The sequence below is a fragment of the Capricornis sumatraensis genome, chromosome 12 (assembly GCF_032405125.1).
Source record: "Capricornis sumatraensis isolate serow.1 chromosome 12, serow.2, whole genome shotgun sequence".
NCBI classification, from domain to species: domain Eukaryota; kingdom Metazoa; phylum Chordata; class Mammalia; order Artiodactyla; family Bovidae; genus Capricornis; species Capricornis sumatraensis.
In genome coordinates, this window is record NC_091080.1 from 31523167 (window position 1) to 31656282 (window position 133116).

The 133116-nt window shown below is 43.0% G+C and overlaps 2 protein-coding genes and 2 non-coding genes across 8 annotated transcripts; 1 reads left to right on the forward strand and 3 right to left on the reverse strand.

Annotated features, from left to right (window-relative positions):
* Window positions 1-12334: 12334 nt before the first annotated feature.
* On the reverse strand, window positions 12335-12406 carry TRNAM-CAU (transfer RNA methionine (anticodon CAU)). The gene has a single exon. It is a non-coding gene; the product is annotated as a tRNA-Met (tRNA).
* Window positions 12407-40439: 28033 nt separating this feature from the next.
* On the forward strand, window positions 40440-81651 carry LOC138089122 (phosphatidylinositol 3,4,5-trisphosphate 3-phosphatase TPTE2-like). The gene is made up of 16 exons (XM_068984487.1): window positions 40440-40483; window positions 42753-42914; window positions 44400-44519; window positions 47315-47414; window positions 47567-47630; window positions 48679-48743; window positions 58418-58478; window positions 59444-59525; window positions 59631-59719; window positions 64138-64199; window positions 65960-66040; window positions 67079-67184; window positions 74335-74426; window positions 78112-78207; window positions 79472-79542; window positions 81549-81651. The coding sequence occupies exons 2-16, from the start codon at window positions 42784-42786 to the stop codon at window positions 81649-81651; spliced, it is 1323 nt and encodes a 440-aa protein (XP_068840588.1). The 5' UTR covers window positions 40440-40483; window positions 42753-42783.
* A 2457-nt stretch (window positions 81652-84108) lies between these two features.
* On the reverse strand, window positions 84109-114883 carry SLC25A15 (solute carrier family 25 member 15). 5 transcript variants are annotated; one of them, XM_068984232.1, is made up of 7 exons: window positions 114861-114883; window positions 111983-112107; window positions 103242-103500; window positions 92558-92695; window positions 89744-89913; window positions 87911-88069; window positions 84109-86556 (listed from the first exon to the last, which is right to left on the reverse strand). In XM_068984232.1, the coding sequence occupies exons 2-7, from the start codon at window positions 112035-112037 to the stop codon at window positions 86432-86434; spliced, it is 906 nt and encodes a 301-aa protein (XP_068840333.1). In that variant the 5' UTR covers window positions 112038-112107; window positions 114861-114883; the 3' UTR covers window positions 84109-86431. The 5 variants fall into 5 exon arrangements, with proteins under 5 accessions (XP_068840333.1, XP_068840338.1, XP_068840337.1 ...); XM_068984237.1 differs by having other exon boundaries at window positions 114864-114874; XM_068984236.1 differs by having other exon boundaries at window positions 114847-114874.
* A 16224-nt stretch (window positions 114884-131107) lies between these two features.
* On the reverse strand, window positions 131108-131180 carry TRNAE-CUC (transfer RNA glutamic acid (anticodon CUC)). Its single transcript has one exon. It is a non-coding gene; the product is annotated as a tRNA-Glu (tRNA).
* Window positions 131181-133116: the final 1936 nt, after the last annotated feature.

Consider the following 133116-nt stretch of genomic DNA (forward strand, 5'->3'; position numbering starts at 1 on the left):
CATCCCACTTCTCTGTTTTAGTACTGGCTTCCTAATACTTGAAATTAAATGAATAATCTCTTGCTCTCTCTCACTCTTTGCTCTTTTATTTACTTTTTCTCCTTAGTCTCATTTGTTTCAGCTGTCCTGGCAATACCTTTAATGTCTCACAGAAAATCAGCCCACACCAAAAAAGATGGTGAATTTAAGATTTTAAAAATAGTGCTTGGAAATTTTCTTGAAATTTTGCTCTATTTTTTTTTAACATCAAAATTTACTTGGTAGATGCCATGGGCTCAAGTTCTTTTTCCAAAATGTCTCCAATAAGCCTATATTTCTTCATCTCTAGCCCAACTATGGCCCTGCCCATCTCTCCAAAGCTTTACTAAGGAGCTTTGTTTGCTTCTTCATTTATATACTTCCATCTCCTCCCCTGAAATATTATTTGACCTCCTGAAATCACTGGTTGCATGCACTTATCTTAAGATAAAATCTAGCTTTTTTTTTTTTTTTGGCCTTGCAGCTTAATTCCCTGGGCCTTTGGCAGTGAAAATGAAGTCTTAACCACTGGCTAGGCTAAGGCTAAATCACGTCAGTCATGTCCGACTCTGTGCGACCCCACAGACGGCAGCCCACCAGGCACCCCTGTCCCTGGGATTCTCCAGGCAAGAACACTGGAGTGGGTTGCCATTTCCTTCTCCAATGCATGAAAGTGAAAAGTGAAAGTGAAGGTGCTCAGTCATGTCCAACCCTCAGCGACCCCATGGACTGCAGCCTCCCAGGCTCCTCCATCCATGAGATTTTCCAGGCAAGAATACTGGAGTGGGGTGCCGTTGCCTTCTCCGCTTAACCACTGGACCACCAGAGAATTCCCAAATCTAGCATGCTTAATGCCACCTACTAAACCCTACATAGTCTGACCCCTCCATCCCACCAGCTTCGATTCCTGCTGCCATTTCCTTCAGATGTTATTTGCTCCAGCCACAAAGCTTTCACGCAACTCCCCAAATATATCAAATATTTTTCTCCTCGGGGCCTTTGCGAGTGTTGTTCCTTCTACTTACTATACTCTCTTCTCTGCTGTTTTCTCTCTCCTGTAACTCTAGTTACATTTCACTGGCTTTGTTATATAGACTAACTAAAAATTAAAAGCCAATCAATAACATTTAAGAAATGATTATGTATATGAAGTCATTATAAATGCAAGTAGTAAGATTGGCCTATTTAAAAAAATTCCACTCTTTGGTATTTACCCAAGAGAAATAAAAACATATGTCCACAAATGACCTATATTTAAATATTTATAGGGCTCTAGTCATAATAGCACCAAGCTAGAAATAAACCAAATTCCATCAACAGAAGGATGGATAAACAGATTGAGCTGTATATGTATAATGCCCTACCATGTGCGCTCAGTCACTCAGTCATGTCCAGTTCTTGGCAACCCCATGGACTGTGGCCAACCAGTCTCCTCTGTCCATGAGATTTCTCAGGCAAGAATACTGGGGTGGGTTGCCATTTCCTTCCCCAGGGGATCTTCCCAACCTAGGGACTCAACACATGTTTCCTGTATTGCAGGCAGATTCTTTACCACTGTGTCACCTGGGAAGCCCCGTAATTCACCACTACTCAACAATAAAAAAGAATAAGCCACCAATACATGCAGCAGCTTGAACCTCCAAAACATTATATTAAACAAAAGAACCCAGACATAGAAGAGAGTATATTGCATGATTCCATTTATGTAAAGTCCAAGGACAGGCAAATAAATACTATAGCACCGGAAATCAGAACAACCGTTGTCTTTGGGGATGTGTGATGGCCGGGGGAAGGGCATTGGCTTGAAAGGGCACAAAGGAACTTCTGCATCTTGGAAATGGTCTGAATCTTGCTTTGAGTAATGGGGTTACATAAGTATATACTGGATTTCCCAGGTGGTACTAGTGGTAAAGAACCCACCTGCCCGTGCAGGAGACATAAGAGACGTGGGTTCAACCCCTGGGTCAGGAAGATCCCCTGGAGGAGGGCATGGCAACCCACTCCAGTATTCTTGCCTGGAGAATCTCATGGACAGGGGAGCCTGGTGGGCTATGATCCATGGAGTTGTAAAGAGTCAGACACGACTGAAGTGACTTAGCGTGCATGCACAGGTGTATACATTTGTCAAAACATTAAACTGTATACTGAAGATGTACACATTGTGTTGTGTATGCAATACACCTTAATTAAAGAACAATGCAGTCTTATGTTTTTGTAATTTGGCTGCTCAAAGAGATTTTTCCATAATGAACTCCAACACATCATTTTATTTCCTTTCTAGCTTCCGTCACTTCTTTTGAATCATACTCAAATCTCATGTATGTTAATAATGTGAGAGGTTACCAGGCTTCTCTCTGGATCTATAGACTTATTTTATTACTACATGTGGTATTGTGATAACAGACATCTCATTGCCTCACCCATAGGGGATAAGAAGTAGCTGCAGTGTACACTAGAAGGCACAGTGGTAATAGTGACACCTTGGCAGTGAAGGAGAAAAAACTAAAAGTATGACTTAAGAATCCAAAAGAGTGTGAGCCTGGACTGACTGAAACAAAATCAGACAATGTTATACATTTCCGTAGTCACAGGGCATCACGTTTTGTAATAGGGTTCATCCAGAAATGTTAAATCATATGCAGTATATTCAAAGCTATGGTTTTTCCAGTAGTCATGTATGGATGTGAGAGTTGGATTATAAAGAAAGTTGAGCGCCAAAGAATTGATGCTTTTGAACTGTGGTGTTGGAGAAGACTCTTGAGAGTCCTTTGGACTGCAAGGGGATCCAACCAGTCCATCCTAAAGGAGATCAGTCCCAGGTGTTCATTGGAAGGTCTGATGTTGAAGCTGAAACTCCAATACTTTGGCCACCTAATGCGAAGAACTGACTCATTTGAAAAGACCGTGATGCCGGGAAAGATTGAAGGCAGGAGGAGAAGGGGACAACAGAGAATGAGATGGTTGGACGGCATCACCGACTCAATGGACGTGAGTCTGAGTAAACTCCAGGAGTTGGTGATGCACAGGGAGGCCGAGCGTGCTGCAGTCCATGGGGTCGCAAACAGTCGGAGATGACTGAGCGACTGGACTGAACTGAACTGATCTTCTATTTTAAAAGCAAGGAAGGGTAAATACATGAACATTTCGTAGAGAACAATTTAAATCATATTTCTGTCTTGGTGCATGAAGGGATAAATCTTCAAATAGCCAGATTAATCCAGTCTGGGATGAAAGCCAGTCCCTGGTAGAACCAGGACTGGTGGCAAAGGAGCTGCCTTTGGGTAGATGGCTATTATTACACAACCAGGCGGAGTCCCAGGCAACTGAAAGGGGTCATGTAATCCCAATAAGCTCTGATTTAACACCTTTATCACCACCATGGAGCTTTCTTACCCTATAAGGATGCTGAGTAATGCTGCAAACATGCACTTTCTGTGGGCCATCTGGTTATGAAAACCCCATAGGGTAAGACTCATGAGAAGGTTTTGCTAGTTTTTCTGAAAGTAAATAATTCTAAATGGGCTCCTGGAGAGTTTTCTTGGTAGTTCATACTCTACAGAGATTTGATTGCAGAAAATTTCCAGTAAACTTAAAACTCAACTTCCTATAACACTTAGAAAGTGTACAAAAACAATTGGCTTTTGTTCAATTGAGAAAGACCCTGGATGAGTAGAACTTTGAAATTTTGAAAGAAAAAGGTAGATAAATAAGACGGAAATTTCTGACTGTCAGCGACTAAAGAAAACCTTGCTGAACTTGGAAAGTATAATAAAAGAGGGATCTTGCCTAGTTTGAGTTGTCGTATCCTTGGGCTTCCCTGGTGGTTCAGCAGTAAAGAATTTGCCTGGCAATGCAGGAGATGTGGGTTCAATCCCTGGTTCAGGAAGATCCCTGGAGAAGAACTATTCTTGGGTGGGAAATCCCATGGACCGAGGAGCCTGGCGTGTTGCAGTCCATGGGGTCACAAAGAGTCGGACACAACTGAGTGACTGAACTGAACTGAGCAACTAAACAACAACATCTTGAGTTCAGATTCACACTTGGATAGAATGCCGTGTGTTCTCAGGGATGAAGGGCCCACAGGAGAATGAGAGCGGGGAGGCAGATGCTGTTGGAAGGAGAGAGCTTGGAATGTCCTAGTGGTCAAGAGAAATGCATGTGTGGGTGTGTGGGAGGGTATCAGGGGAAATGAACACTGCCAAGTTGATTTGTATTTTAACTACCAAAGCATTCCTAGGACATTCTTCCAAGATGCTGGGATTAGAGAGATGGCAAGTTTCAACAGTATGTTTATCCATTACAAGTACAAGAACTAAGAAAAAAATTTCGGCAGATGTATCTTTAATTCTAAAAAGACAATGGTGACATTAAGGAAACTTTGAAACAAAGTGACTTCTCATAATTCCTTTACTCTTCAACAGCTAATATTCTATTTTTCTATGTTTTCTTCTGAACTAAAACTAAAACTCTCTTTCTCTAGCAGTACTTCTAAGTGAGTAAGTTTCCTCTTGGCATGATCTCTATTGAAGCAGCTTCTAAACCCTAATGAGCTGGGAACAATTCTCCAGTCCCGTATCATTCTGCCTTAAACTGGAGACTTGAACTGCAGAGAGGAATTATCTGCAATTATCATTTCACGACTGTTTTCAAGACTCCCCACTTTCAACATCCGCTGCATGTGGTCTGCAGAAGTAAAGCAAGTCAAACACTGTGGGCAAGAAAGCGATTCTCCTGTTCTTCAGAATGAGCTTCCCTGGTAGCTCAGTTGGTGAAGATCCACCTGCAAAGCAGGAGACCCCAGTTTTATTCCTGGGCTGGGAAGATCTGCTGGAGAGAGGGTGGGCTACCCACTCCAGTATTCTTGGGCTTTCCTTGTGGCTCAGCTGCAGTGTGGGAGACCTGATTCAATCTCTGGGTTGGGAAGATCCCCTGAAGAAGAGAACAGCTACCCACTCCAGGGGTCACAATGAGTCTGACACGACTTTCACTTTCACTTCACTTTCCAGAATGGGCTTAGGGATCATCCTTCCTAACTCCCTGTTATTAGTAAGAAAAATGAGGCCCAGAAAGGTCATAGAACTAATAAATTCTGTTGTTGAGATTTGACCCAAGGTGTTAAAAATTTTTAATTTTAAATAATTCTAGATTTTTAGAAAAAAATTCAAATCTACCTTCCTCTGCTGCTGCTGCTGCTAAGTTGCTTCAGTCATGTCCAACTCTGTGTGACCCCATAGACAGCAGCCCACCAGGCTCCCCCATCCCTAGGATTCTCCAGGCAAGAACACTGGAGTGGGTTGCCATTTCCTTCTCCAGTGCATGAAAGTGAAGTCGCTCAGTCATGTCCTACTCTTAGCGACCCCATGGACTGCAGGCTACCAGGCTCCTCCGTCCACGGGATTTTCCAGGCAAGAGTACTGGAGTGGGCTGCCATTGCCTTCTCCGCTACCTTCCTCTAACCCCCTCTTAATGTTAACAGACAACCATAGTTCAGTGATCAAAATCAGAAAACATTGTTACAGTACTATTAATTAAACTACAGACCTTTGAATTTCATCATTTTCCCCCCTAGCATGTCTTTGTCATTCTGGGATCCAATTCAGAATCTCACATTGCATTGAATTATTATTCCTCCTTAGTTTCTTCCAGTGAGGGAGAACTCCTCAATCTTTGTCTTCCATGACCTTTACACTGTTGAAGAGTACTGGCCAGATGTTTTGTAGAATGTCATTCATTTGGGGTTTGTCTACTGTTTCCTCACCATTAGACTGAGTTTATGCATGAGGCAAAGTGTCCTTCTCAGTACATTATATTAGAAAATACACAACGTTGGTATGTCCTGTTACTGGTGATATTATCCTTGATCACTTGGTTGAGATGGTATCTGTCAGGTTTCGCTACTCTTATCTTTTTCCCCTTTGTAATTGATGAATATCTTAGTGGAGTTACATTGAGATGATGCTAATATCCTAATTTTCCTCAAACTTTCACCTATAGATTTTAGTATTTATCAGTTGGAGAAGGAAATGGCAACCCACTCCAGTGTTCTTGCCTGGAGAATCCTGTGGACAGAAGAGCCTGGAGGGCTGCTGTCCATGGGGTCGCACAGAGTCGGACACGACTGAAGCGACTTAGTAGCAGCAGCAGCAGCAGCAGTGGATGCTACCTGCAACAATTATTATTATAATGTTTACCTAATAGTGATTTTGTTATAGATAGATGGAAATAGAGATATCTTTGTACTAATAGCTGGATGGATATTTATTTTATTCTGTGGCTCATAACCCAGTGTCATCATTATTTACTTTGTTGCTCAAATTGTTCCAACTTTTGGCCACTGGGGTGTCCTTTAGGTTGGCTCATATATCCTTTTGTCATGCCTCATCATTGTGGGGTTATGTTGCTTGTGGGACTATGTTGCTGGTTTGAGTACTTCATTATTTTCTTCGTTTCTTTTTCTAAAGACTATGTTTTTAAATTTTTAATTTCTTTATTTGGCTGTGCTGGGTCTCAGTTGCAGCATGTGGGACCTAGTTCCCTGACCAGGGATTGAATCCAGCCCCCTACATTGGGAGAACAGAGTCTTAGTCACTGGACCACCAGGGAAGTTCGAGTACTTCTTTATTTTCTGCCACATGATTTTCCAGGCTCAATTACATTCTGCCTACCCCAGCCCTAGAATCAACTGCTTCTCTGAAGAACCCTCTGAGCCAAGACTTTTTGTCATAAGCGTCTTATGCTCCTTCCATCAGCTCATGTTATGTCTTAAACACATTTGACTTGACCGTTTAGTACACTTTTCTCAGAAACACACTATTCAGGTAGGTGGAGTTTGTACTTGTCATTCAGCACCGGCTTGTTACTACTGATGCTCCTCTGTCCACGTTAATTGTCCCGCGGGGATGATCCGGGCATGAGGTAGCAGGAGGGTGGGAGGACAGAGAAGTGGGTGGAGGGCAGAAAAGGGGACGGTGTGGATATCGATGAAGAAATGGAGGGGGAGGCTGGGAGACCCTGGACGAGACTCAAACATGCATATCTGAGTTCTTTCTGCTACACGACTAGGCAGATCCGAAAATCTACAAACATTTCAAAAGAAAGTTAGAGTTTTTGAAGTTTTAAGTTTTTGTTTTGTTTTTTTCAGTCCAAGGTTTTCGTTTGTTTAAATTGAAGTATAGTTGATGTACTTTCCTCAGTGATTTTCAATGTGTTCTTGACTCCGTGGCTATAATGAACAAACTTGATCATGCCATTCTATTGGTTTGGTTTTTCTTGGGGTGGCGGGAGGAGGGCCACGCTGAGTGGCATGAAGGATCTTCCCTGACCAGGGATCGAACCTGTGCCCCTGTAGCAGGCACATGGAATCCCAACCGCTGGACCACCAGGGAAGTCCTTAATTTTTCTGGCACTTGAGCCACTCTGCCTGTAGGGAAGTTGCTCTTTGTGAGTCTGGCTTCTCTTCCTTCTCTCCCTTTCTCTCTCTTGCCTCCAGCAGCTGTTCGAACTGATTTTTGGGGTCGCGGCAAGTTGGTTTCTAGCTAAGTCTCACACAGTCATTGAGGAAGCGTTATTACACTCCCTGTGTTAGGGGATGGATAAAGTTATACATAGAGATGTTAATTGAAAACAGAGCTACGTTCACAGTGGAAATTAAAAGGAAGATTGGAAACAGAAATGAAACTTCTGGTTTTCTAATCTTTTTCATAAATAATGCAACTTAAAAACAACGTAGAAAACTTCAAATAGATGAATATGTATCATAATGTGAATATGTGCAATAAAGCCCATGTGCCATCCCAAGATTCAAGAACACGTAAGGGTAACAAATACAGTAGTTCTGGGGTTTTAGTGAGGGATGGTTTTGCTGTTGTAGGAATAGTGCTTCTATATCTTTTTAACTGTCTTCAAATGACACTGCATTTTCTTCTACATACTTGCCCCTGTGTGTGTGTGTGTGTGTGTGTGTGTGACAGAGAGAAAGAAATTTAAAGAGAGAGAGGAGAGAGAGAGAGAACAGTGAAAGAGATATGACACACTAGTTTCTTACAGGAAATTTAATACATGTCAGCACAAATCTGACACTGACTCATTTGGCAGAAAGAACAAATTCACACGCCAGAGTAAACAAAGAATGGAGTGAGATCTCAAGAATAGGGGAAGGGTGGGGAGGCTGTCTACAATTTGAGATAGGAAAGAGGTGCTTTCTTAAAATCATTTTCAATTTCTCAGAGTCATGTTGAATTTTTATCCTGACACCCTCAGCACTTGTCTTGAAGGATTTAGGAAGTTTCTTCCTCCCCTCTGATCCCCACAATCATTTAGCCATTATGTCCAACATTACCTATCTCCTCCTCCTCATCGCCTTTCTGTCCCCATGAGTACTCAGTTGGTTCAGCATTCACCAAGTTTTCTTTCCATCTTTGACTGTCTCTGAATTATTCATCCCTTAAAATTCATTCTAGGCATGTCTTCCTACTCGGTCAGAGCTAGCCACTTCTTTCTTGATGCCACCACTGAATCTTGTGTTAAATGATTCTATCATTCTCTCCTAAATATACTGTAATTGATGGTTTGTGTACTCACCTCCCATACTTGACTTAGGCTGTGAGGTTCTTGAAGACTGGGATTGTGTCTACAGTCCCAATGGGGTTTATTTCTATATCCCCAGTGCCTATCAGTGCTGGGCACACCCAGTGCTTGATAAATGCTTGGTCAGTGAATGAAAAAATAAATGCCCAGGTGAATAAATGAAGAAGTCTGCTCAATTCATTAAAGAACTGTTACTAACTAGTAAACTCATTGTCAACCCCAAGCAGATGTTTCTCCCTGGAGCGGACAGTTCATGACAAACCACGTGATAGAAGATTATATCCTTTAAAATGATATCTACAAGTGATAGTTTCTCCTCTACAAATAATTATCTCCTCAGGATATTGAGTTATTTTTACTTTTTGAAGGCATTTGTAGTTATTATGCCTGTGGTTCCATCTGGGCTTCCCTGGGGGCTCAGATGGAAAAGAATCTGCCCGCAGTGCGGGGACCTGGGTTTGCTTCCTGGCTTGGGAAGATCCCCTGAAGGAGGGCATGGCAACCCACCCCAGTATTTTCGCCTGGAGAGGCCCATGAACCAAGCAGCCTGGCTGGCTTCATGCAGTCCATAGGGTAGCCGAGTCGCAGAGGACTGAGCGACTAAGCACAGCACAGCCATAGCTCCATCTAGTGAAGCCAACTGGCAATACAGTAATTAAGATAACTGCATGAATATGCTGCTGCTGCTGCTGGTGCTAAGTCGCTTCAGTCGTGTCCGACTCTGTGTGACCCCCTAGACGGCAGCCCACGAGGCTCCCCCGTCCCTGGGATTCTCCAGGCAAGAACACTGGAGTGCGTTGCCATTTCCTTCTCCAATGCATGAAAGTCTAAAGTGAAAGTGAAGTCGTGTCCGACTCTGTGTGACCCCCTAGACGGCAGCCCACGAGGCTCCCCCGTCCCTGGGATTCTCCAGGCAAGAACACTGGAGTGTGTTGCCATTTCCTTCTCCAATGCATGAAAGTCTAAAGTGAAAGTGAAGTCGCTCAGTAGTGTCCGACTCTTAGTGACCCCATGGACTGCGGCCCACCAGGCTCCTCCATCCATGGGATTTTCCAGGCAAGAGTGCTGGAGTGGGGTGCCATTGAGAAACAGTGAAAAAATCATCTATAGAAAATGACCCTTCCCTTTCTAGGTTCAAAAACCTTCAATTGTGTCTACTTTGTACTTTCTAGAATTCAACAGTCTTTTTCTTGCCAAAATAACCTATTTCTAAATATATGGGCAGTGTCATGTCACTGGAAAATAAGATGAACATATGGAAAACTTTTACAATTAGCTTCTATTTTACTGCCTTTAAATCAAAGAGCCACTGATATTTATTAACACAAAATACTATTTAGATATTTTGTGGAATAACATTTTTGTAAACAATGCAAAAAACCCTAGCAATTTAATTTTTTAAGAGTCTTTTTTTTAATGTGGACCATTTTAAAAGTCTTTATTACCATCTTTCTAAATTCCATATATGTGTGTTAGTATACTGTATTGGTGTTTTTCTTTCTGGCTTACTTCACTCTGTATAATAGGCTCCAGTTTCACCCACCTCATTAGAACTGATTCAAAGGTATTCTTTTTAATGGCTGAGTAATACTCCATTGTGTATATGTACCACAGCTTTCTTATCCATTCGTTTGCTGATGGACATCTAGGTTGCTTCCATGTCCTGGCTATTATAAACAGATGTATAGAACAGACTTTTAGACTCTGTGGGAGAGGGAGAGGGTGGGATGATTTGGGAGAATGGCATTGAAACATGTATACTATCATGTAAGAAATGAATTGCCAGTCTAGGTTCGATATAGGATACAGGATGCTTGGGGCTGGTGCACTGGGATGACCCAGAGAGATGATATGGAGAGGGTGGTGGGAGGGGGGTTCAGGATTGGGAACTCATGTACACCCATGGTGGATTCATGTCAATGTATGGCAAAACCAATACAGTATTTTAAGTAAAAAAAATAAAGAGCAAAAAAAAAAAAGATTAAAAAAAGTATAATAATTTTAAAATTAAAAAAATAATAAAAGAAAAGAAAAATAAAAACTAAAAATAGAAAAAAAAATAAAGTCTTTATTGAATTTGTTATAATATCGTTTCTGTTTTATGTTTTGGTTTTTTGGCCACAAGGCATGTGGGATCTTAGCTCCCTGACCAGGGATCAAACCCACACCCCCTGCCCTGGAAGGCAAAGTCTTAGCCACGGAACACCAGGGAAGTCCCCAATTTAATTAATATTTATCAAGTGGTTTTTAGTGATCGAAATGTGCTTCAGGATAAATATTGTCTCATCATGATACCCATTACTGTAAAACTTAAAAATATTATAGCAAAATGGTGTATTGTTTAAATATCTGTCTTCTTAGACTATAAAGCAAAGCACGGGAGTCATGAACATGAAGTACTTCAGCAGAGTGACTTACCTCGTGGTCCAGTGGTCAGGACTCCACGCTCCCACTGCAGGGGGGCTCAGGTTCGATCCTTGGTCAGGGAACTAAGATCCTTCATGGTACGCACCATTGCCAAAAAATTAGAGACAAACTACCAGAAAACAAACCTTCAGAGGAGTGGTAGCCTCTGTGGAGAGACAAGACGAGTGGATCAGAGTAAAACCTCCAGTGGCTTCCGCAGGATTGGAAATGTTTTCGTCCTGTGTGAGGTCATGGGCACGTGGATTTTTATTTTATTGTTATGCTTCAAAACTTCATTGTACTTATTTTTTGATCCAGTAATTCCACTTTTGAGAAATATTCTTACAGAAATGAAAGACCAATATATAAGGATATACATAAAAAAGAAAGAAAGAAAAATTAAACAAAAGAAATAAATAGTTACGATGTAAGCTCCATATATATTCTACTTTGGGACTCAGCTAAGTGTGATACATATTAGGTTTTCATAAATGCAAAATTTGATGATAAATATTATGAGCATTACCATATGCTATGCTTCAATAAAAGCTATGTTTTAAAACAAAAAAAACCTGATATTTTAACAAACATTGTTTGGTGTAAATAGATACATAAGCATACTTATAATAAGGCATATTACGCTAATAAAATAACACTGAATATGACAAAGTGGAGAGAGTCTAGTAGCATAAAAAAAGAGGCAAATACAATTCTTTCATACAGGGCTTTAAGAATGTTAAGAACACAGTGTTCCATAGGATTTTCTTCAGTCCAAAATTTTAGTATCTTTTGGTAGTTGTTCGATCAATAATATTTTATTTCTTTTATTTATTTTTAAATGTTTTTAAGGTTTTTATATATTTTTATTTATCATTATTGATGTATAGTTGATTTGCAATACTATATGAGTTTCAAGTGTACAGCATAGTGGTTCAATTTTAAAGTTACATATTCCATTTATAGTCATTACAAAATATTGGCTATATTCCCTGTGAAAAGTGAAGTGAGAGTGTTAGTCACTCAGTTGTGTCTGATTCTTTGCGACCCCATGGACTATAGCCTGCCAGGCTCCTCTGCCCATGGGGTTCTCCAGGCAAGAATATTAGAGTAGGTAGCCATTCCCTTCTCCGGGAGATCTTCCCAACCCAGGGATCAAACCCTTGTCTCCAGCATTGCAGGTAAATTCTTTACCATCTGAGCCACCAGGGAAGCCCAAAACAGTTACCTAAACACTTCACTAAAGAAGATATACAGTGGCAAATTTTCTTAATAAACTCTCTTCTCTACTCCTAAAGATCTCTTCAGGAGGAAAAGAGCCCCACCTTAGCAGAGGATGGTTTCGATCCATCGACCTCTGGGTTATGGGCCCAGCACGCTTCCGCTGCGCCACTCTGCTGGTGTGCTGTACCATACATCCTTATAATGTATTCATTCTGTACAGAGCAATTTGTAGCTCTTAAGTTTCTAACCCCATTAAACCCCACATCCTCCTCCCCGTGCCCAGCACTTCTCTCTAAATCCTGCTAGTAATCACTAAGTGATTTTCCCTAGTGGCTCAGATGGTAAAAAATCTGCCTGCTCATGCAGGAGACCTGGGTTTGCAAAGCAGGAGACCTGGGTTTGATCCCAGGGTCAGGAAGATCCCCTGGAGAAGGGAATGGCTACCCACTCCTGCATTCTTGCCTGGAGAATTCCATGGACAAAAGAGCCTGGCCGGCTACAGTCCATGGGGGTCTCAAGGAGTTGAACACTACTAAGCAACTAACACTTTCATTTCTTTGAGTCCCTACATTGTTCTCTATATCTGTGAGTCTGTTTCTTTTGTGTTATATTCACTAGTTTGTTTTATGTTTTGGATTCTGCATATAAGTAATGTCATACAGTATTTGTCTTGCTCTGACTCGTTTCACTAAGCACATCCTCCAAGTCCATCTATCTTGTTGCAAATGGCAAAATTCCATTTTTTTTCTTGTATGGCTGAGTAGTCCCAGGGACGGGGGAGCCTGGTGGGCTGCCATCTGTGGGGTTGCACAGAGTTGGACACGACTGCAGTGATGCAGCAGCAGCAGCAGCAGTATTCAATCATATATATATATACACACCATGTCTTCTTTATCCATTCATCTGTCAATGGACACTTAGGTTGCTTCCATGACTATTGTAAATAATGCTGCTGTGAACATTGGGATGAATTATTTTTAAATTAATGTTTTTTCCTTCTTTGAATATATACCCAGCAGTGGAATTTCCAGATCATATGGTAGTTCTATTTCTGAAGGTGGAGTAAAATCAAATCCCAGCATGAGAGTAAAGCTAGCTACAAAACATTGAGGAAGGTTATAAATTTATTAATACTTTTAAACCCACTGTCAGCAGAGAGAGACTGATTTGTTTGTTGATTCACTTTGCCACCATATCCTGGTGGCACCTGGCTGGTGCTGGGTAAGTAAGACGTCAGACTCCCAAGGTGGCCAAACAGGAGAAAAAGATGGGCCAGGCCAAGAGGCGTATGCAGTACAACTGGAGCTTTATCAATATTGTGCCCACCTTTGGCAAGAAGAAAGGCCCCAATGTCAACTCCCAAATCCTTTGTAATCCTGGCCTTCTTTAATAAAGCCACTTAGCCCAATCAAAAAATAACAAAACACACCATTAGAAAAGTGTGCACCGAGGAAAAGCCATGCACTCTGAGAACCAGAAAGAAGGTGTCTGGAAGCCAGGGAGAGAGGTGTTGGGAGACCACCCTTGCTGACACTTTGACCTTGGACTTCCAGTCTCCAGCAAATATACTGAGGAAATTAATATATATAGCCAATTTGGGTGCCTGGATCTATGTGTGATCTATGTGTAGGTGTTGGATTCAGCTGCCCACTTTGTCAGGTTCAAATCCTGTTACCCGGTTAACCAACAGAACTCTATATTCCCAGGAATGTGTCAAAGTCCTCTCTTGATATCTCACTTCACTTTTTTTTTTTTTTGTAAGCATTATGTTTAGCCTATTGTTTGCCTCAGTTCCTATCTACCACTTCAGGCAACCACAATATTAAACCACAGAACTCTAGATTTGGGGTTTTAGAACACTTCCAGGACATTCCTTGTTTTTCTGTTGATTTGCCACTTGAGTAAGTAGAGCTTCCCTGATAGCTCAGATGGTAAAGAATTCACCTGCAATGCAGGAGACCCTGGTTCGATTCCTGGGTCAGGAAGAGCTGCTGGAGAAGGGATAGGTTACCCATTCCAGTATTCTTGGGTTTTCCTTGTGGCTCAGCTGGTAAAGAATCTGCCCACAATTGTGGGAGACCTGGGTTGGGAAGATCCCCTGGAGAAGGGAAAGGCTACCCACTCCAGTATTCTGGCCTAGAGAATTCTGACATGACTGAGCGACTTTCAAGTATAAGTAAGTGTGACTATGTCTGTGTGATTATTTAGTACTTCCTTTACTTTCTTATGAATTTAGTAATGTATTTAAAAGTACTTTGGGAAGTAGTATCAGTGAAAATGGCAAAGTAGGGAATATAGCCAATATTTTAGAGTAACTATAAATGGAGTATAACCTTTAAAAAGTCAACCACTATGTTGTACACCCGAAACTCAAAATGTTGTAAATCAACTAAATGTCAATAAAAATAAAGATATATAAAAACCTTAAAAAAAACTGTTATGTAAAGAATCTGCTCCCAGTGGAAGTGGATGATAGTGATATATGAAGGTTAAGAACACTTTGGTGTCTAGGTAGAACAATGTTATTTCTTGTTCAGAAGTCCTAGACAAACTTCCACCCTCACCCTTAGGTTTCCTCATAGGTGAAATAAGAATATTACAGGGATTAGTGAAAGCGAGAAAGAGACTCTGGAATCTGTAATCTTCTATTATGGGTTTTGTGCCTTGAAGGGCTTCTTTACTCATAGGCTATTGATTAATTCTGGGGAGTGGTTTTCAGGGATCTCTTTGAATCCTGATGGGAGGTACACTGTGAATTTTGCCAATATCAGTGGAGATTTTGTCTGTAAGGAGGGTGATAGCTGATTCAATAGGGACAAATAATCAGTGTTCCCAGGATCAGCTCTAGACAGAGCAAAAAAAGATGTCACAGCACCATTTAACTCATCTGATTGGCTGCTTTGATAAGTACTGTCAAATTATAGAATCATCTCCCCGCCCCCTCCTTTGGAGAGAAGGAAATACTGGCATGATACTTCTTTAAGAAGTCTCAGGCTTATACACAGATAGCAGTGGGAGAACTAAGGAGAAAAGGGTGTGTGTCTCTCAAAGGTCCTAAACAGAAGCAAGTAGGTTCAGAGACAGAAGCATCTCGAGGTTCACTGGAGGTCTCCACCGTTTGCACTGTTCTACTACTCCAGGGCAGGAGCTGCTTTATAGCAGTGGGCTTGTACACCATGAGCATGACTCAGATGTCAATTAGGACTGGAGGAGATTCAGCCCCAATTTAGAGAAACGTGTCTCTAAACCACTTGGAGGGAGGATTGCGAAGAGCCTGTGTCACTCCTCAGGGCTCCATCATTGAGAAGTGAGAGCTAGCTGGAAAGGCCCCTTAGAGGGTTACAAGTACCTGAAGAGTTTAACTGTCTCTTTCCCAAAGTCCTGGTTCTCTGCAATCCTAGCAGAAACTAGGAGGGTCTTGCTTTTCATTTGCTGGAGTTGAAGATTAAGACTTTTGGTGGCCTTCCGCTCAGGTGACTCCTGTAGTACTCAAGAGAGCTGGTTTGTCAGATTAATTAAATTTGGAGTGGACATAGTTTCCTATTTCTCTTGGTCCTTTTTACTAGCAGGGAAATGTCCTGGTTTAGCCTGTAAATAAATAGAGTTAAAATCTACCTGATTAGAATTAGCATCTGAAGGAAGGTCAGAATTATCATTTAAAACTATCTGAAATTGACCGTAATACTCATGAACAGGCTCATCAGATTTTTGTCTGCAAAACTGAAATTTGTTCAACAGGCTTTGGAAAAACCCTAGGAATTGCCCTAGGAAGCAATCTAGTGATTGTTGAGCCTGATTGTATGAGTTAGCAGGCTAGTTTCGAAACAGAAGGTAGTCATCAGATCTGTTACACCTGAAACCTGCTTCTACTGATTAAGTTCCTTTTAATTGTTTTTATAAAAACATGCAGATCTTCCAAGAGTCAAGTAGCCTAAACAAAAGAGGTTTGCCTGAGTTGTTTTCCAGGAACTTGGAATCAGCTGAGCCCAATTTGAGCTCTAACTAGTTAAGACCACTGACCCTTCAACTGGGCATGCTCCGTGACCTTTTGACTTCAGAGGGCTGAAAACTCCATCCGCAGAGCATGTTCTGAGTATACGTATTGTGAAGAAGCCTGTAGCTTAGTTGTATCTAGGCCAGAATGAAGATCACCTCACATTTTCTTGTTTCTAATTAGGCTCAGTTTTACCCCAAAGAATACCCCCAGCCCCTTGCCTTTGAGGAAGTGGATTTGAGACTTCCATCTTCTCGCTTGGCCACCTTGTAAGTAAACCTTTTCTTTGCTGCAAACTTTGGTGTCTCAGCATTTGGCTTGCTGCATGTTGGGCAAACAATCTTGGTTCAGTAACACCTTACCAGTTGTATTTCTAGGTACCTTTCAGCATTTTCCCAGTTAGCAGTTTTAATTCAATGCTGGGCCTATCCTTAGCCAAGAAGCATATGAACTAGCTGGTAAAAGTCAGAGATACCAGGTTGCTAAATTTGAGTAACATAAAATTCCTCTGTAAGTCTGTGAGATTCTTTGGGTTACTGTGGGGGAAAAAAATCCATGACTATAGCTCAAAGTTCAGCTTTAGTTCAGAGAGTAGAAGAAATTAAGGGTTTGGTCTCTGGATCCTCAGTAGGCCTAATTTTAAAGGGATGGGTTCTGAAAAGTTCGGAGGAAAAGGGAGAGGGGGGAGAGTTTAAGAGAAAAAGTGAAGTTAAGCAAGAATTAGTGTGGGGAAGTGAGGGTAGAGAGGAGGAGCAGGCAGCATAGAAGGGAGAAGACGGCCCCGGAGGTCTAAGCACTAGGAGCCAGGAGAGAGAGAAAGATGGCGCCTGGAGCCATTTTCTCTTTCTGGAATGATAACCACTGAGAGACTTACTGGTTCTGGGCACCTGAGGGAATCTCTAATTACTAGCTGACCAAGCTGACTTCAGTGGTCATACTGTACGAAGAACAGAGTTCAGAAAAATCACTTAACAACAAACAACAGCAGTAAACCCTAGAGAAAAGGGGAAATCTAATTTTTAGTTATTACATTTATTTTAAACACATGAAAAGATGCTCAACATCACTCATTATTAGAGAAATGCAAATCAAAACCACAATGAGGTACCACTTCACACCAGTCAGAATGTCTGCGATCCAAAAATCTGCAAGCAATAAATGCTGGAGAGGGTGTGGAGAAAAGGGAACCCTCCTACACTGTTGGTGGGAATGCAAACTAGTACAGCCACTATGGAGAACAGTGTGGAGATTCCTTAAAAAATTGCAAATAGAACTGCCTTATGATCCAGCAATCCCACTGCTGGGCATACACACCGAGGGAACCAGAATTGAAAGAGACACATGTACCCCAATGTTCATCGCAGCACTGTTTATAATAGCCAGAACATGGAAACAACCTAGACGTCCATCAGCAGATGAATGGATAAGAAAGCTGTGGTACATATACACAATGGAGTATTACTCAGCCATTAAAAAGAATACATTTGAATCAGTTCTGATGAGATGGATGAAACTGGAGCCGATTATACAGAGTGAAGTAAGCCAGAAAGAAAAACACCAATACAGTATACTAACACATATATATGGAATTTAGAAAGATGGCAGTGACGACCCTGTATGCAAGACAGCAAAAAGACACAGATGTGTATAATGGACTTTTGGACTCAGAGGGAGAGGGAGAGGGTGGGATGATTTGGGAGAATGGCATTGGAACATGTATACTATCATGTAAGAATCGAATTGCCAGTCTATGTCTGACACAGGATACAGCATGTTTGGGGCTGGTGCACGGTGATGACCCAGAGAGATGTTATGGGGAGGGAGGTGGGAGGGGGGTTCATGTTTGGGAACGCATGTATACCTGTGGTGGATTCAAGTCAATGTATGGCAAAACCAATACAGTATTGTAAAGTAAAATAAAGTAAAAATAAAAATTTAAAATTAAAAAAAAATAAATAAAAGTCTAGTTTTGAACAACTAAAAAATTAAGACATTAACAAGGGCTGTGATCTTCAGAAGGGTTTCTTAGTTTTTTTTCCATTCTCTTATGTGAGACAGAAAAGCTGGATGGGCTGGGGCTGTGTTACTGTTCTTCAAGGTCAGATAAGGCTCTGGTCGAGTTTTCTTTAGGGCAGGTCTTTCTCAGAGGAAGTAGGATGCTCTGGCATATTTCAAAATGGTCTGGCCTTAAGGTCGTCAATCTGACACTGAAGTCAGTGACCATGTTTGATTAATTTTTGTAACTTGCAAAGTGCTTAATAGATATACTACTAAGTTAATATGACTTTAATCTCTTTTCTGTCTCTTCAGCTGACCACTTACAGCTTCATAACATGTACCAACACAGACTGTCAAACTGATCTTTATTCTTCTTTTGGGGGTAATTTTTATATTGTAATTTCCATACAAAATTGCTAATGTTTCACTAAGGTTTTAAAAACTTTTTTTTTTTTTTCCCAGAAATTCACTGGCAATCCACCAGGTAGGACTTGGTACTTTCTCTTCCATGGCCTGGGTTCAATCCCTGGTCAGTGAACTAAGATCCCACAAGTTGGGTGGCCAAAAAAAAAAACCCTGAAATGTAAAAGCTTTTTTTCCACATTTTTCATTTGTTTGGTATTCATTTACACCTTTCAGATTTACTCTACCAGGAAAATGGGTATAGTTTTAATTTACAACTAATATTTGACTGCTTCTTTTCAATCTTATGAATTGATAGCTTGAATAAAATGAATTTTTGTGCTCCTCATTCCTATATCAACCTATTCCTATATCAATCTATTTTACTTAAAGTTAATATTAGCCAGAAAATATTCAGCTCGCTGGTCATTCTCTCCAACCTATGGGGAAGCCAAAAGCTCCATATAATCTTCAGAAACAGAATATGGAAGGAGGAGCCCCTCATTAGCTGCAAAAGGGAAAGTAACAGGACAGAAGATGTGCTCTGAGATGCTTATCCTGGGATCTTTGATCTTGGTACTCCTACACCCATCTTTAAGGAAAAGTCTCTTTTTAAGTCACTGCCGCCTGGAACCAAGTTCATTGTATTCCTCACTCTACTCCATCTCAGGACCACCTGGAATCTGTTGTCTAGGGTTGCCATGGATGCAGGGTTCTTATTCTAGTACTGCCTTGTTAGCAGCAGCAGGTAAAGACCTAGGGTGGGGGCCTCTGGCTGAGGACGTCCCATCACACCCTCTGCCCTTTATGTAGCTAATGTTGCCCTTTCACCCTCACAGAGTAAGAGGAATAGAACATTTTACAGGGACAGATGGAAGGTGGGGGGAAGAGGAAGGATCGGGAGAAGGGTCAGGATGGGGGTCTTTGGGCCCGCTGACAGGAAGGCTTGCCTTGTGCTTAGCTGTGGGGAACACTAATTATCATTCATCTCCCCTCCCAGGGCATTTGCAGAGCCCCCCTATCTCACCCTCAGGGGTCATGGGCGTGGAGGGAGTAGGGGCACTAGGCTTCTGTAGGAGCAACTAACAGTAACTTTGTGGCTGGCCAGGAATTGGGCTGAGATTGGACTTACAACACTCGATCTGGGGACATTAAAAAATAGGAAAGAATGGGAAAAAGGATGCGGGGAGGGAGGCATTATCCTGAAAGGCAGCAGGAGAGAAATTGCTACCAGGATCTTGAGTAAAGTTCGCTCCTGCTTAGGAAAAGTACCCAAGTCACAAAATGCACCCCACCGCCCCGCAGCCCCAGCTCCGTCCAAGACCCACCGCCTCCGCTAAAGCAGCCTCACCTGCAGGTAAGTGGATGCCGCGCCAGCAGGGAGGAGGCGGCCCCCCAGAACCAGGCTGGCTTTCCCATGGCCATCTGGGCTCTCGGGGCCACAGTGTCCAAACTTTGGGCTTCATACTCCCACTGCGCATGAGCTAGTGTCCCTCAAAGGTTTGGAATTCACAGATGGCTGGACCCCAAGCCTCAAAATCAACATTGATGGACAAATTGGTCTGTGGTGGGGGAAAATTTCTGTTCTATTTGTTTTTCTCTCCTTGCCCAGAATTGAGGGGTTTGTGGCACATTTCTGCTTGCCTCAGGTGGACACAATATTACTACTTGTTAACTTGGGGATGTATTAATACTTGGCAGTGGCTTTTATTCTGCGACTTAGTTTTTGTGCATGAAATCTGCCCTGTGAAATGCTGAGGTTCCCATTTTTTTGCTTTCTCATTACTGTGATTTATTCTACAGAGAATATTCTAGGATGGAAATATAAGTCACTCTGATGTAAAATTGGTTTGAAATGGTTTTGTTTCACTTTCTGGGTCCCAGGTAGCAAGTGGGTAATTTTTTTTTAGAGTCCCGTGCTTGAGCTCCAGTCCTTTGGCCACCTGATGCAAAGAACTGACTCATCGGAAAAGATCCTGATGCTGGGAATGATTGAAGGCAGGAGGAGAAGGGGATGACAGAGGATGAGATGGTTGGATGGCATTACTGACTGGATGGACATGAGTTTGAGAAAGTTCTGGGAGTTTGTGATAGACAGGGAAGCCTGACATGCTGCAGTCCATGGGGTCGCAAAGAGTCGAACACTACTGAGCAACTGAACTGAACTGCGCTTGAGCTAAACTTAAATTTTATTGAACACACACACAAAATGTTTCCCTCTATCTTTTGAGTTAAAATTCTAAGGGCAAATGCACAATGTGTGTCTCACAGGATATATAAAATTGCACAATATTGCATATTTTGTATTTGTGGACTCAAGACTTCAGAAATGCTGATCCTTACCTAGTAAGTCCTATGTGTAACTTTCTTCCCAAATTGGGGGATATCATATGTGTTTTAAACATATCAAATATATAATGGATGTGTGCTTTTGCTTTTCTTAGATTAACTGTAGATTAAATTCAACCGCGAAACAAACCATGCAGGGAGTAAAGAAGAATTCTTTAAATGCCTGGCTCATGCATCCAAAAAATAAGTAAGTGATAAGATTCAAATTTGCTGAATTTTAAGCATAACTCTCAGCCCTTAATAGAATAGGGAATATACCTGTACCTTCTTTTATAATAAATGTAAACTGTATGCAAATGACTTGGCAAATTTAAAATTTAAAGACCTTGTTGTATGCCTGTATTTTCCTTAAAAATACCACAGCTTAAGCAGTGTACCAGTAATAACATACACGTGGCAGTCATAGCCTCTGTAAACTTCTCTAGGGGTGACTGGTTGCCTTACTGGAGGAATTTCGGTCTAGGGTGGTGAACATTTCCAAGGACGGCCACAAAAAGGGCGTCAGTTGTTCTATCTCCGTGAAAACCTGAAACATTGCTAATTCCTGCGAATGTGTTTTTATTAGTGAGATTTTCCAATCAGCTTAATGGATGTTGGAAATACACAAATTTTTGAGATCCATGAATTGTAACTATCCATGAAGAATAGTACCTATCTCAAAAGATGTATTGAGGTCCAATTGCACTAGTATTTGGGAAGTATCAGCATAATGCTTGGCACTTTTTAGTAAATATCATTTAAATATTTGTAAAGTGAACATTGGGATTACAATTCAGCAATTACAAGGAGTAGACTACATCCATGTTATGTCATGGGTGAGCCTCAAACATTTTGTGAAGTGAAATGAAGTCAGAATCAAGAGACCGTATATTGTGTGATTCTACTTATATGAAATGTCTAGGAAAGACAAATCTATGGAGACAAAGTAGATTCACAGTTGGCTAGGGGTGGGAACAGGATTAATTATAAGTGAATATAAGGGATCTCATTGTGGGGATGAAAATGTTCTATAATTGATTAAATCCCTGGATTGTACATTTGAAGAAAAATGTAAGGCGAAAGATAATTTCTTGGCATAATTTTGGGAAATTTATCTTTATTTTTTCTCAGCCTTTTCTTTTCCATGTTTTCTCATTCTCAGATGTCTGTATTCCAGACGTTAGATACGGAGGATAAGAACATAACCCATTGACATTCTGTTTATTCTTTTCTACTATTTTCTGGGAGTTTCTCAATCTCACTTTCCAACTCTATTTTACTTTTCACATGTACCCAAACTACTTAATATCCCATGAATGGATTCTTTATATCCAACAATTCTGAGTTTACACTTAACATTTCCTCTTGGGTTTTCTCTTTCTTTTATTTAATGATTTTATTTATTTTTGACTGCACAGGGTCTTTGTTGCTGCGCAGGCTTTCTCTAGTTGCAGGGAGCGGGGGCTGCTCTCTAGCAGCAGAGCATGGGCTTCTTACTGCAATGGCTTCTCTTGTCGCAGAGCACAGGCTTTAAGGCACAGTCTCAATAGTTGCGGCATTTGGGTTTAGTTGCTCTGTGGCATCTGGAATCTTCCTAGAGTTTGCTCAAATTCATGTCCATTGAGTCAAGGATGCTATTGAACCATCTCATCCTCTGCTGACCCCTTCTCCTTTTGCCTTCAGTCTTTCCCAGCATCAGGGTCTTTTCCAATGAGTCAGCTCTTTGCACCATGTGGCCCAAGTATTGGAGCTTCAGCCTCAGTCCTTCCAATGAATGTTCAGGGTTGATTTCCTTTAGGATTGTTTGGTTGGATCTCCTTGCTGTCCAGGGAATTCTCAAGAGTCTTCTCCAGTACAACAATTTGAAAGCATCGATTCATACTGTCACCTTTAAGCTCTGGGCAAGGAAACTTTGGAGAAGGTAGTCACCCTAGGTTGTCATTTGGAGCTTAGGAGATGGGAGGGAGGTGGAGGGGAGGATGAAGTATTGCTCTTCGGCCCCTCCCTGTTTTCATCACCTAACCTAATGTTACCCTCTTTTGATTTTTCTTTTTAACACTTTTGCCTATTTATTTATGGCTGCGCTGGGTCTCGTTGCTGCACTCAGGCTTTCTCTAGCTGAAGTGAGCTTGGGCGGGGGGCCGTTTTTACCTAGCTGTGTGCAGGTTTCTCACTGCAGCAGCTTCTTACGCTGCAGAGTGCAGGATCAGTAGCTGCGGAGCACAGGCTTAGTTGCCCCGAGGCAGGTAGGATCTTCCCAGACCAGGGATCAAACCTGTGTCCCCTGCATTGAAAGGTGGATTCTTAACCACTTGACCACCAGGAAAGCCCTGCTACCCTCGTTTTATATTAACAATATCTGGGTAATTGCTACTGGTTTCTGAGAAGGCATTTATTGTCTCTAAGCAACTCAAGGGAAAGGCATGAACTGAACTTAAAATTTCCCCTCCCACCTGGCTACTCCAGACTGCCCCTGTCTGTCCACCAGCTAAGGTACTCAGCCTTCCAGGGTTTGTGTAATTTCTTGGAATCCGTACTTTCATTTGACTTTGGTATCAATAGTTTTGGGCTATTTCTCATCTTGGATAGAAACCCACCATTTCCCAGGGAATTATGGAAGTATTATTACTTTAGAATCTTGAGGTGTTTTTGAAATTTAAAATATATACTGAGTTTTTGGGACATGACATTTGAAGAAGATAGGCTGCCTAAAACCCACTATTTGTGAAATGGTGACTATTCAGTATTATTTTCTGAAGTTGATGGATGCAAAGTGCATTTTCATGTGTCTTATTTTACACATGAGGAAATTGAGTTGTAGAGAGATTAAATTAATAAAGCCAGTGATTTGGTGGTGGGAAGTCTTGATTTTGGGTAATATAACCAGGTATGTTTTTGGAATAATTCAGAGAAGAATAAAAAGGAATCATTATAAATATGCTCTACTTCCACATCAGAAAAAAAAAATTAAAGTTTTATATAGGCCATCCTTGACCTATTTACCTACTTACCTTTCTTCTCTACCAAATGGTGACCAGGGACAAGTCCTTGGCATTGGAATATTTGTCATTTTCTTTTATTTTTTCCTGTATCCCTTTACTAGTTATCAACTGGATCCATCCCCCCATTCCTACACTCTCAGCTCTTTCTGGTTTCCCAAATTGATTCCCAAGTGTGTGACTGGTTTGCGAAATAGGAAAGAAAGGTTTAATGATTAATGCTACACCTCCCTTCTTTCCTTCTCTTTCCAGTATATTCACAAACACACATAGCCCAGATGTGGTCTCAAGAAGTCCAGTGCTGTACCCTGAAACTCTTTCTTCAATTTTTTCCATATTCATGATTTTACATTTCATGTTCTGAAATTCTATTGGAAAGAAGAAACTAATTGCCTTCCCTGACTTTATATTTTTGTATGTTGTTTTCACTCTTTGGCAGGGTTATGGATGCCTCTTTAGTTCCCTCTGACAGCGCTGACAAGAGGTGCGTGATGTGGGTGGTGAAAAGGTATTGGGAGTGTTGATGGCCAAGGAAGGTTTCTTTTCATGAAAGACTGGATATTCTTAGAAGTAACTTTATTTAGGGGTCTAGATGGGAAAAAAGAGATCATAAGTGGGAGAATCCTCACTCATAGTCTTGTTTGTGACCCTGATTCATTGGTAGCCAAAACTCCTGGGAAACTATAAGAGTGTGTGTGAGAGACTCTGCTACAGAGCACCAGGAGAGGAGGGAGGAGGCAGAAAGGAGCAAACCCTGATAGATCTCGGCTCTAGCCCTCACCCTCCAGGGCCCTGCTCCCATCTAAAGCTGGTATCCCAACTGTAAACCCACTGTCATGATGGAGAGTCCCTGCCCCAGGCTTGTAGCTCTTTAAACCACACTGAGGAAAGGACTACAGGATACGAGAAAAGTAAGGATGTGGGGGAGGGACTTGATAATCGGGAACTTAGAAGGGGCTGCAAGATAGTAGACCTGCACAGTGAAGTTGAATTTTAAGTAAACGCAGCCTTGATGCAGTTAGACATAGTGTTAGGTTTAGAGGTGAAGAATTGTACTTTGCCAGGCTGCTTAGACAGCCCTAAGTTCTCATTACAACTATAATAAAGCCCTGTTTGTAGTGAAAATTGAAATGCTGATTGCCAAATAACTAAATTTCAAACAGATCTTTAGAGTTAAAAACCAGTTTACAAATTGAAGACTATTTGTAGCTAGTTAATTCTATGAAGTCATTTCGAGTTTGATGGTATGCTTTTAATTCCTTAGAGATAACTCAGCTGAACTGACATCAGGAACCCATGATGATACCATCTATGAAAGGTGAGGCATTTATTGAGGGGTGAGGGGTCCAGGAGGATGGGGTGGAGACATTTAGTCTTGGGATTATCCATGGCAATGAAGAATTTTCTGGACAACGATCTAGAATTCTTTCTATAAAGATAGGAATTTCAGTAAGTTATGTTTACTATGTATTTTAGATTCGAGGAATCGTTATTCAGATAAATTCATTATATCACTATTCCATGTAGACTATCTTTAATGAGATGTTTCTCTATCTACTGGTATTTAAAGTAAAATAGAACAGTTCTTCTTGATGGTGGTAATGAAGATGTTAACTTCCGTGAAAGTGTTAGTTACTTGTGTCCAACCCTTTGTGACCCTGTGGACTTGCCAGGCTCCTCTGTCCATGGAATTCTCTCGGCAAGAATACTGGTGTGGGTTGCCATTCCCTTCTCCAGGGGATCTTCTCAACTCAACGGTCAAACCTTGGTCTCCCACATTGTAGGCAGGATCTTTGCCATCTGAGCCACCAGGGAAGCTCCTAAGTTTGGTAATTCATAGGAATAAGTCAGTGTGAAGTTTTAAAGGGGGGGAATTGTTGGTGGATATCATCATTGGGGAGATAGGGTTTATGCTGAGGCAAGAAGAAAAGAGATAACTATGGAGAATAAAGATAGTGGCACTGAACAGCACCTTCAGTCAACTGCATCTAATTGACATTTATAGAATAGCTCGTTTAACAAGAGCAGAGAGTGTTGGTTTGGCCCAGAATTTCATTCAGATTTTTCCATAACAGTCTATGGAAAAGCCTGAACAAATTTTCTTGCCAACTCAATATATTCTTCTTAAGCTCACATGAAACATTCCCCAAAATAGATCACATTCTGGGACATGAAACCCACCTTAGCAAATTTAAAAGAAGAAGAATCACACAAAATTTGCTGTCAGACCACAGTGAAGTTTGGTTCGGTTCAGTCGCTCAGTCATGTCTGACTCTTTGCGACCCCATGAATCGCAGCACGCCAGGCCTCCCTGTCCACCACCAATTCCTGAAGTTCACCCAGACTCACGTCCATCGAGTCAGTGATGCCATCCAGCCATCTCATCCTCCGTCGTCCCCTACTCCTTCTGAACAAAGAAGACTAGTATAAACCTAAAAAAAGTAGAAGGAGATAATAAAAGAACAGAAATCAATGAAACTGGAATCAAAAAAGCAATAGAGAATATCAACAAAGCCAAAAGCCAGTTCTTTGAAAAGCAATAAAGTTTGTATCTCTTTGGCCAGACTAACAGAAACAAGAGACAGAAGACACAAATTGCTGTTGTCAGAAATGAAGATCAACATGACTGATCACAGGACATTGAAAGGATAATAAAGGAATTTTATGAACAACTCCAAGCCCATGAAGTTGATAACTTACATGAAATGGAGTAATGCTTTAAAAGATACTACCAAAGCTCATACAAAGATCATCCTGAATAGGCCTGAATCTGTTAAAGAAATTGAATCAGTGACTAAACCTTCCATAACACACCCTAGGCCTAGATTGCTTCACTGGTCAATCCCACCAAACATTCGAGGAAGAAATGATTCAAAGGAACAGTTTTCTAAACTGTTCCAGAAAGTAGAAGCACAGAGAGAAAATTTAACTCATTGTCTAAAGTCAGCATTACCAAAACCAGATAAGAACATTACAAAAAAAATAAAAGCATAGGACATAAGAGGCAAAAATCCTAAACGAAATGTTGCCAAGTTGAATCCTACAATGTTAATAAAAAATTTTATACCCAGACCAAGTGGGACTTGGATGGACAAGGCTGGTTCAACATTTGAAAGTCAGTCAATGTAATCCATCACATCAACAGGCTGAAAAGAAAAAAATGATTGATGCAGAAAAAGCATTTGACAAAATCTAACACTCATGATTAAAAAAAAAAAAAAACAACTCAGCAAACTAGGAACAGAGAGGAATGTTTTCAACTTGATTAAAAAAAAAAACAAAACAGCCATAAAACCCCTACTGCTGCTGCTAAGTCACTTCAGTCGTGTCCGACTCTGTGCGACCCCATAGACGGCAGCTCACCAGGCTCCCCCATCCCTGGGATTCTCTGGGCAAGAACATTGGAGTGGGTTGCCATTTCCTTCTCCAATGCATGAAAGTGAAAGTGAAGTCGCTCAGTCGTGTCCAACCCTCAGCGACCCCATGGACTGCAGCCTTCCAGGCTTCTCCATCCATGGGATTTTCCAGGCAAGAGTACTGGAGTGGGGTGCCATTGCCTTCTCCAAAACCCCTACAGTTCTGCTCAGTGGCTCAGTCATGTCCGACTCTTTGTGACCCCATGAATCGCAGCACGCCAGGTCTGCCTGTCCATCACCAGCTCCCGGAGTTCACTCAGACTCACGTCCATCGAGTCAGTGATGCCATCCAGCCATCTCTACAGGTAGCATCATATGTGATGGTGAGAAACTTCAAACTTTTCTGCAGAGACAGGTACAAGGCAAGGATGCTCCCTGCCCCATCACTCCTTTTTAACATCATACTCAAAATTCCAAGGAGAATTATAGTAATGAGCAATGAGAAGGAAATCAAAGTATGCACAATGGAATGGAAACAAATGTCTTTGTTCACAGATGACATGATTGTCTATGAAGAAAAATCTAAAAGAATAGATTAAAAAAAAAACTTCTGGGCCTAATAAGCTTGTGTCCTGTAATCTTGTCTAATTGCTTTAATATATTGATACAAAAACTGATTACTTTCCCATATACCAGTAACAAACAAGTGGAATTTGAAATTAAAAGCAGAGAACAATTTAAATTAGGATCCCCCAAATAGATTTATACCTAAATATATATTTACCCAGTAAAATGTACAAGATGTATATGAGGAGAAATAAGTTCTTATGAATGAAATTAACTAAATAAATGGAAGAGACTTTATCTTCAGTAAAGGAAGTCTCAATATTGTAAAGATGTTGATTCTTCCAAATTGTAGATTCAATGCAATCTGAATCTCAATCCCAGAAAGTTATTTTTGGGGTATTGGCAAACTGATTCTAAAGTTGAAACATGTATACTACCATGTAAGAAACAAATCGCCAGTCTAGGTTCGATACAGGATACAGGATGCTTGGGGCTGGTGCACTGGGATGACCCAGAGAGATGATATGGGGAGGGTGGTGGGTGAAGGGTTCAGGATTGGGAACTCATGTACACCCATGGTGGATTCATGTCAATGTATGGCAAAACCAATACAGTATTGTAAAGTAAAAAAAAAGAAAAAAAAATGGGAAGGCAGAAGACCCAGAATAGCCCCCACATATTGAAGAGCAAAGTCAGAGGACTGACAATACCAACTTAATTTAGTATTAAGCGATGATAATCAAGACAGTATGATGATGGTTAAAGGAAGTCTAGAATTACATGTGGTGTGTGAACCATGTATTCTTTTTTTTTTAGTTTTTTTAAATTTATTTTTTAACTGAAGGTTAATTGCTTTACAATATTGTGTTGGTTTCTGTCATACATCAACGTGAATCAGTCATACGTGAATCAGTCACAGCACCAGGTTTGAGCTCCTGAGTCATACAGCACGTTTCCGTTGGCTAGCTATTTTACATATGGTCGTGCGTATGTTTCCATGCCATTCTCTCCATTTGTCCCACCGTCTCCTTCCCCCTTGTGTCCACAAGTCTGTTCTGTGTATCTGCATCTCCACTGCTGCCCTGCAAATACTATGAACCATGTATCTTTTTAATCCTTTAGCACTGCCCTGAATGAATGGACATCAGAAACCTAGCAGGAAGCCACCAATGAAACATGAAATATAAATGGATTTTAAAGATCAGTACATTTTGTGTGTACATGTATACACATATACTCTACCAATACAAACACAAATATATAAACACAAATATGGAAGAAAAAGAGGTGAAATTTTCAAATTCATTCTTAGGAGTATCTATGACAAGGTGTTTTGACATTGTTATTAAATCTTCTCACTGTCACACCTATTGGTAACTTTCTATCTTTCTTGAATCTAGTTGAATAAAAGAGGAGCAGGTCATAAGAGGAATCCTTCCTCCTAGTAACTACTGGCCAATTCTTGAGTCATTGACTTTTTTGACAGGTCAAATATATTTATTACAAATGTATATGGAATCATGTCTAGGAAAAATGAGATATAAGATTCCAAATAACTGATTTACATGTGAATTTTCTAAATTTCTAAGGGTTATCCAGTTTATAAGTGCAAGGGCAATTATAGCCAACCTGAACTAAAGAAGTTGCAATCTACAAGTCTTGTGGTATCTTATTTTGTCTGTTTTTAATCCTTTAGCATTTCCCCGAGTAAATGGACAACAGCATCCTCTGAAGTACTCTCGAGTGCAAAGTGAGCCATGATGAATAAATATGTGATATGCACACACACATACATTCATAATACACATATACAGAGAGGTTGAGATTTGGATGTTCACCTTTAGGAGCATCCACGGGAACCCAGAGTTCCCTTGATATTGTTTCTGAAGTTCTCTCATGGTAAGATTCTATATCTAACATTCTTTGTCTTTAAAAAATTTTTGTTTTTTAATTTTAATTGGAGAATAATGACTTTACCATATTGTGTTGGTTTCTGCCATACATCAACATGAATCAGCCATAGGTATACATATGTCCCCTTGCTCTTAAACCTCCCTCCCACCTGTCTTTTGAATTGAAGTAGAAAAAAGATGGACAGGTCCTAAAGGGGGTCTTTTAAAAAAATTTTATGTTTATTTTTGGCTGCACTGGGTCTTTGTTGCTGTGCAAGGGTCTCTCTCTGGTTGTGGTGAGCGGGGCTGCTCTTCATTTCAGTGCACAGGCTTCTCACTGAAGTGGATTCTTTCGTTGAGGAGCATGGGCTCTCGCGTGCACGGGTTCAGTAGCTGCGGTGCTTGGGTTCAGTTGCCCGGCAGTATGTGGAACTGTCCCAGATCAGGGACTGAACCTGCGTGCCCTGCATTGGCAGGCGTATTCTTAACCAGTGGACCACGAGGCAAGTCCCAGAGGGGGTCTTTTTAATTCTAACGTTTGTTACCTTTGATTACCATGAGAGACACTCTACGAGACTGGGTTAAGGGAGGAGAGAAACTTTTTCAAGTAAGGAGGAATTAGTTGTGGACAGGGAGCAGAGGAATCTCCAGCAAAAGAATGGAGCTAATAGAACCCAGTTTGTCCATGACCCTTCAGAGCTTTTCACCATGTGAGGCTGGTACCCCAAACCCAAACCCACATCACATAGAAGGGGCCCCTGATTTAGGCCTGCAGTTAATCTACAGTGTCTGAGAGCCAGGAAAGACAAGCATGATAGGTGGGAGTTAGAGGGTGATGAAGGGACTTGAACAGGAAATTATGTGGAGGAGGAGGGATATGTACTTGCAAATTGAAGCTGAACTTGAAAGAAGTGCCACCCCAAAAGGTTACTGTACGTTGGGTTAGATTCAGTAGTAAAGAAATGCACTTATTCGTGAGTCATTAACTGTTTTGATGGGTCAAAAATATTTATTACCAACTATATAGAATCATTTCTAGGGAAAATGAGATATCAGATTCCAAGGAACTGATTTATATGCATATTTCCTATGAGCCAGCCAGTTTAAGAGTAAGTTCAAGAGTAACAGTGGCAGATTTGAGCTGAAAAAGTAAAAGTCTGGAAGTCATATATCTTACTCTCTCTGTTTTTCATCCTTTAGCACTGCCCGTGCTGAGTTGACAGCAGCAGCATCTGCAAGATTCCAAATGGCAAAGTGAGATACAATAAATACATATATAATATGTACACACATATGTACATACATGCATAATATGTCATAATTATAATATATCTGTCTTAACACAGAGAGATTAAGATTTGTGATGCTCACCCTTAGAAGCACCTATGGGGGTACAGAGTTCCCTTGATACTGTTTCTGATGTGCTCTCATAATAAGATTCTATGTGGAATATTCTTTGTCTTTTATAAAAAAAATTATTTATTTTTTGACTGTGCTGGGTCTTCATTGCTGCCTGCAGGCTTTCTCTAATTGCTGCCAGCAAGAGCTCCTCCTCCTTGTGGTGCGCAGGCTTCTCACTGCAGGGACTGCTTTTATCGCAGAGCACAGACTCGGGCATGCAGGCTCCAGTGGTTGTGACTCACGGGCTTAGCTGCTCCAAGACACGTGCGATCTTCCTGGACCAGGGCTAGAACCCATGTCCCCTGCGTTGGCAGGCAGACTCTTATCCACTGCACCACTGGGGAAGTCCCTATTCTTTGTCTTTTGAAATGAAGTAGAAAAAGAGACGCAAGACATGGAGTCTTCTTACTCCCGGTCTTAACATCTCAGTTACTAGCAGCCAAAGTCTTGGGAAACTATCTATCAGATTGCCCATGTCTGAAACTCTGCTGGAGTGGGTCAGGGGAAGAGAAAAACTTGTCTGGAGCAAGGAGAATAATAGTAAATTTTAACTAGTAAGTAAGAGCATAACAGTGTGGACAGGAAGCAGAGGTGGCCTCAACAGAAAAGAATGGAGCTAATAGACCCAGATCTGTCCCTTAGCCTCCAGATTCAGCCACCACGTGAGGCTGATAATGCAAATCCAAGCCCATGATCACTTTGGATGGAGACTCTGACTCAGACCTGTGGTTCCTTGACTGTATCTCGGGGCAGGAAAAACCAGCATGTTTCCTACAGAACATAGACATGGTCAGGAAGTTAGGTTGGTCAAGAAAGATGGGTACCTACAAAATGAATTTGAAATAAATTCTACCCCCAAAGGCTGTTATACATTCGGTCAGGTTCAGTAGTAAAGAACTGAACTTAAATCTTGAGTCATTACCTTTTTAAGAGGTTTAAGATATTCGTTGTTGTTTAGTTGCTGAGGCCAACTCTCTTGCAACCCCGTGGTCTTAATCTGCCAGACTCCTCTGTCCATGGAATTTCCCAGGCAAGAATACTGGAGTGGGTTGCTAGTTCCTTCCCTAGGGGATCTTTCTGACTCAGGGATTGAACCCTTGTCTCCTTCATTGCAGACAGATTCTTTATGGCTGAGCCATCAGCGAAACCCTATTAAATATATGTGACTTTTCATAAAGCCTCATTTCTGGGGAAATAACATACCAGGCCTCAAATAATAGATTTACACACTGGTTTTTAAAGGGTTATCTGGTTTGTAAGTTAAAGCTAATAATAATAATTAATAATTTAAACTAATTTGAACCAAAAAGTTTAATCTGGAAAATTATTTGGCATCTGACTATGCGCCTTTTTAATCCTTCAGCACTACCTTGACTGAATTGACAGCAGGAAAACCTACCACTGATGGACCTACCACTGAAATGTGAGATAGAAACAAAGATAGATTTAAACAAAAGTGTTTAAAAAAACACATAAATGCAGAGAGAGAGCACCCAGGAGAGAGAAACAGAGGAAAGGGGGGAGAGGTTGCTATTTGAGAGGTTCATTTTTAGGAGTATTCATGATATAACAGCGTCTTTGATGTTATTTCTAAATCTTTTCGCTGTAGCCTGTGTAAATATCTTTCTTATCTTTTTAAAAAAAGCTTGTTGGATAAAAGAGAAACAGGTCATAACAGAGATGCTTCTTAATCATCAGTTTCTCTCTCATTGTTTTGTCGCTAAGTTGTGTTGCTGTTGCGACCCCATGGACTGTGGCCTGCCAGGCTCCTCTGTCCATGGGATTTTCCAGGCAAGAATACTGCAGTGGGTAGCCTTTCCCTTCTTCAAGGATTGGAGATTGAAGCCGTATCTCCTGCGTTGGAGAGCGGATTCTTTACTACTGACCCACCAGGAAAGCCCCTTTTCTTTCTTAGGAGCAGTCAAACCCCCTAGGAAGCTATCCGAATGCCTGTGTGTGAAGCTCTACTAAAGTGGGCCAAGAAAGGAGAGAAACTTATTTTGAAGCAAGGAGAAGGTTGTACTCCTGAAGGGGCTCAGGTGTCAAGAAATGCCCATAAACTTGATCCATTCTCCCCACAGGACCAAAATTTTCATTATAATCATATAAAGCCTGGTTAACAGGTTTCAAATGACTGATTAGAATGTTATTTGGGGGACAACTAGGTTTTAAATTGTAGAGTATATGTGTGTGTGTGTGAGCTCAGTTGTGTATGACTCTGAAACCCCATGGACTGTAGCCTGTCAGGCTACACTGTCCCTCGGGTTCTCCAGACAAGAATACTAGAGTGGGTTGCCATTTCCTTCTCCAGGGGATCTTTCTGACCCAGGAATCGAACCTGGGTCTTCTGCACTGGCAGGCAGATTCTTTACCACTGGGCCACCTGGGAAGCCCAAATTGTAGAGTAATTGTAGGTAATCTGCAGATCCCTGGGTTGGGAAGATCCCCTGGAGAAAAAAATGGCAACTCACTCCAGTATTCTTATCTGGAGAATGCCATGGACGGAGGAGCCTGGTGGTCTGTAGTCCATGGGATTGGTGCAAAGAGTCAGACAAAACTGAGTGACTAAGTCTACTATTCTTTCTGTAGTTAATTTGCATTTAAAAATAAGTCTAGGGAGACATGTAAAGTCTTACTGTGTGCATTTATGATCCTTTAGCTGTGACCAGAGCAAGGTGAAAAAAGTAACTTATCCTGAGTCCTTCAATGAAAGGTGAGATGTATATATAGATAAAAGTAAGAGGTGGGTATTGAGATTTGTGAAATTTATTCTGGCAGCTACTGGCAATACAGAGTTAACAGGACACTTTAGCTAAGATTTTTGTTTGTTTTTTCCAGCCTCAACATGCTACTTTCTTTTGTGGATCTATTTGGGGGAAAATAAACAGGTCATAAAAGGAGTGTGCTTACTGCTGGTCTGTTTTCTTACCCTTAGGAGCAGCCACAGCCCTGAGAAAAGTATCAGATTGCCCATGCATGGGCCAGGAGAGGACAGGAGAAGGTCTTGGTGGACTGAGAGCAGAGGGGAGCCCTTAGCAGGAAAAATATGTATCTCATAGGTCCTGAATATGTCGCTCACCTTCCAGAGCTCTGCCTCTGTGTGAGGCTGGTAACCCAAACCCACCATTGTGTTGGAGGGAGCCCCTGCCTCTGTCTCAAGGGCAGGAAAGACATCTATGATTCATGAGGGGTTCCTGGACGGTGAAGGGACTTGAGAAGGCAGAAAATTATAGAACCAGTGAGATGAGTACCTACAAACCAAAGGTGAATTTTGAAGCAAATTTCATCACAAAATGGTGTTACCCTTGGGGATTGGGTTCAGGAGTAAAGTACATACATTTGATGTATTAAGTTTTTCCACATGACTAGAATTTTTCATTACTGATATATAATGTTCATTTTCTACAGAAAAATGAAATACCAGGTTTTAAATAACTGATTAAAATGCTATTTTTCAGATAACTAGACTATCAATTGCAGAGTAATTATAGCTAACTTGTATTTAAAAATCTATAAAACATATGGAGTCTTACTTTGTCCGTTTTAATCCTTTAGCTCTGTCTTGTGTAATATGAGAGGCATCGATGAAAGGTGAGATACAAATGGGGGAAAGGGGAAGGAGGACAGTGGAATTCATGAAATCCAATTAGTCAGAGTCCCCATCTTAGGCAGTCTCCTGATTCCAGGAGAAAACAAGATATCCATATGTGAAAAGTAGATGGTGCAGGGACCCAGGTTCCAAATGGCTAAGTAACATATGTATATTAGAGCTTAATCAGTTTTTAAGTTCTAGAGCAAGTGTATCCAATTTCAGCCAAAAAAGTTAAATCATTTGATGCTAGGTTCATTTTTAACCTTTTATATTGACCAGAATAAATTGACATCAAAGGTCTTTGACTACTCTGATATAGCTTCTCTTTCAATGACAGTGCCATCCAAGACTGTTCAGATCATTTACCTGGGCCAGTGCTCTCTAGAGAGTATTAATCTCTCAGTCTATATAGAAAAAGTGAGAAAGGCAGAGATTTATACAGACTTATAGTGACAGAGGGAGAAATACAGATTTGCAAAATTCAGTCTTGGAAGGATTCTTAGGAATACAGAATTTTCTAGACAATAATTCTACATTTCTTTCCGTAAGATTGGGTCTTCCAGTGAGCTAAGTCATGTTGACTACCCTTTAGATCTAAGGAATTCTTTTTGTTCAAGTAAATTTTTCACATCACTCTTCCACGCAGCGAGTCTCTAATGATGTATTTTTGTATTTGTTGGTGGTTGAAGTATAATAGAACAGCTGTCCAAGATTAGTGATGCTGATGAAGACATTGACTTTCTCAATCCACAACAGTAAGTCCATTTGAAGTTTGGAGGAAGGGAGCTGTTGATGGATTTCTTACCTTTTGGAAGATGGGGCTCATGCTGAGGTGAAAAGGAGAACTGTGGCAAGATGGCGAAATGTTTGGGATGGAGGGTAGAGAGTATTTGAATTTGCCTATAAGTACCATGCTTGAAAAAATATTTCTACATATTCATAAGTGGAATATTTTTCTAGTTTTAAAATGTGGACATATTCTCAGTAGATACGAATTGTCCTACAAAATTTCTTAATCAAGGATCCAGAATGCTACTTACTCTTCAGTAGTGTTCCTTTCTCATTTTTGTTGAAGTGAAGTGAAGTCGCTCAGTCGTGTCCGACTCTTTGTGACCCCATGGACTTTAGCCTACAAGGCGCCTCTGTTCATGGAATTTTCCAGGCAAGAGTACAGGAGTGGGTTGCCATTTGGGTATGTTCTAATTCCTAGTTTTACTGATTTTGTCTAAGAGTAAATAGGACTGACGGCAAAAGCAAATTGTTTTTGCTGATTAAGGACCTCTTAATATCCACTGGGATTTTATTAATTTTGACTTGTTTCTGAGTAATCTCATGAGAGTACTTCTTGCTGCACTCATCTGAAGGCATTTTTTCATCTGTACTCGACTGCAAGGACACATTTTTAAAATCTCATGTGTTTGACTCGACCTTTCCCCCAAGCTATTATGTATAAAATAAGCAACAAGGATATATTGTATAGCACAAGGAAATATAGCCATTATTTTGCAGTGACTTTAAATAGAATACAATCTATAAAATTATTAATCACTGTGCTATACCCCTGAAAATAATATAATGTTGTAAATCAATTATATCACAATTAAAAAATCCTATATGTCTGGACTTCAGAATTATTCATTGAGATTTTTCTTCCTCTTGGCCAGTTATTTAACCACTCACCAACTCGAATTTGTGATGGAAAGTGAGTAACACTAAGGAAGAAATTAACTGGTTACTGGTACAATCTGTTGGTGTCTAGATAAAGATAAAATGAAAAATAAAGGGGTGACTCATGAATACAAATACTTCTTCAACATACCCATGAATTTCCTTTTTCTGTCTTTTCATCATGGGCCATCAATGACGAGTTCACTCTGCTACTTAATTAAATGATATGTCTGCGTATTAACTATATTTTCTGCAATGAGGCTGCCTAGGACTGGGGCAAAATTTGAGAAGATTGAGGAAGACGAGCATTTCCTTCTTTTTACAAACAGAAAGTGTTAGTTTGGTTTTTAAATGACAAATGTTTCTTTGTAGATTTGTGTGGCATTTGCGATAGTCCCTGTGTGAGAGACACTGGTGTTTCAGGCTAGGGGGAGGATACTAGATTTTGGAGTAAGACTTGGAATTGGTGCTTGGCTGTGGTATCTAAATGGGCTTCCCTGGTGGCTCAGTTGGTAAAGAATCCATCTGTAATGCAGGAGACCCAGGTTCGATATCTGGGTTGGGAAGATCTCCTGGAGAAGGGACAGGCAACCCACTCCAGTATTCTTGCTTGGAGAATGCCATGGACAGAGGAACCTGGTGGGGAACAGTCCATGGGGTGGCAAAGGGTCAGACATGACTGAGCGACTAACACAAACACACTTTGGCATTTCATATACACTGGACACTTGGTGAAATGTTAAGCCACTTTAAATTTTAGATCATTTATCTGTAAACTAATAATAATGTTATCTACAATATCTACTGGGTGTCATACAATAACACTAAAAATAAAAGTAGAATCGAATGTAAATGCTTTGAAAACTCTGAAGCTCCATAAATAAATTTTACACTAAAAACTAAAAGCAACAAAGGTCAATTTTTAGGAAAATCAGAAAATACAGACAAGCAATAAATCCTCCCATAAATAGGCACTCTTATTTTTTAGTAGATGCTCTTCAAGATTCTTTAGGCTTACAAATTATTTATTTATGGATATACATTGTTTAAAAATAACCTTGTTACTTAGTGATATATCATCACTATATTTCCATGCATTTGCATTTACACCATTATATATTTGTTGATTTCTAAACTTGCAATCTTCCTTTTGACAGCTGTATAATAATTCATGGTAAATGTTTAAATTGTTGTTTATTTAAATTGTCAGATATTTCTGGACATTTAAGCTGTTTAGGACATTTACTGTTACAAAAAGTGAAGACTAATTTTGAGACCAAATCTCTGTATATTTTATTTCTTTAAAATAAAAATTCTCCTTAGTGGAAATTCTATGTCAAGGGAAATGTTTGTGAGGCTATTGATTTCAATGTGCCTTTCCACACGAAGAGGCAGTGTACTCTTTTTCTCCCTTCCCACACTAGCTCAATGATCTCTTCATTGTCAGTGAATATTTGTTCTAATGCTCATTTGACATTGTTTTTGTTTATACTTATTTTCATAGAACTTTTATTTCATTGTCTTCAGTCTACCTTCGCCCATTTAAAATTAGGGTATTTATCACTGCCACTGGATAGAAAAGTTAAATATATCACTTTCATATCACAAAAAGGGCAAGTAGCTTTTCCCATTTTGCCTGGATTTTTCACTCCATAGAAGTTTATAATCCTCATGCAGTCAAATGTATCTATTCCTTTATTATTTATGCTTTAAGTGTCAGAAAGTCCTTCTCTTCCTATGATTCTTATATATTCTCCAAAATTTCATCTGTTTTGAATTTATTTTCTACATTAAAGTAAAATATCTGCCCAGAATTTCTTCTCTATTAAGTATTAAAATGTAAGAATCTACTTTTCTCCCAGGTGAGTACCTCATTATCTCAGCATCACAACTGTGCCTTCCTCCATTGTCCTTGCCCTAATTTAATGATCCTTATTGCACTTACCACCTTCTAAAAATAAAAGTAGAATTATATGTAAGTGCTTTTAAAATGCTAAAGCACCATAAATACATTTTACACTAAAAACCAAAAATCAAACAGCAAAAGTTAATTATTAGGAAAATCAGAAAATATAGACAAGTAATAAATAGGCATTCTTAATTTTTAAAGTGAAAGTGAAGTCACTCAGTCGTGTCTGACTCTTTGCGACCCCGTGGACTGTAGCCCACCAGGCTCCTCCATCCATGGGACTCTCCAGGCAAGAATACTGGAGTGAGTTGCCACTTCCTTCTCCCGGAGATCTTCCCAACCCAGGGATCAAACCTGGGTCTCCCGTATTGCAGGCAGATGCTTTACCATCTGAGCCACCAGGGAAGCTCTAATTTTTAATAGATGCCCTTCAAGGTTCTTCAGACTTATAAATTTTTTGTTTATGGGTATGGTATCATGCTTACATTGTTTTAGAAATAATCTTATTACTTAGTGACATATCATGAATTTATTTATTATATTGTCTGCACAAGACAGAATGCAAACATCCTGAGGGAAGGAAATCTTGTCCATTTTAACTGCTATATCTTCAGTGCCTCCAATGGCGTCATGGCACATAGTAGGCACTCACTGAGTTTGCTTGAATGAATGAACCCATTATTGAAAAAAATTTATATCTTGTTCAATGACTTTCAAATCCATCTCTATTATATTCTTTACTTTGAGTCTTTCCAGAATCTGTTTTATTTGCTTTTTCCAGCCTTTTGAGTTCAGCACACTTCACACATTATGACGTAATTTACAAAGAACCAAAACATTTTTTAAAAACCTAAGTTCCATCTTTTCCTCCTCAGCTTTTCTGATTTTGTTGTCTCAGATGACATCAACCTTTGCTCCCCAAGCTTGGGTAGGGAAGATGAGTGCTGATGGAGAAGGGAGAAATTAGAGGGAGTGGGGAGACCTTACCACTCAGCTTAGCCTCAGAGCATCCATCTGTGGCCCATTTTGCCAGTGCCCTAGTTCTGTGCAGCCTCCATCCTCTCCCTTCTCTGGTCTTGGGCACAGACTGTGAGCACTGCTTTGGGATCAAATCCTACTGGGGGTGGAATTGGGCTCTCATGTAGGAGGCTTTAGCAGGGCAAGAAATTGTTCCCCGATGGCTGCCTTGTCTGCTGTCATATGATAAAATGAAGCCTAATTGCTGCTGCTACAGAAGTGTCCCCTTCTCCTACTAACTGGAGGAGCCCGGCCTCTAGGGTGTTTCTCCTTTGAAGTGCATGTTATTAAAATTCCTTATCCCCATAGTGCACTTGCCACCCCCAATGTGAGTCTCGTTAGTGTTAACTGTCATATTCATGGGGTGGCTTGTTTCAAGAAATAAATATTACAAGAGGAGAGCTTCCCTGAAGTCCCTTATTCTATTGCTATAGAACAGGTCTGGCCATGGTTTGATGACTTGCGCAGGATCCCACAGTTTACTCATGGGAGACTGAGCTTATACCATTGCCTTCTGTTTCCATGCTATGTTGCTTTAGTTGATGACCCTAAGCTTAATCTTACTGTAAAGTTGGGGTTAGGGCTTTACAGTCAAGAGAAGTGTTGCTGAACATTCAAAATTTAGTGTTTTATTCACATATATTCTATATAGGAAAGTAAAAGAAAAAACCAGGAAACATTTTTATGTGTCCTTGTGCTCACCTATTAAGTCGTGTCTGATTCTTTGCGACTCCATGGACTGGAGCCCCACCAGACTCCTCTGTCCATGGGATTTCCCAGGCAAGAATACTGGAATGAGTTGCCATTTCCTTCTCCAGAGGATCTTCCTGACCCAGGGATTGAACCTGACGAGTCTCCTGCACTGGCAGGCAGGTTCTCTGCCACTGAGCCACCAGGGAAGGCCATGGTTACTAATAAGCATTTTGTTGGGCAATTTCTAGGTACTTTAAAAATTATATTTGTTAATATAAAGGCCTTTGTTGGTTAAATTCATACTACAAGTTAGAAATCTGATACACTTGAAAAATAATTTCCTGAAAAATAATTTCTGACATCTTATTTTTACTTACATTTGCAGCAGCAAGATAAAGAGAATTGTGTACTTAATTATATCATCCTTCACTTTTAGGTATGTGAGACTCTAGAGACAGAGGTAATTAAGGATGTATTACATTTATTATCAATATTTTTTATGGTGAAAGATTTGGGAGGGGGAAAGGCACTTCCACTGTCAACATGTTGCTAAATAACCTTTGTGCCCCATTTAATGCAATCTAATTTATCTTGGAACTTTAACTGAAGCTGAATATTAAGAATTGCTAAAAAACTGGATTTGCCCAAGTCTAATAGTAATGCATTAACATGTCTTTTTTCTACCTGTAAAAGTAAAAATAATGAAATGTGTATTTCAAAATTCTAGTTATAAGGGAAGTGTTTTAGTAAATATTCATCTAGAATTACTCCTTAATTCTGGATTCATTTTACTTAGATGGTTCATTTCTACATGATAGTAAGATTTCATATTGTGTTACAGATTCACACGATATACTTACTTCCTTTTAAAGTACTAATATTTTAATTTGCATTACAATTGTGAAAAAGTGCTTTGAAGATTATCTTCACAGGTTATACAAATAGTATAATCAACTTATAGACAATGGGTTTAGCATACATAAGAGAAAGGCTTAGGAGGTACTTTATAATTCAATCATGTGTGTATTTATGGAATTGAATTCCTTCTTACATGCCCAGAACCATCCACTAACATGTAATCGACAGGCTCCTCTCTGTAATTCTCCAAGCAAGAATACTGGAGTGTGTAGCCATTCCCTTCTCCATGGTGTCTTCCCAACTCAGGGACTGATCTTGAGTCTCCTGTATGGCAGGCAGATTTCTTTACCATTGAGACACCAAGGAAGCCCATATTTGTTGGTAATCTCACTGATGATAAATCTTACTGGTCAAAGTGTTTTTTTTAAGGGCTTATGTTAGTCCTGCTTTCACTTGACTTTTTATTACTAAATTCTATAAAAATATAAAGATTAATGAGGTTTAATTTGTTATGAGAAATTGGTAGGAGGCTTCTGACAGTCTCAAATTTGAAGAGTTTACAAGTGGAGACATGTAATTTTAATGTAGTTTGCCTGTTTTGTCTTGGAGTATTAGTTTGATGTGTCTATTATAAAAGGGCACAATACCATGAAGTGGTTTAGTGGAAATTTATTTTCCTAATGACTGCTTCTATTGAGTGAAAACAGAATCATTTATTTATTTTTTGAAAATAGAAATAATGTTTTCATTTTTTTTTAAATTTTTTATTTTGTGCTGGAGTATAGCTGATTAGGGCTTCCAAGGTGGCACAGGTGGTAAAGAACACGCCTGCCAAGGCAGGAGATGTAAGAGACGAAGGCTCCATCTCTGGGTCAGAAGGATCCCTCTGAAGGAGGGCATGGTAACCCACTCGAGTATTCTTGCCTGGAGAATCCCATGGACCGAGGAGCCTGGCAGGCTACAGTCTGCAGCATAGCAGAGAGTTGAACACGACTGAAGTGACTTATACACACATAGCCAATTAACAATGGTGCATTTTGTATTGGGGTATAACCAATTAACAATGTTGTGATAGTTTCAGGTGAACAGTGAAGGGACTCAGTCATACACATACATGTATTCGTTTTCCCCCAAACTTCCCTCCCATCCAAGCTGCCACATAACATTGAGCAGCCTTCCCTGTGCTTACAGTAGGTCTTTGTTGGTTATGCATTTTAAACATAGCAGTGTGTATGTATCCATCCCAAACTCCCTAACTCTCCCTTTCCCCCATCCTACCTCCTCAGTTCAGTTCAGTTGCTCAGTCACGTCCAACTCTTTGCGACCCCATGGAGTGTAGCACGCCAGGCTTCCCTGTCCATCACCAACTCCCGGAACTTGCTCAAACTCATGTTCATCCAGTCAGTGACGCCACACAGCCATCTCATCCTCTGTCTTCCCCTTCTCCTCCTGCCTTCAATCTTTCCCAGCATCAGGGCCTTTTCCAATGAATTGGTTCTTTGCATCAGGTGGCCAAAGTATTGGAATTTCAGCTTCAGCATCAGTCCTTCCAATGAATATTCAGGACTGATTTCATTTAGGATGGACTGGTTGGATCTCCTTGCAGTCCAAGGGACTGTCAAGAGTCTTCTCCAACACCACAGTTCAAAAGCATCAAAAGCATCCTTCCCCCTAGACAACCATAACTTCATTCAGAGTAATTTGAGACTCTAAAGCCGAGCATTTCTCCCCACTACCGAACAGTTTAATTCAAAATAATGACATTTTGATATCAGATCATTGGGCTGAAATTAGTCTGTCGGTGTAAAAATCACTTTATCCTTATTCAGTCTGTTTGTTTGTTATAGAATATTTGCAATCCTGCTGATCTTTGTGGACATGGCCCTCATCATCAAAGATGTAATTTTCCTTAGTGGCACGATACATAGTTCTTTGGAATCTCGTTCAATTTCTTTTGCTATTGCTTTATTTTTTTTAATGGATATTTCTCTTCGAGTGTTTATAGAAGGGTAAGTTTTACTAGTTTTTTAAAAAACACATAGAACTATTTTGTACTATAAGAGGCATCATCCCCAAGTAATTAGCAGGTCAGTGCAACCAAATAAGCCCCTCTTTGTCAAAATAAATCTCTCTGAAGCATGGAGAAACAAGAGAAACGATAGTCCAAATCCCAGTTTCTACTAGATTTTGCTTTAATATTATGGTTGCAACTGGCACTCTAGTCTCCAAACTGTGTATTCTAGATGGTTCCTTTAACAGATAAAGCTAAAGGGTTTGAAGAACGGGACCAAGCAGCTAGTATGTCTACATGCATATTAATAAGAGGAATATATATATATATATGTGTGAAGCATAAGTATTGGTAGCTTCATGAAGAGTGGACTGTAAATAGAAGCTGTCATTTTCAGTCACGTCTGACTCTTTGGGACTACATGGACTTCAGTACGCCAGGCTTCCCTGTCCTTCACTATCTCCCGGAATTTGCTCAGATTCATGGCCATTGAGTCAGTGATGCTCGCTCTCTCTCTCATCCCCTGCCACCCTCTTCTCCTTTTAGCCTTCAATCTTTCCCAGCATCAGCTGACAGTGTATTAAATACCAGGTCATAGATCACGAACAGGTCCCTACCTCAGCTGAAATAGAAACTTGTGGTAAGGTCCCCGAAGAGCTGAGGGACACACATCCCAGTACGGGGTAGTGCTCAGGAGAGAGGCAGCAACTGGCCTTCTTGGCCGCTGGCTTCCTGAGAAGGTGGGAATGCAGCCTCGGAGCTGCACTGCTGTGAAGTCAGGGACTCAGTTCCCCAGCCTCACTTCACCAGAACATTTGGTCCTCTCCAGCTGAGCCCTCTGCTCTCAGATCTCTGGGCTTAGGACAGTTGCCCACTCCCAGGTTACCCCCAACCTAAAAAAGGCTACTCCAGCATTGCAAAAGGCTTTCTCTGGAGCCTCGTTGCCCATGGCTGAAGGGGCCAGGGTTGGGGAGGGGGTGCAGACACCAGAAGTTCCCCTCTGCCCAGAGGAGGCCTCACCAGCCCACTGGGATCCCACTGTGGGTACGAAGCCAGGGATGAGTCTGCTGGCCAAAGCAGTGGACATGTCTCCTTCTCACAGGCTCCTCTTGTGCCCTCTTCACAGTCCACTTTTCTAGAGCTGTGACATGTTCAGCTTTCATTGCCTGATAGCTCAACCCACCATCTCATCTTTCTCTGCCACCTGTTGTGAAGATAGTGCTTGCCTCTTGTTCAATGGTTTGGTTATACCTCTTACTATATTTACTTTGCAATATGGATGCTTTTGTCATATGTAAATCTAAAATAATGAGTATGAATATTTTTTCTCTTAGTCTGGTAAATGTACTTTCAATCATTCATTAAAGCTGAATTAAGCGGGGCGAGGTGGGGGGGAGATGAATCAAATAAATTTATCCTCTTAAAATATCCTGATTTCTTTGGGGAAGCATCAGCTTGCATTTTTTGTTTGTTTTTATTATAGGATACGACCATATTTTTCTGATATATTTAACTCCTTAGATGCTGCCATTATTATTGTGACTCTACTGGTTGATATCGCTTATCTTTTTTATGACTTTACACTTGGTAAAATTTTCCCCAGGTAAGAAACCTATGCTTTGTCTCTCAAAGTTTTTCTTTTTTTAAAAACTAGTATCTGTGACTTTCATTTTATGTAATCTTTTTTTAAGCTCTAAATGTGCTGATTCTGTTCTAAATATGCTAAAAATGAAATGTTTAGATAAATTTCCACATACTTGTAAACAAAAGGATGGTGGTGTTTAGGGGCCAGCAAAGGGTAGTACCTTCCACTGAATGAAGAAGATGGTGCCTCCAAAAAAAGAAACTGGGGACTTGCCTCTTGTCCTAACTTGAACTTCCCACTAAGTTTCCACTTGTGTGTCAACCACAGATTTCTCACATGTGAAATTTCTGGGTTTTTCCTGTAACCCAGAGAGGACTGGTTTGAGGTAATGCAAAATTTGAGTGGCTTCCATGATGATTCTCTAAAAAGGAACAAATGGAACAGAGAATCAGGTGACTTGGGTAGCAGCACAGAAGTAGAATTTTTGCAGTATAGTTGACATGATGTGAACCGTGAACTTCCAGATGTTCAAGCTGGTTTTAGAAAAGGCAGAGGAACCAGAGATCAAATCGCCAACATCTGCTGGATCATGGAAAAAGCAAGAGAGTTCTAGAAAAACATCTATTTCTGCTTTATTGACTATGCCAAAGTCTTTCACTGTGTGGATCACAATAAACTGTGGAAAATTCTGAAAGAGATGGGAATACCAGACCACCTGACCTGCCTCTTGAGAAACCTATATGCAGGTCAGGAAGCAACAGTTAGAACTGGATATGGAATAAGACACTGGTTCCAAATAGGAAAAGGAGTACATCAAGGCTGTATATTGTCACCCTGCTTATTTAACTTCTATGCAGATTACATCATGAGAAATGCTGGGCTGGATGAAGCACAAGCTGGAATCAAGATTGCCAGGGAAATATCAATAACCTCAGATATGCAGATGACACCACCCTTATGGCAGAAAGTGAAGAGGAACTAAAAAGCCTCTTGATGAAAGTGAAAGAGGAGAGTGAAAAAGTTGGCTTCAAGCTCAACATTCAGAAAACGAAGATCATGGCATCTGGTCCCATCACTTCATGGCAAATAGATGGGGAAACAGTGGCTGACTTTATTTTGGGGGGTCCAAAATCATTGCAGATGGTGATTGCAGCCATGAAATTAAAAGATGCTTACTCCTTGGAAGGAAAGTTATGACCAACCTAGATAGCATATTCAAAAGCAGAGGCATTACTTTGCCAACTAAGGTCCGTCTAGTCAAGGCTATGGTTTTTCCAGTGGTCACCTATGGATGTGAGAGTTGGACTGTGAAGGAAGCTGAGCGCCGAAGAATTGATGCTTTTGAACTGTGGTGTTGGAGAAGACTCTTGAGAGTCCCTTGGACTGCAAGGAGATCCAACCAGTCCATTCTAAAAGAGATCAGTCCTGGGTGTTCATTGGAAGGACTGATGCTAAAGCTGAAACTCCAATACTTTGGCCACCTCATGGGAAGAGTTGACTCATTGGAAAAGACCCTTTTGCTGGGAGGGATTGGGGGCAGGAGTAGAAGGGGATGATAGAGGATGAGATGGCTGGATGGCATCACCAACTCGATGCACATGAGTTTGAGTGAGCTCCGGGAGTTGGTGATGGACAGGGAGGCCTGGCGTGCTGCAATTCATGGGGTCGCAGAGTCGGACACAACTGAACTGAACTGAACTGACATAATGTAAGCTGAGATGAAGTTAGAACTGTTAGGGATCAAACAAAAATGTGTGAGAGACCATTGGCTTTTTTCTTTCTCCTCCTCTTTCTACTGTGGCAGCAAGGAAAAGAAGAAAAGTGTTCTGGGATGTGGCTGTTGGGTGACTCACTAGGCTTATTCCTGAGTCAAATAGTGTACTGCTCTTTTTGCACTCTGGCATCTAAGGACTTTCATTCAGGTCCCAACAAAATTTAATATGATAAGCTTTTGGAGATTTTCTTAAAATAGCCAAAGCCAGTGTAGTCCTTAGACAGGCAATGTCAGGATCAGTGAAGAGCTTATCAGAAATAAAAGAACAGTACCACCTCAGGGCCCACTCTCGACCTCCTGAATCAGTGTGTGTGCTCGAGTTAGAGAAGCATTTGCCCAAACCATCACTTCTGTGCCATCATGTCTCCTCCTGACGGTAGGAGACACACTTGGAAAGTAACTCAATCTGCTGCCTGTGTGATGCATGTTCACAGCTCTAGTGAGCCCCTTTGCTCATGGGAGTGACAGAGATGAACAGGAATTCTCTTTCGATGGGAAAAAGATGGAAAAATACTTGTCTTAAATCCACTGAAGTTAAACCTACACATTCTGAGAGTCTATCATGTGACTTTTTCTTTAAACCAGAGTTTCCTCAACCCAGCACTATTGATATTTTGATTTTTGAATTAAAAAAAAATTTTTTTTAACTTTTGACCATGTAGGTTAGTTCTCTAAGCAGGAGTTGAACCCAAGCTTCCCTGCAGTGAAAACACAGTCTTAACCACTGAACTGCCAGGGAAGTCCAAGTATTGGGAGCTGTCCTATGCATCGGTATTGACCAGCATCCTTAGCCTCTACCCACTAGATGAAGTAGCAAACCCCCCCCACCCCGCACCCCCACCCACAGGCTGTTGTGACAACTAGAAATGTCTCTGAACATTGCCAAATATGGCTTGGGTGGGCAGGAGGGAAGCTGGGGTGGGGTGGAGGGTGTATGTAAAATTGCCCTTGGTTAAGAAGCTGCCGCTCTAGACTTAGTCTATGTTGACAAAATCCTCTGTTTCTAAAGCAAAATTGGATCTTTTAATTTTATTGTTAGGTTGAGAATTGTTTTACGACCTGTAAGACTTGTCATTCTGATAAGAGTTTTTCATCTGGCTTATCAAAAAAGACATCTTGAAATGCTGACCAGAAGGATGGTAAGTGGGCGAAATATGCTTACTTTTCAGAAAAAAATGTTTGTATTTTGGGAAATACTGTCTAGGGTGTAGATATCTATATATTGTTCTTTGTTTCTTTTTTAAAATGTTGGTTTATATATTACAAGTGAATGACTGTTATAAACTCTTAGGTTTCAGGAAACAAACGGCGGTACAAGAAGGATGGATTTGACTTAGACCTCACTTATGTTACTGGTTTGTGAAGTTTATCTGTTGATTGCCCATATTAACACCATATTTTTCATGTGTGTGAGTAATTATATGTTTAGTTTTTGCCCTAAGCCATGTTCTTGCAAAGCATTCTTTGTCCATGAAGACTTACGCCACTATGGCAGTGACATATTTGGAGTGTAACCCTGACAATGGAAAACTCTTAATTTTCATCTCCAATCAGGGCCACTTGGTTATAGTATAGGAAGTTGCATGGGTTTTCAGCTGAAGCCATTTGCTTGGTTTAGAATTTATTAAGTGTTAGTAGTTATCCTTGGTCTCAAGGTTTTCAGAGAAACCTCTTCTCTCGCTGGAACCCTAGCGATGAGGTCATTGCTTTTATTTATTTATTTATTTTGACTAAAACAAGTGTATTTATAGAGTCAGAGCATGAATTATTTGAAATAGGACCTGATGTTGTATTCTTTTTTTTTTTTTAATTTTAAAATCTTTAATTCTTACATGTGTTCCCAAACATGAACCCCCCTTCCACCTCCCTCCCCATAACATCTCTCTGGGTCATCCCCATGCACCAGCCCCAAGCATGCTGAATCCTGCGTCAGACATAGACTGGCAATTCGATTCTTACATGATAGTATACATGTTACAATGCCATTGCTTTTAGGTCTCAGGTTTCTGAGTCAAGGGAACACTGGGAAACATCCCAGGAGTTCCTAACGTTGTTGGAGCCCAGATCTCTCATTTTCCTTTGGTGTTTAAGAAACCAATTCCAGCCACAGGGGGTGCTCTAGACTAAAGTTATTGATTAATTCTTCAACCATTTGAACAGACAAATCTGTTGCTTAAGTCTTGAACCATTTGAGTCTTGGAAACATTAAGTGTAATGATCAAAATAGTGAATACTTTCATATGTTATGCTGATTATCCTGAGGGTTAGTTAGCTTTTTCTTTGGTCATTCTCAATCCTGAAAATTCTTTTCTATGGAAAAGGAGTCTGATTATATGTAAATTGAGTTTTCATATGTTGTTTCACATCTATAACATTTGTAATAGTGAATGTTTTGACTTCCAGAGCGTATTATTGCCATGTCATTCCCATCTTCTGGAAAGCAGTCTTTCTACAGGAATCCCATTAAGGTAAAGGTTTTTATCTAATGGAAGCTCACATTTCTCAGCAAACATAGACTCTGGAGTCATAAGATAACCTTGGCCCAGAGACAGCAGTACTCTCCTAAAAATGTACTCTTTCAGATTAAAAAAATAATAATAATCATGGGTTGTTATCTGTTAGCTTTTGCTGTGAATTGCCTAACAATTTATGAGTTTATTGTTGAATTACCCCAAAACTTCAGTGACTTCCAACAGCAAACATTGACTTAGCTTGTGATAATGTGGTTTGTAAATTTGAGTTGGGCTTAACTGGCTGGCTCTGCCAATCAGGAATTGGCTTCACTAATCTTGGTGGAGCTAACTTATGCATCTGTGGGCAGCACCTGGGCATCTGAGGACTGGCTAGTCTAAGATGGCATGCCTGGAAGCTCCATCTGGTTCTCATTCTCCAACAGGCTAGCTTAGGCTTGTTCGCATAAAGCAGTGGGAAGGACCTCGTTATTATCCAGCCAAAGAATGCCGAACCTCCAAAGGCCCAGGTGCCAAACTAGCGTAATGTGGCTTCTACCTCATTCTATTAGACAAGCCAGCTACAAACCCAGTTCAGATTCAGACAGACAACAGATACCATCTCTGTTGTATCTGTGGGGAACTGTGGCCATTTTTCATGGTCTGTCATAGGGGGAAAGATGGAGAATTAACTAAAAATGTCTGTTCTTAGGTTGAGATCCTAAATTACAGTGGATACATACTGCTTCAGGTTCTATAGGTTAAATAAATTAAGTTCAAACATCAAATGATGTTTACTATGAAATTCTAGTTAAAAGTAATTGTTTGAGAAGTTTTCATATGTGTGTGGACGTGTATGCACGCATGCTCAGTTGCTTCAGTCATGTCCAGCTCTTTGCAACCCCATGGAGAATAGCCCACTGGGCTCCCCTGTGCTTGGGATTCTCCAGACAAGAATACTAGAGTGGGTTGCCATGCCTTCCTCCAGGGGATCTTCTTGACCCAGGGACTGAACATGTGTCTCTGTGTTGCAGGTAGATTCTTTACCCTCTGGGCCACCTGGGAAGCCCTGTGGATGTGTATACATTAGTGTATATCCATTTGTTATATCTCAGTAAAATGTAATTATGTATGTATATGTGTGTATGTCTATATATCAGTGTACCTATATACACGTGGGTATGTTTTGATACTTTGAGGCAAACAAAGATTGTAAATTGCACTAACCTTAAATGTGTATCTTGATTAAAATTATATATAGGTATGTATGCATGTAACCAACACCCCTATCAAAATGTGGAACACTTGTTGCTCTTTTTCAGTCAATACCCTGACATACTGGAGGTAATTCTTGTTCTCACTTCTGTCACAACAGATTACTTCTACTTTTTCTTAAATTTCACATAAATGAAATCACATACTGTAGCTTTTTATGCTTACAATAAATTCTGTGAGATTTGTCCAGTATTATTGTGGGTACGGTAATATAATAGTTGTACATATAATTATATAAAGTACAGTTCTTTCTAAATAGCATAACATTAATATTTATTGCTTCTGGAATATTGATTGGAAGCCCAAGCATCCAGTTTACTTACAGAAATTATACAATTATACGTTGCTTCACAAAAGCAGCCAACACATCACATTCTAAAAATTCAGAAAATTCAAAATTCTAAATACCAAGAGGTGCATCTGAAGAAATAGATATAAATTTTGCAGCCAGTAATTTTAACGCAGAAGTTGTACACATCTCATGACTTTAAATCTGTGAATATGATATTCAGTCATTTAGCTCAAGTCCATCATTAAAGTAATTTATTAATTTTTCCTGTATACTTGTGTTTCATACATTAATATTTGCATACTCTGGAATATGTTAGAAATGTATAATATTCACAAATGTGCAGAAAAGCAAGCAAAAACTGTAAACCTGCCCAGTTCGTCTGAAACAATCTCATGTCAGCTTCATAAGCATATTCCTTCTACAAAACAGTAAGCTAATGTTTGAACACTATTTCTAAGGTAAAGCACATTTTCTTACAAATAATGAAATCTTTTTCTTGCCACAAAAGTGTACAAAAAGAATTTTAGTTTGAATAGATCTCTCAGAATGTGTTTAACTTCATAATTTCAACAGGCTTAAGGTTTCCAAGCATTACAAGGATCAGATTTTAAATTACTTAGAGGAGAATCTGTCTTGAAAAGTGTTACTCCTTTGTTACCAACTGGAAAAAGTATCCAATTCATATCTTATCAGTTCAGTTCAGTCGCTCAGTCATGTCTGACTCTTTGCAACCCCATGGACTGCAGCATGCCAGACCTCCCTGTCCATCACCAACTCCTGGAGCTTGCTCAAACTCATGTCCATCAAGTCGGTGATGCAACTAGATCCAACCATCTAGTTCTCTGTCATCCCCTTCTCCTCCTGCCTTCAATCTTTGCTAGCATCAGCATCTTTTCCAACGAGTCAACGCTTCGCATCAGGTGGTGAAAGTATTGGAGTTTCAGCTTCAGCATGGTATCTTATAGAAACAGAAAACACAGCATTTCCCCCTCAGAATAATGTGTGTAAATTATATATAATATATATTATATATACTGTATATAATAAATTATATAATATACAGTTGTATATTATATATTGATATATTAAAATAATATTTATCTTAAAATCATATCTATTTAAATAAAATATACATTATAGTATATATTCAGTTCAGTTCTGGTGCTCAGTCGTGTCCAAGTCTTTGTGACCCCATGGACTGCAGCACACCAGGCCTCCCTGTGCATCACCAACTCCCAGAGTTTACTCAAACTCATGTCTATTGAGTCGGTGAATACATCCAAGCATCTCATCCTCTGTCATACCCTTCTCCTCCCGCCTTCAATCTTTCTCAGAATCAGGGTGTTTTTCAATGAGTGAGTTCTTTGCATCAGGTGGCCAAAGTATTGAAGTTTCAGCTTCAGCATCAGTCCTTCCAATGAACACTCAGGACTGATCTCCTTTAGGGTGGACTGGTTGGATCTCCTAAATATATGTTAACATATATAAAATTAATATATTAAATATATATCATGTTATATAGTATATAATTATGTATCACATATAAATACATATCAATTTTATGTAACAATATTCCATCTATAAATATTTACTACATATATAGTATACATTTCAACTCTTATAGAAACAGAAAAATATAACAGTTCCCCCTTTATAATAATATATGTATATTTACATATGATTTTTATGTATACTATATAATATAAAATTATAAACTTATATAATAGTTTTTATATTATATAATTGTCATTTATATAATATACAAATATACATATATTCTGAATATATTAATAATGTAATACTATCGGTATATACAAATTTATAATTTATATATTATATAATATGAAATTATATAATAAAATATACATAGCTCTTTGTAATGTTCTGTTATATATAATATATATCATATTTATTTTATATGCTATGCATGATCTTACATATATATATAACAGATAATATGTTACACATAAATATGGGCTTCCCTGGTGGCTCAAATGGTAAAGAATCTGCCTGCAATGCAGGAGACCTCAGTTTGATCCCCAGGTTAGGAAGATTCCCTGGAGAAGGGCATGACAATCCATTCCAGTATTCTTGCCTGGAGAATTCCATGGACAGAGGAGTCTGGCAGGCTGTAGTCCATGAGGTCCCAAAGAGTTGGACATGACTGAACAGCTAAGACTTATACTTTTTCGCACATAAATATACATATATTATTCTAAGGGAGAAAATTTTTTATTTTTGTGTTTCTGTAAGAGATGAACATATATGTAATTTATATTATAAATAAAAATTGTATATAACTACCATGAAGCACTTTAACTCATATGGTAAATGTGATTATGGTAACTATTATTACCATATGGTGACTATGACTGAAATATAAAAACTGCCAGAGCTGTCAGAAGACTGGAAGCTTTTTTGTATATGTATTATCTGAACACAATACTCTCCAAAAGAATTAAGGACTGTAATTATTACTTTCCAGTTTAAACACTTTAATTCTAAACTTAAAAATATCTAAAAACGAGTTGCTGATTTAACCAGATCCTTTCCCACCTTCCAAAAAGTATTTAGTAAGCAGGACCCAGTGGAGCTGATATTCATAGTTTTCTACATGAATAACTCTTTCAGAATTTATCCCATGAAGTACTTTATGACCTCCTTTTCTTGTAAAACTAAAACTCCATTTGTTTACATAAAAATTTCAAAGAATGTAGAACTAGAACTGAGTGTGGACTACTGCAAGACTCTAAGGAGTCTTGTTCCGGCGGCTCATCAGTGACTTCTGTGACTTCACAGCCATTTCCTGTGGCTGATCTGAGAGGGCCTCTCCAGTTCTGCTGGTGTTGGATCCTCCTAGTTCTTCTATCTCATGACAGTTGGAATCCTACATGTAGGGCCTCTATTTTCACTATCTGCAGAATCTTAGTCTTTTTCATCCTGAGACAGAGGAGATTCTTCTATTGATTATTTTCCACAGAAGTCTCTTCATTTATAGTTAGTTCAGTTCAGTCGCTCAGTCGCGTCCGACTCTTTGCGACCCCATGAATCGCAGCACGCCAGACCTCCCTGCCCATCACCATCTCCCGGAGTTCACTCAGACTCATGTCCATCGAGTCCGTGATGCCATCCAGCCATCTCATCCTCGGTCGTCCCCTTCTCCTCCTGCCCCCAATCCCTCCCAGCATCAGAGTCTTTTCCAATGAGTCAACTCTTTGCATGAGGTGGCCAAAGTATTGGAGTTTCAGCTTTAGCATCGTTCCTTCCAAAGAAATCCCAGGGTTGATCTCCTTTAGGATGGACTGGTTGAATCTCCTTGCAGTCCAAGAGACTCTCAAGAGTCTTCTCCAACACCACAGTTCAAAAGCATCAACTCTTCGGCGCTCAGCTTTCTTCACAGTCCAACTCTCACATCCATACATGACCACAGGAAAAACCACAGCCTTGACTAGACAGACCTTAGTCAGCAAAGTCATGCCTCTGCTTTTGAATATGCTATCTAGGTTGGTCATAACTTTCCTTCCAAGGAGTAAGTGTCTTTTAATTTCATGGCTGCAATCACCATCTGCAGTGATTTTGGAGCCCCCAAAAAATAAAGTCTGACACTGTTTCCACTGTTTCCCCATCTATTTCCCATGAATTGATGGGACCAGATGCCATGATCTTCGTTTTCTGAATGTTGAGCTTGAAGCCAACTTTTTCACTCTCCTCTTTCACTTTCATCAAGAGGCTTTTTAGTTCCTCTTCACTTTCTGCCATAAGAGCGATGTCATCTGCATATCTGAGGTTATTGATATTTCTCCCAGCAATCTTGATTCCAGCTTGTGCTTCCTCCAGCCCAGGCCAGCTTTTCTCATGATGTATTCTGCATATAAGTTAAATAAGCAGGGTGACAATATACAGTCTTGATGTACTCCTTTTCCTATTTGGAACCAGTCTGTTGTTCCATGTCCAGTTCTAACTGTTGCTTCCTGACCTGCATACAGGTTTCTCAAGAGGCAGGTCAGGTGGTCTGGTATTCCCATCTCTTTCAGAATTTTCCACAGTTGATTGTGATCCACACAGTCAAAGGCTTTGGCATAGTTAATAAAGCAGAAATAGATGTTTTTCTGGAACTCTCTCGCTTTTTCCATGATCCAGGGGATGTTGGCGATTTGATCTCTGGTTCCTCTGCCTTTTCTAAAACTAGCTTGAACATCTGGAAGTTCACAGTTTACGTATTGCTGAAGCCTGGCTTGAAGAATTTTGAACATTACTAGCATGTGAGATGAGTGCAATTGTGTGGTAGTTTGAGCATTCTTTGGCATTCCCTTTCTTTGGGATTGGAATGAAAACCGACCTTTTCCAGTTCTCTTGGGTTTCTCTTACCTTGGACGTGGGTTTTCTCTTCATGGCTGCTCCAGCAAAGTGCAGCCGCTGCTCCTTACCTTGGACGAGGGGTATCTCCTCATGGCCGCCTCTCCTGACCTTGAACATGGAGCAGGTCCTCTTGGCTCTCCTGCGCCGGCATCGCCACCGCTCCTTGGACGTGGAGTTGCTCCTCCCGGGCGCCGCCCCTGACCTCGGTTGCGGGCTAGCTCCTCTCGGCCGCCCCTGAGGTGGGACGTGGGGTACCTCCTCTTGGCTGCTCTTTCGTGGTCGCGCCCCTGACCTTCAGCAAGGGAAAGCTCCTCTTGGCCACGCTTCTGTGCGGTCCATCGCTCATTAATAGTTTAAGCATCATCAGATTCTTTTTCTTGATTGATTTTTTTTCTGTTGGTGTTGTTTAAGACTCTCTTCCTCTTCATCCGCTTTGTCTTTATTCTTAGATGGAGCTGGTTCTTCTGTTTCTTTTCCCATAACATGTCCCTAGAAGTTGCTTGGCCATCTCTGACATCATTTTCTTTGTCATACTTGAGTATTTTTTTAACCTCATGCCCCTCAGCTTCCAGACCATCTTCATTTGGAAGTTTATTTTCTATATGGCTTACTGAGGAATCCTTTGATCCAGATGTCAGTCACTGTGATCTTTGTCTTCATCATGCTATAAGTTGGTCAAAACTTTTGCTGACTGTGCTCTCAGGCAAACCCTTACTACTTCCTCCTTCCCTCTGTTCCACTCCTGTTCTTTCTCCTCTTGCTCTCTTTCTAATAAGTTTCAGGAGTACAACATTATAATTCAACATCTGTATACACTACAAAGTGATCACAAGTCTAGTTGCTATCTATCGCCATAACAGTTGACCCTCGTTGCTTATTTCAGGCACACCGCAAACCCCTTCCCCTCTGGTAACCAGGTTATCTGTTCTTTGTATCCATGCTTGGTTTCGTCCTCTTTTGTTTGTTCATTTTATTTTTTTAGATTTCACATGTGAATGAAATCATATGCTGTTTGTCTTTCTCTGCCTGACAGTTTCACTTAGCATAATGCTTGCAGGGTCCATCCATGTTGCTGCAAATGATGGACTTCATTTATGACTGAATAGGAGTGTGTGCGTGTGTGTGTACACGTGAGCTTGTGTGTATCACATCTTTATTCATCCATCGATGGACATTTTTGTTGTTTCCGTATCTTGGCCATTGTTAATAATGCTGCAGTGAATGGTGCATGTATCTTTTGGAATTAGTGTTTTTTGTGTTCTTTGGGTATTATATACCCATAAATGGAATAGCTGGGATCATATGGTAGTTCTAGTCTTCATTTTGGGGGGGAATCTCTATGCTTTTTTTCCATAGAAGTTACTTCAATTTACAGTCCTACCAATAGTGTTGAAGGATTCCCTTTTCTCTACATCCTCTCTTAACATTTTTTATTCCTTATTTTTGATAATAGCCTTTCTAACAGGTGTTAGGTTATATCTTGATGCGCATTTCCCTATGGATTAGTGATGTTGAACATTTTTTCATGTGCTTGATGGTCATCTGTATATCTTCTTTGGAAAACTGTCTGTTCAGATCCTCTACCTATTTTTTATTGTTTTCTTTATTTATTTTTAATTTTTCCTGTTTTTCTTTTTTCACTTAACTGACTTTATTATATATTTTTTAAAGTATTGTATTGGTTTTGCCATACATTGACATGAATCTGCCACAGGTGTACATGTGTTCCCCATCCTGAACCCTCCTCCGACATTCCTCCCCATCCCATCCCTCTGGGTCATCCCAGTGCACCAGCCCCGAGCACCCTGTATCATGCAATGAACTTGGACTGGAGATTTGTTTCACATATGATAATATACATGTTTCAATTCCATTCTCCCAAATCTTCCCACCCTCATCCTCTCCCACAGAGTCCAAAAGACAGTTCTATACATCTGTGTCTCTTTTGCTGTCTCGCATACAGGGTTATCGTTACTATCTTTCTAAATTCCATATATATGCATTAGTATACTGTATTGGTGTTTTTCTTTCTGGCTTACTTCACTCTGTATAATAGGCTCCAGTTTCATCCACCTCATTAGAACTGATTCAAATGTATTATTTTTAATGGCCAAGTAATACTTCATTGTGTATATGTACCACACTTTCTTATCCATTCATCTGCTGATGGACATCTAGGTTGCTTCCATGTCCTGGCTATTATAAACAGTGCTGTGATGAACATTGGGGTACACGTGTCTCTTTCAATTCTGGTTTCCTTGGTGTGTATGCCCAGCAATGGGATTGCTGGGTCATAAGGCAGTTCTATTTCCAGTTTTTTAAGGAATCTCCACACTGTTCTCTATAGTGGCTGTACTAGTTTGCATTCCCACCAACAGTGTAAGAAGGTTCCCTTTTCTCCACACCCTCTCCAGCATTTATTGCTTATAGACTGTTTATTTTTAAATTGTATAGTTCTTAAATTTTGTATATTAACCCTTTACTGGACATATGAGTTGCAGATATCTTCACCCATTCAGTTAGACTCCCTTTTTGTTTTGACAATAGTCTCTATCACTGTACAGGAGTTTTTTCGTTTGACGTAGCCCCATTTGTTAATATTGGCTTGCTTCCCTTGCCTTTGGAGTCAGATCCACAAAAACATTGCTAAGACCAATGTCAGTGAAGTTACCAGCCATTTTTTCTTCCAGGAATTTTATGTATTTGCATCTTACATTCAAGTCTTTAATCCTTTTTGAGTTAATTTTTGTGTGTAATGTGAGATAATGGCTGCATGTGGCTGTCTAGTTTTCTCAGCACTGTATGTTAAAGAGACCATCCTTTCTGTATATTCTTTGCTCCTTTATCATAAGTTAATTATCCATATGGGGCTTCCCAGGTGGTGCTAGTGGTAAAGAACCCACCTGCCAATGCATGAGACTTAAGAGATGATGCAGGTTTGATCCCTGGTTCAGGAAGTTCCCCTAGAGAAGATCCTCTACCCATTTTTAATTGTTTTTCTTTTTCTTTTTTTTTTAAGTTGCATAGTTATTCATATATGTGTGGATTTATTTCTGGGCCCTCAATTCTGTTCCATTGATCTATGTGTCTGTTTTTGTGCCAGTACCACACTGTTCTGATGACTTCAACTTTGTATTAATAGTCTAAAATCAGGGAGCATGATAAAATCAGGGAGCAATAAAGCTCTAGCTTTGTTCTTCTTCCTGAAGATTGGCTTTTGGGAATCTTTTGTGGTTCCATACAAAGTTTAGGCTTCCTTGGTGGCTCAGAGGTTAAAGCGTCTGCCTGCAATGTGGGTTTGATCCCTGGGTCAGGAAGATTCCCTGGAGAAGGAAATGGCAACCCACTCCAGTACTCTTGCCTGGAGAATCCCATGGATGGAGGAGCCTGGTGGGCTACAGTCCACGGGGTCGCAAAGAGTCAGACACGACTGAGTGACTTCACTTACTTCCTTACAAAGTTTAGAACAAATTACAATTCCTTAAAGCTCATTAACCATCTAATTTCCTTATCTGGTAGCTTTAAACAATCTGTATTTATAGTAAAGGCTAATGTGAGTATAAAAGTACAACTTTGTGGGCTATTTCAAAACTCACAAAGGGTTTGGATATAACTTGGAATGCATTTTAGTCATTGAATCTCCCCTAAAAGGTGCTAAGTGAGGGACAAGTGAATGAAAGGTAATAATCATTCTAGGTTAGTAGGAGGGAAAGGTTTATGTTGGTGCACCATGGGCATATATAAGATGTGTGTCCATCTTTTTTAGGAAGTTGTGCGGTTCCTGGACACGAAGCACCCAAACCACTATCAAGTCTATAACCTCTGCAGTATGTACACGACTCCATGTTTTGCTCCTACGATAGAAAACAGGTCACTGCGTGCAAGAAGATGATTGAGTTTTTACATTTCATTTAATCATAAGTATTTGGTGGTAGGAAGTGAATTTTTTAAAATCTCCATCTTATGCTGGCCCTATTTAGTAGGAAGAGAAAGCTCAACAGCACAACGTACCCTGTGAGGGAGGCAGGAGACTGGAGGCCGAGACATTTTAGAAAGAGTCAGCTCTTGTGGTGGTAGGTTTAGGAAAGTTTTTCTGTTTTTCCTGCCAGCTTGTGTTTGGAAGACAGTTCAACAATTGCATGCTCTAACCCACTAGGGATGAGGTATGAGGAGACCAGGGCTCTGATGGAAAAAATAAATCCAAATCCTTGTAGAAAACAGATTATACCCCAGTTTCGCCTCTTCCTATATAGTAAATGGATATTTTTCAGGAGGCAAATGTTTATTCTGGTGGCCACATTTGCTTCTGCCCTGTGTAACCCTATGATAAAGTAATGAGTAGCCTGCTAGAAAATTACAAGTAAGAAGGACCTACTGTATGGAACATGGAACTCTGCTCAACGTTATATGGCAGCCTGGATGGAGGGGAGTTTAGGAGAGAATGGATACATGTATATGTATGGCTGAGTCCCTTCGCTGTTCACCTGAAACTATCAGAGCTTTGTTAATTGGCTATACCGCAATACAAAATGAAAAGGTGTTTGTAAAAAGAAAATTAAAAGTAAGGCAGACCAAAAGTAAAACAAACCAAATAATTTGGGCTTATGTTACTCAAGATGGAGAAAGCACTTATACTTATGTTTCTGAGACCCTTTTGGAGCAGCAGGAGCCAGTCAGAAATCTCTTTTTAAAAGTAGATAAGGAGTCTCTAAAAAGTATAACTTACTCACACCTTGCTCATTTGCTATGTTAATTAGAGTTAGTGATATGACCTATGCATCATTTATTTCAGGTGAAAGAGCTTATGATCCTAAGTACTTCCATCATAGGGTCCATCGATACTTGATTGATGATCACAACGTCCCCTCTCTGAGGTATGTTTGATGCCAAATTGACTAACAGAAGAGGGTCAAATACATAGGGCTTGGTTTTCTTTGGACGTATTTTAATTCAACCAAAAATATTTCATTTGAAATCAGTGAGATGGTGGCATTCTCCATGGAAGTGAAGGAGTGGATGGCCCAAGACAAGGACAATATCATAGTGGTTCACTGTAAGGGAGGCAAAGGTAAAGACCTTCTTCTTTTTATTTCTCTTTTTCTAAAGAAATTTGAAACATTTAATAAGGGACATCAATAAGATGTGTACTGCTATGAACCAGGAATAATTGCTGTTGACATTTTTAAAAATTAGCTTCGAGAGTGAAGGAAGAATGTATGATTATGGCTGATTTGAGTTGTTGCGCTACAGAAACCAACACAACACTGTAAAGCAATTTTCCTCCAATTAAAAAATAAGATTAAAAAATAAAAAGACTGCAGGACAAGAAGGAAAGAGGAAGGAGAGGAAAGACGTCAGCTTACACAAATTCACCCAAAGACTGAAAAAAAAGAGTGAGTGCAACTTAATTTTACTTTATGAAGCCAAAGTCTGAAAACTAAAGCTACTCTTACCCATGACATGGATAGAAAAATTCTTAAGAAAATATTAAGAAACCAGCAACTTATTAAAAAATACTACAGCGCAACAAAATTGTGTCTATTCCAGGAATTCAAGGTTAGTTTACTATCAATCCATTTAATCAACCAGATTAATAAAGCTAAAAAATCATATTATTTTAAAGATACAGAAAAAGTTTCTGATAAAATTCAACATTCATTCATTATAAAAACTCTTAGCAAATTAAAGGAGTGTCTTAATGTGATAAAAAACACACACCCGCTGAAGTAATTGGTGAGCTATTGAAAGCTTTTCCTTTGAGAGTAGGAGAACAAGGGTGCCTGTGATCATCACTACTAATTCAACACCATACCAAAGGTTCTAGCCAGTGCTAAAGAAAAAAAAGATTGAAAAGGAAAAAACATAGTTCCTTATTTTCACACAATATAATCTTGTGCAATAAAATGCGAAAGAATTTACAGATAAGTTATCAGAATTAATGAAGATTTTAGTGAAGCTTCATCACACAAGTTTTTATATGTACTCATTATTATTTAGTTCAGAATATTTTCTAATTTCCATTGTGTTTGTTTCTTTAGCCTCATGGGTTATATAGAAATTTACTATATTTTCAAACATGAGGATTTTGTAATTGTCTTCTAGTTACTGATTTCTGTCTGTATTGCATTGTGGTAAGAGAACATATGTATTTTTTCTGTTCTTTGAAATTTGTTTCAGTTCAGTTCAGTCGCTCAGTCGTGTCCAGCTCTCTGTAACCCCATGAACCGCAGCATGCCAGGCCTCCCTGTCCATCACCAACTCCCGGAGTCTACCCAAACCCATGTCCATTGAGTCGGTGATGCCATCCAACCATCTCATCCTCCATCGTCCCCTTCTCCTCCTGCCCTCAATCTTTCCCAGCATCAGGGTCTTTTCCAATGAGTCAGCTCTTCACATCAGCTGGCCAAAGTATTGGAGTTTCAGCTTCAACATCAGTCCTTCCAGTGAACACCCAGGACTGATCTCCTTTAAGATGGACTGGTTGGATCTCCTTGTAGTCCAAGGAGTTCAAAAGTCCAACCATGATTCAAAAGCATCAATTATTCGGTGCTCAACCTTCTTCACAGTCCAACTCTCACATCCATACATGACCACTGGAAAAACCGTAGCCTTGACTAGATGGACCTTTGTTGACAAACTGATGCCTCAGCTTTTTAATATGCTGTCTAGGTTGGTTATAACTTTCCTTCCAAGGAGTAAGCATCTTTTAATTTCATGCCTGCAATCACCATCTGCAGTGATTTTGGAGCCCAGAAAAATAAGGTCAGCCACTGTTTCCCCATCTATTTCCCATGAAGTGATGGGACCGGATACCATGATCTTAGTTTTCTGAATGTTGAGCTTTAAGCCAATTTTTTGACTCTCCTCTTTCACTTTCATCAAGAGGCTTTTTAGTTCCTCTTCACTTTCTGCCTTAAGAGTGGTGTCATCTGCATATCTGAGGTTATTGATACTTCTCCTGCAATCTTGATACCAGCTTGTGCTTCTTCCAGCCCAGGGTTTCTCATGATGTACTCTGCATAGAAGTTAAATAAGCAGGGTGACAATATACAGCCTTGATGTACTCCTTTTCCTATTTGGAACCAGTCTGTTGTTCCTTGTCCAGTTCTAATTGTTGCTTCCTGACCTGCATACAGGTTTCTCAAGAGGCAGGTCAGGTGGTCTGGTATTCCCATCTCTTTCAGAATTTTCCACAGTTTATTGTGATCCACACAGTGAAAGGCTTTGGCATAGTCAACAAAGCAGAAATAGATGTTTTTCTGAAACTCTCTTGCTTCTTCGATGATCCAGCAGATGTTGTCAACTTGATCTCAGGTTCCTCTGCCTTTTCTAAAACCTGCTTTATGGCCCAGAATTTGGTCAATTTTATCAAATGTTTTCTCTGCACTTGAAAAATAAGTGTATTATGCATTATTCTGAACAGGGTCCAATATGTACCCATTGGGTTGTTTGCTCATTGTTTTATTCACATAGTCTATATCTTTACTGATATTTTGATTGAATTTTTTGCTTCTTTCCACCACCACCATTTGCTTGGAAGTCATATACTCTTTTTATATTCCTTAGGAATTACTCTAAAGATTTCAACCTACATCCTTTATTTAGCCATGAGTTTGTTGGGGGGTTTTGTTTGCTTGTTTGTTCTTTTAGTGTTGACCTTGTATCTTCCTGAATGCTTGTCGTCAGTTTTAGGAGTTAGCCTATGGAGTTACTTGGATTTTTCTAGTCTTCAAATAGTTCGTTTCTTCTTTTTTTATTCATATACGTTTTGTTTCTTTTGCTTACCTTACAACACTGGCTGAGCCATGTAGCACAGTGTTAAATAGAAACAGCCAATAGTGGACATTTTGTTTAGTCCCTGGCTTTAGAAGGAATGTTATCTTTTCATCATTAATATGGTAAACCTGGCACATATTTTGGTAGATTCTTTTCATCATACTTAAAGGGGTAAAACTTTTGTCCATAGCAAAATTTTAGTGAGTAAATATACACCTGTGTTTTAAGTTGAAATACTGAAAACAAATGTAAAGCATTTTAATGATTCCTTGCTTGGAGGAGAGGGTGGCATCTCCGTCTACGGCAGAGTGTGAGTGCTTATCCACAGCCACCAGGACATGGATCTACAAAAGTTGGTTTTGTTTTTCTTTTTTCAAATGGGAATATATAAGGGTTGTGGAGACTCATAGATGTCCAACAAATTTGAAATGTTAACCTAGAGAGAGCCAGGTTGTTAATGGTCAGTAGCCTTCTTTGGAAGTTATTGGCTTAGAGTAGTGTTTTTCAAACTATGGATTGGAAAATAAATTTAAACATTCATTTTTTGAAGGACAGAATAGAAAATAAAGTCTATCTCAAGGTAAAAGGTTAAGTTTGGAATTACATAAAATAAGTTCAGCATAGGCTAGCTAAGACAAAAGTCATAGGTCATTGTAGAAATAATAGAAGCAATGTACTTTTTAGCTCACACTTTGTGTGCCTGGACAAAAAGCATGAGACTTTGAGCTTGAAATGACATGAAATCAAGTTTTCTTTAAAATGGTACGGGGATGAAAGCATATATGTGGAATCTAGAAATAGAGCAAAACAAAGCAAAAATAGAGGCACGGACCTAGAGAACAAATGTGTGGATACAACGTGGGTAAGGGTGGGTGGAACTGGGAGGAACTGGGAGAACTGACATATACACACTATTGATACTACGTGTAAAATAGACAACTGATGGGAACTTACTGTATGGCACAAGCAACTCTCCTTAATGCTCTGTGGTGACCTAAATGGGAGGGAAATCCAAAGGGGGGCTATATGTGTACGTTTTGCTGGGTCACTTTGCTGGGCAGTAGAAGCTTAACACTACATTGTAAAGCAACTATACCCCAATAAAAATTAATTAACAATAAAGTAAGATGCTACAGGAAGGGCATAGAAAGAAGGAGGGGGAGAAGGATGAGGGAAGAAAAGAAACAAGTAAAACAATGCATAGTTATGGAATCGGGGGCACAGGTGTATGCAGGCTTATTACGCTGTTCTTCCTATTTTAATGTATACTTTACAACACAATAACTGACTGAAATAGAAGGAGTGGGTATTACGAATGCTAAGTGGTGGTTTGGGTTCTGTCCATCTTTTATCTTTTATAGCTTCTTTTATTTACATTAGTAGAGAAACAGGGTGTGTAATTAGCTCTTAATCAGTGAGCATCACTTTAGCTTTAGAGTCCTAGAGCAGAGCCTGTTACTGCAGTCCCCAGGGGTCATGGTTCAAGAACAACATACACGTGCACACGTGTGCACACAACACAGAGCTCCAGGCAGACCCTCAGAACAAGCAGTGTACCGGCTTCGGCTATCTCTGAACTGAAATATTTGGAACCTGTACTTTTGGCATGAAAGAAAATCAATCCACAATGAGCTCTTTCAATACTCTGGAGAGTAGTTTTATATCAAGTGCCCTCAGGAACAATGGTTCATGGACTAACTTCTTTTCTAGGAAGAACTGGAACTATGATCTGTGCCTACCTCCTTGCCAGTGAGATATTTGCCACCGCGGAGGTATGAAAGATGCTCCTATAAACTCTGTCTTAGGCTTATTGAGTTTGCTAGCTTTGCAAGCTCATGGGTAGGATGTTAGGATGATTCCTTAAGTCATGGTGTGTGTATGTTGTTCAGTCACTAAGTTGTATCTGACTCTTTGCACCCCATGAACTGCCTCACGCCAGTCTTCACTGTCCCTCACTATCTCCTGGAGTTTGCTCAGACTCATGTCCATTGAGTCACTGTACTTCATGGAATTGTTATTGGAGAGGTGGTTTTAGAACACCTGGCTTGGATACTTTCTTGTTTAATTGGCACTGGTTGGTAACTGACCTCAGTGCCTCTTCCTCTGGGCTGGGATGAGATGCTCACCCTGGGCACAAAATTTAAGGGAATGCCAAAAATCTCAGTAATTAGGATCAATAATCTTCTAACGCAATATTTTTAAAAAAATCAAAATTAATGCACCCACATTCATCATGAGTACGATGTCAATATTTTGATTAAAGACAGGACCCAGTAGAAAAAGGGTTAATGTGAAGTGAGTAAGATTGAGTTATGCAAGTACAAAAAACCTCAGCAATCCAGAAACTTGACATGCCACCCCCAGACCCACCCCTGCTCTGATAGAATCCCACCAACTCCTGGCTTTCTGCTTTCCTCACAAGAATAAGAAGATGGGTTAGGGAAATTTTGGAAAGGACCTTGAACATCCTTGGAAGTGCTCAGTAGGTAAAAGTCTTCATTTTCCAACCCAGAACAAAAGCTCCCCTGGACATTACTATCTTTGCACAATCAATAGCTGTGGGGTCTTGTGCCCTCTGGGAATTTCTGAGAAGACAGGATGGGTTGCTGCTGTCTTAAAGCAGGGTTCTCATTCTCTTTTTTCTGCCGTGATCTTACGGAGAAGGGCATGTTCCCAGCATCTCTGGGCCTCTTTTGGTCTGCCACCCAGATAAGAGAAGCTGAGGGTTATGCGCTGGGTCCAGGGCTCTGATTCCACCCTCCTCTTTGCTTCTAATTTGAGACGCACAGGTTAGGACAATGGATACTGTAGGACAGTGTTTTTCACACTGTGGATCAGAGTTTATCAGTGAGTTGTGAAATCAACTCATTGGGTTGTGACTTGCAACCAAATCTACCTATAAGATGGGATAGATTAGAAAAGATGAGTATTGTTTTGTGAAACTTTTGTTTCACTTGTGTGTTCATGAGAGAGTGTGTGTGCATCTCCCAGGATTATGGAAGTGGATTGTAGCTTTCAAAGTGACAAGTCTGAGGACTTTCCTAATGGTCCAGTGGTTAAGATGCCGCATTTCCAGCATAGATGGCACAGGTTCAATCCCTGGCCAGGGAACTAAGATCCCACGTGGTGTGCGGCCGAAAAAAGGAAAAGAAAAGTTTGAAAGCCATTGGTCTGAAGCCCTGGATAGAGCCAGAGGCCAGTGTTCAGGCCTGTGCTGTCTTTGACCAGTTACATACATCTCCATGGCAGGTCACTTGATTTTCTTTTGGTCCTAATCTTCTTCTTGTAAAACAGTAAGAAAGGAAGAAGGACCAGATTATCTCTGAAGTTTTCCAGCTCTAAAAGTCCCTGTCTTTATGAATCTTTGAATGAGAGTAGGCCTTGATGTGTTTCTTAGATCTGTTATTTTGGGTAGCCTTTGCCCAGAGACTGCTGACCTTAGGAAATCACATGTCCTTAGAAACTTTCTAATGCCTTCTACAGGAAAGGAAAGTGCAGATGACCCATGACTGGACTGTCCCCTCTCTTATAGGACAGCCTGTATTATTTTGGAGAACGGCGAACAGATAAATCCACTAGCAGTAAGTTTCAGGGAGTAGAGACTCCTTCTCAGGTAAGTGTTCTTTCTTTAAAAGGGGTCACTCTGGGTAATTAGGTTAAGACTGGCACCTATTTCCTGGTTTTGTTTTGTTTTCTTTTTTTTTTTTTTAAATAATTTTTGGCTGTTCCGGGTCGTTGCTGTGTGCAGACTTTCTCTAGCTGCGTTGCCTGGGCTTCTTACTGTGACGGTTTCTTTTATTGCAAAGCACAGGCTCTAGGCCCTTGGGCTTCAGTAGTTGCGGCTCTCGGGCGTGTGTGTGGCGGTAATTCTCAGACACCATCCCCTCCTGGCCCTGCTTTGTGGGTCATTCCATGCACTATACACATTTCACCCATCCCTGACTGAAGAGCTTGACTGGCCCTTTCCAATGAAGAGCATGGTGGTTAATTTTACTAATATTTCCCAATGAGTGGGGAAGAGCCAGTGAACTTTTCAGTACAGCTGATTCCATCCAGAACTGTTCAGCTTCTAGAAGAAAAGCTGAAGTGGAGCGCTTGTGAGTGACTTGCCATAGGAGGACTAGGCTGAGGGAATCCGCAGGGCTTTGCTGCAAAAATGGGATTGGGGAAATGGCCAGTGGGGAACTGCTTGCTGACTGGGACTGGAGAAGAATGCGAATGTGCTGCTGGCCTGGGGGGGTCCTCCCCCTGAGTTTTTATGTCTTCCCTTCTCTTATCCGAAGAGCTGCTCCTTCTCCCTGCAAAGCCCAAACCTTCCTTTAACTCAGCCACCGCAAAGCTCCTACCCTCTTACATTTGCGGTTAACTGCATCTTGCTGTGATGCTGTCGTAGCTATTTTGTTGGTTCTGGTTAGTTGCTCTTGGTCCCAGCTGCCTCTCAGGACACCGGGCCCCTTTCTTGTTCCTTCTGCATTGCTTTTAGTTCAGTATTTTCCCCCTAAGGTCGATATACAGCCATGAGACGACAGTGCCTTCTCTAATGGCCCCCAGTCAATGTTTCCTTCAGCCATGACTTTCCTTAAAAAAAATCGGGGATACTGACTTTAGAATTTTCACCTCCATTGAAATTGAGACCTCTGTTGTTTTGCAGAACAGATTCGTTGGATATTTTGCAACGGTGAAAAATATCTACAATTTGACTCTTCCTCCAATAAAAAAACTCACGATCAAAAAAATCGTGATTTATTCAATTCATGGTAAGTGCTGAATGTATAATTGGAGAAATGGGCAGGAGGGCCAGTGTTCGTACTGTTTGGGAGGGTTTTCTCACAGTTATATACACAGACAGCCCCAACCGATAGCTGTTAGTGGAGCCTCCCGTACGAGTTCCTCCCCCTGGAATTGCCCATTAGCCCTGTACTGCTGTGGCCAGATTGTCGCTGTCGTTCAGTTGCTGAGTCATGTCTGACTCTTTTGTGGCCCCGTGGACTGCAGCCTGCCAGGCTCCTCTGTCCATGGGATTTCCCAGGCAAGAATACTGGAGTGGGCTCCCATTTCCTTCTCCAGGGGATCTTCCCGACCCAGGGATCGAACTCACGTCTTCTGCAATGGCAGGAGGATTCTTCACCCTTGAGCCACCTGGGAAGCCCTGTGGCCACATTACCACCACTCAGATGTCCTCTCCTTTCCCAGTTTGAGGGGCTCCATCCACCCCCTTCCCTTTCTCCTATTCTCATTGCGGCTCTGGGCTCAGCCCAGAGTGTCCTTTCCAGAGAAGGACCTCTGAGATTAAAGGGAGTACGGGCCCGTGAGGCTGGAGACCACTTCTTTCTCACACCTCATCTCTGGCTCAGGGTTTGTCTTGGCAAAGACATCCCTGGATCATTCTCTCCTTCTCCGTTCAGAGATCCTTTTTTGTTTTTTCCTCATCACCTGGTTTTCTTTGACTTTCTGCTCACCATCAAAAGTTTCTCCCTTTACCCACCCTCCTCTCCTATAGCCCTCTCTCCCCAGAAACTCCATCAGGATGTCTTAAATACCTGAACAGCAGATGCTTTTTGTTACCATGATTCTTTTTTTTTTTTTTTTAACAAATAACTCCCAAGAACTACTTTGGGTCAGGCCCCCGGCTCATGTTTCTCTGGAGCCCGTGAGTGGTAAGCAAAGGAGAGGGATGTACATGAATGGAGAGCTGACGGCAGTGTTGGAAAGTTTCCTGGGGAGGACAGCACTTGGGTCTTCCTTCCCTGAACCTACAGGAACACGGAAAAGGGTTCGGACAAACCTGGTCTCTGGGGACCTGTCTCTCAATACCCTAGCTCTTACCAGTTCTCACTGGGAGTAAAAATCCTTTTAAATTTCAAAAGAGCTGACTGTACCTGCTTCACGAATGTAAGGAGAGAGACAGGGACCTGCCGTCACCCTGGAAGACTGGTCGGATCATTCATCTCTGGGACTTCAAAAAGGGGGAGAGGAATAGAGGTCAAGCCCCGTGTTCTATTTCTCTCACCTGCCTGGCTTCCCTGCACCGCTCAGTCTCAGGGAGGCAGGAGACGGGGACCCCTCAGTGGAAGGGATGGGGCTCCCCCACTGCCAGGGGTGTGACAGGAGGGGACGTTTCTGGCTCTGATCCCTGAAAGCATCACCAGCTTGAGCACCCGGTGTTGCTAGAATCTCCCGGGTGGTGTGGGGCCAGGGTGCTAGTCTCCACTCAGACTGCCCCGTGTTTTTACTCCCCTGAGGAGTAACACAAAATTCTGTCTGTTGCTGTTGTTCAGTCTCTGTGTCGCGTCCAATTCTTTGCGACCCCATAGACTGCAGCACGTTGGGCTCCCCTGTCCTTCACCATCTCCCAGAGTTCACTCAAATCCATGCCCATTGAGTTGATGATGCTATCCAACCATCTCATCCTCTGCCACCCTCTTCTCCTTTTGCCTGCAATTTCCCCCAGTATCAGGGCTTCCTTGGACGCTCAGATGGTAAAGTATCTGCCTGCAGTGCAGGAGACCCAGGTTCGATCCCTGGGTTGGGAAGATCCTCTGGAAGAGGAAATGGCAACCCACTCCAGTATTCTTGGCCTGGAAAATCTCATGGACAGAGGAGCCTCGTGGGCTACAGTCCATGGGGTCACAAAGAGTTGGACACGATCGAGCGACTAACATTTCACTAAAATACTCTCTAGACATTTTTTTAATGCTTCGTCCAATTCTTCAGTAATAAGAGACTCCTTCAAAATATATGTAAAAATTGCATAGTTAAAAAATTACAATTATTAAATAGAAAAAGCTTTTTTTCAGATTATTTATATATTTCTCCCTCCCTACCCACACACCCTCATGTCACCACCACCACCTCCTAGTGGTGGTGAGGAATTGTGAGGGCCAACCACAAGCAGATCACGTGGGTTTCTGGCTTGTGGAAACAAACTTCAACCCAGCAGCAGGGGTTCTGTGGGCAATTTTGGTCTAGATTTCCAAACAAGCATTGCACAGGCAGACCCTGGAAACCCAGCCTGTTCCTGCACAAGCCTGCCTCTGTGTATAAAGGAGTAATGGTTTGTGAGAAGGCTCTGCGGACTACAGAGTTCTTTACAGGTCCATTCTGACCGTCTCATGTGTGTGTGATGAATGAGGGACAGGGTTGGAGTAGAGTCTCGCTCAGGATGCCAGCTGCCCTCAGACCTCCCTGAGGTGAAGCCAGGCTCGTGGGCAGGAGCGGACAGGGGTGGTTCACTCCCCATCGTTCCCTGCAGGAAGAGCCAGACTGCTCTTCTCTGCAGTGTGAGAGACAACACAGGGGGCTGGTGGAGCAACTGCTTTCTCAAACCAAGTTGGCGGCATGAAAGCCTGGTTTATACCTGCGTGTCTAGTCTCCCTCAGGGCCCTCTTGGTGCATGATGAGAATCCGAGAAGACCTCATTTTATTATGCTTTCCTTGATCACACTTCACAGATGTTGCTTTTTAAAAAAAAAAAAAAAAAAGGTTTGTGACAATTCTGCATTGTCAGATGATGGTTACCATTTTTTAGCAATTTGGCAATCAAGTCTTTTTTTAATGAATGTATGTAGTGTTTTTTAGACGTAAATAGACTACAGTACAGTGTAAATATACATTTTTATATGCACTGGGAAACAGAAAAAAAATTCACGTGACTCGCTTTATTGCGATATTCGCTTTGTTGTAGTGGTCTGGAAACAAACCCACAGTATCCCTGAGGTATGCCTGTAACAGTATCTGCACACACCTCTGTGAGTATGAAGCTATTCCAAACAGGCAAATAGGCATTTAGTCTGATGGAGTTTTGATGCATTGCTCAAACATGAACCATGAGGAGAAGAATCATTTCTCAAAATGCTAAGCTTGAAAATGGTTTTAATAAGTTCTAGCGTTTCATAAATTGTCTCAGTCTGATATCATATCCTAAGACTGTGGACGGTTCTTAATATTTTGAGTTTACTTAACCTCTGTGGAGATACTCTTAAAACTGTCAAGTGTAGATCTGGAACTAATGCAAATTTATAAGCACTGCAGGGCAAAAACTGGTGGAGAGATTTATGGGTTTAGTTTCCTCATCTCAGCGCTTCCCAGGTGGCTCAGTGGTAAAGAATCCGCATGTCATATGGGAGACCTGGGTACGATCCCTGTGTTGGGAAGATTCCCTGAAGAAGGGAAAGGCTACCCACTCCAGTATTCTGGCCCGGAGAATTCCATGGACTGTATGGTCCATGGGGTCCCAAAGAGTTGGACAAGACTAAGCGACTTTCACTTCACTTCTCAGGCTAACATAAAGTAGTGGATTTTAAAAGTCTACTTTGAGACCCCTCATAGAGGCTTCCAGACAGAAGCTTGTGCCCTTTGCAGCTGTTCTTATGGTGTGGGACTTGGTTGGCAGTGCTGACTTAGGAAGGCATGCCTGCTATGCTAAAATTCTTTCTGCGCCCACGTAAATAAGCAGGCCAAATTCAGGGACACCAGCCCTCATTTGGAATAAGAATTCTCTCCTTTGAGGGAGATCAAGATGGCAGAGTAGGAGGGTGCTGAGTTTACCTGCCCCCACCCCCCGCCAAGAACACGTCAAAAATACAACTCCTTGTGGAGCAACCCAGGGTAGATAAGCTCTTCTACAGCCAAGTCTGTAAAGAAAACAAACAATTCTGGAGTCTGGCAGGAAGGGAGGAGAAGCAATCTGATTGAGACCTGCACCCTTGGTGGGAGACCCAGAAGAGGAGGGGGCTGGTGTCATGGGCTTAGGGATTCTCCTGGAGGAGTGAGGGATTTGAGCTGCACCCCAACTCGCGGTCTGGCACCAGGAAGATTGGTCCCCTTGGCTGGTTGGGTTTTTTTTTTAATATTTTATTTTTATTAGTGGTTTTATTGATTTGCAATTTACCATTCTATGCAAAATTCAATACTAACTTAATTATCTTTAGTCATTACCTGAGAATCAGTTTTTAAAAAAAACTATTAAATCCTATTAAAGCAACGCTAATGACATTCTGTCAGCTTCAAAGTGACTGACTCACCACATCGTTACACACAGTCATCCTGCATCTGCAGTCTGTGGAATGGTATAGCTTGAAAATAACAAATCACTGTGGTCTCTGGAATTGAAAATGTTAGTAGAGAGGTAACTCACATACCAGAACACAAATGATGCTGGAATGCTTAGATGCATCTGATTCTATATTAGCTAAGTGTCAGCCACACTTTTGTATCCCCTTAGCAGGTCTGAAAGCCAGTGGGGCTGAGGGGAAGCTGTGAAACACTGAGAGCCCTGCTCTTAAAGAGCAAAGTGGTGGCTAATACGCCATCCCAACCGAGGCAGCAGCCTGGAAACTGACCAGGGAGAAGGCAGCCTGGAAACTGACCAGGGAGAAGGCAACCTTGGCCAGTACTCTGTTGCTACCCACATTTAGGAGGAGCAAAGCTACTCCGGGGCAGTGACTGACATTGCTGGTGAGACAGAAACCAGCCCAGAAGTGAGGCACCAACGTCTCTAGCCCGACCCAGCCTCTCACCAGGGACAAAAGGTGAAACCAGCATAGAATTGTGGCCTCCAGCCCTTGGGGCACTAGTGGTAAAGAACTCCTCCAGTGCAGGAGACATAAGAGACATGGGTTCAATCCCTGGGTTGGGAGGATCCCCTGGAGAAGGGAAACAACTCACTCCAGTGTTCTGGCCTGGAGAATCCCATGGACAGAGGAGCCTGAGGGACTACAGTCCACGGAGTCGCAAGGAGCTGGACACGACTGAAGAGACTTAGCATGCGTGCACACAAGCCCTGAGCCCCTGATGTGTCCCAAACCAAGGCAAAGACTGCCATCTCACTCATTCACACACACACAGGGCTGCGCCTGGCTCTGGCTGTAGCCTCTCCATCTCCAGTCCCACCCCCCACCAAGGTGGTGACTCCCAGAGCATCTCGGGGGGAGATGGGACCCACGTTCGCTTCCGGTCCAGCTGTCCCACCAAAGCCACCGGGCACACCTAGACTGGTTAGGGATGCTTCCACACAAGGACACGCCTTCAAGACCAGGATAGGTAACTGGTTCACCTGATTTCATAGAGACAGAGCAAGTTAAACACAATGAGGAGGTAGGAGTGTCAGATGAAAGAACAAGGGAAAAAATCTGTAAGAACTCTAAAGAATAATCTTCCTTTGAGATTATGATCATAACAGAGAGAGAGTGGGGAGACTGTTGGGAAAAAGGGACAGACGGCATCTCCTCCAGGCTCATAGCTTCCCCAGGGTTGTCTTCACCGCTCATGGTCTTTAAGCTATTTTACCACTCTCAGTCATAGAAAACTGATGATAATGCAAACTTTTTAGGCATAGAAATGCAAATTAGTTGTGTCTAGTAGAATGCAATTGCTTATTGACCTGTTTGGTATCTATTTGTAAATTAATTTCATCATTCCTTATCTGCTCGCGAATTCAGGACTTTGAACCAGCTATAAGATTTGACTGTTTTTTTTTAATAAGTTAAGATTTCTGACATGTTAAAAAAGTGCAAGTACAGGACAGTGCTATGGTATGCAACAATTTCTGTAAAACAATATATATATATTTATTTATGTTTGTATGTATGATGCTTAGTTGCTCAGTCATGTCCAACTCATTGTGATACTTTGGACTGTAGCCCACCAGGCTCCTCTGCGGGACTTTTCAGGCAAGAATCCTTGAGTGGGTTGCCCTTTTCCCTCTCTCGGGGATCTTCCCAACACAGGGATCAAACCCACATCTCCTGCGTCCCCTGCATTGGATTCTTTCATGTGCTGAGCCATCAGGGAAGCCCTGTTTGTATATGTATACACATATAAAACATATAAAACTCGGAGAAAATAAATTTGATTATACATACATAAAAATAGAATCTAAATAATAGGAGTTATCTATTGGGGCTGGCAAACTAAACAGGTGGGAGATAGGTGAAATGGACACTCTTCATCTTCTTTCTATTTTATTTTTAAATCGTGATATACTTACAGTATTTTAAAACTTTTTTAATGTGTGGGAATTCAAGCTTATCAAACAAAGCCCTTGTCCCTTGATAAATATCTTAATGTTTAGCTCTGCATTTCCTGAATTCTAGTTAATATTAGTCGAAACAAGTTCTGCAACTGGATATGACAGAGAGAACTGAGGCAAAGCCATGGCTCCTAATGACAAATGAATATTTCAGTGTCAGTGAGAACAAAATTAAATGAACATGCAACAATATGAGAAAATAATCAAGAATGATCGATGAATGACTTTGTTAGAATATTTGTTTTAGTTCTATGCCTTTGGTTCTGTGCATCTTTAAGTGAAATATGCAGGATTGAAACAAGAGCAAGAAAAGTTAATTGGAGGTTTGAGAAACCAACTCTTTGAGGAAATACTAAAATAAGTGGGTCAATTAAATTGGAAAAACAAGAGTGGGGCAAAAAACCATTTGTCTGTAAATATATACTGAACACAGCAGGAATGTTTGGATACAGCTATCCTGTGTTTTGCATAAACTGGACTTAAATTAGGGCAAGAGGAATTTTAGTTTATTATTAAGAAACATCATGATTGGAAGTCTGAAGAAAGCTACACATCAATAAGAAAAGTTTCAAGTCACCTTCCCGAATTTTTTTTTTTTTTTGCTAGGTAGGTGAGCAGTAAGATTCTAAGTCTTAGAAGCTGAACTGTGTCCTTTTTGTTTTGGGGTTTTTTTTCCTCCAGCCTTATAAACTCTGCCTTGGGGAACAGAATTGGATTGAAGCTTTGTCTTTCAAAGACAAAAATCCAGGCAAGACCCAAATGATTCAATATTAACGCAGGGTTAGCTGGGTTCATTTTTCCTCTTTCTAATTCATATTGTTGATTTTTAGACATTCTGATCTTTGCTCTAACCGGTCTAAACCTTTAATTTCATTCAGGTGTTGGAAAAGGCAATGGACACGATCTAAAAGTACAAATAATAATGCAACGAAAGACTGTCTTTTTCTGTTCTGCTTCCAAAAACTGTAGGGTAAGAGAAAGCACGTGAACTGAAAAGTCTGGTGTTTGTTTTAAATCTCAAATCGGCACACTGACCTCCCCAAACCATTTATCACCATAGGGAAAGGCCGTGTTGCTTTCTGGTTACCATCCAACTTGGTGTCCCTGGGTTTGGATGTGAGTCAGGTGTTAAACTGATTGTTCAATATTGTTTTCAGGGTGTTTTCCAGAATACACTTTTGGTTCAGAGTGGTGCTTTGCCCTTCACTTTTCCACAGATGCTAAGCATGTTCCCCAAAACCTACCAGAGTTTTAAATTCATGTCTCTGGTCACTTTTAGCCATGTCCTGTTCTTCTTGGTCATTGTATTATATGGCACTGATTCTGAAATTTCAATGCCCATGAAAATCACCTGCTTCCATATCTTGGCAATTGTAAATAATGCTGCTATGAACATTGGGGTGCATGCATCTTTTTTAATTAATGGTTTTTTTCCAGATATATACCAAGAAGTAGATTGCTGGGTCATAGTTTTATATTTTTGGTTTTTTGAGAAACCTCCATACTGTTTGCACAGTGGCTGCATCAATTTACTTTTCCAACAGTTTCTGAAGTTTCACTTTTCTCCACGTCCTCATCAACATTTGTTGTTTGTCATCTTGATGATAGCCATTCTGATGGGTTTGAGATGATAGCTCATTGTGGTTTTAATTTGTATTTATCTCGTAGTTAACAATGTTGAGCATCTTTTCGTGTGCCTGTTGGCCATCTGGATGTCCGCTGGAAAAATGTCTATTCAGATCTTCTGCCCACTTTTTAATTAGGTTGCTTGTTTTGGTTTCTTGTTTAATGTTGCAGGAGCTGCTTATATATTTCGGATATTAACACTTTATCAGTCAAATCATTTGCAAATATTTTTTCCGTTTTGGTTGTCTCCGTATTGTCGATAGTGTACTTTGCTGTGCAAGAGCATGTATGTTCGGAGAAGGCAATGGCACCCCACTCCAGTACTCCTCCCATGGATGGAGGAGCCTGGTAGGCTGCAGTCCATGGGGTCCCTAAGAGTCGGACACGACTGAGCGACTTCACTTTCACTTTTCACTTTCATGCATTGGAGAAGGAAATGGCAACCCACTCCAGTGTTCTTGCCTGGAGAATCCCAGGGACGATGGAGCCTGGTGGGCTGCCGTCTATGGGGTCACACAGAGTCGGACACGACTGAAGCGAATTAGCAGCAGCAACAGCACCAGCAGCAGCAGCATGTATGTTTAATTAGGTCCCATTCATTCCTTTTTGCTTGTTTCCTTTCATTTAAGAGACAGATCCAAGGAATTCAAAGAATTATTGCCACAATTTACATCAGAGAGTGTTCAGCCTGTGTTTTCCTCTAGGAGTTTTATAGTATCAGGTCTTACATTTAGATTTTAATCCATTTTGAGTTTATTTTTGTACAGGGTGTTAGGAAATGTTCTTTTACACATAGCTGTTCTACGGCCTTTGTTTTGAAGTCTATTTTGTCTGGTATAAGCATTGCTACTTTCAGTGATTGTATTTAGAGCTGATTGGCTCTTTTTAATATCTCTTTTTGAAGTTCTTACTGTGTTCATTCTTCTTTCAAGTCTGAATTTCCTTATGGGCATGACTTTGAATACTTTATCAGGTTGATCCCTTATGTCCATTTTGTTGGTTCTTTTTCTGAGGTCTTGTCTTTTTCTCTCATTTGGGACATATTCCCATCTCCTCATTTTCCCTGACTCTGAGTTTGTTTCTATGAATTAGGTGGATCACCGACATCTGGTTTTGAAGAAGTGGCCTTAGGTAGAGGGTTTCCTATGGGACCGAGAAGAGCAATCCTGGCTCGTCACCAGAGTCAGGGATGTTTTTAGCATGGGCTGCATGTGCCCACCTGTTGTGTAGCGCCACTGTTGCTGCAGACACACGAGTGGATGGCGCTGGCCCCCAGGCTGGCTGCCTATGAGGCCTGGCCTGCTGCAGGTTCACTGGTGGGCAGGGAGGGCCTCAGTGTGGGTGGCTTGGCGCCCAGCCACAACAGTTGCAGATACAGTTGTGATGAGATGAGCTTGGTCCCTTAGGGTGGGAGGTGCTTTGGAGGACTGGCCCCTAGGGTGAGCATGTGGGGCAGGGAGGGTCTGCAAGAGAACAACAGGGCGGGGTGCGTTGTGCTAGCCAGGTAGATGGCAGACGCTTGAAGTGGCACCCGCCACGCTGGGCCAGCTAGGTGGAGGGGTAGTTTTTTACATGATGCCTGCCAGCACTTTGTTCTCCAGAGGAAGCTTCTGCACCTGTGGCACTCACCCTGAAGTTTATACACGTACTTCACATATGGCCAGGGCCCCTTTCAAAGTATAGCCTCGGCACTGGGGCTCCTCGTGAGGGAGTTTGTGCACATGGCCTTTAACACATGATCGACTGGCGGATTTCTGCAGATAACTAATGCCTGTGGCCGGTGATTTGTCATGTAAGTGAATATTGAAACATCTCTGATCATAACATCTGGGTAGCAGAAGATGTATTAATACATCTCTGGTCAGAAGAGCAGGAGTTTAATTTCCCACCGCCCTCCTGCTCTCCTGGATATAAGCCCTGCTGGTTTTTGGAACCAGATGTTCTGGGGGCTCGTCTTCCCCAGAGCTGGGGTGCCTGATGAGAGGGGCTCGAACCCCTCCTCTCCACAGGGAGAACTTCCACGTTGGTGAGCCCCCGCCCACTTGTGGGTAGTAGTCAAGCCGGGTGTACAGGTCTCCTAAGACCACTCATCGCTGCCCTGCTGTCTCAGCGTGGTTTTCTCTTTATATCCTCAGTTGTAGCAGAGTTGTCCTGCTAGTCTTCAGGTCATTTGCAGAGTCATCCCATAGGTAGTTTTGGTGTGTCCGTGGAGGTTGGTGAGCTGGGCACCCTCCTCCTCCACCATCTTGATCCTGCCTCGGTGCTCCTCTTCACCGACACACGTCCTTCCATGCCCAGCTCAGCGTCTGCCTCCTCAGGGAAGCGCTCTCATTCTTCACCTCCTGTTAACCTCCCTGAAGCCCACAATGGCACCCTCAGTCTTTATCTTCCAGCTTGACACGTGATTACCTGCCATTCTGCTATTGTTCCTTGCGTGCTTAACTCATCATCAGAGTCTGCACCTCCTTTCGTATCTTTTTTTCCACAGGACCGAACATAGACCTTTCCCACTGTGGGTGCCATCCTCACCCAAGTGTGTATCAGGAACAAAGAAATAGTAGATAGCATCAAAGTCGTTCATTCCAGAAACTTGGCCTATCCTTGATGATTCCATCCAACTGTTTGCTACAGACAAGGCCAATAATCCCATCAGCAAATACATCTTTTATAAAATGTGACCCGTTAGGCATTGCTTTTTGAATGTGCATACTAGCTTTAAAATTGAACTTCTAATGTATTCTCAACATATGAAAGTCAGATGATAGACATTCAACCGTAATGTTAACTTGGTTGAAGTCCAAGGGAAAACTGGACACTTTACAACAGTGCTACACCGTAACCTTCAATCACATTGGCCTATTAAAAATGTAAACAACAGTATTGCAACTTTAATGATTACTATTTATACATGTAGTCACTGAGCTGAGACCAAGAGTACTTGATTAAATATTAGAAGCTGCAATAAGTGAACATGAACTTCATTGTCTCATTATCAAGTTGATAATTCTGAATTCTGTGTGTTCATCCAGATATTTCATGATGCTGAAACAGACAGAGTAATCCTCTTGCTCTCTAACTGCCCACCTCTGTATGATGAGGTAAAAGTGAAATTTTTGTCTTCTTCGGTGAGTAATCAAGGAACAACCTTTGCTGTTCATCTCATCTAGTCTTGTGAATGATTCCAATTTGGGATTTCCTTGACTATAATTCCCAATAAGCGAGATGACAGGCAATGTCAACCCCAAGTTGGGGAGGGGAAGAAAACAAGTCAGATTACTATAAAGAATTTTTTAAAATCAGAAAATATGTAAGGAAACCCTTTTTGCTTGTTTTCTAAATTCTATACAATTTGCATGTGTTCATTTTCAAGTAAGAAAAAAATACAAAAACCAGGATGTTAAAAACAAAACAATGTATATCTTACTACATAGCAGTGATCGTATTTTTGCTTTGTATCTTTAAAACACATTTCCCCCCATAACTTATAAAATACTTTAATGGGAGGGAGGTTTTGCTTTCCTCGGAATTGATGTATAATTCATTTAAAATAGTATATTTAATCCAATATTTATGAAATATAATGTCTGCCACGGTCATTACATTATCATGAGGGTATAATTATGTTGACCAGTTAGCAAATGTCTGATTATTCTGTATATGGCAATAATCTGTATATAGTAAACTTCTAAGCCTCAATTGCTAGTTCATTTTCCTATAATATCATCAACCGGAACTGCCAACAGATAACTGTGTTGCTCAATTTAAAGCTTATTTCCTTCATCCCCCGGTTGCTCCCTGTTGGGGGAGAACTGACTAAGTTTGAAGCAGTAAATGTGTTGAAGCAAGTGACTTGGAAAGTTCCCCTCGAGTAATGGAGCCAGTCTGAGTTCTCTTCATCAGTGGTCTCTAAGCAGTTGGTTTCATCTGGCCTTTGTGATTTTCAGGCCCATGAGATGAAAGCTGTTTTGGAAATTCTAGCTATTTCTATCATCATTGTCGATAGCGGTTAATTATCTAATGTAGCTGTTCTTTGTAAAAATGGATGATACGCTGGGGCAGAAATCCGCATAGTCCTTAGTAGCTTCTGTTTGGCACTATCCAAACCAGATTAAAATACCAGTGTCTAAATTTATAAATATCTATCATAGAGAAAATACATTTCCTTGAAAATTTTGCTGGAAACGACAAGAGAAAGGAACGGTAATCTCTTAAAGTCTCCTCCTAGGTGTCTTGAGTATAATGTTGACTAGAAGTGCTGCATTTTAATAACTACAACTATTTGATGAACACACAAATGAAGGAAGAAATTTTAATCCCTCTGAAATGACTATTTTTCACAGTTACATGGATACTGAGAACTAATCGTTGTTTTAAACCATGTCTTTTTAGGCTCTTCCTAAATACTATGACAACTGTGCATTCTTCTTCTGGTTCCATATGTCTTTTATACAAAATAACAGGTATGGCCGTGGCATAATCCAGTAGGAACGGCTTAGTCTCCAATGACTACGTAAGGGGTAATGACAAGCCTTTATTTTAAAGTTATCTTACTTGGCTGTGTTGGGTCTTAACTGTGGCACACAGGCTTAGTTGCCACCTGTGGGACTGCTCTGTGGCGTGTGGGATCTTAGTTCCCCGACCAAAGATCGAACCTGCATTTTAAGGCAGGTTCTTGGCCACTGCGCCACCAGGGAAGTCCCTGACAAGTCTTTTGCTAATTACTCAAACCCAGTTTATAGATACCAAAAATTACTTTTAAGTCCCTGTTTCTACTGCCTTATTTATTGTGATCTGGTTATTTTTAAAAATATGGCTATTCTTGAGATCCACTGATGCATTATCCTCAAGATCCGTGCCGTAGGACTGTTATAAAACATCTTGTAACCAGATCTTGACTGGTAACAAGTCCTTCCCGTGAAAGTTCAATATGAATCTGTTTAGCACCTCAAATATGGCAGGTCCTCAGTACATGCTGATTTACTGATGACCAACCAATACCATATTCTACCCCATAGTAAGGCATCACCCAGGGAGGCTTTGGCTAGTTTAGAAGCGGGCTGACACACTTCTATTTTACACTTCTATATTTAGGGCAGAAGTTATAATCCACAGTAAGTACTGATGAAGACAGCTTAAAAAAAATTATGAATAGTCTCCCATAAAAAAATGTTCTAATAATTGGATAATCTATTGATTTGAAGATTATGCCAAAGAACCTCTATCATATCTGAACCTCATTCCTACACCTAGAAGTTCCCCACTTCTCTTGTCCTGTGGTGCTGAAAGTTTGGATTGGTGTCACCGTCCCATGCCATCCCAGGAAAAACTATATACAAAAAATCGTACAGGAGTTTTGAAGAAGTGGTTGTGATTATATATGGCCTGAGTTGATAGTTCTCTTGACATACAATTCTAGCTTTTTCTTCAAATGTGGATACCCTCTCTTCCCACCTCAAGTTCCAGGAAGGCAACAATACACCTACAATGCACACACACACTTAAGTGGATTTCGATAGAATGAACTTTAGATGTGATGGAACTTTACCGATTTTTTTCCACTTGGATGTGCTTGTGATCAGTCGTGTCCAACTTTCTGCAACTCCATGCACTGTATAACCCACCAGGCTCCTCTGTCCGTGGGATTCTCTAGGCACGAATACTGGAGTGGGTTGCCATTCCCTTCTCCAGGGAATATTCCCAACCCAGGGATCAAAGTGTCTTTTAAATTATGAAGTGGGCATTTTGGATGCATTTAGTCTTGTAATACAAACAGCTTCACCCAGTAGTATGGAAATCTAAAATGTTAAATTTCCTGGCTGACCAAGTCTCCTGCACTGGCCAGCAGATTCTTTACTACGGACCCACCAGGGAAGCCCCCCTGGTTTACAGATGGAAAACTTTGACTCATAACATGAGCAAAATCCCTCAAAATCGACATCTGGGTGGAATTTCATTTGGTGCTACTTCTGCAAAGCGGTTCTTGCTGAGGGACAGTCTTTTCCTTTAAAACACCATGGTTGTATTAGAGAAGCAACAAGTTCCATCACTTTTCTCCTCGCTTTTATATAGTTCCTCAAGATTTAACATTTAGATTTCTATACTACTGAGTGAAGCTGTTTGTATTACAAGACTTAATTCATCCAAAATGCCCACTTCATAATTTAAAAAGACACTTGTTTATACTGGGTTTTAATACACATCCAGTCTAATTTGTCACATAACAATTTATTAAATACAGATGTTAATTCCAAAGGCAATATTAAAAGAATCAGTGACACATTGTTACTCAAGGTTATTATACTTTTGTCTCTTAATAGAAAGTTGAGCTTAGAAAGCTAACTAGATGCAGAAGAGCTGAGGCTGATGGTGGCCAGTGAGGCTTTAAAACAAGGGTGCCCTACAGCATGGTTTTTCTGTTAGCCCTAAAATAAAATGTAAAAAAAAAAATTTTTTTTTTCTATTCTAGGCTTTATCTTTCAAGAAGTGAATTGGATAATCCCCATAAAAGAAAAGCATGGAAAACTTACAGTCCAGAGTTTGCAGTCGAGGTATATTTTGATGACATTTAAGTTGTTCCTGGTATCTGATTAAGTATAGTTCCCCTTCTAGACTAGAATCATGTTTGTCCCAATCCTTGCTACATACTTATCTTTAAACCTATGTCCTTGCTGATATGCTTATATTTACAGACATGTACATATGTTCTTGAGAAATCTATTAAATATATACAAGAGAGAATGTCAATGGCAGTATTTTCTTTGGAAGGACTATACATCACATTTTTCGTCTGTATTAAGTTTGAAACAGTACACGGAACGTTAGTTATGACTTTAAAGAAATAAAACTTTCCTACCAAAATAAGATTTAAAGACTGCAGTTTCCCCTAATACTGTGGGTTTGTTTCATTTACTTATATGTTTCTGGACAAGTATTTATTCCTTGCTTTGTTTTACATCTGTAACTTCAGATGTTAGAAGGTAATTTCTTTCCTCTATTTGACTTACAAATTGTCAACAATGATCAGAAAGGCAGCAAAAACTATTTTAAAACTCAGAGAAATGTTCACACCAGCAGCCTCCCATCCCCAACAGGGGAAGTGAAGTGGATAATTGCTTTTTCTTTTTATTACTCCAAGCACCACACAGAGCTCAGCAAGCTTCCTTTAATTGTACACAGGGCATCGAGGGGGAGGGTAAAAGAATTTTCAGTAACCTCTGCTTTTGTCCGTCATTACTGAAGTCAAAGGGAACGTTTGCCTAGAGCAATCTAGATTTTTAAAGCCATCACCCCCGCCCCCAACCAGCTTCACCCAAGCTTAGAAAACTTTGAAGTAAGGTCAAGTTTTCATTATAGACACTGGTTAGCGGTGTCCACAGGGAATCACTATTTTCTCTTTAGTTCAGTTCAGTTGCTCAGTCGTGTCTGACTGTTTGTGACCCCATGAACCACAGCACGCCTCCCTGTCCATCACCAATTCCCGGAGTTTACTCAAACTCATGTCCATTGAGTCGGTGTTGCCATCCAACCATCTCATCCTCTGTTGTCCCCTTCTCCTCCTGCCCTCAATCTTTCCCAGAATCAGGGTCTTTTCCAATGAGTCAGCTCTTCGCATCAGGTGGCCAAAGTATTGGAGTTTCAGCTTCAGCATCAGTCCTTCCAATGTACCAGGTGCTATTTTATTCTAAGTACCTTCACTGCCGTAACTGTTCTTGAAAGCAGTTCTACGCTGGCTTTATTATCTGAGCAATTTTCCTTTTGTTGGCAAGGCTCTCAACAATCTAGCCCTGGTTGAATTTATCAGGAGATGAAAGGGAGCACCTGTGAGCACCTGCGCCTCTGCTAAAATACAGAACACCCATCCCCGGAAAACCTGACACTGCTAAAAGTGTGAAAGTGTTTTTCAGTCACGTCCGACTTTTTGTGACCCCCTGCCAGGTTCCTCTGTGCATGGGGATTCTTAGGCAGGAATACTGGAGTGGGTTGCCATGCCTTCCTCCAGGGGATCTTCCTGACCCAGGGTTGGAACCCAGGTCTCCCACATTGCAGGCAGATTCTTTACCATCTGAGCCACAAATAAGGCTTGGGGGGCTGGGGCAGACCACTCCGATGAAGCAGTGTCGGAACAGCACACTGACCACCCAGGCTGGCAGCCCGTCAGTATTTGAGGGAGACTAGACCATCGGTTTACAGAGGAGGGCTGGTGGGTGCCACCAAGCAGAGATGGGAGGAGACCTCTGAGCTGCCACGTGGTGGCATGGAAGGCCCTGCAGGTGATTCTTTTCCCCTCAAAACAGCCCACAAAGGGTCCTGGTTGCCGGTGCAGCTGCCCAGCCAGAAAAATGATCATCCTCCCCTCTCCCTCCCCCCAATGCCCTGCTCCCTTGGAGGAAAAGGCTTTGAAATTCCTTCTACATTATGTCTCCATTATTCCCTGTAGTTTGGGTTACAGAAATGTTTAAGGACAGGTTATTTCCTTTGAAATTCCTGCAGCTGTCATCTGCAGAGGAAGATCAGCTGGCAGGCTTAGGTGGATGAGGTGAAAAGTGAGGAGAGTAAGATCTAGCTTTAATACTGGCAAAAGTTGGGAAACACCAATTTTTCAGAATCTTGATTTTTGAAATAGAGGCAATTACAGTTGGGGGTTTTTCTTCCCTAACCCTCCAAAGTGCATCAAAATTTCTGGCAACTGTGAGCGGTCACCCAATACTGCTTTTGCTCATAAAGAGAACTTGCTCATGGCCACCTGCAGGCCTGCTTTCCTAGAACGCAGTGCTAATAATTTGTTAAACAACTTGAGAAGTTTATAGAATATCAGAACGATATTGGTTTTCTTGAATAGGATTCACTGACCTGGAGGGACTTCCCTGGCAGTCCAGTGATTTAGACTCCACGCTTCCAATGCAAGGGACGCATGTTCAATCCCTGGTCAGGGAACTAAAAGCCCACGAGCTGCGCGGTGTGGCCAAAAAGAATTTACTGACCTGGAAGAGAACTATCCAAACTTGTATCAAGAAGTTTATTTTAAAAAATAGCATAGCATCCTGGGAAATCAATCACATCACATCCACAGCCTGGTGGAGGGACAGTAATTTTTGTGGGCCAAGTTTCATCACTGCAGTGTATAGATAACACGGATTTTTATCAGTAGTTGTTTTACATCAGGAATTTTGTTGACAAAGAACAATGCTAATTGCAATAAAACCACCAGCTTGAAATATCACCATACATGACTCAAGCATTCCCGACGGTTCTTTGCATATATGTACTTAAATCATATAGTCACCTATTAGGCAAATAATTTAATGACAGAACACAAGAATTTCTTTAAACATAGTATTTCAAGCTACTATATTTTTGTCTGGAGTACACATCTGAAATGGTACAAACTGTACCTAAATACTGAACCATGAGTTAAGCGAATAGCATGAAACAAACAAAAACACAATTCTGACTTTAAGTTCCCATTCCTTACTCCCATTCACTCTTAACTTGCCTCAGACGGTTTCTGTTGAAGAAATTCAGTTACATCTTTGCAGGACAACACAGGGGAAGTAGTACTGCCAGTGGGCTCTGGAGGAAGCCTCTTCCTGGGGGAACCAGTCCCCTTTGTTATTTTGGCTTCAGTCCAGGCCTGTCTAGATGAAGCACTACTCAGTAGCTACTGACCATTTAAATATGGAGAAAAGGTAGGTAGAAAAATGCTTTTCAAGACCAGGCATAACACGAACCCATTGGGCACAACGCTGAGCATCCTGCCTTCCTGACCTCCTGGCTTCCGGCAGGTGGCTAGAGTCACCACCGAGGCTTCAGGGAGAACAAAAAGCTTGCAGAAACTAGAGGTTTCCCACAGGGACAGACATACGGCTGAGGACTGTTACTAACAACACATCAGCCGCTGAGGCCGATTAAGACCTTTTTTATCAGAGCCCTGGGTGGTCCTGGGACCGGGCGGGGCAGCTCCCTTACACCAGACGACAGAGAATAGCTGCCCCTCCGAAGTCTGTAGAAACCCAATGAACTAGGGTTCGTGAGTAGTGCAGACAAACGGCATAGTTTAATAAAATGACTTGTTTCATTGATCAAGTCACACCCCAGAGACCACGTCGCTGAAATTCACGACAGCCAGAGGCCCACGTCAAAAGGCTCTCATGCTGGAAAAGCCTGACCAGGATTGAGGGATCCTGAGAGAAAAATTCAGCCCAGCTCACCTAACACCCCTCACGGGGAGGGCAAGTCCTAAGGATGTTTGAGAGGAGAGTGCTTCGCCCAGGAGCAGCCTATCCCCCAGATGCAGAGCCAGGGCCTCTCTGGGCTTCCGCAGACGGTTCCCTGGAGGGGCTTCTGATTGGCGGAAGCAAAGGAGGGCGTGGCCCAGAACGGAAAGAGAGTCCAATAGAATCCCTGGAACCCCACCCAGGCCAGGACCCAGAGACAGAAAGCAGCTCAAGGAAGCTGTCAGCCACCAGCTTCACCGAGCACCACGGCGGCGGCGGCGGCGGCGCCGTCCCCTCAGCCCCTTCCTCTAGCTCAAGCCCAGCAGAGGGGAGTCCCTTGGGAGAGGAGGGAGGAGAAGCCGGCTCCGGGCTGCTTCTCAAAGGCTCCGGACCACACCCAGCCCTATGTCGGGGCGCAGAATGTGGTCCTACCTGGAAGATAATTGGCACTGTTTTCACAGAGGAGCATCCTAGGAGAATCCAGCATGCTTCCTCTGAAACGTCAGTCGAGAACGTGAAAGCCACACCAGTATGCGGTACATTCTCCTTTTTAAAAATCTAGATGGACATCTTAAGTTTTCAAGCACCACAGGAAAACGTTTTAAAAACTGTACCCACTTAGTATAGTGTACTTGCTACGCAGATTTTTTTTTAAAAAAGAGACCCTACATCTAGAATGGATTACGCATTTATAACCATCCTCATGAAACATGATTACCTCATTTTTTTTTTTCTGATGCAATCTGAGATAAAACATGGAGCTACACTGTGCTTCACGCATGACACATAACCATCTAAACTGCATGGACACATACAGGTTTATGCAAATGCCCTTGATATAGTTCTACTCAGCCCTCCAGATTAGGTATACCTCGGACCAGCAGCCCACCTACCCTGCATGTCCCACCACGGACAAGAGCAGCAATTTTTCTATTTCAATACAATTATGGGCAGAAATTATATGCTATAAAATAGAGGCTCTTCTATAAAGTTTAAGGTAGAAGAATGGAAGACAAAAAAAAAATAATTTGCATGAAATCAAAATAACTCCACATTGGTCTTGTACTCTTTGAAACCCTGAGATGAACGGCAGTCCTCAAATGCCTGCACTTGGATTGAGGTTCGCTGCAACACTTCAGTATGCTTCGAACTGGTTCATCATCAACTTCCTGCTGTATTCATAGGCCAAGAAGAGGGCCCCATTGGCAGGGAACGCACGAATCAAGGTAGGTTTCAGTCCAGAATATAAGGCCGGTACTCCTAGAAGACAAAAGGGTGATCAAAGACTGAGATCCTTTCCCCCTCTTCTCGCAGATATCCCATGAACCCACACAGCATGGATATTTTTACACTTACAAATCCAGACAATAGAGCTAAAACCCAACAGTTATGGAGCAGGTTTCCCTGGGCTAATGGAACTAAACAGTCTAGTGGAAACAAGGGCAAGGGCAGGTCTCCCAGTAAAGCTGGTGAATATTCACCAATCCCGTGCCTGTTAACTCCTAGTAGATGGATGTGGCAGAGCGGGACCACATGGGCCGACAGAAGGCAACCAGAGTCACAGATGGCAGCGGCTCTGCAGCTTCACGTGGGGGCGAGGACCATGAGGCAGTGGTCCAGGAGGAAGAACATGAATGAAGTCAGAAATCTGACCAGTATCAGGTTTCTAGTATCAGTACTGCCCAAGGCGGTTCTGAAGATCCAATCAGATAAAGGAGGTGTGAGTACTTTGTAAAACTATGAAGTGTAATGCAAATTGAAAAGGGATTACTGGGGACTTCCCTGGTGGTCTAGTGGCTAACCTTGCTCCCATTGCAGGGGGCCCAGGTTTGATCCCTGGTCAGACAACTAGATCCCACATGCCGCAACTAAAGATTCTGCATGTCGCAATGAAGACTGAGGATCTCACATGCTGCAACTGAGAACCGGTGCAGCCAACTAAAAAAACAAACGGGGTTACTATTAGTAATAGACGTCTTGTGCTCTATCTGGGGTTAAATCAGTTTCTGCATCTTTACTGTGCTCGCTCTCAAGACATGCATGCGCCAAGTTTTAAAATGCACAGTGAATGCCAGAAGGACAGGTCTTTACTCACTAGTAGCATAAAATCGACTTTACACAACCGGTACTTTCAAAAGTCTTCATCCTCCTGTATAACCAAAACCTGATAGCAAATAACCTTCCGAAATGGCTTAGTGCCTTTCTCATTCCAGAAGTCTTAGCATTAAGGATGCACACTATTTGAAATGTCTTAGCAATTCCATTAGAGCTCAGCTTCTGATAATATTGCTTAGAACAAATGGTGCTAACTTCGAAACATCTGTCCTCTTAGACAAAAGTATATACTTTAAAAATTCCCTCTAGGCTATTTGGAAAAAAAAATCCTGGCCTAGAGGTTAGGAGTCAGGAACTTGAAACATTCTTGAGAATAATCAAAGAACCTAAAGAAAGGGGTTTGAAAACAAATCCACAAGTGTGGGTTATATACACAGTTAGAAAAGGTTATGAGGTGGGGGAAAGAGAGCCATTATCCATGTGATCAACCTCAGCAAGACTAGCAGCGAAATGACCGCTCTCTACACACCACCTCTGGTTCGGCCAATGGCAGACTCACCTTCATTTTTCACGATGCTTATAAAGGTTCCGATAAATCCCGCCTGTTTTCCAGACATAGAAAGAACTTGAATCCTGGATTTGATACAATCCACTGGGTAAACAGCAAGCCACAGGCAGATTCCACCAAATCCACCACTTAACATCAAAGGGACAGGGCCTAGAGGAGAAAATGAGCAAATGGTATTTTGTCTCGAGCACAGGGGATGTGACATTTTCAGAGGTCAGGGCAGCAGGGACTGCAGGTGGGTGTAATTACCAGCGCGGAAGCTGCGGAGCACAGTTCTCTGGGGCAACGATCTAAGAACACAGGGTCCTTGTGATAGCCTGGGGGCATCCCTCATGATGCCAGGGGCAGGGGCAGCTCCAGGGAGGGTCAGATTTAGGCTGGTCACTGTGGCCCTCCTGCCCTGTCCTCCAGAGGCCTGCCCCCCACCCCTAACCAGAACCATCAGACCCAGCAGCATGGCAACACCCTGCCACAAGGAGTAAGAACAGAGGCCACGGAAACACAGGCTGCATCTTTTTCAACTTTCTCTTAAGTATTTTAATATATTAATACCCTACAGCCCTGATTCTCCCTTTATCATGAAAATCTGAAGTTATCTTATTAAACGTGACAGTTAAGCCTGGGAGCACGACGATCCTCAGAACAGGTCCAAAACCCTGAATGGAGGTGTTTAAGAAAAAAAATGTAATCACTCACGAGCCAAGCATTGGGTCAAGCCACTAATGAGGATACACGAGAAGGAAGGACTCTTCTCATTGCTCTCAAAATATTATCTATCAAGGGGACTTCCCTGGTGGCCCAGTGGTTAAGATTTCACCTCCCGTTGCAGAGGGGCTTGGCTTTGATCCCTGGTCAGAGAGATAAGATCCTACATGCTTGCTGCACGGCCAAAAAAACCAAAACACAAAACAAGCAATGTTGTAACAAATTCAATAAAGATTTTTTAAAAAATGGTCCACATAAAAAAAAATCTTTGGGGAAAAAACAACAACAACACTATCAAAATTTACTACGAAGTTTAAGCTTATTCAGAGATTCTTTACAGGTGATTTCCCCCAGGAAAAATGATGTCTGCAATCTTCCTTAAAATGGACCCAGAGAGAATGCACAAATGGTATTCCAGTAAAATAAGCTTGGGAAGTCTTGCTGCAGTCCCTGCCTTGAGCAAACTACCTAGGTGGGAGGAAGGTGCTAGTTACCACCTGCCACCACGGTTACTCCCTGGCATCCAGAGGCGCCTTGGGCCAGGCGGACCCACCATAAGGGGGCGCCGTGCACAGATTCCATAGCAACCACCACCACCTGGATACTTTGGCCACCAGATGCGAAGAGCTAACTTATTTGAAAAGAGCCTGATGCTGGGAAGGGAATCCCTGCTGGCTCAGACGGTAAAGCGTCTGCCCACAATGTGGGAGACCCAGGTTCGATCCCTGGGTTGGCAAGATCCCCTGGAGAAGGAAATAGCAACCCACTCCAGTACTCTTGCCTAGAAAATTCCATGGATAGAGGAGCCTGGTGGGCTACAGTCCATGAGGTCGCAAAGAGTGGGGCATGATTGAGCAACTTCACTTCTTTGATGCTGGGAAAGATTGAGGGCAGGAGGAGAAGGGGACGACAGAGGATGAGATGGCTGGATGGGATCACCGACTCAATGGATGTGAGTTTGGGTAGACTCCGGAAGTTGGTGATGGACAGGGAGGCCTGGCGTGTTGCGGTTCATGGGGTCGCAAAAAGTCAGACACCACTGAGTGACTGAATTGAACTGAACCACCACCAGGAAGCCAACACTTCAAACCCACCTGTGGTCCTCACCAACAGGCTTACCTAATTCGTCTTTCGATCTCCCCGAGGCAAAAAATGACCGGCTCAGTTCATAGCCACCAAAAAACAAGAAGTAGCCTGGTACTTCTCGAAGTAAAGTACTTGAGAGTCCATGGTAGAAGCCCAAGGGGCCGTCCTTCCTAAAGACAGTCTTCACGACAGACCAGACTGTGCTGGGTGGAGACACAGGGTGACAGAGAGTTAGGACAACATTCACACCCATCCTGTAGGCCTGACGGAGCTCTGACCACCAAGCAGCTCGTTTTATAAACAGAGCTACCAGAATTCCAGCCCTAAAAGGCTTCTGTGGGAAAGAAATCTCTCAGATACAATTATTTTATAACAAGTTTATTTCATCACTTGAGCTAGTCCATGTAAAGATATTTTATTAAAATGAATGCATATATTTCTAGAAATCATTATCAAAGATCTAAAAGAGTCAATTACACCCATTTTTTTCAATAGTGAGTAAGTGAAACTACAATGAGATTGTCCAAACTCAGCGAGAATAAAATAGCATTGTTCATGCCGAGTCGCCTTACCGCCTTCGATTTCTATCTCCTCAGCCTTTCTTTTGAGCGGGTATATTTTGAGTGAACTGGTTGTGCAGGTGTTTAGGGTTTTGTTTTGCTTCCATCCAGGAAAGTGAGTAAGGAGCCTTTCATGTTACTTAAAGGCAAGAACAAAAGAAATTCCAACAGCTGAACTACGTCAGGCTAGATGCACCCAGCATTCAGTTCTTACAGAGGCAGGTGTGTAAGAATTGTTTACTTGAAGCAGATCAGGGCCTGAGGCAGCCAGAACATGGCACTCTGTGCAGGCTCTTCTTCCTGATGGTGTCTGGGGTGGGCAGGCCTGTTCCTGATAGCACCAGAAACCAAGCCTGTCGGCTTGGCAAGCCCCTCACTCCTCACTGTGTTCTCAATAGGTGACCTGGCTTGGACCAGAGAGGGATCAGGCCCCAGGTAACAAAGGCCATCTGCTTTTATTGATGGTCTGCCTTCCCAGGCATTATCCACTAGCCAGTCCCTGCCTGCAGTGCCCTCTCCCTCTATACTGAAGAAGTAATGTAATCCAGGGTTTCCCTGATGGCTCAGCAGGTCAAGAACCTGGCTGCTAATGCAGGAAACACAGGAGATGCAGGTTCGATCCCTGGATGGGGAAGATCCCCTGGAGAAGGGCATGGCAGCCCATTCCAGTGTTCTTGTCTGGAGAATCCCATGGACAGGGGAGCCTGGCAGGGTACAGTCCATAGGGTCGCAAGTGGTTGGACACGATTGAGCAACTGATGCAGGCATGCACAAAGTAATTCAACTCAACACAGTCAGCCTAGTCCCAATCCAGGTCTCAACCCTCAGCTACCATATTCCCGGCTTGAGCACTGCTGTACCTGAAACATGTTTTCTTTTGTACAGGGTGTCCAGCTACCAGAGTCCTTTGGATCTAACAATTACTTTTTAAAAAATACTTTAAACGACTTTCAAGAGACAACTTTCTGGGTGCTGTTAATGCACTATTCATCTGGGCACCAACTGTCAAAAAAGGTTCATTTGTGACTATTTGCAGAACTGCACACTTAAGATTTCCTATGATTTCTGGGTGTGTTTGTTACTGTGTGTACACTGTATTTCAATGAAAAAAAGCATTAAAGACTTTTGAACTTCTAGGCTATGAACAATAGATTCAAATAGGTTGTAATGAATCTCTTGGCTGCAGGAAATATGGTGCTATTATGAACCCCGTTTTCATTGGAAGGAAACTGACGACTCGGAAAATGGTCAGTTTATCTACCAGTTTTTCCCAGCAGTTTATTTATTGGCTTTTGAGTTAACCTCAGCAATATCCATGACCAAACCTTTCATTAGTTAAATAAGCAAATTTTGGGATGAATAAGGATAATAAATTGCTTTTTAATTCAAATAATAAATAATAGTGTATATGATTCATACATTCACGGGATAACTGAAGCACTGAAGACTTGCTAAGCTTACGAGGGTTTGATGAATGTTCCTTTGTAGGTATACTTAAAGGACTTCTTCTTGTTTAGTCACTAGGTCATGTCTGACTCTCTGTGACCCCATGGATTGTAGCCTACCAGGCTCCTCTGTCCATGGGATTCTCAAGGCAAGAATACTGGAGTGGGAAGCCGTTCCCTTCTCCAGGGGCACTTGAAGGATTAGGGAAGGGGTAAAGGAAGTTACTACCAGGATCTGGTGTGATCAGCATGAGCACCGATGTGAAACTGGGGAGTGAGCAAATATTCATCCCAGAATCCAAATCGGCACCTAGGAAAGCTCAGCCTCAGTTCCAAAGCTGCTGCTATGTGTTTCCAGGTATATATGGAGGTCATGCCTTAGGCTCTCCACAGGCCAAATGAGGTAGAAGCCCTGCTTCTCCACTTTTAGGATAAGAAATATTTGCCTACAGGGACTTCCCTGGTGGTTCAGTGGTTAAGACTCCACACTTCCAATGCAGGGGATGCCGGTTCGATCCCTGATCGTGGCACTAAGATCCCACACACCTCATGGCACAGCCTCCCCCCAACAAAAAAAATTTGTCAATTAGGAAAAATAATAAATCATTGTTAAAAAAATGTCTTTTGCCTACATTCTTGGGTGGGTGGTGGGTCCAACCATCCCAAACTGTCCATTCAGAAAATGATTCACGGATTGGTGGGCACGGGGCGGGGGTGGTGGTGGGGAGTGTATGGAGTAGATAAACTGTTCTGCCTCTTAATTATAGCATAATGTAAAATTTAAAAATATTCCTTACATCAAGGCAACAGAGACCTGGCATTTGTACACGGGCAGCACTTACTTCTGGCTTTTGGCTATCTTTCCCGACGTCTCCATCTCGTACATGGTCTGCAGCCGGCACTTCACCAGCTCCGTGGGGCAGAGGACCAGGGCAGCAAAGGCAGAGGCGAAGGAGCCGGCAGCTGCATTCTGCAGGTCACTGGAAGGATGCAAGCACAGGCGGCCAGTTACTCATTCACTCGGCACTGGGCATGCTCCTACACGGATGGTAAAGCAGAGCGACCACAGGTGGAGAGGAACGCTCCTTCAGCGCCCAGCAGGCGCCCACCCGGCTTCCTCTGAGGAGCCCCCACCCCGTGGGAGTGATAGCAGCACCCTGACTCCCGGGGAGAATGATGCTTAAGAGATGATGCCAACGTGCTCAGTCACGCAGCTGCTAAGTGGCAATGCTAGGCTTCAAACCCAGGTCTGTCTGATGGCAAACCCATGCTTCTTTTACTAGTCATAGAGCTATGGCCTGGACCCCACCCCCAGATTCCAATGTTGAAGCCTTCACCCTCCGTGTGATAGTACCTGGAGGAAAGTCTTTGGGGGGTAATTAGTTTGAGATGGGGTCTTGATGTGATTAGTGGAAGACACTGGAGAGCAGGCTGGTGTTCTCTCCACCATGTGAGAGGTCAGGCAGGCATCCCTCTGCAAACCAGGAGACGGCCCTCGCTGGACACCAAATGAGCCAGCACCTACCTCATTCCTAAGACTTCCTAGCCTCCAGAACCGTGAGGAACAAATGTTTATTTTTAAACCACCCAGTCCAGGGTATTTTGTTCTAGCAGTCAGAACTAAGACAAAAAGTGACACAGAGAAACCAAATATGGAAGAAAAAATTCCCCAAGGTCCCACCACCCCAAACACATACTCATTAATACTTCACTGTGTTTGCTGCTGAGCTTTAAATAAAACCAGTTTTCAAGGCCATCCCTATATGCTCTGCATCCAGCCCAGAGCAACAGCAAGTGTAATGTAACTACTACAGATGAAACTAAGATCACAGCCTCTGGTCCCATCACTTCATGGCAAATAGATGGGGAAACAGTGGAAACAGTGACAGGCTTTACTTTGGGGGGCTCCAAAATCACTGCAGATGGTGACTGCAGCCATGAAATTAAAAGCCGCTTGCTCCTTGGAAGAAAAGTTGCGACCAACCTAGACAGCTTATTAAAAAGCAGAGACATTACTTGGCCAACAAAGGTCCATCTAGTCAAAGCTATAGTTTTTCCAGTAGTCATGTATGGATGTGAGAGTTGGATTATAAAGAAAGCTGAGCACCAAAGAACTGATGCTCTTGAACTGTGGTGTTGCAAAAGACTCTTGAGAGTCCCTTGAAGGGACTAGACCTGATAGACAGTGTCTGATGAACTATGGATGGAGGTTCATGACATTGTACAGGGATTAAGACCATCCCCATGGAAAAAAAAATGCAAAAAAGCAAAATGGCTGTCTGAGGAGGCCTTACAAATAGCTGCAAAAAGAAGAGAAGGGAAAAGCAAAGGAGAAAAGGAAAGATATACCCATTTGAATGCAGAATTCCAAAGAATAGCAAGGTATGATAAGAAAGCCTTCCTCAGCGATCAATGCAAAGAAATAGAGGAAAACAATAGAATGGGAAAGACTAGAGATCTCTTCAAGAAAATTAGAGATACCAAGGGAACATTTCATGCAAAGATGGACTCAATAAAGGGCAGAAATGGTATGGACCTAACAGAAGCAGAAGATATTAAAAAGAGGTGGCAAGAATACACAGAAGAACTATACAAAAAAGATCTTCATGACCCAGATAATCATGATAGTGTGATCACTCATCTAGAGCCAGACATCCTGGAATGTGAAGTCAAGTGGGCCTTAGGAAGTATCACTATGAACAAAGCTAGTGGAGGTGATGGAATTCCAGTGGAGCTATTTCAAATCCTGAAAGATGATGCTGTGAAAGTGCTGCACTCAATACGCCAGCACATTTGGAAAACTCAGCAGTGGCCACAAGACTGGAAAAGGTCAGTTTTCATTCCAATCCCAAAGAAAGGCAATGCCAAAGAATGCTCAAACTACCGCACAATTGCACTCATCTCACACACCAGTAAAGTACTGCTCAAAATTCTCCAAGCCAGGCTTCAGCAATATGTGAACCATGAACTTCCAGATATTCAAGCTGGTTTTAGAAAAGGCAGAGGAACCTGAGATCAAATCACCAACATCCGCTGGATCATAGAAAAAGCAAGAGAGTTCCAGAAAAACATCTATTTCTGCTTTATTGACTATGCCAAAGCCTTTGACTATGTGGATCACAATAAACTGGAAAATTCTGAAAGAGATGGGCATATCAGACCACCTGACCTGCCTCTTGAGAAACCTGTATTCAGGTCAGGAGGCAACAGTTAGAGCTAGATATGGAACAAGACACTGGTTCCAAATAGGAAAAGGAGTACATCAAGGCTGTATATTGTCACCCTGCTTATTTAACTTCTATGCAGATTACATCATGAGAAACGCTGGGCGGGATGAAGCACAAGCTGGAATCAAGATTGCCGGGAGAAATATCAATCACCTCAGATATGCAGATGACACCACCCTTATGGCAGAAAGTGAAGAAGAACTAAAGAGCCTCTTGATGAAAGTGAAAGAGGAGAGTGAAAAAGTTGGCTTCAAGCTCAACATTCAGAAAACTAAGATCAAGGCATCTGGTCCCATCAATTCATGGCAAGTAGATGGGGAAACAGTGTCAGAATTTTTTTTAGGGGGAGGGCTCCAAAATCACCACAGATGGTGATGCAGCCATGAAATTAAAAGACGCTTACTCCTTGGAAGGAAAGTTATGACCAACCTAGACAGCATATTAAAAAACAGAGACTTTATTTTGTCAACAAAGGTCCGTCTAGTCAAGGCTATGGTTTTTCCAGTAGTCATGCATGGATGTGAGAGTTGGACTATAAAGAAAGCTGAGTGCCGAAGAATTGATGCTTTTGAACTGTGGTGTTGGAGAAGAATCTTGAGAGTCCCTTGGACTGCAAGGAGATCCAACCAGTCCATCCTAAAGGAGATCAGTCCTGGCTGTTCACTGGAAGGACTGATGTTGAAGCTGAAACTCCAATACTCTGGCCACCTGATGCAAAGAGCTGACTCACTGGAAAGGACCCTGATGCTGGAAAAGATTGAGGGCAGGAGGAAAAGGGGATGACCGAGAATGAGATGGTTGGATGGCATCACTGACTCAATGGACATGAGTTTGGGTAAACTCTGGGAGTTGGTGGTGGACAGGGAGGCCTGTCATGCTGTGGTTCATGGGGTCACAAAGAGCTGGACATGACTGAGCAATTGAACTGAACTTGGACTGCAAGGAGATCCAACCAGTCCATCCTAAAGGAAATCAGTCCTGAATTTTCATTGGAAGGACTGATGCTGAAGCTGAAACTCCAGTACTTTGGCCACCTGATGCAAAGAAAAAAAAGTGAAGTTGCTCAGTTGTGTCTAAACCTCTGCAACCCCATGGCCTGTAGCCTACCAGGTTCCTCAATCCACGGGATTCTCCAGGCAAGAATACTGGAGTGGGTTGCCATGCCCTCCTCCAGGGGATCTTCCCATCTCAGGGATCGAACCCAGGTCTCCCACATTGCAGGTGGATTCTTTTCACCGTCTGAGCCACCAGGGAGGCCCATGAGAGAGAGAGTGAGACTACTACAAGCAACCATATGCCAACAAAATGGACAACCTAGAAGAAATGGACAAAGTCTTAGAAAGGTACAACCTTCCAAGACTGAACCAGGACGAAATAGAAAATATGAACAGACCAGTCACAAGTACTGAAATTGAAAATGATTAAACGGCTTTTAACATGGGCCTTCCCTGGTGGTCCAGTGGTTAAGAACCCTCCCTGCAATGCAGGGGACATGAGTTTGATCCCTGGTCAGGGCACTAAGATCCCACATGCTGCAAGGCAACTGAGCCCTGGAGCTGCAACTACAGAGACCTGTGCTCTGGAACCTGCGTGTCACAACTAGAGTCTGTGAGTGGCAGTGAAGATCCCGCATGCTGCAACTAAGTGAAAGTGAAAAAATGAAAGTGAAGTTGCTCAGCCGTGTCCGACTCTTAGTGACCCCATGGACTGCAGCCTACCAGGCCCCTCCATTCATGGAATTCTCCAGTTAAGAATACTGGAGTGGGTTGCCATTGCCTTCTCCAACTACAAAGCTACACTAATCAAACAAAAAACTGGCAAAAAAAAAAAAAAAACCCAATATGAATCAATATAACAGGACAGAAAGTCCAGGGATAAACCTACACACCTGTGGTCACTAATCTATGACAAAGGAGACAAAAACATACAATAGAGAAAAGACAGTCTCTTCAATAAGTGGTGCTGGGGAAAATGGACAGCTACAGGGAAAAGAATGAAATTAGAACATTCTCGAACACCACACACAAAATTAAACTCAAAATGGATTACAAATCTAAACACAAGACCAGATACTATAAAACTCAGAGGAAAACAGGTAGAACACTGACAAACTGCAGCAATATCTTTTTGAATCTGCCTTCCAGAGTGATGAAAATAAAAACAAAAATAAACAAATGGGACCTAATTGAACTTAAAAGCATTTGCACAGCACAGGAGACCATAAGAAAACAAAAAGACAACTCACAGAATAGGAGAAAATATTTGCAAGCAAAGGAACCAACAAAGGATTTATCTCCAAAAATATACAAACAGCTTGTGCAACTCTAATCAAAAAAACCACCCAATCTAAAAATGGGCAGAAGATCCAGACATTTCTCCAAGGAAGATACACAGATGGCCAAAAAGCACATGGAAGATGTTTCATATCACTAATTATTAGAGAAATGCAAATCAAAACTACAATGAGGTATCACATCACACTGGTCAGAACAACCATCATCAAAAAGCCTACAGACAAATGCTGGAGAGGGTATGGAGAAAAGGAAAGCCGCTTACACTGTTGGTGGGAATGTAAATTTGTACAACCACTGTGGAGAACAGTGTGAAGGTTCCTAAAAAACTAAAATTAGAAATAAAAATAGAAAATGATCCAGCAATCCCACTTCTAGGCATATATCCAGAGAAAATCATACTTCGAAAAGATACATGTACCCCAGTGTTCACTGAGGCACTGTTTACCACAGTCAAGACATGGAAGCAACCTAATCGTCCACTGACAAAGGAATGGATAATGAAGATGTGATACATACATACATGGAATATTATGCAGCCATAAAAAAGCAATGAAATAATGCCTTTTGCAGCAACATCAGTGGACCAAGAGATTAGCATACTAAGTGAAGTAAATCAAAGACAAATATCATACAGTATCATTTATATGTGTAATCTTAAAAAAAATTAAACAAATGAATTTATTTACAAAAACAAACTCACAGACTTCAAAAACAAACTTAAGGTTACCAAAGGGGAAACATGGGAATAAATTAGGAGTTTGGGATTAACATATACACACTACTATATATAATCAAGCCAGTTTTAGTCACTCAGTCGTGTCCAACTCTTTGCGACCCCATGGACTGCAGCACGCCAGGCTTCCCTGTCCATCACCAAGTTCTGGAGCTTGCTCAAACTCATGTCCATCGAGTTGGTGATGCCATCCAACCGTCTCATCCTCTGTCATCCCCGTCTCTTCCTGCCTTCAATCTTTCCCAGCATCAGGGTCTTTTCCAGTGAGTCAGTTCTTCACATCAGGTGGCCAAAGTACGGGAGTTTCAACTTCAGCATCAGTCCTTCCAAGGAATACTCAGAACTGATTTCCTTTAGGATGGACTGGTTTGATCTCCTTGCAGTCAATCAACAAGGGCCTACTATATAGCACAGGGAACACCGCTCAATATTCTATATTAATCTACATGGGAAAACAACCTTAAAAAGAATGGAGATAGTTTTATATATATATATATCTATATATCTAATTATCACTTAGCTGTACACCTAAAACTAATAACATTGTAAATAAAATATACACCAATAGAAAATAAAAATTAAATTTAAAAAACAGTGTTTTGGAAACCATTAAAAAAAAGTTACAATAAACTAATGGTTACAGAAACTGGAGTCAAACATTACTACAGGCAAAGCTTACTTTACTGTGCTTCACTTTACTGCACTTTGAAGACACTGCATTTTTTAAAATCAAAGGTTTGTGGCAATCCCAAGTTGTCACATGATGGCTAGTATTTTTTAGCAATGAAGTATTTTAAAATTGGGCTTCCTAGGTTTTACCTACATTCAGGAGACCTAGGTTTTACCTACATTCAGGAGACCTAGGTTCAAGCCCTGCGTTGGGAAGAATCCCTGGAGAAGGAAATGGCAATCCACTTAGTATTCTTTTTTGGGAAATCCCATGGACAGAGGAGCCTGGCGGGCTACAGTCTATGGGGGTCACAAGACTCAGACATGACTTAGTGACTAAACCACCATTTTAAAATTAAGGTAGGTACATTGGATTTTGAGGCATAATACTATTGCATACTTAACAGATTGCCTTTCCCTCCTCCAGGGGATCTTCCCAATCCAGGAATCAAACCCAGGTCTCCACGCTGCATTGCAGGTAGATTCTTTACCAGGTTAGCGACAAGGGAACCCCACAATATGGAGTAAACTTAACTTTATATGCACTGGGAAACCAATCTGGAACCAAACCCAGAATATGTGACATGTGCCTGCACAAAGCCAAGGGCCGTCTGCCCTCTCCAATTTGATTTCCTGCCTCTGGTGGCCTGGCATTGGTGCCTCAGGTGACTGTGAAGTGGGTGCCCAGGGCCAAGCCAGCCTGTTGCACACCCAGGCCTCAGAAGAGCTGGCTTGGAGTGGGCTCTCTTTCAGGAGGGAGACGCTGGCCTTCCTTTTAGAGACCGACATGTCAGAGCATTACCAGAAGAGCCAGCTCCACAGTTACACCGGCACCCAGCTTTCTAGGGGTGGGGACTGCCAGACACTGTCCCCTCCAGCCTTCCCACTTCACTCCTGCTTGGCTTGTTTGTCAAAACCAAAGCTTAAGTGGTTTGTCTCTTGGCTAGCCTGCAGATCTGTACTTGGCCTCCCTCTGGGGCTCTCTGTCAACCTGCTGACAGGCCGTAGTCAATTAGGGTCATTGACCAGGGTTGGCCAAGCTTGCTGGAACAAAGGTGGCACTGATAAATGCAGACGGCTATTCAATCTAAGAGGCAGTAACGCCTGAACGAACCCCAAGCATGCTGACACAGGGCAGCACAAGGCCAAGTCGGATCTGCAGTGGACTTTGGCTTTCTAATAAATACTTTTTGCACAGGTGAGGGACACGGGCCTCAGGCTGTGCCCGTAGTATAAACGTTTAGACCTGGAGCTCAAGCGGCAGTCAGTGTGGCTGGGATTGGTAAGAATCAACTGTTTTTGTCACCCACTCAACAAACATGTACCTGTGTATTCCTGCTGTGTCAGACTCCTTCTGGCCAAGGATGGAAAGAGAACACTACTCAGGGGCGTGTTCAAACTGAGAATAGACAAATATTTACAGCAGTCCTGCAGAAATTCACCAGGTGCCCACAAGCAGGTCTTTGCTTTTGCTGCATCTGCGTAACTATTAATCTTATCTCTGGACCTGACCTCCTACAAAGTACTCCAGAGCCTGCCAGTGGTCTGATGGGAAGACTGCTGGTTGCAGGGTGCAGAAGACATGGCTGGGGTCCCGGCTGCATCACGTATTAGCCCGTGTCAGTGTCTGTGCCAGAGTTTCCCTGCCTATGAAACAGAGACCACTGCCTGCCTGGATGCTCTCACAGGACCACGGGATGAGGGCTAGGGAAGCATGGCATGCATGTCAGAGCTTTACAAGCTCTCAGGCAGTATATGCTCAATGGTAATGAGCAACACTGCTCTGCAGAATGAAAAAAGGCACCAGGTCCCTGTCCCCCAAGTTCCAAAAAAAAAAAAGGGAAGGAGGGCTTCCCTGGGTGGTTCATTGGTGGAGAATTTGCCTGCCAAGGTAGGAGATGTGGGTTTGATCCCTGGTCTGGGAGGATCCCTGGTCTGGGAGGATCCCACCTGCCAAAGAGTAACTAAGCACAACTACTGAGCCTGTGCTCTAGAGCCCTGGAGCTGCAACTACTGAGCCCAAATGTTGCAACTACTGAAGTTCATGTGCCCCAGAGCCTGTGCTCCGCAACAAGAGAAGCCACCGCAATGAGAAGCCAGCACACGGAGTAGCCCCTGCTCACCACAACTAGAGAAAAGCCCGCACAGCAAAGACAACCCAGCATAGACACAAATAGAAAAATAACTTCTTTTTCTTGTTTTAAAACAAGGCAAAGGTGCTGGTTAAGCCAAGTGAAACAGGAAGACTTCTTCACTGCAGGATCTGCTCCGAATCTCCTGTGGCTACTCCTTCTCCAAGAATGCTATGCTATGTCGCTTCAGTCGTGTTTGGCTCTTTGCAACCCTGTGAACTGTAGCCCGCCAGGCTCCTATATCTATGGGATTCTCCAAGCAACAATACTGGAGTAGGTTGCTATGCCCTCCTCCAGGGGATCTTCCTGACCCAGGGATTGAACCCACGTCTCATTATGTCTCCTGAATTGGCAGGCAGGTTCTTTATCACTAGCAGTACCAAGGAGGCTAAAGGAGATTAAAGTTACAGGTTTTTTTCAGCTAAAAATTCTCTCCCTCAAGTGGAAAGAGCTCCAGTCACAGCTGTGTCCTTCCTGTGTGTCTCTACATGGGATACCACATTCTCCTGTTTTGGCTTCTGCTTATTTTTTTACTTCCTCTTTTTTCCTGATCCCCTCCTTACTGGATGATCCTATGACCCATGCTCAGTCCTACAAACATGTCTCCCTGGGTGATTTCATCCAGTTACGAGCCTTTAAAAATAAAAACAAACAAGCCCCATCCATCAAGATAAAATGGCTGCCTATAAACAGGCACCTCTCCACGGAACTGCAGAGAAGACTTTTGTACAAAGGGAATCTACTGTAGCCTCATGGGACCTATGGTTGCAACAGGATCTCAAATTCCCACCAAAATCCCAGCCAAGACTGCCATCTGCAACTGTGAAGATAAGAATACTTTTAAATGATACAAAGTAAATCTGGGCTTCCCTGGTGGTCCAGTGGTTAAGAGTCTGCCTTGCAATGCAAGGGACACTGGTTAGATCCCTGGTCTGGGAAGATCCCACGTGCCACAGGGCAAGTCCGTGCTTCACAATGACCAAGCCTGCGCTCTTTAGCCTGGGAGCTGCAATTACTGAAGCCCCTGTGCCAGAGAGCCCGTGTTCTGCAAGAGCAGCCTCAATGAGAAGCCCGTGCATTTCAACAAAGAGTAGTCCCTACTTGCCCCAACTAGAGAAAGCCCGTGCGCAGCAACAAGGACCCAACACAGCCAAAGGAAATATTTAAAAAACAATAATAAAATAAAATAAATCAATGTTCAAAAGAGCTAAGGGTTAATGTCCCAGTGCTTTCCAAATTCCTTCCATCTCTGTATAATAAATACCCAAGAGACGACCAAGCACACGCCAAAGTCTGATGTTTGGGGCACAGATGGCCCAGGAAACAGACCCTCACCTGCATCTTCTCAGCTCAGATGCTCTGACCCTCCTTAAGATTCCAACTTCCTCCTCAAACCTCTTTGACTGCATTTTACTGATGACATGGAACCTAAAACTCGGATCACAAGTCGGATCTCTGGTTTAAGCTCTGCACTTCCGTCTCGAGAAGTGGAACCCGTAAGCAGCATTTGAAAAGCGTGTTCCCCGAAAATCACATGATATCACTTACAGGTGGAATCTAATTTTTAAAAATGGCACCAATGAACTTATTTACAAAACAGAAACAGACTCACAGATCGTAGAACCAAACTTCTAATTACTAAAGGGGAAATGGTGGCAGGAAGGATAAATTAGGAGATTGGGATGAGCACACACATACTACTATATATGAAATAGATAACCAACAGGGTCCTACTATATAGCACAGGGAACTCAATATTCTGTAACAACCTATGTGGGAAAATAGTCTTGAAAAAGAATGGATATATGTATAACTGATTCACTTTGCTGTACAGCTGAAACAACATTGTAAATGAACTATACTCCAATCAAAAGGAAAAAAACTGGACTTCCCTGGTGATACAGTGGATAGGAATATGCCTGCCAAGGCAGGGGACACGGGTTCAATCCCTAGTCCAGGAAGATTTCACATGCCATGGAGCAACCAAGCCTGTGTGCTGCAACCACCGAGTCCACGCAATTACTGATGCCCATGTGCCTGGAGCCTGTGTTCCATAATAAAGCTACTGCAACGAGAAGCCTGCGTACCGCAACGAAGAGTAGCCCCCTCACTCTCTGCAACAAGACAAAGCTCATGCACAGCAGTGAAGACCCAGCTGAACCAAAAAATAATACTAATAATAAAAGAAAAGAAAAATGATCCTTAAAATAGAAAGAAAAGCACCTTCCTGAAGAATGGGACGAAGGTGAGGGTGGCTGGTTCTCCGTGGTGGATTGTGGGCAACTCTTTTACATAACACATATGTATGTGCTTGCCCAGTTTCCTATGACAGTGATGGATCACTTCAGAATCAAGAAAGTGGTTACTGTTAAAACAAACAAAAAAAGGAAATGTTCTTCCCAGTAAGGTCTCTTAGAGCTCTTGACCAAATAAGTGCTGGTTTTCAAAGAGGGTCGGCGCCCTCAACTCACCTCAGCTTGGCCTGCCGGTCCAGTCCAACCACCTTCCGCACCACCTGCTGGCAGAAGCCGTAGCACATGAAGAGCACGGAGTTCTCAGCGATGTTGGCGATGAGCGCCGGGCTGGTGCCCTTGTAGAAGCCCCGCAAGCCCACCTGGGAGTAGGTCTTGAGGCAGCAATCGGTGAGGCCCCGGTACAGGTCGGGGAACGTCTGCATCTTCACCTTCATGGTGTCGAAGGGCTGCCCGGTCAGGACACACGCGGTGCCCCCTGCAACCAGGACAGAGTCCTTGTCCAGCCCGAGTCCATGGCTTTGTGGCAGGCTGCAGCCCTGGGGACCCTTGGAGATGAGGGCCAGGCAGCCCACCCCCGGGCTAACTTCTCCATCATCTCCTTTTGACTTCTTCCCCCCCTAAGACCTTCTAGCCCAGTTCAGTAAAACTTCTAGGGGGTTCCCTGTGTGCCGGGTCCCCTGCCCAGCCCTGAAGGAGCTCACACTCAGCAGGGGAGAAGGACATGTTCAGCAATCAGAGCCACTGATGTGAAGGTGGGACGTGTGTTCAGGAGCATCGGTCAGAGGCACCCGGAGTTGAAGCCTGACTCTGCTATGAGATCCAGGACAAGCCATGTGACTTCTGAGCCTCAGTTCCCTACTGGGATAGCATGAGGATTAGGATAAGGGTCTAACATTACGGTTGCTACACAAGTGGGTAATTGATAGGGGTTAACTGTGTGTGCGTCCACATAAAAGGAAGGGGAGAGGAATGGTCTGGAAAGAGTTCATCACTCCTCTCTCTGTTGCCCAGTGGTCCTGATGACCATCAGAAAAATAACAGGAGACTAGGCCACAGAGAAAGAAAACAAAGAGCCGAATTAGTCCCCAAAGAGCTGAACGTTTGCCCCTATGGGAAAACCTCTTATCTGGACTCCAGTGACTTGTATTCAGACAGGAGCTGGATTGAAACCTACCTTGCTTCAGTTCAGTTGCTCAGTCATGTCCGACTCTTTGCGACCCCGTGAATTGCAGCACACCAGGCCTCCCTGTCCACCACCAACTCCTGGAGTCTACCCAAACTCATGTCCATTGAGTTGGTGATGCCATCCAGCCATCTCATCCTCTGTCATCTCTTTCTCCTCCTGCCCTCAATCTTTCCCAGCATCAGGGTCTTTCCAATGAGTCAGCTCTTCGCATGAGGTTGCCAGAGTATTGGAGTTTCAGCTTCAACATCAGTCCTTCCAATGAACACCCAGGACTGATCTCCTTTAGGATGGACTGGTTGGATCTCCTTGTAGTCCAAGGGACTCTCAAGAGTCTTCTCCAACACCACAGTTCAAAAGCATCAATTTTTTGGCACTTACCTTTCTTTATAGCTTAGCACACATATTTATATGCTTTTATACTGTTAAGAGTATTAAATACAGCAAAATCTAAACTGCATTCAATTCCAACTCTGATGTGAGGAAGAGAATGATTTATAAACCCTGCAACTCATTGGAAAAGACCCTTATGCTGGGGAAAGTGTGAGGGCAAGAGGAGAAGGGTGCAACAAAGGATGAAGTGGTTGGATGGCAGCACTGACTCATAGACACGAGTTTGAGAAAACTCCAGGAGATAGTGAAGGACAGGGAAGCCTGGCGTGCTGCAGTTCATGGGGTCACAAACGGCTGGACACAACTTAGCGACCGAACAACAACATGAACCCTGTGATATCCCCAGACCCTGGGCTGGGTCAGCATTTGGGGAGCTGTCCCTGGTGAACACTTCCACCTCCCCTTGGGCCAGAATGTCCCCTACCTGTGCCAGGACACACAACCATTGGATGAGGTTATTAAAGCCTCAGCAAAGTTGAAGAGAAGGCAAGCAACCTAATGTCCATAGACAGAGGAATGGATAAGCAAGAAGCGGTACATATATGTGATGGAATATCACTCAGCCGTGAAAAGGAATGGAACTGAGTCGTTTGCAGCGATGTGGATGAAGCCAGAAAAACAGATAACGTCTATTAACGTATACATACGGACTCCGGAAAAATGGTACTGATGAACCTATTTGCAGGGCAGGAATAGAGACACAGATGGAGACTTGTGGACACAGGAGGGTGAGACCAATTGCGAGGGCAGCACGGATGTCTGTACACTACCATATGTAAAAGAGAGAGCTAGTGGGAAGCTGCTGATAGCTGGGAGCTCAGCCTGTGCTCTGTGATGACCTAGAGGGGTGGGACGGAGACTCACGAGGGAAGGGATATATGGCTGATTCATGTTGTTGTACAGAAGAAGCTAACAACACTGTAAAGCGATTATCCTCCAATTTAAAAACAAAACAAAACAAAAAAGCCAGAGAAGGCTGACATAAAGTACTTCAGAAATGTAATTTCACAGCTTTGACATAATAAGTTACTTCAACTACGCTGTGGAAAGTAGAGATGGAGGGAGGGCTGTTAGGAATAACTCCCAATTATTGGTAGATGAACATTTACCCAAGAGTCTGAAAACGGAACTGTTAAGCAAGCACGGGTACGGTCTCCATGATCCTGTCACCATTGTTCCTCCCTTCTAGGAGAGCAATGACACGTTTCTGCTTTTGTCCTGCCCCACCATGGCCAGTCCTGAATTAGCGGAATATAATTTAATAAGATGTTACCGTAATTAGTCATTCCCTCCCAGGTACTGATGGGCTAGGATGAAATAAGATCCTACTCATGTCAAAAATAATCATTTCAAAAGAAAAGGTGACTGTCAGAATTTTTAAAGTGGGTTCATAATCTTGACAGCCTAGATGGGGCTACATGGAAGAAAGCATTTAATTCAGAGCATTAAAATCCTATCCTAACCAGGAGTTTTCCATATTTTCACCCAACCATCCTGAACAGCGCAGACATCTGGGTTGCTACAGTACCCATTTGCTGCTTATCTATAACAGTTTCCATCTCCAACAGGGAGAAAGTAGGAGGCTAATGTACTTCCAATGCTACCTACAATTCTCTCCCTTGATCCACGGATGCAAGCTAACTTCCTACGTAACTTGTGGCTGTCGTTTAGTCACTCAGCCATGTCCACCTCTTTTGCAACCCGGTGGACTGTAGTCTGCCAGGCTCCTCTATCCGTGGGATTTTCCCAACAAGAATACTGGAGTTGGTTGCCATTTCCTTCTCCAGGGGATCTTCCTGACCCAGGGATCGAACTCTCATCTCTGCCTCTTCTGCATTATGGATGGATTCTGTACCACTGAGCCACCAGGGAAGCTCGGACAGATGACACAGTCACGGCACTCACCACGGCCTGTGCAAGGAGGTGATAACTATTCTGAACACCAGCACAAACCCAAGACCAAGACAGTCCTCATACCTGCCGGGTCTACAAAGCTTTGAATAATTTACTGGAATTATCTCTTTCCCTATTTGCCTAGAGCTCAGACCTCTGATCATCTTGCTCTCCATAAGAAACAAGAGGGGGTTCCTCCAATCAAAAAAAATAATAATAATTTTTAAAAGTTCATTAAAAAGAAAAAAAAGAAACAAAACGGGGACTTCCCTGGCGGTCCAGTGGTTGAGATTCCAAGGCACAATTTGATCCCTAGTCGGGCAACTAAGCCCACAGGTTACAACTAGAGAAGCCTGTGTGCTTCAACAAAGACCCAGCAAAGCCCCCCAAAAAGAAAGAGACCCATTCTCTGCACTTTTGTGTAGGTGTCACTGTGGCACTTTCCTCTGCAGGAGACGTGTTGCAACCTACATCCTCTCAAGGTTGCGGGTGTGGATTTCAGTACTCCACACAGTAGAGCCAGCAGGTGACAAACGGTTGAGGAAATCCACCAGGGCTGAGACAGTGATGGTGGTGATGGACAGCGCTCGGGGAGGGCCATGGTGGAAACGCAGAAGCAGACCTTCACCCGGAAGGACCTGGCCACCTGGCCACCCACACGGAAAGGAGAGCCTCCGACCCACTAGGGGCAGTCAATGCTCCATTTAGTGGTGCAGAAAGGCGTGTCATTTTCAAAATATTCCAACCAAAGAGTGCTTTTGGTTTGTTGTTAATTGTGGCATTTGAAAGAATAAACCTCAATGATCTAAAAATGCCACATTTTGGGGACTTCCCTGGCGGTCCAGTTGTTAGAATGTCCTAACTCAGATGGTAAAGAATCTGCCTGCCAATGCAGGAGACTGGGGTTTGATCCCTAGGTCAGGAAGATCCCCTGGAGGAGGGCATAGGTACCCACTCCAGTATTCTTGCCTGGAGTATCCCATGGACAGAGGAGCCTGGCAGGCTACAGCCCATGGGGTCACAAAGAATCAGGCACTCAAGACTGAATGACTACCATTTGCAACAGGTGGTGTGGCTTCCATCCCTGGTTGGGGAACTAGGATCCCACATGCCAAAAAATAAAATAAAATGCCACTTTCTTGACTGCTTAAGCAAGGCACATTGCAACAGAGCAGTCTGGGGAAAGAATGCATCATTTTATATTGATAGTTGTTAAACTGCTAAACCTTCACGTACCACTAAGGTTTCCCTTTAAGGGGATTTAACTTTTGAGATCCAAGCTGCCTCATTTCAATAATTATCCAATTACCTAACCAACTGCTTTCAAATCCTCCCCAACCAGCTGCCTGGGCCTCTCGATCTTTCCCTGGCATCGCTCCTACAGCAGCTTCAGACATGGAAGCTGTGCCTTAGGGTAGACGAGCTGGACTGAAACACTGCTTGATGGAGAAGGTTTGTCTAGAAGACACACACAGAAGAACACGCAGGTCCTACACCCACATCACCTCCAACCACGGCTGCCTCTGCTCTCACACACATCGCTTCCATGGGTGGTCCACATCTACAAAGCACCAGGGGTCCTCTGCTCCTGGCAACAGAAAAATCCCACCAGTTTCCCCATCCAGAGAGCTGGGGCAGTGAAGCCTCCAAAGGAATCCCCACCTCTGGGGGACACTGTTGGCCATCATGTAGCATCAGAACAAAGATGACAGAACGGGGCAAGGCACCAGGCAGCCAAGGTCCTCACCTTGTCTTTATTTACATCTCTATTAATAGCTGTGCAGCCTTAAACAAACCCACTATCCCTCCCTGGGCCCCTTTTCTACACATACAAGAGCATTAGGGTCAAGGGTCTCTAAAGGCCCTTCTAGCTCCATCACTTAAAGGCTGAAACCTGTCAAAAATGGGATGGCTCCTTCCCATTCATACAGGGGGAGTTCTCAGGTCACGAGGGACCTCCTCTGCCCGGTATCTCACAGGCTTAGCACCCAGGAAGCCTGCTGACCTCAGATGTCAAGACAACCAGAGTGGTATTACATCAGTGAGGGGCGACCCTGGGTTTGCAGTGCAAGAAGGAACACCTACCCACAGTTAGCAGAAAAAATAAATGCTAGTGTGTATAAGGGCCGGATACATGTTAATACCACTGTAAAAGAGCAGGTGTACTGGCAAATGCCTTACACAGCCAGGTTCCTGACAATCTTGTTGCAATTTACATCTTTAAATATTACTATTCAGGCCTGATACACATTATAAAAAAAAAAAAAGCACGTGTACTGGTGAATGCCTTACACAGCCAGACTCCGGACAATACTGTTGCAATTTACATCTTTACAGATTACTGTTATGAATGCAGATACAGTTATGAATGCAGTACTCAAACGCCTGTCCTTTCCAGGAAAAGCAAAAATGCTTTAATTCTATCACAACAGATCCTCCACCTTTGACAGACTGAAAAGACACAGAATTCCAAAAGCTGAGCTTCCCCCATGGGGTGAAACGCACTCCTACTGCAGAGACAGGAACTGAGCACAGGCCTTCACGGGAGGGTACGAGGCAGGCAGCTGGGCAGCATCCTCTGCCAGGGAATGACACGGGGGAGGGTTTAAAGGGATGGAGAGGGGACAGTGCGAGGGCCTGGGGCTCAATCCCAGGGCACTCAGCTTGTGAGAGGCCGCTGGACGGAACCCAGGCAGCCCTTAGTGCCCCCCTCCCCCACCCCACCCCGCTCCCTCCCGGTGGCCTCTGACCTGGGAGCGCCCCTGCCTGCACTTCTTATCTGTGCCTGCAGCGTATACTGTCTCCAGACTTCCTCATGAGCCTACTGTGGCCAGTGTCTGGTTCATGGAAAAATACTTTGAGCTTCCCTGAATCCCTGATTTTTAAATATTTTCACAATTAAGATGACAGGATGAGAGCAGGCGGCCCTCTGATTGCCCTTCATCTGCTGACCTGGGAGGGCCCCCCCCAGATAAGAGGATGAGGGGCTACCCACTCCCCTGGCCTCTCCACCCCAGGGAGCGGTGACAAGAATCGGTGAGGGAGAGGAGGAGCAGTCAGGGTTTCCACTGGGAAAGTGGTGGGCATTCCAGCGCTTCTCCAGCCGTAAAATCATCCAGGAATTCAAAGAACCAAGTCATCACTCAGGCACTTGGAATTCTGTCATCTGCCTCTCACTGAGTAAAGGCGGCCTTTCTGAAGAGTGGCCTGCGTGGCAGGCGCGGCTGAGAACTTGCCAGTGCCTGGGAGGGGAGTTGTTGGGGCGCCGGGGGCGGGGGACAGAGTCTGCCCTGGCACCACCCCACCCACCACTCCCCGGCCAGGCCTGGGGCCTCTCCCTTCCTTTCAGGGCTTTAAGACACCGTCAAAAGTCAGTCTTATTTACCGAAGACATTTCTAAGGGTTTCCTTTCTCTCCTCAGCGGTAGTAAGGACAGTCTCTGGGGTTTTCCTGGAGAAATGGTATAGCATTACTTCTGCACACAAGGGCTCTCGAGACTGCCAGGCTAGGAGTAGAATCCTGTGTATCCCAGCCACGTGGCAACGGATATGTGGCTTCAGCTCTGAGCTGTGATCTCACAGTCTTCCAGCTGTGATCTCACAGTCTTCCAGCTGTGAACCAGGGACATTCCCACCCTTTACCCTGACTCCTAGTTGGCTTATTTTTTGTCTTTTTATTTTTGTCAATTAAAAAAACGTTTTAAATTGGAGGATAAAAGCTCTACAATACTGTGTTGGTTTCTGCTATACATCAATACGAATCAGCCACAGGCATACATATGTCCCCGGCCTCTTGAAACTCTCTTCCACCCCTCTAAGGCTGTCACGGAGCACTGGGTGGAGCTCCCTGCATCATACAGCCAATTCCCGCTGGCTATTTCACATACGATGATGCATACGTTTCCAGGCTATTCTCTCAATGTGTCCCATCCTCTTCTTCCCCCACTGTGTCCATAAGTCTATTCTCTACTTCTCCACTGCTGCCCTGCAAATAGGTTGTTCATCAGTACCATCCTTCTAGATTCCATATGTATATATATGCATTAATATATGATATTTTTATCTTTCTGACTTACTTCACTCTGTATAATAGGCTCTAGTTTATCTACCTCCTTAGGACTCACTCAAGTGTGTTCTTTTTTACGGCTGAGTAAGCTGGTTTTAGGAAAGGCAGAGGAACCAGAGATCAAATCGCCAACATCTGCTGGATCATCAAAAAAGCAAGAGAATTCCAGAAAAACCTCTATTTCTGCTCTATTGACTATGCCAAAGCCTTTCCCTGTCTGGATCACAATAAACTGTTGAAAGAGATGGGAATACCAGACCACCTGACCTGCCTCTTGAGAAACCTGTATGCAGGTCAGACAGCAACAGTTAGAACTGGACATGGAACAACAGACTGGTTCCAAATAGGAAACGGAGTACGTAAAGGCTGTATATTGTCACCCTGCTTATTTAACTTCTATGCAGAGTACATCATGAGAAACGCTGGACTGGAAGAAGCACAAGCTGGAATCAAGATTGCCAAGAGAAATATCAATAACCTCAGATAGGCAGATGACACCACCCTTATGGCAGAAAGTGAAGAGGAACTAAAAAGCCTCTTGATGAAAGTGAAAGAGGAGAGTGACAAAATTGGCTTAAAGCTCACCATTCAGAAAACGAAGATCATGGCATCTGGTCCCATCACTTCATGGCAAATAGATGGGGAAACAGTGGCTGACTTTATTTTTGGGGGTCCAAAATCACTGCAGATGGTGACTGCAGCCATGAAATTAAAAGATGCTTACTCCTTGGAAGTAAAGTTATGACCAACCTAGATAGAATATTGAAAAGCAGAGATATTACTTTGCCAACAGAGGTCCATCTAGTCAAGGCTATGGTTTTTCCAGTGGTCATGTATGGATGTGAGAGTTGGACTGTGAAGAAAGCTGAGCGCCGAAGAATTGATGCTTTTGAACTGTGGTGCTGGAGAAGACTCTTGAGAGTCCCTTGGACTGCAAGGAGATCCAACCAGTCCATCCTGAAGGAGATCAGTCCTGGGTGTTCATTGGAAGGACTGATGCTGAAGCTGAAACTCCAATACTTTGGCCACCTCATGCAAAGAGTTGACTCATTGGAAAAGACCCTGATGCTGGGAGGGATTGGGGGCAGGAGGAGAAGGGGACGACAGAGGATGAGATGGCTGGATGGCATCACCGACTGGATGCACATGAGTTTGAGAAAACTCTGGGAGTTGGTGATGGACAGGGAGGTCTGGCGTGCTTCGATTCATAGGGTTGCAAAGAGTCGGACATGACTGAGTGACTGAACATTCCATTGTATGTATAGATGTAACCCCTACCTTCTGCTGTACCTGCAACACAGTATTACATTCCCATTAAGTGTATTCATTACAAGGTCCTGGAGTGACAGAGGCAATGTGCTCACTGGATCTCACTCGCAGAAGGTACTTGAGGATCAGAGAACGGGGTTTTCTCTGGCCTTACCTGCGGCCCCAGCCGTAAGGTCAATGGCAGCTTGGATGGCAGGGTTGGATTTCATATTCTCCCGCTCCTCTGCTGGGCTCTGTGGAGGGTGACTCTCTGGAGCTTATGATGGGCACCTCATATCCCTGGGAGGAAGCCAGAGCTCACCATCAGTCGGGCCTCTGCAGCCCCTCTTTCTCTAGGCCTGCTGCCCAGCTACTGGGCTTGAACCTCATGGAACTGGGAAACTGGCTCTGTGTGGCTCCAGAGGAGGGGTCTAAGGGGGTCAGAGCAGCTCAGTCATCAGCCTCCCCTTCTCCCCACCCACCACCTCCCCATAAAAAGCACAGAGATTGAAAACCTTGTCTGAGTATCACTGCTCCATCAACAGCTGGGGGCACTTCAACCAACTTTTCTGAAACTCTCAGAAACAGAGGCCAAACAAGCAAGCCAAGCAGACATCACAAGCCTCATCAAACCAGTTTTTCAGAGGCCTAGGTTGAACTCTCAATCCAGTAGGCTCTGTTCCAAATTCAGACAGCAGCCTGAGACCCTAAGAGAATGCCACAAAACAGGAGGTCTGAAAAGGAATGAGTTAGGAGCTCTGCCAAGTGACACCTGCCCGGGTCTGAATGCCTTCTCTGCCACCAGCAGGGGGTCCCCTTGGGCCCCTAAAGCTGGAGGTCCCTGTCTATACTATCATAATCTGAGAGCAATCAGAAATAGCCGCATTGGACAAACACAATGATAAACTGTGAATATGCACCAGGAGTTCTTAGAACTACAAAACATTAGCAGCAAACAGTCCCGTCATCAGACTTCCCTCCAGAGCTTCTCAACATAAACGTGCACACAGATCACACTGGGGACCTTATTAAAAGGCTGATTCTGCTGTGATTGGCTTCAAGAGGGACCAGAAACGCTGCCTGCCTGACATGCTCCTAGGTGAAGTTGATAACGCCTGGTATTAACCATGTTTTGAGTAGCAACACCTGGTCCATTGCCCCCCCAAATTTGCTGGATAAGAGTCAGCTGGGACACTTGTTAAATATTCAAATAACCAGGCCGCTCTCCTGGAGATCTTGATTCAGTAGGTTTGAGCTGGAGTCTAGAAGTTTGGGAAAATCAGAGTCTACTTTTCTAGCTTTAGACAAACAAACAAAAAAAATCAACCGTTGCCATGGAATTGACTTAAATAAATATTGACTAGAAAAGAAGAGGTGGTTCTTTAACAGAATATTCGTACGTATAAATAACAAGGAATGCTTTTTAATCATCACACCGAAGACACCACACCCAGTCAGGCCACCTCTCAGAGGGGGTGGGTGGCTGAATGATCCATGAATACCAACCTCACGCTAATCACCAGCAGAAAATAATTTTAGCCACCAAGAAGTTTTTCAACAGCTTAAAGTATGTTGTCAATGATCAGACACCAAGAATCTCCCTTTTAAAAAAGTTTTAAAACTAGCAACAGCAAAAGTACAGCATTTTATAAAGCAACTAACTCAGACATAAAAACCACCGACTTTATGTTACCTATAGGCCTGGAGAGGCAGTGCCAATGACTAATGTTGATAAGATGGGGACCATCCAGTAGTGAGAGAAGGATATCAGGGTCCTAATCCAATCTCCTCCTTTTCCAAATGGAAAAACTGAGTCCAGAGGAAGGCAATGGCTCATCCAAGGTCATACAAAAAGTCTGCGGCAGACAGCATTCAACTCAAGTCTTACCTTTTGGGTCTGTGCTTATCAACCAATACTTAATTCCAGAGTATCCCCACCTGGTCAAAAGGAGAAAAAGCACTGAACCCTGCATTTTAGAGGGAAAAGGAGCCGCAAATGGTGGCAATCCAAAGGGGTTCAGTTGCGTGGCGGGGGTGGGGGGGGGGCGGTACATTTCTCTTAGAAAGAGGCATAGCAGATGTTACTATGTCACCAACGCGAATTTAACCCTTTTAGGCAAGTTCGACTTAAACACATCAACTCCTGCGCATAACTACTTGTAGTATTATTAGGACTGTTAACGGTGATGGGAACTGACAGATTAACTGATGTGAGGAACTGTTTCAAACTATGCGTGGCTTTCGCTTGAGGAAGACATATGGTTTGAGGGCGGCAAGGCTGACCAACCTGAGTTAGACTGATTTATGAGCCTTCGGTACCAATTGAAACAGAAAAACTGAACCTTGCGGCGTCCCTTTATCCTTCTTTCAAACTACCCCGGAGTCCCACTCCAGAAGACCATGTACATTTCCCATTCCTCAGGGAAATTCATTTCTTGTTCGGGAGAATCCGAGGACCCCCGCCTTCCCCAACCAGATCACAGCTTAGGGAAGATTCCAGCTTCAGGCCGAAGCTGGGGTGACGGGAGGCCGCCCGCCATCAGAGCGCCCAGAGAGGGGCGCCCCACGGGCGCAAGGATGCAAACCAGTCTCGCCGCTTAGCAGCCGACACCGGAGCTCCCGCTTCGGGGCCTCGGGATCCCGGTCCGCCCAAAGGGTAGCTTAGGGAGACGACTTCCAACTTCTTCCCGACTCTCAACGTCCGCTGACTCTACCCAGCAACCAGCCCGGGTCTCCCATTCATACGCGCCTCCGCCCTGCCCGGCGCCGCGCGGAGCCAGAAGGCTGGGTGACACGACTAGGGGAAAAGGAGGACACGCTTTCCCGGGCGGAGGCCGCGGGGCCCGAGGGTCTACGGGGAAGTCCAGGGCCGAGCGCGGGAAAGGGGCGCCCGCGGGATCCCCGGGCACGTGGGCGGCGCGTGTGGCCCCGGGGACTCCGGATCCCCGCCGCCCCGGAAGGTCACGCCGCCCGGGCGCCGAGGCCCGCCCGCTCCCCGCTCCCTCCCGGCAGGTTCCCCGCAGTCCGCGAGCGCCTGACCGGGCTGCGCTCACCACCGCGTCCTGCTCGCGCTCCGCCGCCCGCTCTCGGCTCTGGCTCGGCGGCGGGGGTGGCCGCTTAACACCCACGTCTGCCGCGGCCCTGCCCTCCAGCCCCGCCTCCCGAGCCCGACTGCCGCCGGCGGGCGGCCCCCGGGCCTCCGGAGCGCCCCTGCGGCCGGGGCGGGCGGCGCGGGCCCGGGGCTGCAGCGCCTCCCGCCCGCCCGCCGGGGAAGCGGAAGTCGGCGCCGTGCGGCGGCGCGCTCGGGCTCGGGGACCGCCGGGGGCCGCGAGCGGGCGGGGCTGGCCGGGCTGGCGGGGCCGGAGGGCCGGCCGGGAGTCGGGGCCTCCACGTCGCTTTGCTGCCAGCTCGGTTCCCGGAGACCCGCGGTAGGCTCGTCTCTAGCTCGACCTCAGGGCGGGCGCTGGGGGTGCCCGGAGTTAGACGAGTGACCGAAGTCTGCAGGGTGTTGACTTGGCTGGGACTCGGGGCTCAAGGCCTTCATTTTATGTTACAATTGAGCACCAAAGCACTGAAATGAAAAATACATTCGCTTATTGCCGGTAAAAACAAAACCCCAAACATTTCTCATTCCGCATTCCGCGAGGAAATCTACACCGAAGACATTTGGGAAAAGCACACCCACCAATGGAAACTGTAACTCTGTCTTTTTAAAGAATAGTTTCCAACGGGTGTCTCAGACAATAAAGAATCCGCCTGCAATGCAGAGACCTGGGTTCCATCCCTAGGTTGGGAAGATCCCCTGGAGGAGGGCATGGCAACCCTCTCCAATGTTCTTGCCTGGAGAATTCCATGGACAGAGGAGCCTGGCCGGGTACAGTCCATGGGGTCGCCAAGAGTCGGACAATACTGAGCGACTAAGCGCATGACCAAGCGCAATGAATTATAGACTAGGTCTGCACCTCTCTGGCATTTTATTGAAAAGCACAGTTCAAGGTTTCTGTTGCGCACCAGGAATAGAGGAATTTTCTCTAGTATCCCAGGCAAAGACTCATTCATTTGGGAGGGTGTTGATCTGTGACTCACAGCTGTTCCATTAACAGTCATGGTCTTGGTGGTTTGGTTCAGATGTCATGAATTCATTTTCCTTTCTTATACCGTGTTTTCTTCTTTAAACTGTGTTATCATTTTTCTTTTACAACTTTCTGCCCTGTTTTAATGTGGTGTTGGACTACTGCCTGTGTAACTTAAGTGATTTTTGGTGACTGCGTCCTAAATGTTAAGTTGCTTCAGTTGTGTCTGACTCTTTGTGACCCTATGGACTGCAGCCAACCAGGCTCCTCTGTCAATGGTATTCTCCAGGCAAGAATACTGGAGTGGGTTGCCATTTCCTTCTCCAGGGGATCTTCCTAACCCAGGGACTGAACCTGTGTCTCTTATGGGTTCTCTTATGTCTCTGCCTGCATTGGCAGGCAGGTTCTTTACCACTAGGGCCACCTGTGAAGCCTGATTTTTTTTTTTTTTTTGGTGAAGGCCAGTGACAAGTATTTGAAGTGACTTGTGTTAGGGCTTCCCAGGTGACTCAGTGGGTAAAGAATCCGCTTGCAGCTCAGCAGACAGGTTCGTTCCCTGGATCCAGAAGATCCCCTGCGGGAGGAAATGGCAACCCACTCCAGTGTTCTTGCCTGGAGAATCCCATGGACAGAGGAGACTGGTGAGCTACATACAGTCCATGGGTTCACAACGAGTTGGATACAACTGAGTGACTGAATACGTGTTAATGCTTAAACATGAATGCCCAGCTGAATAGACCTGAGTGGGGGATGGTGAGGAAGTGCTGTGAGGGTGTCAGACCTCCTGATACATGCATGGGGGCCCTTCTCAATGTGGCACGAAACTATCGTCATCTCGCAGAATCAGCACTTTAGAACTCAAGCTTCTGAAGCTTAATTTAATTACAGAAACAAGCCAGGGCATTTGAGCAACTTGCCCAGTGACATGTAGCATAACCAGTGAGAAGAAGAACCTTCAGTATAATGTCCTAGAGGACTGGCACTTTCCGTGGCACCTGGCCTGGTGGCTTTTGCAAACCAGAAATATGAGGCTCAAAGGAGCTAACCAGAGGCAGACTTAGACCTCCTGTTACAGATTAGAAAGAGCCCTGGACCCTTGGAGCAAGGCCACCTGTGTTAAAATCTCAATGACCTTTAGTGAGTCATTTAACCTTTCTAAACCTCAGCTATCACATGACAGCGTCGTGGCCTCCTTTGAATCCCGCTGCTGTGGGAGCGTGCAGTAGCAATCCAGCATGTGGGGGTGTGGGGTGGCGTACTACTACTCTTGATCAGGGTCTCCTGACATTGTGTCGTCTTTCTTCAGCGCCTTAACTCTCATCACTCTCCCCAAGGCTTTTACGTTTCTTCTCTCCCTCACTTCTCCTTCACAACCCTCAGCCTCAATTCTGTAAACTAAGAAGCAATCAGGAAACTTCTGTGCAAGTTTTTAACCCCTCATCTACAAAGTTGCCTTTTTGCACAAACTCTCACCTGTTCTCTTCTCCACTTGCTGTCTTGCTTACTACCCCCATGGCCGCGAAAATGATGCAGGTGAAGAAACTGAGGCCTAAAGGGGTCAAGTGACTTACCTGATGTTGTACAGTTACTAAGAGGAGAGCTGGGACTCAGAGTTCATATTGTTAACTGCTATGCTCTACAGTAATACCTCCCAGACGGCCTCCTCTGCAAAGCAAGAGGGTTGCAGGAAACCTTTCTCCTGGAAAGAGTTCCATCATATCTCCCTTCATAATATTTAATTAAAAATCACCTCTTACACTGGTGGCCCTATATGCTATCTTTGCTTTAGAAATAGAGACATATGTAGATATGAAAAAGTTTAACATCTCACAGGAGCTCAGAGGAGGATTGAAAAATCACCTGACTGCCATTAAATCATGAAAGTTTTCATCCTAAGGGTTATTCCCCAGGGACCTGTTGGCCTCTTGAGAAGAAAGTTATAGTCATGCATCACTGCTCTCCGTAGAGTTTAGTCAACCCAATGATATTTCAAATCCAGGTTCAAAACAGCAAAGAAGTCAATGCACTAACCTCTTTGCTCCAGGCATCTGTGTGTAGCACTTCGGATTGCATAATCCAGGAACATCAGTGCAGCTGGCTCTGGGGTGAGAGGGCAGGTATGACGCAGGTCAGAGGTGAGGGGACAGACAGAGTGGCTGCATGGAAAAGGGAGCTTCTGCTGTTTCAACAGAATTTCACAATGTGCTGGTTAATGATACTAAAAGAAGAAATAATTTCACCACTTGAAGCCTTTGGGCCCTGATACCATGTGAGTGTGTTTTAACAAAGTGTTAACTGGAACTGCAAATAATTCAGAAACAAATTATCTCTCATTCAAGGGTACCTTTTGTTAATGAGAAAGAAGAAACTGCTTTGATCACACAATTTTAACTCCCACTGAATATTTTTGGCTGCTGATGTAACTTTTATTGAAAACCCTCAAATTTGTTTTGAATTAGATAGAATCTGTATTTGAAATAAATATGTTTGGATTTCTATCAGTGTGGTAAAGGAGGGTAATTTGTGTCCTGTGAAAGCACTGTTAGGGCAATGTTTTTAAAGGGGGACAGTTTTTTAATTTATCTTTTCCTTGGCAGTTTTTTAATGGTACAAGCAAAAATAAAATCAGCTAAGGTACATGTTTTAAGATCCTTAGGTTTGAATTGGTAAAATATATGTTAAAAATGAAAGATAATTTATTATAGCAAAGAATTAGGAGAAATCCCCCTAAATGGTTAAACGTTAACGGGTTATCAGTAAGAGGAAATACTATGCCATAATATAAAAAAATCATATTTTCATATATGTTTTAGTACACATTTGGCTACGAGTAATAGAATGTTCAGCTGTCAGTACATTTACTTTGAATATAAAAATATTTCTAGAGATAGGAAGTTCTAGGGTTGGTTAATTTAACAGCTCAAAAGCATCTGGGTCCACTTCTATATTTGTCTTTTCTTCATGATCACAAAATGGCTGCCACAGCTCTGCCTATCACATTTTCACACACAACATCCAAAGTCAGGAAGGATTCTCCATACCAACTTTTTATCAGAGAAAAAAAAATGTTTTCCTAGAAGCCCTCTGTCAAACTTCTCCTTATATTTCATTGGCCCGGGTGTCATGCTACCCCAAACATAAACATTGGGAAGAGAATGAAGTTACCATGACCGGTCTAAAACAGGCTTCAGTAAACTTCTGAAAAGGACCAGCTGATAAATATTGGGTCAGTCAAAAGAGTTCGTTCAGGTTTTCCAAATATTTAAAAAAGAAAGAGACAATGGCAAGCCTCAAAGAGCCCTCAGTCCAAGCAGAAGAGGAAAAAACAATTATAATTCAGGGAAGGTGTGCGGCAAAGGGGTGTGAGTGGTGTGGCATCTCAGAGAAGGGCATGAATAAAAGATGGAAAAGAGAATCTCAGGGGAGGCCTCTAGGAGACCCCCCTATTGGGGTATGTTTTGAAAGGCAGAGTCTCCTTTTTAAGAAGATGAACAAATGTCTGCTGATGTAGCACTCAGGGCTCCTCCAGTCAGCAGAAGCTAATTCTAGCTGGCAGAGCAAAATGCTGCTGCTAAGTCGCTTCAGTCGTGTCCAACTCTGTGCGACCCCATAGACGGCAGCCCACCAGGCTCCCCCGTCCCTGGGAGTCTCCAGGCAAGAACACTGGAGTGGGTTGCCCATTTCCTTCTCCAATGCATGAAAGTGAAAACTGAAAGTGAAGTCGCTCAGTCGTGTCCGACCCGCAGCGACCCCACCCCAGCAGCCTTCCAGGCTCCTCTGTCCATGGGATTTTCCAGACAAGAGTACTGGAGTGGGGTGCCATTGCCTTCTCCGACAGAGCAAAATAGCAGCCAGTTAAAAAGATTCTGGGTGACTCTCCTGACAGCTGAATGGGGAGATGATACTCCCCGAGGACTTGTTTCAAGTCCTCAGACCCACTGCAGAGCAGGTCAGCCATGGAAACCATGCTGCAGTTCCTTAAGAGCTCTAGACGTTACAGTTGGTCCCACTGTCCCATCTGATGGTATAGTTTGTCCCTGTGATCCATCTCTGTCAGGGCCTCGGCCTTCTTGCGACTGCTTTTCCAAAGCGAGCATCTTCTTTCCCAGCTTTGCCTGATAAGCCACTGCCACTCCCTGTCCGCGGCCTCCTGTTTCTCAGTGAGTTTCTCCTTTGGGTGCAGCTGATGGTTGGAGCCTGGGTCACGTGCCTGAACCCTGACCTGTGAAAGGGGGCTGGGAACGTGGTGGTTTTCTGGCTTCTGTCTTAGAGAGGAAAGACCCACTTATTAGAAAATACTTTGAATGTAGGCAGGGTTTTCAAACGATTTCAAGTAGCCAGAAGACATGACACACGCCGGCTCTAGATGGGCTGAGCATTCCGGGGGAGAGGCGGGTGCGGTACGGAGGAAGGCCACGTCTGAAGGTACAGAGCTACCAAGCAGCACCACACGTCTGGGGAACCGGAGCAGTTTGGCTCTGCGGGAGTATAAAGCAGGAAATGCTGGGAGGTGGGGCCAGGAGGTGGGAGGAGCCACCTGCTAAATTCTCAGGTCTCTAATCTACTCAGTGATCTGCAACTGAAACCCGGAAGTCGTGACTGGCACCTTGCCTGGCCCAGGGCCTGGCCCATGGTGGGTTTTCGTCACTACCTGGTGAATCTTTGTAATAAATCTGTTGGATTGCATCATCGTTGTAAAATTTGCCAGTAAGAGATTTGCTGGTGTACACAGTCTCTCTCTCTCTCTCTCTCTCTCTCTCTCTCTCTCTCTCTCTCTCTCTCTCTCGCTCGCTCCTGTGTGTGTGTGTGTGTGTGTGTGTGTGTGTGTGTGTGTGTGTAAATCTGTTGGATTGCATCACTGTTGTAGAATTTGCCAGTAAGAAATTTGCTGGTGTACACAGTTCTCTCTCTCTCTCTCTCTCTCTCTCTCTCTCTCTCTCTCTCTCGTGTGCGCACACGCGCGCGCGCATGTGTACACGTGTCTTTTCCCACACCTGGGCCTATCTCCAATGGATACTTTTCTAAAGACTATTTCCTTTCTTTTTTTTTATATTTGGATGTGGGCCATTTTTTAAAGTCTTCATTGAATTTGTTACAATAGTGCTTCTGTTTTATGTTTTGGTTCTTTGGCCATGAGGCATTCCCCTGACTAGGGGTCAAACCCAAACCCCTTGCTTTGGAAGGTGAAGTCTTAACCACTGGACCGGCGGGGTAGTCCTGGCTAATTTGCTTTGAACGTGAGAAGTATTCAATTATTAACTCATAGGGCCACATGCATACTCTTTGATGATGCTTTCAGTTAGATCTAAGATTAAAACCATTTAAAAAATGATCATAAAATATGGCTTGAGAGGTAGAATGAACAATAATATGTCTCATAGTAAATGGAAAACATTACCAAACTTGCAAATCTTTTACACTTACCAAATTAATGATCCAAAGTAAGCATTGCAAACGTTTTATATATGTTTTTTAAATAACTGTAAAGGTGATTTCTTTTTATGTTTATTTTTTCTATTTCAATCATTAAAAGCTGTAAAATATACTTATCATTGGTTCTATTACCTTTGAAATACAAACTATCAGCAGTATCAGATAAACATATTTTCTCCTGCAGGTTCCTCTTGTCATTTCTCATGTTTACATCTACAGCCATCAGGTACATACCTTCAATTTTTCAGTCAACAAACATTAAATACAACTTGAACTGCCAAAGAAGTGCTGCCATCAGCTCAGGGACTTAATATATATTTTCATCATCAGATCTGGAAGAGCAGTTCCTAGTTTGGTCACCAGGAACCAGAACAGGCTAAGTGACAGAAATGATGACAGATGGTTGCCTTAGCAACTGTCACGCTAGACTGTCTCCAGCCCACAGCTCTTAAATCTTTCTTTTTCTCTCATGTATTTTGGTCACTGTGGTCAATGGGAGATTTGAAGTTTGTCTCTATTCTCCTGTTGAGAATCCCTTTCTAGGAAACAAACAAGACAACCAAAGAAAGAAGGCTTTATATTGTATACCTGGGAGGTTGTGTGTATAAATCATTTAATATGGGGTTAAAATTACATGTGTGATTTAACACCAAAAAGTATAACAGGGCGCTGAGTAGGATTTATCTTGTCCAATGGGATGCTAAGAGTCAGTACTTAGGGGAAGGGCATTCTAGAGAGAGTTACCAAAATGGTTAATAACACCTCCTTGTAGGGTTAACCAAGAGGTTGCAGAACCTGCTGCTTCCTCATCCATCACTAGGCTTTACCATTCCAGCCTCCTTTTCCACCAAGACAGGAATTGATTGAGCGCTGCGTGCTTCATCGCTGGGTCAGGTCCGATTCTTTGCAACCCCATGGACTGTAGCCCGCCAGGTTTCTCTGTTCCTGGGATTTTCCAAGCAAGAATACTGGAGTGGGTTGCCATTTCCTAATCCTGGGGATCTTCCCAACCCCAGGGATTGAACCCACGTCGCCTGTGTCTCCTGCATGGCAGGTGGATTCTTTACCTGCTGAGCCATCAGGGAAGCCCCTAAGTAGGTGAAGGGAGAAGTATTTCATGGCCATGAAGTGTTTCAGAGGCCAACTGGGGAGGAGGTGGCAGGGAGAGGGCAGGGCTTGTGTCAAGAAGCCTATTCCTCCTCTTCACAAAATCATTTTGGTCACCAAGGCATTGAAGGGAATCCATTTGGCTCTCCCCTCAGTTGGCTACTGGTTGAGCTGCCAATCTTGCACCCTCTGCGGTGCACTTACTGTCCCAGCCGAGCTAAGCACAGCCTGCTCAGCGATGATCTTAGAAGAGCTTGGGGTGTGTCTTGGGACAGCTGGAGTTCAAGGGTCTCACGCACAGGAGGACTGGTGCCTATTTCTCAGAGATTCTGAACGTGGGGAGGCTTGGCCTGCTGGTTTGAAGGGACAGTGGCCTGGTGCAGGGCAACAGGTTTCCCAGTGGTTCTCATGACTCCACATGACGGAGAATGTGTTACAGAAAGGAGAGGAGCCCTGAGATTGCCTGGGCAGCCAAAGGAGGTGACACGCCACCAGAAGAGGGTGCTTGGGGGCAGAGGAAAGAAACACAGCTGCCCTTCTCTGAGGTACTCCACCAAGGAGGGGGCTGGGGTGACCCGCACACTATCCCCGAGGAACCCCGACACCACCATCCCCAAGGAGCTCTCACTCCAGCAAAGACCACCAGCATAAGACGAACTTGGAGCAAGACCAGTTCAAAAGGCAAACCTAACACTTTGAAACTAAATGTTGGGGGTCGGTGCATAGAGATAGAGGAGCAAGCTGAGTAGTCAGGAAGATCGGAAACCAGAAGTTTACACTCTGACTCTCATAAAGTCATGTTGATGTTCTTGAGGATATAATGTATTATCTGTGTGCCTGTGTATGCTCAGTCATGTCTGACTCTGCAACCCCATGGACTGCAGCCCTCTGGGCTCCTCTATCCACAGGCTTTCCCAAGCAAAAACACTGGAGTGGGTTGCCATTTCCTACTCCAACAATGTATTACATTTGTACATAAAACACAGTGAGTCCCCTACATACGAATCTTCAAATTGTGAGCTTTCAAAGATGCGAATGTGTCCCTGTATGCCAGCTGTTGTACTCTACTACTGTACTTTTCAAGGTGTTATACTGTAAGATTGAAAGTACTTTCTTTATTTTCGGTTTGTTTTTTAGAATATTGTTTGTGTGAAAATTACTATATCCCTATTACACTTCATATATAGCTCATTTGGTTAGTTGGGTAAATAGGCTAACATTGTTGGACTTATGAACAAATTGGCCTTATGAGCAAATTGGCCTTATGAGTGCATTCTCAGGATGGAACTCATTTGTAGGTAGGGATTTACTGTGTGGTAAACACAGAGGTTATAACATCAACTGTGTTAAGGTGCTATAACACTAAAGGAATAAAGTAATAGGTAACTTGCTTTATATATTCGGAGAAGGCAATGGCAACCTAATCCAGTACTCGTGCCTGGAAAATCCCATGGATGTAGGAGCCTCGTAGGCTGCAGTCCGTGGGGTCGCTGAGGGTCGGACACGACTAAACGACTTCACTTTCACGCATTGGAGAAGGAAATGGAAACCCACTCCCGTGTTCTTCCCTGGAGAATCCCAGGGACGGGGGAGCCTGGTGGGCTGCCGTCTCTGGGGTCACACAGAGTCGAACACGGCTGAAGCGACTTAGCAGCAGCAGCAGTGGCTACCATGTTAGGTTTCTTGTTTGCCTCATTTTTATAGTAAATGAATTAACTTGATCTCAATGATAGAAATTTAAAATGTTAATTCTGCGTACCCTAATAAAAAATAGGAATATTTGCTTATTCATTCAACAAATACTGATTGACCAGCAATGGTGTACTAGGTAAAGCAGTGAAGAAGGCTGACCAAGGTCTCTGCTGTCATAGCCTAGTCAGAGAGGCTGACATAAATATGTAAACAGGTTTGGCGAGAGATCTGTAAGCTCCAAGGGCCCAGGAGCAGGTCTGTTCCTACCCTGAGGTAGCTCACATGCATAAGATAGTGCCCCCTGAAGGTGCTCAGTGAATGTGTTACTGCTGCTGCTGCTGCTAAATTGCTTCAATTGTGTCTCTGTGCGATCACATAGACAGCAGCCCACCAGGCTCCTCTGTCCACAGGATTGTCTAGGCAAGAATACTGGAGTGGGTTGCCATTTCTCCAAGTGAATGTGTTGAGTAAATGATAAATCATTTCAGGCAATGATGGGGTGGGCAGGTGGGCTTCACGAGATGTGAAAGTGACTGAAGAAGTGACTGTTAAGCTAAGTTAGGAAGATATGAAAGAGCCAATCATACAACATCTTTGCGAAGGATATTCCAGGGACAAGAATGTGCTGTACTTAGTTGCTCAGTCGTGTCTGGCTCTTTGCAACCCCAAGGATTTTGTAGCCTGCCAGACTCCTCTGTCCATGGGGATTCTCCAGGCAAGAATACTGGAGTGGGTGGCCATGCCCTCCTCCAGGGGATTGTCAAAGATAACAGTCCAGCAAGGCTGTGCAGAGAACAGGAGGAAAGTCTAGGTTACTGGGCGCAGTGAGCAAGGGGTGCAGAGAGGTAGGGAAGGCCGTCAGAGCAGTAGGCAAGGGCTGGTCATTTACCACATCGATGCCTGTTTCCTAGACCTGCACAGACCCCACCCGGTAAGATTTTTTCTTCCTTATATCAGTGTCTGATAAACTCCTTATATTGGCTTTTGTGGAATAGAAATCTTTCTGTTGGTCCTTTATCTGGGTAGTGTTTCTGGGCTGTGTTGAGTTAATTTTGTGAGGTTTGATACAGTGATAAAGTGAAATCTTGCCCTCTGGGGGCAAAATTTCTAAGTGCAAGGGGGAAACTTCAAGATTTTAAATTGGTGGGGAAAAATGACCTAAATTAAGTTACTTAGGATCACGTTGGTGGTTGAGTAGAGAAAACATTGTGGGAGAGTGAGAATGAGGGGACAGAGATGGGGTAGGTAACTGCTGAAGCAGTCAAGGCCCAAGGCAATGAGAGCCTGGACGCGGGCCTGGATGGCAGGACAAGAGATGGCAGAACCCCTAGCAGTCTTTTGGTAGAAGTACGTGCACGTGTGTGAGCACTCTCTCTCACACACACTCCATACGCACCACACACACACCATACTACACACAGCGCACACACACACACACACCAACCACACATACCACACCACACACACCAACCACACCACACACATACACCACACCACACACACACACCACACCACACACACACACCACACCACACCACACACACCACGCCGCACACACACACCACACCACACACACCAACCATACCACATACACCAACCACACACACCACACAAACCACACCACACACAAACACCACACCACACACACACCCGTACCACACACACATCACACACACCACACCACACACACACCACACCACACAAACACACCACACCATACACCACACCACACACACAGACACACACCACACCACACACACACACACCATACCACACACACACACCACACCACAAACACACACACACACCACACCACACACACACACACACCACAAACCCTACACACACCACACACACATACCATACCACACACACCACACACACACCACCCACACCACACACACCACACCACACACACACACCACACCACCACACCACCACACCACACACACACACACCACACCACACACACACACACCACAAACCCTACACACACCACACACACATACCATACCACACACACCACACACACACACACCAACCACACCACACACATACACCACACCACACACACACACCACACCACACCACACACACATGCCGCACCACACATACACATCACACATACCACACCACACACACACACCACACCACACAAACACACCACACCATACACATACACCACACCACACACATACACCACACACATACACCACACCACACATACACCACACACACATACCACACCACACCACACACACACGCCACACACACATACCACACCACACACACCAACCACACCACATACTCCAACCACACACACCACACAAACCACACCACACACACACCGCACCACACACACACCCCGCACCACACAAACACACCACACCATACACCACACCACACACACACACACACACACCACACCACACAGACACACACACACCACAAACCCTACACACCACACACACATACCACACCACACACACCAACCACACCACATACTCCAACCACACACACCACACAAACCACACCACACACACACCGCACCACACAAACACACCACACCATACACCACACCACACACACACACACACACACACCAACCACACCACACACACACACCACACCAACCACACCATACACACACACCACACCACACACACACACACACACACCACACACATCAACCACACCACTTATACCAACCACACACACCACACACACACCACGCAAACCACACCACACACACACTGCACCACACACACACCATACTACACACAGCACACACACACACACACACACACCAACCACACACACCACACACACACACCACACTACACATATACACCACACCACACACATCACACCACACCACGCACACACGCCACACACACACGCCACACCACACACACCAACCACACCACATACACCAACCACACACACCACACACACACACCACACAAGCCACACACACACACACACACACCACACACACACACACACGCCACACACACCACACACATACCACACCACACACACACCATACCACACCACACACACCCTACATACATCACACACACACCACACACACACCACACCACACACACACATACCCCACACACATACCACACCACCACACCCTACACACCCATACCACACACACACACACACACCCTCACACCCCACACATAATATCACACATACCACATCCACTAACACTATACACCCTCTTCATATACACACATACCACACACACACACACCACACACCCCTCACCCCCCACACCAGAGACCGTACATACCCCCACTACACGTCATACCCTCCTTATGAACACACACACACCCCACACCAGAGACTGCACACACCCACAGAGCACCCCACCACACACCCTCTTCACACACACACACACCAAACACATCCCCCACACCAGAGACCGCACACACCCACTACACCCACCACATCTCACATCCTCCTCACACACACACATACCCCCCCACACACATCCCCACATCAGAGACCACACACACCCACTGTATCTCACACCCTCCTCATAAACACACACACACACACACCACACACACACACACCCCACATACCCTTTTCACACACACACAAACACATACCACACACATATCCCCCACGTCAGAGACTGCACACACCCACTATACCCACCACACCTCATACCTTCCTCATGCACACACATACACCCCACACCAGAGACCGCACAGACACACACACAGCACCACACTACACACCCTCTTCACACACACATACCACACACATCCGCCACACCAGAGACCGCACACAACCACTACACCCACCACACCCACCACACCTCACATCCTCCTCACACACACACACATACCCCCACACACACATCCCCACATCAGAGACCACACACACACACACTATATCTCACACCCTCCTCATAAACACACACACACACCACACACACACAAACCCCACACACACCCTTTTCACACACACACAAACACATACCACACACATATCCCCCACGTCAGAGACTGCACACACCCACTATACCCACCACACATCACACCCTCCTCATACATATATGCACACACCCCACACACCAGAGACCACACACACACACATACACACACACACATCACACTAGACACTGCCTCACACACACACACATCACACTACACACTGCCTCTCACACACACATCACACTACACACTGCCTCACACACACATACATCACACTATACACTGCCTCACACACACACACATCACACCACACATTGCCTCACATACACACACACACACACACACACACACACACATGTGCACATACTGCATCCTTGTTTTATATAACATGAAATTATTCTTGCCTCCAGAGGGCACTTGAACGTTACGAATGCCTCCAAGGGTCAGAGCAAATTAATTCAGACAAGCCATTTCCCTGAGGTTGTAATTTGAGGGGCCAGGAAAGCAGAGAACACAATCTTAACTGAAGCTGCTGCCTTTGCTTACTGGAACTTAAATCCTCTTCTTTTAAAAATTAAACTTTCTTGCAAAAGGTCATATAATAAGCTAGCAATTTGGGCTTTGAGACATGACTGTAGGTTAGTGAAATGATACAGCCATCCTGCTGGACACACAGGAGAGAGGGAGTCTGACCAGTGGAGGAGGGAGGGGATGACTTCTCTGCAGAGGAGCCTGACCAGCGGGCCAGGCCCAGGGAGGCCCGGGGAGGCCCAAGGCGGGGGCTCCAGGAAGCCTAAGGGCAGCAGAGAGACTGATGCCTGGAGAGAATGAGTGTGAGAAGGGAGCCAGGGAAATTTCAGACCCTGCAAAACGTGGCCCAGGAACAGTTCTGCCTGGGAACATCTCTGTCACCTTCAGAAATCACTTGCTAAGCGCTGTCAACATAATTCTCTGTCTTCTGCTGGGCAACACACCTTAGAACGACACGATGCTGTTCTCTGATAAACTGAAAGTCCGAAGAAATTTTACAGATAAATATACTGAGAATGGGAGAAGGGAATGGCAACCCACTCCAGTTTTCTTGCCTGGAAAATCCCATGGACAGAAGAGCCTGCTGAGCTATAGTCCATGGGGTTGAAAAGAGTCAGAAAGAACTGAGCAACTAACACACACACACACGTACTGAGGATGAGTCATTTTACAGCGAGGGAAATGGCAAGCATCTAGACGGTCTAATTTGAAGGGCACAAAACCACTTCCTCTTCCATCTCATCTTGTGTACATGGTGCCTGCAGGTCTCACAGTCCCCTCCCCCCGCCCCTGTCCTTGGTTTTGGGCACTGAAGACCTTGTGAACAGATGCATGGCCTCTAGGGGGCTCCTCCACCTGGGTGCCGACAGGAGCTTGTGAGTGTGTCACTTTGCTCTATTGCCCTGTGTGTCTTGTCCTATTACCTTCTAACGTGCTTGGGGCCCCGCCCAGATCATTAGCCTCTTAAAGCAGGAATGAATTCTTACTCATTTTTTTATTCCAAGGGGACTAAAACCTTGTTTTTACATGATAAATGTTCCATGTTTATATTGATCCCATACATCTGTAGTTATTTTATATAAATTCACACATATATTCATCTGTTTTGGGCTGTGTTTGATACTCTAGTTTGCCCTGGTCTATAAATTTGATTGGGCTTCCCTGGTGGCTCAGCCGGTAAAGAATCCACCTGCAGTGCAGGAGACACGGGTTCGATCCCTGGGTTGGGAAGATTCCCTGGAGGAGGGCATGGCAACCCACTTCAGTATTCTTGCCAGGAGAATCCCCATGGACAGAGGAGACCAGAGGGCTGCAGTCCGTGGGGTCGCAAGGAGTCAGACACAGCTGAGTGACCAACCACACAACACAGCAGATTAGCGGGAAATATATACAGATACAGGGAGAAAGATAAAAATTTCCCACTGTGGAAGGTGTGGGGACCAAACTGCTCTTCCTCTACCTCCGAAGGAAGAAGACAAATATGACATCTTTGCCATGCACACAGCCATGCCCCACCCAGACCAAGAAAGAAACCTCAGGACCAGCTTTGCCTTGGGTGAGTGGTCCTGTCTCACTCTCCTTTCCCTTCTGTGCCTTTAGCTTGTACATTGCCCACACTGATTTAACACTTTTCTAGGGGGCTCGAAAGTAAACTGAAGCAGTTAGCTAAAACCGCTAGATAAGTGAGTTTATTCTTCAGGCTTATTTCACAAAGAGCAAACCCCAGTGCAGCTGTGCCTCTGGAGACTTGGCCTAGTTGGATTTCCAAATATTGACTGTCCTTGTTCCATGTTCCATGGTGTCATGATCTGCTGTGACACATATCCTGCATTGGATCATCCTGATGTCATTCAGAAAATCGAGAGACATCAAGAGCAGACATGTGATCTGCAAGGGGGAGGAGGGGGTGGTGGAGGGATGCATTGGGAGTTTGGGATTAGTGGGTGCAAACTATAATATATAGGATGGATAAACTACAAGGTCCTACTGTACATCACTATATTCAATATCCTGTGATAAACCATAATGGGAAAGAATACGAAAAAGAATATATATGTATATATATATATGTGTGTATAACTGAATCACTTTACAGCAGAAATTAACACAACATTGTAAATCAACTGCAGTTCAATAAAATACATTAAAAAAATAAAACTAAGTGAGATAACAGATATAAATTGTTCAGTGCTCAATATGGCAGTTAATGTTGTTATTATCAGTAGTTACTACACTGGAGATATATATGGCACCTCCTGATTTTGTGGGAAAAGTTTTACTTTTCTTTACTCTGTTGCAAAGAAACATTGAAAGTTGATTTAGAGTTGATTTTGGGAAAAAGGATTATTTTGCGCATCAAATTAAGTACACTGATTCTATGAAATGGAAATACGAAATCATCAATCCTGGGTATTCAACAAAGTCAACCGATACATAAAATAAACAACAAAATCCTACTTTATTTAATTATTTATTTTTGACCATAACACACGGCTTACAGGATCTTAGTTCCCTGACCAGGGATCGAACCCAGGGCCCCAGCATTGAGAGAGCCGAGTCCTAACCACTGGACTGTCAGGGAATTCCCAATAAAGTCCTAATTCGTCTAAGAAACTAGATTCAATATCTTATGATAAACCACAAAGGAAAAAAATTATGTCCACTGCCCATGAAAATAAAGTAGAAAATTGTATAGCTAAAATAAATAGATTGGTATCCACTGCCCATGAAAATAAAGTAGAAAATTGTATAGCTAAAATAAATAGATTGGTATCAATGAAAACTAGCATATAACAGACAACGAGGCAAATGGAGTCACATATACAGGCGATGCTAGCGCCTGAAAAGCAATTCATTGTCTAAATTATATTTGGTTTCCTATGAAGTATATGCAGACAGAGCAAGTCTGATGTAAAGCGGAGTGAAACAAGCAGCGACCTTTTCAATGAATGTGTCCGCAAGTAGCCACAGTACCCGTAAAACAGCTGTGCTGGGACACTTGTGTTCCACCCTCCTGCGACTGGGAAGAAGTGGCTTTTCTCTCTGTCCTATTGTGGTCCACTAGCAGGAACAGGTCGGCAGCAAGCGATAGGTCAGCACAATATCTCTAACTTTTCCTGAACTGAAACGTTCAGGAAATACACCTTCAAAGAGGTGTATTACTCATTTAGATCTTTCCCAGATCTATCATTTACTCAGATCTAAGATGCGTCAGAAAATTAGCATAATAATTTTTATTTAAAACTTATTTTTAGACCGTGCTGCACAGCTTGAGGAATCTTAGTTCCCTAACCAGGTGTTGAACTCCAGCCCCATGCAGTGGAAGCATGGAGTTCTAATGACCACTAGAGAAGTTCCTATGCTCAGTGGTTGCAGTCATATCCAGCTTTTTGCGACCCTATGGACTACGGCCTGCCAGGCTCCTCTATCCATGAGATTTTCCAGGCAAGAATATTGGAACGGGTAGCCATGTCCTTCTCCAGGGGATCTTCCTGACCCAGGTGTCAATCCCATGTTTCCTGTGTCTCCTGCATTACAGGCAGATTCTTTACCATTAAGCCACCAGGGAAGACCCTAGCATAGCAATTAAATAATGTAGGAAGTGAATCTGGGATAGATAGATATTATGGGAAGGAAGTTCATGAACATGAACTGAAATGGCAAGTACCATTAAGCTAAGCTACTATTTAAATATTTTGTGTTGTTCTTTGTTAATACTGTATAATTTATCCTGTTTCACTATTTCTATGTAATTTTTAATACTATGTGTAACAGTTTTTCAGCTTAGTGAATCACCAGTTATCGAATCCCACTTCGAGCTCATTAGCTAACACATTTCAAACGACTGTTTATTCAGGGAGTGCCCTGGAATTAGAGTAGTATACATAATTTGGGTGGAGTGTGTGTGCGTGGGTGTGTTTTACATGGAAATATATATAACTCATATTGGACTCTAAGCAGCTATCAACACAAACTTCAAATACTGGGTTCTGGCAGCCAGCCCCGCCCTTTCCTTCTGTAACCGGTGACACTCGAGGGCAGTTCTAATTCTCAAAGCTGGTGCTTCCTGCCTGCCCGTCCTGCTACAGAGAACCAAGAATGCCTATCTGTGTGTCAGTATATGACCCCTGCTCAACTCTTAGGCTGGCCTCTCCCAAGGATGTGCCATAATCAGAACATTTGAAAAACTCTTCTCAACGTCAAATGCTAGGTATTTGTATGGCTTCACACGACAATGGAATGCAATATCGATCTTCCTTTTACTTAGACTTCCACCTTTGAATTATAGATTCCAGAGGTCTGCAGCACCACGAATTGACCGGGATCAATATTCTCCTGATTTAAAAAAAAAATTCTTTCATTTCATCTTCTTTAGCACCTGCATGTAAAAACATATTATAGTTCTTTCTAAAAACCACAATATATTCTCTCTAAAATATCTGATAAAGGTTGACTGATGAAAATTTACTCTTAGGTCCAGAAGTAGTAATTACTGAAAAAAGTCGACTTTGGTATTC

Bases quoted from the DNA above. Each gene is read 5' to 3' on its own strand.
- LOC138089122 (XM_068984487.1), top strand. From the start codon at position 42,784: ATGGCCCTCATCATCAAAGATGTAATTTTCCTTAGTGGCACGATACAT. The intron at 66,041-67,078 runs GTAAGTGTTCTT...GTTGTTTTGCAG, and splicing joins GAGTAGAGACTCCTTCTCAG to AACAGATTCGTTGGATATTT. The intron at 67,185-74,334 runs GTAAGTGCTGAA...AATTTCATTCAG, and splicing joins CGTGATTTATTCAATTCATG to GTGTTGGAAAAGGCAATGGA.
- SLC25A15 (XM_068984232.1), bottom strand. From the start codon at position 112,037: ATGAAATCCAACCCTGCCATCCAAGCTGCCATTGACCTTACGGCTGGG. The intron at 103,501-111,982 runs GTAAGGCCAGAG...TCCTGGTTGCAG, and splicing joins CCTTACGGCTGGGGCCGCAG to GGGGCACCGCGTGTGTCCTG. The intron at 86,557-87,910 runs GTGAGTCTGCCA...TTTGTCTTCTAG, and splicing joins AAGCATCGTGAAAAATGAAG to GAGTACCGGCCTTATATTCT.